Raw genomic sequence first — 131,584 nt, forward strand, 5'->3', positions numbered from 1 at the left:
GACAGACCTCAGTCTCCAACGCTGACAGCTAGGTGTGGGCTAGCCTCAGACCCTGCCCCCTGCCCCCCTCGTCAGCCTAGGGGTCTGGAAATGGGCTCAGCCTGGGCAAGCCTGGCATGGCCAGCAGAGCACGAACGCCTGGAGCGTCACTCCTGCCCTCTCCTGCCAGGCAGGCCCTCTGCTCCCAGCGTCCTCCGGAGGTCCTCCCCGGCCCCCCAGGAGCTGGCTTCTAGGAACATCCCTGGAAGCCCATTCTCTGACCCATGCAGATCAATTCCCATGCCTTGCGGGCGCCAGCCACACCCTCTGGCTGCCCCCAGGACTCCGCAGGCTAGAACCAAAAAGACGGGGGCAGTAGGGCGAGGCAACCCACTTACCGGGCAAAGAGAGCAGAGCCAGCACCCATGGCCAGAGGCCTCCTATGCTCATGGTGCCGGAGATGGGCCTCTCTGGCCCCTCAGCTAGCAGGAGCACCAATTCCCACGAGATGAGGCAGCCTAATTACAAACTTATGGTCAACGGCCCCACCCCTTAAATAGCAGCTTTTCCAGCCCTCACCTGCAGCCCCTCCCAACCAACCCCACCTGCAGCCCCGCCCTCTGCTGCCTGCGCTTCCTCTCCCAGCCCAGGCCCTAGGCTTCTGGATCCTGGTCAGATCCTTCCCAGCTTGGCTGAAGTGGGCGAGAGGGTGGGGAGAAGCCACGCGCTAGGCACGCTGCGGGTGGGGGGGGGCTCCCACTTGGGGGTGTATCTCTTCTCAGGTCCCCTCCCACCACCAGGGGGCAGAGAAACGTCGCAGAAAAGTGAGAGACTGCAGTGCTGGATGGTACCTCATCCTCAAACCTGGGGACACCCCTTTCCTGCCCCTGCCCTGTGCTCAGATGTGGGGAAGACTACCTGAGACCCTGAGGCACCCCCAGTCTGACTGTGGAAGGAGGAAAAAACTCACTACGTTTTTATAAGCTTTTATTGTAGTATACACACAGAACAGTAAACAATCACAAGAACCGGGATCAGTGAAACCCACAAACTGACCACCAGGGACAACCAGCACCCCCAGAGAAGCCTGCCTTGTGGAAAAGTGGAACTTCTGGGTACCTAGACCCTCACATGGGTGCTACCCCTGTCACTCCCACAACAGCCTTACAAAATCAGCATTTTAGCCCCATTTCACAGGTGCAGGAATTAAAGCTCCTTACCCATATTCCCCCTCCTCTGTAGCCCTTGGCCTCTCAAAAGGCCCATCCTCGGAGCCTGGCCACCAAGGGCCCACCTGGATTTAAATCCTGGAGTTGAAGGATTTGGGGACACCCTCCCCACCAACATCCAGTGAAGGGAAATGACAGAGCTGAGGTCGCCCGGCGTCTTGCCCTGGCTGGAATCCACTGTTTCTCAAAAGGTAGGGGTCAGAACCATGGGGAGAACGTGATGAAGACAGGTGGCCCAGCTGCCCGGGCAGGGTGTTAACATTCGTAGGAATAAACAATCATAATCACCCTGCTCGGGTAGAGAAACAGATTCGTAGATAAGAAAGCCAGTTTGTCTTGAGGGCATTGTGCTCGGTGACATAAGCCAATCACAACCGGACAAGTGGTGTATGAGTCCATTTACATGGGGTATCTGGAGAAGTCAGATTCAGAGGCAGATGGTGGAGCAGTGATTGCCAGGAGCTGAAGGAGGGGGACATGGGGAGTTGTTGTCTAACGGGTACAGTTTCAATTCTGCGAAATGGAGAAGTTCTGGAGATCTGTTTCACGGTAATGTGAGTGAACACGCTTAACGCTATCGAAGTGCACACTTAAAAATGGTAAAGATGGTACATTTTGTTACATCTTTTTACCACAATTTTTAAAATTTTAATAAATAAATTTAAAAGGAAGGGAGGAAGGGAAAGAAACGCAGTTTGCTTGAAAGGCCAACTTAAAAACACGGAGAGGGGAGGCTGCAGTATGGTGGGGTGGAGACAGGATGCAATGAGGCAGGGGTGAGGGGCGATGGACAGCGGCCTCAGCCACCAGTCCTGTTTCGTGTGAGAAGTAGCTGGGGCGCCGGAAGGCTCCGATAACTCAGGGCCCCAGATGCCCCCCACCCTCCCCGAGCTGGGTGTGGGCCTTGTGGACAGGTCCAAACAGACCCACTCAAGGCCTGCAGAAGCCCTGATAACAACCCCTAGCTCTGCTCAGTCCCTGCCAGGGAGCACCTCACACACCCCCAGAGTAGAGGGAACGAGGCACAGCGGGCAGGCTTTGTCCCTCGTTCGGCCATTTAGAGTGGGCACCCACCCCTGCCAGACTTTGGGCACAGGGCCAAGCACACCACAGGCCCTGCCCTCACCAGCGTCCAGGCAACTACACACCTGAAAACCTTCACTTCTCGGACCTTCAGTAACTCACATTTCCTGGGCTAAGGCTTTACCTGGATTGACTGGAGCAACACTCAACACCACCCTAAGAGGTGGGAGCTAATGACAAAACCCCATTTTACAGACAAGGAAACTAAGACACAGAGAGGTAAAGCAAAACAGGCCCCCTAACTGTCAAACTACACTGCCCTACTCAGGTGTGCCCTGCCAGGCGCTCAGAACACCCGCAGCAACAGTCGTCATTCTGCAGGGGTGACGCCTGCACCGAGTTTGGAAGGACAAAATAGAGGTAGCCAGATGACACTCCGAGTGGCTGGGAGCATCAGAGTGGAGGCTGATGCAGGACCTGCCCACGCTGAGCTGTCCTCAAGGGCCTCAGCACCTCCTGCTCTCGGACAAATCACAGCACCCCCTTTCCAGCACCCTCCACTTCTGGCTCAGGCTGGGCCCATGTCTCATTGGCGGTCCACGCTGGCCACGTAACCAATGTTCAGTGAAGACGTGGTAGTTGATGCGTGTGAAAAACAACTAAGCCCATCCCAGGTGACTTGTCCTCCAGTACCAGACACCAGGCCACATGCTTTCTGGGGATAGGAAGGAGCTCTGGATCAGGGGCTGCCATGACCCCCGGAAGGGACAGGCATTCTGAGGCCTGGGGACCCAGCCCGGAGGTGTGGGAGAAGAGGTGACAGGCTGCACTGCCCCAACGTGGGCGCACGTTACACACAGCCCAGGGAAGCCACACGCACAGGCAGACATGCAGGCATGTAGGGACATCTGGGACACATCAGTGTGTGCAGGCCAAGAATAGACACCCACACCCAGAGGAAGAGCCACACGTGGCTGCACACACACACACACACACACGCACACACATCCATCCACATGTTCCAAAAAGGAAGTGGGGTCTGACCAGGGCAGTGCTGAGTCCAGCTCTGAATGGTACACACAGTCTTCTCCCCCACAGGACCAAAGCTGGTAACTGGAATAAGGCTGAAGCCAGCCTCCCAGAAACCATCACTTTCAGCTCTGGAGACAGAAGGCTGCCTAGGAAAGGACACCAGCACAGGGAGGACTGGGCTGTGCGGTGAGGTCACCCCTGCACCTTCCTCCTTCCATTTCCCAGACCCTGCCACACAAGGGAAGGGAAGGTCTGATTAAGAAACAGCTTTGGGGGACTTCCCTGGTGGCACAGTGCTTAGGAATCTGCCTGCCAGTGTAGGGGACACGGGTTCGAGCCCTGGTCCGGGAGGATCCCACATGCTGCGGAACAGCTAAGGCCATGCACCACAACTGCTGAAGCCCGCACGCCTAGAGCCCGTGCTCTGCAACAAGAGAAGCCACCGCAATCAGAAGCCCGCGCACCGCAACAAAGAGTAGCCCCCGCTCACCGCAACTAGAGAAAGCCTGTGCAGCAACGAACACCCAACACAGCCAAAAATAAATAAATAAATAACTTATCAAAAAAAGAAAAGAAACAGCTTTTGAGCACTTCCCCAGGCACTGACTTGAGGTCAGACACTTGAGAAGTTGTTTCTTAAACAAAACAATATTTTATTGACACATCCTCAATGTTCCGTATAAATATAAAGTGCTAAGTTTCCCACCCCCGCCCACAGGGCTGGGAGGAAGTGGGGGAGGGAGTGTTAAATGTCAGTTGAACACAAATAACTTTCCAACGCCAACACAGGGGTGAAACGCTCACGTACACACGCAAGCGAGAGGTCCAGACACAGCGCCCGCATCCCTTCCCCGAGCTCCACACAGGGCTCCTGGTTGTCACAGCTCGTTCCTTAGAGCCCTCAGGCTGCCAAGGGCTCCAACATGGCGATCGGACCAGTGGGAGTCGTGGGTGTGTAGAGTCCCGTTGGTTTCTGTCAGAGGACAGGGGAGGAGGGAAGCAGACACGCCCTCCATCCTCCTTCCGGAATGAGGAATGAGGGCCGGCCCTCAAACCCCCAGCAGAAGAGCACCAGGTGAGAAAGTCCAGCATCCCTGCACCCAGCGTGCCCACCTGGGGGCTTTTTGAACTCCAAGGAAGGGGCAGATCTCCCTGAGGGGAGGGGGACAGTGGGGAACTGGGGCCCCCACTGTCCCCAGGAATCAGGCAGCTCTGTGTGCCTCTGCCCTGGGGGAGCGAGCATGGTGGGACCCAGCCTCAGTGACAGAGCACCTGAGTCTCAAACTGCAGCAGCTGCCCCATGAAACCAAAGTTGGGGGAGATGACGCCCCGGCGTTGCTTAACAAAGTCGAAGGCCTCGTCCAGCCTCACGCGGTGGCTCTGTATCAGGTACGCCAGGCAGATGGTGGCGGAGCGCGAGATGCCTGCCTGGCAGTGCACCAGCACCCGGCCTCCGCTGTTTTTCACTGAGTCTGCAAGGGAAAGGGGAGAGGGGGGTCAGACGGGAAGGTGGGCAGGGAAGGAGACAGGTGCCCCTGCCCCTTCCCCTGGAGCTCCAGCAGGTCCTGGGGCTGAGGCCCGCCTCTTACCAATGAAGCAAATGGCCTCCTGGAACCAGGCGCTGATCTCCACCATCTGGCTGTCCTCCACCGGGATGCTCTTGTAGCGCAACAGGCCCTCAAAGTGGTTGGGGCAACTGGCTGAGACGTTGAGGACGGCTGTGATGCCGCAAGCCTGCAGCCCCTGCAGGTCCGACGAGTGGCTGCAGCTGCCCAGGTACAGGTAGGGCAAGATCTCCACAGGGCCACCCTGCACAGGAAGGGGGAGGGACAGTGGTGAGGTCTCAGCCCAAGCCTGGAGGGCTTGAACACCAGCGGGACAGAGACAGGGCAGACTGGCCCAGGCAAGAGGAGCTCTTAGCCAGGGATCCCTGTCTAAGCATCAGACTCCGGAATACCAGGAGGACCCAAGGGGACATACAGAGATACACACACAAAGATACACACATTCCCCTCAAACCCCCAAATTTTGCTGCTCACAGGACATACGCAGACTCACAGAGATGCAACGACCGCCAGGCACACACAAAGGTGTGCTCCCATTTGGGGGCGGAAACACACACACACCCTTAGGTGACCGTGGACATGGACAGACTCCTGCATCCACAAATGGCAGACTCTTTCCCCAGGGGCGCCTACCCTGCATGACACTGACAAGGAGCCCTGATCTCAACTCACCTGGTCATACGAGGGAGCCCTGGGGTCGGAGCGGCTGCTTTCGGGTGGCATCGCGGGGCCGGGGGACTCAGAGCACAGATCGGGGCAGCAGGCTTGAAAGCTGTCGAAGCCTCCTGCAAGGAGGACCAAGACACGGTTAGCCGGGAGGGCCCGGCGCGGGTCGGGGACGGGGCGGGGGGCGAGGGCGGGCCGGCGCTCACCCGGCAGGAAGCACACGGCGGTGGGTCCGGCGCCGGTCTCGTGCAGCAGCGCGGCAAGCAGCGCGTGGGCCGGGCCGTCGGGCTGGATCTCTGCCACCGAGGCGCTGCCCTCGTCCAGCACCACGGCCCGCGCCAGCTCCCCGCGGGCCAGGCGCGCCCGCAGCGCGCGGTCAGGCAGCAGGCAGGCGAGGGCGACGGCGGGGGGGCCCCGCGCGCGGCGCCGCAGCAGCGCGTTCCAGGGCACCGGCCGCGCGGCGCGCACGTGGCGGCGGCAGAAGGCCAGGAAGGGGCGACAGTCGAGCAGCAGCGTGCGCTCAGCCTCCCGCGGCTCCCGCAGCAGCGCGCCCAGCGCCGTGCAGTCCAACTCTTGCGCCGCCTCCAGCCCCATGTCTGCCGGCCCCGGGCAGCCTCCTCTTCCCTATTCCCGCACCTCTTCCTCTCCTTCCCCCTCTCCCCGCGAGCGCTCCGGCCTCCCGCGGCGGCCGCGCTACCCGAACCGTCTGTTCCGGGCGCCCTCTCCAGCGCTGGGGCTTAAGTAGCCGTGGGACGGCCTCCTGGGTCACCATACATGGGCAAAGCAGGAAGGCGCCGGCGCCGCCCCCGCGGCCTCACGCGGGGCGCAGGCTGGGCCGGCCCGGGGCTCGGACCGGCTGGGGGGAGGGGTGCACTGGGAGAGGAAGCCGGGCACCAGCTCCGAAAGGAAGGTGTTTGCCCAAACGCCCCCTCCCGCCTTTGCGCCCCAGGACTCTTCCTGAGCGCTCTCACCCCTGGACCTGCTTCGCGCCGCTTGGTCCTCGGGCACCCGGCTACTCAGATAGATACACGTCCGCATCCCCGGAGACCTCGGAGCCCGTGGTGCCCCTCGCCCCGCTTGCTCTCCCTTTTCCCTGTTCCCTTAACCTCCCAAGGTTTCCCCCCTTCTAGGAATCTGCTTACAACAAAAATTGACTTCTGTCTGTTGCCAACGGATGATTTCCGCACTGGAGGATGGGAGCCGTGCTTTGATGTACCTTTTCTCTTCTGCTTAGAGACCCTGGGCCAGAGGGGCTTTATTTCCCCTCCTCCTCCCCCGTTTCATGGCTGAGACCAGCACTCGGGGTTTTGCAGCTGCTCAGTGACCAAGCTAGGCCAGAATGTTGTCCTCTAAAGCCCAAGACCTAAGACGCTGGCATGAGGAGGACCTCTGGGCCTTGGCATGGGGGGAGGCAGGGGGCCCGTGACGACTTTCCAGTTATTAGCGGGACAAGGCTTCTTCCCCCGGAGCCCAGGCAAACCCCAGGGGCCCAGAGTGAAGCACTTCCCCAAGTCACAGGCCAGCTCTGAAGGGGAACTCTGCTGACGCTGCTGGGCTCTCCCTGGGGCCTTGTGGGAATTTCAGGAGCCTCACCAAGGGGAAGAGGGAGAAGAACTACCAGAATCTGCCTCCCCCCACTCTCTCCGCCCACCACTCCCCCGCTCCCCCCGAGTCCTCCCTAGGCCTGCAGCGGAGCCCCTGGACAGCAGGGACCCAGGACTGGACTGGAGCAAGGCGTGAAGCAGTAAGACTGGGAAGCTAGTTAATCCACATCCCTTCTGCCTGCCCCCAACTCAGCTGCCAGCCCTGGGGCCGGATGTGGTGAGCCCAGGTGTGTGTGGGGGGATCTGGGCCCCTGCACGGGGGCAAGAGATGTTGGCAGCTGAACTCCTCCAAAGCAGGGACAGTTAAGGTACGTGGAGAACAGTGCCCTGGAGTGGGAGCCACCCCCATCCCCACCTTAGCTCCATGGGATTTCAGAACCCAACCCCCAAGGCCCCCACTCCCCTGAGTCTATGCCCTTTGTAAGACCCTTCCAGCCCTACTGCAGACCCCTAGGTCCAGACTGTCTTGGAGGGCTACCACTAGGACCCATCGTGGACCCCCAAGCCCTGCACTTGGATTGTAAACTGTTCCCCGTAGTGTGTTGTGTCTGTATGTGTGTGTTGGAGCATCACCTGTTGATGGAGACAGAGCTGGTAGCTTGTGTGTGCTGCGAAGAAGAGGGGATGCGGGGGATAGAAGCTGCAAGGACTCCAAAGAGTCCTGGGGCAGTTCACCCTCTCAGGCCTCAGTGTTCCCACCTGTAAGATGGGAGTGTATAATAGACCAACTGCTCGCCTACACTGGTTCCGAGCCTCTGAGGCTGTGGCAGTGCCCAGACACCTGCAATGTTCCATCCCTCCCTCCCAGGCCAGTCTGGAGGCCGATGCGGCAGAGCCCACAACAGAGCCGAGGAGTCTGGGCCACAGATCCAGGCCCTTATCGTTGGCATCAGCCCGGCAAATGAACTTAATGGCTGACTCCAGGGGTAATTACAGAGCACACAAAAGGATAGCAGGTCCAGTCTTGCTGACCCATGGGGCTGGTGTCACCTGCTCTGCTGGGAGACATGGGCTTCCAGCTCCACGGGGAGGAGCAGAGAGGACTGGCCAGCTGGGATCCTAGCTCAGGGGTGATTCAGTCCAGCTGCGTAGGGGCTCCAGACCCTGGACTCCCACGCCAGGCTGAGCCTCTTCCCCTCCTGGGGAGAATGGCGTGCACCTTGCAGTCCCACGTGGGAGTGGGAGTGTGTTGGCAAAGGTTTGCGCTAGCGACACAGTGCCCAGTTGCCCTGCCCGGAGCTCTGGCCAGGACCAGTGATTTCCGCCCAAGGTGACTACATGTATGTACCCCCGTCAGTGCCACTGGCTTTGGGGTGTCCCCTTTCAGCTCTGGAACACAGGCTCAAGGAGGCCTGACTTAGCCATGAAGGAGGGGCTCCCCTCGGCCTCTTTCCCCTATTCCCAAACTAGGGAAACGCCCACCCTCATAACTGGGTGAAAGCCCAAGCTCGGGGTAAGGAGAGAGTGGGAAGAAGATGGAACCCAAGTCCCACCCCCACTTCTCCTCTGACTAAAGATCCCCCCACCCTTGGTGAGTCATGGCCCCGGGATGTCTCTCCCCCTCTGCCACCTCCTCAAGGACCACCATTTCCTGGCAGAGACGAGGCAGGGGTCTGGACATGTGGGTGGAGAAACGGGTGAGGAGGGGTCTCCGTTGCACTGGCTGCCCCACAGGGTCGCAGGTCCCGGAGGGATGACCCTCTTCCACTAGGTGGTAAAGGGACAGCAGGGACCAGGGATGGGGGGATGGTGCCATACTCGGGTTTTGGCGGACTTTGTTTCCCTGGCCTGGCTGTTACAGAGCCAACACTATCAAGCAAGTTTGGGGCTCAGTTTTTTTTTTTTAATTAAAATACCCAACTGGAACAAATGATGATTCTGTGTCATTCTTGCTTGTAACCATCTATTTTGATGGCTCTTTACGTGTCACTAGCCTCCTGCCTTTGGGTTTCCGGGTCTTTCCCTGCCCCCACCCGGCCCCCAGCCCCATGCAGAGCAACTTCCCTTCCACAGAAGCCCAAAGCGTTGTGTTGTGTTCTTGTGTTGTCCTCCCTCCTCCTTCCAAACCCATACCCCAAGCAGATGCTCCGGGGAGAGAGGAAGGAATGAATGGTGTGACTATGATCTTTAGGTCAAGGCAGGTGTGAAGGTGAGAGTGACAAGTGACAACCACCCCCAGCCCGCCTGAGCCGTGAGTCAGGATGACGTCAGGCTTCCTGTGCCAGGCCTCTGCCCAAGTGGCACGGTGGCCACTCCCACAGGCTCCTGCCAGGCGGGGACAGTGACTCCATGCTCTGCGAAGACGGCCCTGTCCAGCACAGCGGGGAAGGCGGGGAGGGCCGGTAAAGGAGAGAGTCCCCTTAGGCAGCCACCTCAGCAAGGTAGACTCGGAAGTGGCCACATGTGGCTGAGGGGGCTGGCGTCTGTCCCCACACGCATGTGTCCCATCACTGGGGCAGCCTTGCTGAGGACCCTCTCCTGGACACGATGGATACATGAAGAATAAAGTCTCCTAGAGAACAGACTTGTGGTTGCCAAGGGGCAGGGGGATGGGGAGGGATGAACTGGGAGTTTGGGATTAGCAGATGCAGACTCATATAAAGAATGGATAAACAACAAGGTCCTACTGATAGCACAGGGAACTATATTCAATATCCTGGGATAAACCATAACAGAAAAGAATATGAAAAGGAATGTGTGTATGTGTGTGTGTGTGTGTGTGTGTGTATAACTGAATCACTTTGCTGTACAGGAGAAATTAAAACAACATTGTAAATCAACTATACTTTGATAAAATAAATTTTAAAAAAAAGAAGAAGAAAGTCTCCATTTGGAGCTGGTGTGGCTTTCATGCCTCTCAAATACTCGCTTTTCCTCATTTTTAAAAAAATATTTATTTATTTGGCTGCGTAGGGTCTTAGTTGCGGCACACAGGATCTTTCGTTGCAGCACGCGGCCTCCTTTCTAGTTGTGGTGCGTGGGGTCCAGAGCACGCAGGCTCAGCAGTTGCAGCACGTGGGCTCTCCAGTTGTGGCGCACAGGGCTTAGTTGCCCCATGGCATGTGGGATCTTAGTTCCCTAACCAGGAATCGAACCCGGGTCCCCTGCATAAGAAGGCTGATTCTTACCCACTGCACCGCCAGAGAAGTCCCTGCTTTTCCTTGTTTTAACAAAGGCTCTGCACCTTCTCTAAGCATCCACATCCAGGTCACACATTCTTTTCTATATTTACTAATTTACCCGGCCCTTCATTCAAAAAATATATGTTGAGTACCTGTTATATGTCAGGTACTGTTCTGGGTTCTGGAGATACAGCAATAAATCACAAACCACCTGCCCTCGGGGAGCTGATGTCACTGTTTGAATACTAATTTGGGGACCATCTTGTGCTCATGGTTATTCACCTAGAGTAATGATATAGTTTCCTTTAAAATAAATTTAGGTTTGTGAAAACTGAGTTGGACCGGTACAGATGGTACCCAAAGATGTTAAAAAAGTGTGATGCAGGAAGTAGACGCCAGAGAGCCTTTGCTCAGGAGGGCAGCCCTGCGGTCCCTTCCAGCTTTGGCGTGATGCGCTTCTGTGGGGTCTGGTTTTCCCTCCTGCCACAGTCCTCCCATCAAGAAAGGAGGCTGACCATCGACATACGAATGGATAAAGAGATGTGTTACATATATACAATGGAATATTACTCAGCCATAAAAAGGAACAAAATTGAGTCATTTGTAGAGACGTGGTTGGACCTAGACAGTGTCATACAGAGTGAAGTAAGTCAGAAAGAGAAAAACAAATACCATATATTAACGCATATATGTGGAATCTAGAAAAATGGTACAGATGAACCAGTTTGCAGGGCAGAAATAGAGATATAGATGTAGAGAAAAAACGTATGGACACTAAGCAGGGGAAAGTGGTGGGGGATGAACTGGAAGATTGGAATTGACGTGTATACACTAATATGTAAAAAATAGACAACTAATAAGAACCTGCTATATAAAAAGAAATAAATAGAATAAAAATTCTAAATAATTTTTAACTTTTAAAAAAATTTTTAATTTTTTTAAATTAAATTAAAAATTTTTAATTTAACACTAAATTTAAAATTTATATTTTAACTTTAAAAAAAAAAAGGAAGAAAAGAAAGGAGGCTGAGGCACAGAGGGGAGAGGTGGCCACAGCCCTGAGGAAGGGGATCTGGGAGAGCCCGACCCATTGCCAAGGCCAGAGATGGCTCTGCTTGTTGGGGTCCCTGCCTGCTCCATGGGCGTGTCCATCAAGGGGATCTGGGCTTGGCTGCACCCCTAGATGTGCCTGGGGTTGCAGCTAGAGGAGACCCGGCCTCCCTGGTCTCTTCCCGTCAGGCACCCACTCCCAGCACACCCCTGGCCCCAAACCCATGGCCACCGCCGCAATTAAACTGGTCCCGTTCCCACCTGTCGGCCAGAGATGCCCTTGGCTTGGGCCCAGGTAGCCAAGAAGGGGAGAGGATAAGTTGCTAAGAGCTCTGTCACTAGTGGTAACGATTGGGCAAGAGGTGTGGGATTCTCAGAAATGTGACCACACCGCGGTCACAGGGCTTCCCCACAGCCTGAAGTGGGTGCAGTGTGACGGGTAGCAAGGGGACTTCGAGGCCCAGAGGATCCAGAGACTACTCCTTCCCACCCCATCACCCCTGACACCTTTACCTCCATCAAAGACCAGGCTGGGCCACTCCCCTGAAGACCAGCAATACCGTGAACAGTGGGGCAATGGCAACAGTGGTGTGCATCAGGGAGCCATGGGGGCTCTGGAGCCACATTGCCTTGACTCAAACACAGCTGGGCTGCTTCCCTGCTGTGTGGCCTTGGACAAGTGATTTAACCTCTCTGTGCCTTCTTAAACAATAGCAATTACTAGCACTATGCTAGGTGTCTTCTAGGCATTACTGCCTCTAAGCTTCAGGGCTTGGGGGCGGCATCGTTACCCTCACTTTGCAGATGGGGAAACCGAGGCCTAAAAGGGTTACAGGTGGCTGAACCAAGGCCACCCAGCCTGTAAATGGGAGCACTGGGTTTGGAACCTGGGCTTCAACCACTAGATTGCCCTGTGTCTGGGCCCATTTGTGTTTGCATCCACCCCTCCACCAGCGCACACCTCCTGCCAGGTCTCGTCTCTCTTTATCATGACAACCACACAAGTAACATTCATCAGCGCTTGCCCCATGCCTGGCCCCGTTCTAAGACCTTTACAGGAGTTACTGCATGTAAACTGCAATGAGCCCTAAGGGGTGGGAATGACTGGTACCCCAAATACAAATGGGGAGACCCAGGCACCAAGGGGCTAACTGACTTAACCCAAACTGTCACCGTTAGTAGGTGGTAGAGCCAGAGTTTGAACTCACAATTTTGTGTCCCTCCTGCCTCTGGAATCCAGGTCCCCACCCCACCTGCCCAGGCTCTTCCCATCCACCTTCCACCCTCACCCAAGCCCTCCTATCTCTGTGCTGGGCTCTGGCCACGCAGGCTGTACTCTCACGGGACCTTGCTATTTTTAGGTCATCAGTGCTGTCTCCTCAGCTCAGCTACAGACTCCTTGGGGATGCACAGGCCATGGGGAAGCACAGAGCACAGTTCACGGTGGGAGACCAATGATGCATCTCTGGAGATGTGGTGACTTGTCCCTATGCCCTCAGCTAGCCGTCAAACAGGAAGTTAGCCGTCAAACAGGAAGTTGATTACAGTTGAAAACCCACAACGTTGGACAAAGGTCAGTGTCAGGATGGGGCCCTGCCGCACCCTTCACCCCCACCTTGCCCTACTCCAGGGCAGAAGAGATGCCCTCAGGTCCCCAGAGCAGAGGATGGTTCCAGAGAGTAAACATGCCAGCATGTGAGGGGAAGAGCCCCCTTGTAACTTGTGCAGGGAGCTAGGTGTCCTAGGTTCAAGAGCGAGCTCTGTCATATAAGGGGGGAGGTGGGTGGGAGAGGGTTGGATTGGGAGTTTGGGATTAGCAGATGCAAACTGGTATATACAGAAAGGATAAACACAAGCTCTTACTGTATAGCACAGGGAACCATATTCAATATGTGATAAACCATAATGGAAAAGAATATGAAGAAGAATGTATATACGTGTAACAGAATCTCTTTGCTGTACAGCAGTAATTAATATAACATTGTAACTCAACTATACTTCAATTTAAAAAAATTAAATAAAAAACAAATAAATAAAAGGTATTCTTCACTAAAAAAAAAAAAAAAAGAGCGAGCTCTGCCAGCACAGCTCAGAGGCCCTGGGCTCACTGAGTGCCGCTGGCTCCCCCTCGGGTCCCAGCACTCATACGTTCACTGGGTATTCAGAGCCAGGCTCCGTTCTGGGTGCTAGGGCTGCACCACGAACAGGACAGATCAGTTTTCTGCCCTCATGGGGCTGACCTTCCAGTGGGGAAACAGAAACTAGACCGGTAAATTTAAATAATAAATTTTAAATTTAGTAATAAAATAAAACTTATTATTAAATAATAGAAATAAAAATAATAAACTAAAATAATAATAAATGTTAATAAATTTAATAAATAATGAGGGGAGGAGAGAAATAGGTGAGGGAGATTAAGAGGTACAAACTTTCAGTTGCAAAATCTATGAGTCACGGGGATGAAGTGGACAGCGTGAGGAACACAGTCGATAATCTTGTAACATCCTTGTAGGGCGGCAGATGGTGGCTATGGCGGTGATCCTTCTGAAATGCAGAGCAATATGGGATCGCTCTATTGTGTAAGAGGAACGCACATCATGTTGTAGTTCAATCGTACTTCCAGAAAAATCACACGAACGCACGCACAGAAAAGTAGATCAGATTTGTGGTTACCAGACGTGGGGAGTTGGCAGGGGAGGGGATGAAGACAGTCGAAAAGTACAAGCTGCCAGTTATAAGGTAAATAAGCGCTAGGGACGTAACCTCCAACATGATAAACGTAGTTAACGCTGCTGCATGTTATACATGCAAGTCGTTAGGAGAGTAAGTCCTGAGTTCTCCTCACAAGGAGAAAACATATTTTCTCTGTTTCTCTAGTTTTGTATCTATTTAAGATGATGGATAGTCACCAAACTCACTGTGGTCATCTTTTCCCGATGTATGTAAGTCAAATCATGAGGGTGTACGCTGTAAACATATACAGTGCTGTATGTCAGTTATGTGTCTGTAAAACTGGAAGGAAAAAAAAAAGAGCTAATATCATATAAGGGTAGGTGCTGTGGATATAGCCCCAGAGGGGGCAAGAGATAGAGCAGGGGGAGGCCTCTGGGGGGAGTGGCCTTGCAACTTGAGGGATGAGAAGGGGTCGGTCAGGAAGGGGGCAGGGAAGAGCCGTCCAAGCCAGCAAGTGGAGGTACGGGGAGAGGGGGAGGGACAAAGGCCCTGGGGTGGGACAAGCTGGCAGGCCCTAAGACTTGCTGGGCGGATGACCGGAGAGACAGGTCCCAGCAGCCTCACAGCCAGCTCCTGTTGGGTCCTGGTCGGCCTGTGTGAGTCTGGTCGGCCTGTGTGAGTCTGATTTGATTAAAAGGACAATAGGAATCCTTGGAGGGTCTTGATTAAGTGGGGCAACCCAACCAGAAGAGCCCCTCCAGCTGTGGTTGGAGAATGGCTTGTGGCCACAGGGAGGTCAGGGGACCGTGACTGCACAGGGGTGGCAGGGAAAGTGGAGGTGGAATCCAGGGTCAGGTGCGGGGAGAAGGGACGGGAATTATGGACAAAGCAGAGGAGGGCTCCCGGCTTTGGGCTGACTAGGAGAATGAGGAGGCCCAAGCCTTCCTCCCCTCCCTCCTGCCCCCGGCCCTGCCTGGGCACCCACTCCACGCGACCGGGGACTCAGGAGCCAGCGAGGGATGCCGGCTGCTGCGTGCACTCCCGCCACCCCACGACTTGGTTTTACAACTGGAAGAGGGACATTGTGAGGGCAAAGGGCAGAGAATTGAAGTTGCCCACCACGGGGCCACAGCCAGAGAGGAGCTGTGGGCCGAGGCTGGGGTCAGAGCAGCACAGATGGCTGGGGGTCAGAAGCCAGAGAGGAAATGCCCGGAAAGGATTAGGGAGGATTAGGTCTGCACATCGGATTATGCTGCCCTTGAACATGACAGCTCCTGATAAAGCCGAAGCCATCACGGCTCAGAGAGTCGCCCTGGACATCCACAGGCACATACAGACACACAGACACACACTCACACCCCATCCTTGTACACACGCTGTCACACGCATCACACATGTTCAAAGCCAAGCCCCTTCCCATCACCCACGGACACTTGCACACACCACTGGGAAGTGGCTTCCCCAGCCCCAGGACAGCCCGCAGAAGCCCCTCCACGAGCGGTCCTGCCCCAGTGGCTCCAGGGGCCAATCCACAGACCTGGCTCCGGGGCCTACCGCATCGGCTCACAGACACCCACCTGCCTGTGCTGCCCACCAAACCTTCACACCTGACCGGCCCCCCCCAAGACAGGGCCCCTGCCCACCGGCGCCGTGCCCCGTTTAACACGGAACACCGGTCCGGTCTGGATACAAGTGCCCAGGATCGTTTCTCACTCAGATAGTTCAGATGTGACAGTCCCCTTCCCTGTCTGCGCTGCCACAGAAAAAAGCTGGCTCTCCTACTGGCGAGGGTCCAAGCGGGGCGATTCCTCCTCTGGAGCCTCACACACACACACACACACTCACATACATTCACACACACACACACATTCACACACAACTTGCAAGGTGGTCCCATCATCAGTGCTGTTCTTTGGCGGGGATGTCACCTTGAGGTTAAACAAGACAGCCCATGTTAGTGGTAAGTGCCCCGCTGGGTATCAGGCACTGTGCTAGGTGTCCCAGGGACACTTCACTATGAGCTGGGCTTTGTGTCATCCCTACCAACGCAATCCCTTGGAGCCCATCCACTGCCCCAAGCCAGGAACCCCGGCTCCAGGGAAAGGGCGGCCCAGCCAGAGCTGCCCAAGGAGCCAGGCCGCATCCTCAGCAGACCCTTCTCGAGCATCCCATCCAGGAAAGGTTCTCCCTGCTGCCCCTGCTCCTTTCTGGAGTGTAACTCTCGCCAGCATGACTCACACACAGCCAGGCCTGGGCAAGGAGTGCCTGCCTCAGTTCCCCCAGGGGCAGGGGCAGGGGCAGGCCTCCAATTTAGTCTGAGACAGGAAAGGCCCCTGGAGGCTAGGCCAGGCAGAGGCAGTAGCAACCTAGGCCCAGCTTCCCAGTGCCTGCAGGGGCCAGGCACGGCCAGATGCCCAGTGTTCCTGCCATCATGCAGCTGCAAGATCACCTGGCAGTGGGGAGGGCAGGAGGCCAGAACGAGGCCACAGGCCCCAGGGTGCAGCTCCAAAGACAATAGTAATTAGGCCAGGAACCCAGGCAGCTGGAGCTTCCCCGCTGCTGGTCTGGTTGCTGAGGGCGAGGGAGGGACGCCAGGGACACAGGAGGGCCAGGGAGGATGTACTGTCCCTGCCTGGACCCCATAGGAGGACACACAGAAGGGCAGGGGCGGTGCCCCGGGGAGGCATCTCTTGCAGCGTCCAGAAGGGCCTGCAGCTGGGAAGCTACCTGCCCCTCTTCCTTCTCTCTCGGCTCCCTTCACCCATGCTCAGGCTTTCTCCTCTCAAGGCGGGTCTCCTCTACTCCTCCCCTCCCCCTCCCCCTCCCCTTCTCCCCCCTCCCCCTCCCTTTCTCCCCCCTCTCCCTCCCCTTCTCCCCTCCCCTCCCCTTCTCCCCTCCCCTCCTCCCTCCCCTTCTCCCCCTCCCCTCCCCTTCTCCCCTCCCCTCCTCCCTCCCCTTCTCCCCCTCCCCCCTCCCCTTCTCTCCTCCCCTCCTCCCTCCCCTTCTCCCCCTCCCCTCCCCTCCTCCCTCCCCTTCTCCCCCTCCCCCTCCCCTTCTCTCCTCCCCTCCTCCCTCCCCTTCTCCCCTTCCCCTCCCCTTCTCCCCTCCCCTCCCCTTCTCCCCTCCCCCTCCCCTTCTCCCCTCCCCCTCCCCTTCTTCCCCTCCCCCCTCCCCTTCTCCCCCTCCCCCCCTCCCCTTCTCCCCCTCCCCTTCTCCCCCTCCCCCTCCTTCTCCCCCTCCCCTTCTTCCCCTCCCCCCTCCCCTTCTCCCCCTCCCCTTCTCCCCCTCCGCTTCTCCCCCTCCCTCCCCTTCTTCCCCTCCCCCCTCCCCTTCTCCCCCTCCCTTCTCCCCCTCCGCTTCTCCCCCTCCCCTCCCTCCCTTCTCCCCTCCCCCTCCCCTTCTCCCCCTCCCCCCTCCCCTTCTCCCCTCCCCTCCTCCCTCAGCCCCTCTCTCCTCCCCGCCTCTTCAGGCTGCTTCCCATCTTCAGTCTTTTTACTAAATATACCGCTTCTGGCAGAGGCAGCCGAGGGAGGTGGATGGGGCAGTGAGCTGAGGCAGAGCCCCTGGTGCTGGCAGCCTGGCCCCAATCTCAGCGGGTGACCCTGGGCAAGCCCCTCCCCCCAGGACTGCAGCCTCTTCGTGTGGACAGGAAGGGCTGGGGCCCCTGATGGCAGTGCCTGCCTGGGTGTGGAGCCCACCTCTCCCTGCACAGAGACCATGTGCGGTGACGGGCCAGACCCCACTCCTGGGCCTGGCCTTGAGGGCTCACCATGACCCCGTCCCACTCTGCATCCCCACTTCCAAACTCTGCCCTTGCTGTTCCCTGTCCCCAGACCGCTGACACCACCTTCTCCGGGAAAACTTCCCTGTGCCCTCACCCAGCCCCTGCTGATTTCTCCTCGTGCCAGGGTCTCTGGGAGCACCCTCCATCCTGCCCTGCGGCTCCACACCCATTCCAGAACCAGCACAGGTGCCTCTCCAGCCTGGGACACACACCTTGTGGGCAGAGGCGGGTGGGCAGCCTCGGCCAGAGCAGGACCTCAGCCACCACTCCCTGGGCACCAGCGTCCACCCCAAGCTCAGCCCCAGCCAGGCCTACGCTCAGCCTGAGGCACTTGTCCATTAAGGCAGAAGGGGTGAGAGGAAACCAGCACCATGAGGGACCACGGTCAGAATGCAGAACTTTCCCCGCACCCCACAGGGTAGTTGCCCCAGAGCCTTTTCCCTCTGGGCACTGAAGCCCCTCCTTGAGGCAGGGGGATAGCAAACATGACCTACACAGGATCCGGCACAGGGTGCTCACCAGGTAGAGCAAGGTTTCTGGTAGTTCCCCAGGCCCCAGAAGTACACTGCCCTGCCCCTTCTCCACCCACCAGGCCCCTCTGCCCAGGCCTCAGACTCCAGACCAGAATGTCCACTTTGCTGATGGGCCCCACTGGGAGCCACCCAGAAGCTCTCCCACATTCCCCGGGTCCTGGAGGCCAGACCAGCGCTGGATACGGCTGGTGCGTGCCTTCTGCAGCCCCACTCGAGAGCCCAGGGGCTTCCTTGACTCTCTGTTCAGCAGCCCCAGGCATCTGGGCATTGCCTCATTCTGGCTGAAAGCAAGAACCACTTGGTGGGGACCTTCCCCCTGGTGGTCCAGTGGCTAGGTCTCCGCGCTTCCACTGCAGGGGGCCTGGGTTCATCCCTGGTCGGGGAGCTAAGATCCTGCAAGCGGCGTGGCACGGCCAAAAAAAAAACCACTTGGCAATGTTTTCAAACTCACACTTCTTGTGACCTACCATGTGCTAACTAGCCCATTCCATCACATCCTTATCAGTGTTACATCACTTTAAGAGACAGGAATTACTCATTCTCCCTGTTTTGCAGATGAAAAAACTGAGGCTCGAAGGTTTTCCCCAGTGTGCTCGGGCTGGGACGCCAGCCCTTTCTTTCCCCACAAAGTCCCTGTGCTCTGTGCATTGGCCCTGCCACTCCAAAAACAGCCAAGGTGTGCCTGGGCCCCGACCCCCCGACCCATGGCCTGCAGGAGATACTCCCCAGGGATGGGAGCAGGCCTGATGCACTGTCTTTCCCCGTGGCCCCTGGCAGCCTCTGATCTTGTGGACAGCAGGCACTCCCCTTACCCACCCAAAGGGAGCAGGATCTCACGTGTGATTACAAATGAGAGGGGCCAGATTCCATCCTCCAGGGGCTGGGGAACCGCCTCCACCTTGGCTCAGAGAGGAGCCCACCGCACCTCTGCCTCCAGGAAGCCCCCTCGGTAACCCTAGGGGAGAGCTGACTCCCTCTCAGGAACACTGCTGAGCCCCCAGGGCCTGCTGCCCACTGGAGCACCCCCCTCCCCGCTCGCAGCTGTCGCCGGCCCACTGCCCTCTCTGCCTACTGGTGTCACTGGGCATAGGGCCGGGGTCAGGGAGGCTGGGGCGACATGACTCACCACGCCTGCCCACCACCCGCCCGCACAGAGGGGTTGCCCAGCAGCGCTCACTGGGAAGGGGAAGACACCCGCCCTGCTGCGTCGGCGGGACCTCACAAAGTGCAGAGTTCTGCCTGCCTTTCCCTTGCCCAGGCCTCACCCCAGGGATTTTCATCAGATGAGGAAACAGAGGCCCAGAGCGGGGAAGTGAGTCCTGCAAGGCCAAGTCCACAGCAGGCGGCCGGTGGGGAGGACCATCCTGTTTCGGCAGCCCGGAGCATCACTCCCTCCCGCCCACGCCTTTGCAGAACTCTCCTGCACCGGGGCCAACCGCTGAGCCCCATGAGCCTCCCACACAGGGCCCCATTCCTGACCACAGAGGTGCCCCACACCAGGGCCAAGCTGGGCCATGGGCTGTGGACAGCTGATAGCCAGGGCTCCTGCGGGGGAGGGGCAGGTCTCAGAGGAGCCGCCAGGCTCATCCTCAGTGAAATCCCACCTCCCCATCCAGAGCTCCAGGGGCTGGAAGAAGAGCCGTGGACGGGATGGGCACTGGAGCATCCAGAGACATGGGGTGGCTGAATGGGTCTGGGGGGCACGGGGCAAGGCAGTGTCCAGCTGCCTGAAAGCCCTGAGGCAAGGCCAGCCTGCAGGGGGCCACAGCTGCTCCCCTAGACTGGGTCTAGCGGACGTGACAGATCCCAGTGGGGAAGAGGTCCTGCAGGCCCAGTTAACAAATGAAACAGAAACTGCTCACACACCAACAATGGCACTGGCGCCTTCCCCTTCCCAGTGCGAGCCCTGCTGGGCATCCCCCTGCGGGCAGGCTGGTGAGTCACGTCACCCCAGCTTCAGCCGCCTCCTGGGGAAGGGCCCTGGTCTGGCTATTGTGGGAAATGAATGAGCTGCCATCCAGGAAAGCATTTTGGGAAATTATGAAGGGCAATCCCTGTGTAATAATGTAAATAAGTACGGAACAACAGGCTCATGAGTGTGGCAAAGTGGGCTGGCCTCCTAGGCACCCTTCCCTCTGCTCTGGCTCCCTTCACTTCAGGGAAGGTTGCAGTCACTTCTGCTTATACCCCTATGGCCAGAGCGTGGTCACCTGGCCACACCTAACTGCCAGGAAGGCTTTGGGTTATCCTGGGCAGCCGTGGGCCTAGCCAACACCCCAGTCTCCACCACACCAAGAAGGCTGGTCAAAAACCTGATACCGTTTAACACTCATCCAGATAACAGGAGGGCTTCCCTGGTGGCGCAGTGGTTGAGAGTCCGCCTGCCGATGCAGGGGACACGGGTTCGTGCGCCGGTCCGGGAAGATCCCACATGCCGCGGGGCGGCTGGGCCCGTGAGCCGTGGCCGCTGAGCCTGCGCGTCCGGAGCCTGTGCTCCGCAACGGGCGAGGCCACAGCAGTGAGAGGCCCGCGTACCGCAAAAAAAAAAAAACAAACAAGATAACAGGAAATTCTTAGAACAATAGAAACAGAAAAATACAAGTCTTCTTAACTCCAGCGAACATCATACTGAATAGTGACACTCTGGGATCATCTCCATGAAGGAGGAACAGGACAAGCGAGCGCCCCAGGACAGCAGCTGTGCCATGTTCTGGGGGTCCTGCCCTTTCAATGGAACAAGAAAGAGATGTAGGGAATTCCCTGGCAGTCCAATGGTTAAGACTCCACACTTCCACTGCAGGAGGCCCGGGTATGATCCCTGGTCAGGGAACCAGATCCCGCATGCCGCAGCTAAGAGCCCTAAGAGCCCCAAAATCCCGCGGGCCACAACTAAGACCCAGAGCAGCCAAATAAATAAATAAATATTAAAAAAAAAAGAAGAAGAAGAACAGAGAGGGGAGACCCGTCTCACTTGATAGAAAAATAAACTACAAAAGTCTAGTGGGTTTAGGCTTCCCTGGTGGCGCAGTGGTTGAGAGTCCGCCTGCCGATGCAGGGGACACGGGTTCGTGCCCTGGTCCAGGAAGATCCCACATGCCGCGGAGCAGCTGGGCCCGTGAGCCATGGCCGCTGAGCCTGCGCGTCCGAAGCCTGTGCTCCGCAACAGGAGAGGCCAGAACAGTGAGAGGCCTGCGTACCGCAAAAAAAAAAAAAAAAAAAGTCTAGTGGTTTTGAAAGAGTGGTTCTGGTATAGTAATATACAAATGGATCAGTGAAATCTATTAGAAATCCAAACACCCAGTAATGATAAAGGCAGCATTTCAAACCAACAAAGCGAAGATCGGACTCTTCAATATACAACAAGAGTAGAACTGGCTGTCCAAGTAAAAAAAAAAATTTTGATCCATATCTCATACCATCCACAAAAATACATTCCACATGGAATAAATCATTCAAAATACTACAGAAATATAAAAGTCTTAGGGAAAATATACACCAGAATATGCTTATAACTTTGGGGTAAAGAAGTCTGAAGCAAAATGCAGAACACAAAAGCCATACATGAAAATACTGAAAGATTTGACTTCATCAATTAAAATTTTCTCTACACTCAGACTCACCATAAATGAAGGTAAAGAGCAAGTAGCAGACATGGAGAAAATACTTGAAAAACAAATAACGGATAAAAGGTTATTATTCATTCATCCATCCATTCATTCATTCATAGATTAATTAGGGGGTGCCTACTATGTGCCCAGTGCTGTCCTTGGTGCTGGAAATGTTAGCATGAACAAACGACAAAACCCCTGCCCTCCTGGCTCTGACATTCTAACAGGGCAGGGAGGGACAGGCAATGAAGAAATAAACATATAATATGTTGGATGCCAGTCATGGAAAAAAATAAAACAGGGAAGGAGGAGGGGGAGTGTGGGGAAGGCAAACAAAGATGTGAGGCCCTCCACAAATGAGTAAAAAAAAAATCAAAGAACAGCTACACAGAATTCACGGACCAAGAAATGCAAATAGGGCTTCCCTGGTGGCGCAGTGGTGAAGAATCCGCCTGCCGATGCAGGGGACACGGGTTCGAGCCCTGGTCCGGGAAGATCCCACATGCCGCAGAGCAACTAAACCCGTGCACCACAACTTGCGCTCTAGAGCCCACGCTCCGCAACAAGAGATGCCACTGCAATGAGAAGCCCACGCACCGCAACAAAGAGTAGCCCCTGCTCGCTGCAACTAGAGAAAAGCCTGCGTGCAGCAACGAAGATCCAACGCAGCCAAAAATAAATTAATTAAATAAAAAAAAAAAAGAAAGAAACACAGATGTCCAGGAAGCATGTGAAAACTCACGCTCTCCCCACTGAAGGGATGCCAGGGGTTTATTCGCCCATCAGGTTGGCAAACATTCAGTGCTGAGAGGGTTGTGTAGATGAATAACTTTGTATCTTTTTGGTGGGAGTGTAAGTTGGTATCCTTCTTTAGAGGGCCACTGCGCAGGGACCTATCCAAATGTGGGAAGCACATGCCCTTTGACTCCACAATCCCTATTCTGGGTATCACTCTGGAAAGAGAGAATCATACAAAGATTCCCAGTGCAGCATTATCCATACCGGGGGAAATGGGAATACACAGTTTGTATAGTTCCCCTAAGAACTTTTGAAAAGACCTTTTGAAAAAGACCACACTGATGCAAAACAAGCTCCAAGGACAAGGGGGGAAAAAGGTGAGTTGCAATGAAGGTCGTGCGGTATGATGTCATTTCCATAAAAAAGAGAAAGTTCTGTATTCTGTATAAACATAATATGTATGAAACACTCTAGGAGAGAAAAATCTGGTTGCAAACCAAGGAAAAGCGTTGAACCACCAGGAGGTTGATGTTGAGTTGGCGAGAGCCTCCGGGGTGACGCCACCACGGCTGGGCCGGGGAGAGACTTCAGGGGGAATGTGGGAAGGGGGGTTGCGCTGACTAGGAAAGAGAATGCTGGTGGTAATGCCGGTGAGTGGCCAGGCCAGAGGGGAGATTGCAGGCCCTGAGCAGGCCAAGCAGGTGGGCCAGAAGAAGCCCCTAGTGACACTGAACCACACACCTTAGGCCAGGTGTCCCCTCAGCACCCTGTGTGGGCTGACCCTGCGTGGGATGCCTGTACCCGGGCTTCAAGACTCCCCTTAGGTCTCGCTTCCTTCAGGAAGCCTTCACCAGATCCTCCGGCTGAAACCAGGGCCTCCCAGAGCCCTGGCTCACCTCTGCCCTCCCAATACTTGGGCCTCCTGAAGTCAGGTAGCGGGCCCTGGTAGTTTCACTTTCCCTGCTTCTGGCTCGGGCTTGGCCCGGGCAGGTTCTCCATCAGTGTGGGCTGGGTGGATGGTGAACTGTTCTCCCTGTTCCTCCTTCATTTTTGCTTTCACCCTTGAGTGCCAGGCCTCCCTGGGGGAGCTGGGGGCCCTTGTTATAAGATTGAATCCCCATCCTTCCAAAAGGCCACAGTCCTGTGCTTCTCTCACCCAGTCCCGCAGCCGAGGAGTCAGACTCTGCCTGTCAGGGAGCCAGGTGGGTGGGGGGAGGCCAGGATGTGACGACTGTCACGCAGCCCAGGGTCTTTTTCCGTGATCAGAACACGCTGCACCAGGCGGCCGCCTTCGCTGGGAGCCACCTTGTTCTCACGGCCCCTCTCTGCTCACATCCTGTTTCCACCCCAAGCCCTGGGCCCCCAGCCCCGCCTCCTGGGTTTTCACATTGCCTTTCTGGGTCGCTGCTCTAGGGGCACCGGCCTCTTCTTTTCAACCCCCGGGGATTTGAAGGATTTTACACTGAGTCTGCTGTCCTGAAGGGACAGTCTTACCATGCCAAATGTGGTCTTGCGAGGCAGGCTCAGCTGACCGCCAGGCCCAGATGGGGGGGGGAAGGAGCGTGTGACCTTGGGCCAGGCCCTTAAATGACCCAAGCCCCGCTTTCCCTCAGCTTCCAAGTGGGAATCCAAGGGGGTGGCCTCCCCAGTAAAAGGCAGTAACAAAGGCACCCATAGCAGGGCCTGGGAGGCCCTTGAGAATCTAAGTCAGGGCGAAAAGAGCCCAAGTCTTGTCTCCCCCGGGACAGGGGCCTCGTCCATCACACCCACCCTGCATGCACTTGTCACACAGTATTTGTTATTTTCCTAGCTGTTCCAGACATCTCTTCACACTGTAGAAAACATAGAACAGGGAATTCCCTGGGTGTCCAGTGATTAGGACTCCGCACACCCACTGCCGAGGGCCTGGGTTCCATCCCTGGTTGGGGAGCTAAGATCTCACAAGCTGCGTGGTGTGGCCAAAAACAACAAAAAGAAAAATTTTTTAAAAGAAAAAAAAAAAACCAACAACATAGAACAAACAGAAAATAAGGGAGAAGACCAAAAAAAAAACGGGAGAAGACAGTAAACACTGCCCATAATCCACCTTGGTTCACTCTTGCGGTCCCTTCCACCCTCTGTGTGAGCCCTTGGCAAGGCTCTCAGTGAGAAGGGGCAGGAAGGGGAATCCATTACTGAAAACAAGGCCCGGTGGGGAGCCCTGGGCAGTGTGCACGGCCCCTCCTCAGGCAGCACGGAGGGACCCGACCCCCCTCCCCTCCCCTCCCCTTCCTCCCCCCAAGCCGGTCCCACCAGCCCCTCCAGGGTACCCTGCAGTCTCCCCTCATCAATGTCTCCCGCTCCAGGGTGGGCCCACGGGAGGCCAGTCCTGACTGGGGACCAGCATTGAACATCCTGCGTGGACAAGCCCTTCCGCTGCCAGGTGCCCAGAGCCCGCCCTTCACCCCCCACCCCCGGCCCCCCGAACCTGCACAGTCGGGAGATCCACGTGACTCCGTGACTCAGTGCAGACAAGGAAACGTCACCTCTGGGCTGAGGTGGCACTTTCCAGTCTTGCTCTCTTCCTCTGCCTCTTTCTGATAGAGAGGATGCTCTCCAGCCAGTGCCGCTGCACAGGGGAGGTCTGCAAGGAGCTCAGCATCTCCGCCACCGTGTTAGGAGGTTGGCATCTCCTGACCAGCCCAGCAGTCTGCCTCAGCAGGCGAGCTCCACATCTGCTTCCACTGGGACAAACCCACTCTTGGTGGCCCTGGTCCCCTGCCCCCTCAACTTCCAGGTCATGGCTGGGTCTATCCAATCCCCCTGCTTCCTGCCGCCCACCATCATCCTGGGGTGAAGGGGGTCTCACATGCCTGGCCTGAGGGCTGCGCCTTCAGGACAACCCAGCCTTCCCCATGTGGAAGTGCAGCTGCCGCTGGGCCTGACTCTGACTGCCCTCATCCTAAGAGCCTCCTCCGCCATCAGTCTACTCTGGTCTGTGCCAACTCCAAGAAAGGTGAGAGGGTGGAGGAAAGTCCCCCATCACATTCAGACGCTGAGTTACTGCCCAGCAGGAACCAAAGACCCTCGCTGCTGCCCTCAGCACTTCATGCCTACCAGGTCCACTCCAGCCCTCGCCAAACCCTGAACACCCTTCCCTCCCGGCCCTTCCAACTCTGACACCTGGAAAGCCCTAATGTCCTCTCGATCCAGCTCTCAGCCCTGGCAGCTAAGTGCTGCTGGAGAAAACCACCCCCAGGTCAGACTCAGGGGTCCCCTGACCCCCGTGCCCCTCTCCTGATCCTCGGCTGCCTCACTGCCATGCTAGCGACGTTTAGCACCTAGCGTTGGGAAACCAGGCGGGAAAATGTAAGGTTGGATCCCTATTCACAGCACTTACCTAACAGAGTAAATATCTACATGTAAAAGGTAAAAGTCTACAGCTAAGAGATGAGTATGTAAGACACATCTTTTTTACTTTGAGGGAGTAAAGGTTTTAAAAGTACAGACTGTAGTTGAAAAAATGATGGATTCAACCACATAAAAATGAAAGCTCTCGGGACTTCCCTGGTGGTCCAGTGGTTAGGACTCGGTGCTTTCACTGCAGTGGGCCCGGAGTTCCATCCCTGGTCAGGGAACTAAGATCCTGCACGCTGCGTGGTCCAGCCAAAAAAGAAAAAAAAAAAAAAAAAAAACCAGATCTCTGTTCAATAAACAACACCTTAGACTTAACAGATGGAGGATAGGTTGGGAGAAAATGTTTGCAATGTCTAAAACTGACAATGGTTATTGTATATATATTATATTTAATATCATAAATAAAATTATTAAGGAATTCTAATTTAGCATTTACAAGGAATTTTTGTAAATCAAGGAGGAAAAACAGACAAATTACAGAAAAATACTAATAGAGAAATGGATATAGCCATAATCAGCAACTCATATAAGGGAAATCTGAACAGTTAACAAGTCTGTGAAGAAATACTTAAACTCCTTAGCAATTAGAGAAGTCAAAAATAAAACTATGGGCCACAACTACTGAGCCCGCAGGCCCTGGAGCCCACGAGCCACAACTAGAGAAGGCTGTGCACCACAGTGAGGAGCCCGCGTACTGCAATGAAGATCCCGCGTGCTGCAACTAAGACCTGACGCAGCCAAATAAATAAATAAAACTATGAGGCATCCTTTTACACCATTCAGCTTGGCAAAAAATAAATAAAAATTAAAAGTCAAAGTCAGATAATACCAAATGTTGAGAAGGATGTAGGGAAAGCAATGTGGCAGGATTGAGTCAAAAATATATTCCGAATTAGCAAAGTCTCTATGTATCTTTACTCTTAAAAAAAAGAAATGCACAAAAAGACCCCCAAAACTAGAAAACCATCCCTATAACAGGTGTAGGATAGGGTGGGATAGGGTGAGGAGGAGAGAAAAAGCAGGGGAAGAAGGGGAATGCCACTCCCATTCTGCCTCATATGAAATATGAAATAACATGCAGTGTAGGTTGATATGTAATAATACAGAACAAAAAATAACTGGAAATATACTCAGTGTCAAACATGACTCATACCTCACACCATACATAAAAATTAACTTGAGCAGATCACAATGCTAAACTATCTAGAAGAAAACATAGGGGAGGGGCTTCCCTGGTGGCGCAGTGGTTAAGAATCTGCCTGCCAATTTAGGGGACATGGGTTTGAGCCCTGGTCCAGGAAGATCCCACATGCCACGGAGCAACTGAGTCCGTCTGCCACAACTACTGAGCCTGCGCTCTAGAGCCCATGAGCCACAACTACTGAGCCTACGTGCCACAACTACTGAAGCCCACGAGCCTAGAGCCCATGCTCCACAAGAGAAGCCACCACAATGAGAAGCCTGCACACAGCAACAAAGAGTAGCCCCCGCTCGCCACAACTACAGAAAGCCCGCATGCAGCAACGAAGACCCAACACAGCCAAAAAATACATAAATAAAATTTTTAAAAATAGAAAACATAGGGGAAAAGCTTTGCATCCTTGATTTAGGCAAAGGTTTCTTAAAACACAAAAGCACAAAACATAAAAGAAAAAATTGATAAGCTAGATTTCATCAAAATTATAAACTTGTGCTCTTTAAAAGATGCCACACACACACACACACAAAAAAGGCCAGCCACAGACAAGGAGAAAATATTCCCAACAAATATATCAGAGAGAGGACCTGCATCTAAAATATATGAATATACAACTCAACAATTAAATGACAAATAACCCAATTTAAAATGAACAGAGGTTTTGAACAGATATTCCTCCAAAGGAGATATACAAATGGCCAATAAGCATATGAAAAGATGCTCAAAATCATTAGTCATTGGGGTGATGTCAATCAAAACCACAGTGAGATACCACATCACACCCACTGGGGTGGCTAGAATTAAAAGACAATAACAAGTGTTGTTCAGAACATGCAGAAACTGGAACCCCCATAATTTGCTAGTGGGGATGTAAAATGGTGCAGCTGCTTTGGAAAACAATTTGGCGTTTCTCAAAAAGTTAAACAGTTACCAGGCTTCCCTGGTGGCACAGTGGTTAAAGAAGAAGCCCGCGCACTGCAATGAAGAGCAGCCCCTGCTCGCCGCAACTAGAGAAAGCCCGCATAGCAACGAAGACCCAGTGCAGCCAAAAATAAAATACATTTTTTAAAAAATCATTAAAAAAAGACCTCTTACAGTGTAATAAGACAAATAACCCAATAAAAAAGGAGCAAATGATTTCAAATGACACTTCATAGAAGAAGATTCTTGAATGCCAATAAGCACATATAGATACTAAATATTATTAGTCATTAGAAGGGACTTCCCTGGTGGTCCAGTGGTTAAGACCCCCACACTCCCAATGCAGAGGGACCGGGTTCGATCCCTGGTCGTGGAATTAAGATCCCGCAGCCATAAATAAATAAATAAATAAATAAATACCATTAGTCATTAGGGAAATGCAAATTAAAAGTATAATGAGGGGCTTCCCTGGTGGCGCAGTGGTTGAGATTCCGCCTGCCGATGCAGGGGGACACGGGTTCGTGCCCCGGTCCGGGAAGATCCCACATGCCGTGGAGCGGCTGGGCCTGTGAGCCATGGCCGCTGAGCCTGTGCATCCGAAGCCTGTGCTGCGCAACGGGAGAGGCCACAACAGTGAGAGGCCCCCGCGTACCGCAAAAAAAAAAAAAAAAAAAAAAAAAAGAGTATAATGAGAAGACTGGCCATAACAAGCTTTGGCAAGGAGTTTGGAGAAACTGGAACACTCATACACTGCTGGTGGGGATATAAAATATTATAACCATTTTGGCAATGGTTTGGTCGTTACCTAAGAATATTTAAACATGCAGCTACAATACAAACTAAGGCCATTCCTCTTCCAGGTATTTACCAAAAAAAAAAAAAAACCTCAGAACATATTCACACAAAAGACTTGTACATAAATGTTTATAGCAGCTCTCTTTATAATAGCCAAAAAACTGGGAGCAATACAAATGCCCCTCAACAGGTGAATATATTTTACCAAACATAAAATAGATAGCTAGTGGGAAGCAGCCGCATAGCACAGGGAGATCAGCTCGGTGCTTTGTGACCACCTAGAGGGGTGGGATAGGGAGGGTGGGAGGGAGAGAGAGGCAAGAGGGAAGAGATATGGGGACATACGTATATGTATAACTGATTCACTTTGCTATGAAGCAGAAACTAGCACACAATTGTAAAGCAATTATACTCTAATAAAGATGTTAAATAAAAAAAAGAAGTCAGGGTGTGGTAATATAAGCCCATTATTTAGAGACCTGGAGGAAAATACCAGTATCATGCCCTTTGAGAGGCGAACCTGGCTGTTCCTGGGTGGGCAGGCGGGGGGAAGTAATAGGAGAGAGGTTTTTGCAAGAAACTTTGCAAGAACTATTTGGCTTTTTAGATATGCAAACAACCTACGTGTTCATTGATGGATAAATGGATAAAGAAGATGTGGTATATTTATACAATGGATTATTATAATTCAGCCATTATTAATATTATTCAGCCATAAAAAAATGAACTCCTGCCATTTGCAACACAAATTGACTTTGAAGGTATTATCCTAGGTGAAATAAGTCAGATGGAGAAAGACAAATACCGTGTGATTTCACTCATACAATGGAATCTAAAAAAACCAAAAACAACGTAAAACAATAACAAACTCATAGATAACAGAGAACAGATTACTGATTATCAGAGGTGGGGGGTTGGGAGGTGGAGAAATGGGTAAAGGGATCAAGTGTATGGTGAGGGATCATTCTGTAGTGTATACAGATGTTGAACTGCAATGCTGTACACCTGAAACTTATATAATAAACATTTTAAAAGCAAAAAAAAAAGATTTGACTTTTTAAACTGTGTACATGAATGCTTAGATAAAACTGCACAAAATTATGTAGAGATGCAAGTAAGTAGGAAAAAGACACTGAATCTCTAACTTGTAAGGATTCTAGATAATTTTTCTTTATATTTTTATGTATAAAATAAATTTATTACCTTTTTAGTCACATAGGTATTACTTTGGAAAATAAAAGAGTATGAAGGCAAAATCCAAAGGAGTGTCAAGAATGTTCTCAGTGGGGGTGGGGGGTGGGCAGGAGGGATACATTGGGAGACTGGGATGGACATATACACACTACTATATATAAAATAGATAACTAATAAGAACCTACTGTATGGCACAGGGAACTCTACTCAGTACTCTGTAATGACCTATATGGATATGTATAGGTCATTAAAAAAGAGTGGATACAAGTATATGTATCACTGACTCACTCAACTATACTCCAGTTAGAAAACAAATTTGGGACTTCCCAGGCGGGCCAGTGGTTAAGACTCCATGCTTCCACTGCAGGGGCTGTGGGTTCGATCCCTGGTCGGGAACTAAGATCCTGCATGCTGTGTGGCACAGCCAAAAAGAAAAAAAAAAAATTGTAAATCAAGTATACTTCAATTAAAAAGCAAAACACCAAAAAGAAACTAAAGAAGCTTTTGAAGAAAAGTCATATTATGTAAAAATTAATAATAATCCAGGAATAAAATCCCAATTTATTAAAAAAAAAAAAAGGTCTCAGTGATGCATCAGCACGACACTGGTTTAAATATGTCCCAGACTGTCTGTTGGTCTTGTGAATGGAGTCCCACCCACACCAGCTGCCCTGCCCCTGCCACACAGAACGGGCCACACAGAACGGGCCCACCGTTGGTTCTCGGTGCTGTTTAATTCTGTCCACTCCCATGCCGTCTGCCCAGCTGCTTCACAATTCTCTTCAAAGTCACAGGCACAGAGTGGGCGTTCAGTAATTCCTTGCTGAATATCACCACATCCTGCCTTCTTGCTAGGCACAGAAATACAGCCATCGGACAAGCATTGTAACAGGAAATGCAGGAATGATAGCTGGAGGATGGAACATCAAACAGCGGGGTCCTCCACTTGGCCTGCCAGCCCTGGCTGGGTCTGGAGAAGCCAACCCTCCTCCTAGCTTGGGACTGGTATTGGCCCCTCAGAGCAGGAAGCCTGGAGGGCAGCAAAGTGGAGCTCTCTCCTTATCCACACCTGTCTCTCCCAGGCGCACACTCCGGCCCAGGCTGGGGCCTGCAAACCTCCACTTGCCCTTGGCCTCCTCTTCCCACCAACCAACTCCACACACCCACACAGGCTGTGGTCGTCTGACCCACTTCCTCTCTCGTTTATTCATAGGTCTTGATGCCAGTGCAGGCTTTGAGGGAGGGATGGTGGTGCCCAAGGAGACCGCAGTGAACCATTGGTTTCGATGAGCTGTGAAGTCTTCCAGCAGTCACAGGCGGCCTGAGAAACGGCTCCCGGCGGGCGGTGCAGCCCTGCCCCCTGCTGCTGCCACAGTGAAGTTCAGGACAGGTGAGCCAGGCCAGGCAGGGAAGTCGTTCTGGACTCCGTGAGGGGTCATTGCTTTTGAAAAGTCGTTCTGAAATGGAGTTCTCTGCGATCTCCCCTTGTTACGGGTTGAATTGTGTCCCCTCAAAACTCCTATGTTGAAGTCCTTACCCCCCAACACCATGGAATGTGGCCTTATTTGGAAATAGTGCTATTGAGATGTCATTAGGTTAAGATGAGGTTATACTGGAATAGAATGGGCTTGTCACCAATATGACCAGTGTCCTTACAAAAAGGGGAAATCTGGACATAGACACATGCACAGAGAGAGAATGCCACGTGAGTGTGAAGGCAGAGGTGAGGGGATGCATCTAGAAGCCAAGGGAAGCCAAGGATGGCACCAACCACCAGAAGCTGGGGGAGGCCAACCCTGCTGACACCTTGATCTCAGACTTCCGGCCTCCAGGACTGGGATGACAACACATTTCTGTTGCTCAAGCCACTCAGTTTGTGGTACTTTGTTATGGCAGCCCTAGCAAACTAGAATATCTCCTGGCATCTTTGCCTTTTTAACTGAGTCCAGAGTCTTTGAAGTGATGCACTTAAAGTTGGAGGTGTGTCTTAGCTGTAACTTGGCAAAGCCTACCAGCTGCCCCCATTTCCGTTCTCTCCTTCTTCCTCAGCAAAATGACCTCTGAATTTTTTTTTTTTTTTTTTTGGCTGCGCTGCACATCTTGCAGGATTTTAGTTCCCCGACCAGGGATCGAACCCGGGCCCTGGCAGTGAAAGTGCCGAGTCCTAACCACTGGACCACCAGGGAATTCCTGACCTCTGAATTTTTACCGGGTACATGGCTGCTCAAAGTATAGTCTACTTCTCAGCAGCTGGGTGTGGTCTTTGGCCTAAGTTCTGGTCCCTGTGGTTTTAAGCAGCAATGATGTGCCACTCTGGGAAGGATCCTCAAGGGGACAGACATTCTTTTCCGCTTTCTCCTTCCCACTGGCAGAGCACAGACGTGATGGCTGGAGGGGAAGCAGGCCCCACCGGGCACTGAGCAGACACAGGCCCCGTCCTCACGATGCTCACCTGCCAGGGAAGAGTCAAGTGTAGTCCTGGGCTCCACCTTTTAGGAAGAGCACTGACAAACTATAATATATCTAGAATTATAACACAATGCTTGGGTCTCACCCCAGAGAGTCTGATGTAACTGAATCCACCTCCGTGTGATGAGGGCAGGACATGACTGTAGGAGCCTGAGTCTGGGACGACCACGGAGCCACCATGCCAGCCCTGGACCGGCTACATTCAGAAAAGAACATCAACGTTAGTCTTGTTTAGGTCATATTGTGGGCTTCTGTCCCTCAAGGATGAACATAATCCTAACTCATGTTAGAGCAGAGAGTTTTAAGACATGGTAAACAGCAGAGTTTTAAAATATGGTAAAATACATTAACCATAAAAACACCCAAACATTACTACTTTCAAACATCCACCCTACCTTTTTAGGTATGGTGAGGCTCTTTAAAAATAGATGATAAGGGACTTCCCTGGTGGCGCAGTGGTTAAGAATCCGCCTGCCAACGCAAGGGACACGGGTTCAAGCCCTGGTCCGGGAAGGTCCCACATGCCGCGGAGCAACGAAGCCCTTATGCCACAACTACTGAAGCCCGTGTGCCTAGAGCCTGTGCTCCGCAACGAGAAGCCACCGCAATGAGAAGCCCGTGCACCGCAACGAAGAATAGCCCCCACTCGCCCCAACTGGAGAAAGCCCGCGCAGCAACGAAGACCCAACCCAGCCAAAAATAAATAAAAAATAAATTTATCAAAAAACAATAGACGTGGGCTTCCCTGGTGGCGCAGTGGTTGAGAGTCCGCCTGCCGATGCAGGGGACGTGGGTTCGTGCCCCGCTCCGGGAGGATCCCACATGCCGCGGAGCGGCTGGGCCCGTGAGCCATGGCCGCTGAGCCTGCGCGTCCGGAGCCTGTGCTCCGCAACGGGAGAGGCCACAACAGTGAGAGGCCCACAAAAAACAAAAAAAAAAACAAAAAACAATAGACGTTAGGTCATTTATAAGTTATCTGTCTGAAAAAAAATTTAAATGCATTTGTAGACCAGAATCAACCAGAATGAGGTTATTAAAGCAACTGCGACAGTGTGTGGCCTGGGAGTCCCTTTGGAATGATGCTCTATCAAGTACTACTGAGGTTTGTAAAAACAGGCACATTTTACATCAAAATCACTTCCATCCAGAGGTTATAGTTTAATTTTTTAGATATTTTTCAAGCTTATTTGTTAGAAATCAGAGTTCTCAAATTTTATGAAGGATATTTTCATTTTGAAAAGAATTTCCTAGACTCCCCTTGTGGCTCTGTGGTTAAGAATCCGCCTGCCAATGCAGGGGACAGGGGTTTGAGCCCGGTCCGGGAAGATCCCACATGCTGCGGAGCAACTAAGCCCGTGCGCCACAACTGCTGAGCCTGCGTGCCACAACTACTTAAGGGGAGTTTGCTAGAGTCATATAGGGGGCAACGGGAAATTTTAATATGGACTGAATTATTAGATATTATGACATTGTTTATCTGTGTGCTAATGGCATTGTGGTTACACAGAATACCCCTATTATAAGAAAGCATGCTCGGGGACTTCCTGCCAGGGGTTAGGACTTCGTGCTTTCACTGCAGGGGGCATGGGTTTGACCCCTGGTCAGGGAACTAAGAGCCCACATGCTGCATGGCGCAGCAGGGGGAAAAAAGCATGTTTCAGTATTTAGGGGTGAAATATGTTTGCAACTTAGTTTCAAATGGTCATGAAAAAGTGTATTAATCTAATTAGGCCACCATAACAAAATACCACAGACTAAGTGGCTTAAACAACAGAAATTTATCTCTCACAGTTCCGGAGGCTGAACATCCAAGATCGAGATGCTATCGATTCCATTTCCTGGTGAGAGCTCTCTCTGGCTTTCCAACCTCTGTGTCCTCACACGGTGGAGAGGAAGAAGAAGCCTCTGGCAGCTCTTCGTATAAGGGCACTAATTCCATAATGGGGACCCACCCTCATGACCCCATCTAAACCTATCACGTTCCAAAGGCCACATCTCCACCATCATGTTGGAGTTAGGGCCCCAGCATATGAATTTTAGGACACAGTCCAGTCATAGCAAAGTGTATACAGAGAGGAAGATAAAGCCTTTGTTAACAACCAGCAAAGGTACGGAAAGGGTATATAAGGTTTTTATTTTATTACTCTTTCAACTTTTCTATATGTATGAAATTGTTCAAAATAAAAAGTTGGAGGATTTTTGAAGCTGCTGGTGACATAAAGCCTGGGAAAAGCTGTCACATGAGCACCGTCTTCAAGAATATGAAGCGCTAGGGCTTCCCTGGTGGCGCAGTGGTTGACAGTCCGCCTGCCGATGCAGGGGACGCGGGTTCGTGCCCCGGTCCGGGAAGATCTTTCATGCAGCGGAGCGGCTGGGCCGCTGAGCCTGCGCGTCCGGAGCCTGTGCTCCGCAACGGGAGAGGCCACAACAGTGAGAGGCCCGTGTACGGAAAGAAAAAAAAAAAGAATATGAAGCACTATCCCATGGGACAGTTTTCAGTGTTGCTCCAAGGACAGGGCTTGACCCATCAGCAGACAGTATGAGGCCCATTTGGTCTCAACGTACAGAACGTTCTGAAAGCCGGAGCTATCCGACAACAGAAATGCTGCTCAGTCAAGAACTCAGCTGCTTCTCCGTGGAAGTGTTCACGCAGAGCCTGGAGAATGGCAGGGGTGCTGAGCAGAGGCCTCCACAGCAGGCTGAAGGCCAGTGCGACCAACTCTCCAAATGTGAGGCTACACAGGGACTTCCCTAGTGGTCCAGTGGTTAAGACTCCGTGCTCCCTATGCAGGGGGCCTGGGTTCAGTCCCTGGTCGGTGAGCTAGATCCCTCATGCATGCTGCGACTAAGACCCGCACAGCCAAATAAATAAATAAATATTCAAAAAAAACAAAACAAAACAAAGAAACAAATGTGAGACTATACACACACACGTGCACCCTCAGCATACAACCTGTGAGAAGTAGTCTTCCAGCACAGATTTCTTTCCAGAGATCATCTGAGAGCAATGTGGAGGAAAGAGCTGTCGTAGTTTGGATGTGCATCCGTGTTCACCTCTTGTCTCCCACAGGCAAAAATGACACATAAACTCAAAATTCATGCTATGCTCAGTGTCTCTAACGTATCGATCACCTTGGCACAAATCCGCATTCCAGCAGAACTGCCTGTGTGACCTAACCATGCCCTGGGTTTCGCGCTCACCACCCTCCCTCTCCAGCACCCCTGACTCCAGCCCCGGGCCCGAGTCCCCTCCTCTCCTCACTCCCTCCCAGCAAAGCTCTAACTCTGTTTCCTCCAAGTCAATCCTTCTTTTAAAGCAAAGGGTGTGGGTTACTAGTAGATCAAGACAAAGAAGCACAAACAGGTGGTTTGTTTTCAGTTGCCAAACTAGTCACCTGGAAAGGGCTTACAGTCTAGAAAAGGTAGTGAGCGGTGTGTCAGTTACTGCCAAGAAAGACCAAGCCCTGCCACTTCCAAGTGCCAACTCTATGAGCAGAAACACACTTCAACTTTATGATCAGGAAGAAATAATAAGCCCAGTATGCAAGATTTCCCCACCAACATCTGTCCAAAGACACACTCTTTCATACCAATCTTTATGTATTTATTCACACATTTGATAAAAATGTCACAGGAGTGAAATCATTACAATGACTTAAGTAATTGTATAGACCAACCCCAAGTGCAGAGTCAAATTGCCAAAAAGCTTATGGGCAACGCCCAGCCCCTTATCACATGTGCACTCACACCACTCGCCCACGCCACCCACGTCCCAACAATCACAGGCGCTAACTTCCAACATAACCGAGGGACTCTTCCTGGTCTGTCAGGCCCTGGGGATGAGGAGAGAGACACAATCAACGAAAAGAAGCTGGGACTGCCGGATGCATCTCCCTGCTCTGCCAACGACGCAGAGAACGCAAGACTTGAAACACCGGGGCAGGCATTTTCCTTGGCACAGTACTTAGGCAACAGAAAGGTCGAGGGGCTTAAAGTTCGTCTCAGATTTAGCTCCCCTTTCAACAACGCAAAAGGGTAGCGAGTCGGGTGGGGAGCAATCTGGTCATTCAAATTCTAAGAAATAAGGGGAGGGAGGAGGATTTGAAAGCTGTTCCCGATTCTCCAGTCAGACTGATCCCATCTGGTTGTGACTTTATCTGAACAGCGTAGTTTGCTCTTATTTTAGCTTAGAAGAGGAGGAAAAGCTTCTCAGAGGGACAAGAGGGTCACATAAACCACATCCCCCTCTATATTAGCACTTGGGACAAGCTTCCATCTAGCTGTTCACACAGCTTGTCTACAGCTCTGAGAGCTCCCAGGGAGGCGCCCAATCCCCACTCCTCTGCCTTTAAGCCTTCCAGGACGGGCAAGTGCTTAGCATCCAGTCAAACCTGAAGTGTGAAAAATAACGCCTCAATCAAAATGGTGTTTTCTATACAGACTATGGAAAAATCCTATTCAACTCCCCAATTCCCACTGTTTAACACAAAGGTTAAAAAAAAAAAAACAAACAAAAAAAACAAACAACAAAAAAAAAAAAAACAGAGCTAAAGTGTAATGTGTCGAGCATCTCCACTGACCCCATCAAAAACACTGATGATACAGAGAGCCACCGTCTCCCAGTGTTCTTGGTAATCGGCCTGCGGGAGGAGGCAACGACCCAGATGAATACAGCACACGAATACAGAAGAACTGGTCAACTCAAAGGAAACTGCTCTGGGTAGAGGGAGTCAATGGGGTGTGAATGGGAGGCCAAGAGTGATATTTCTTGGTACAAACTTTATGTCCCTAAAGACAGGAGAAGGTGAGGACGAGGCACTTACACTGCCAAGCAACAGTTCACACCACTCAACACCAGGACTGCAACCAAGAGCACTCCCCACTATCCCTCACTGAAGACGCAACTGTCCAGGTGGTCCAGCTGGACCTTCAGAACCGAAGGAAACCCAGAGTGCTGCAGAACCGAGGCTGAGAATGGAATGTGGGCAGAGGAAGTAAAAGATGTTGTCCCCTCTGGCCTGAGGTGAGAGGCTTGTTCCAGATTAGCTCAGCGAAACACCAAATTTCCAAATGCTTGGCCTGAGAATATGACGATGCCCCCTCGGATGCCTCCTTCTTCTGTTTTAATAAACAGCAGTAGGGTTCTGAACAAGACCGGACACCAGGATTGAATTATCTTGCACTGGTGGTTACAGCAGACACCTTCAAATACACGTCCTGTTTGTTCTGCAACAGAGTGAGTGATAAGACACGGAGACAGGGCTAGAAGCAGCCTGTCCCTACTTATCTGAAAGTCCTTCAGGCGTACTCAATCCGGGCAGGGCCACAGCTACCCTCACTCTTCCGCTCAGAAGATGGGGCGGTGGCCTTGGCTTCACTACCCACTTCCAGAGGCTTAGACGAGATATAGTCCTTTACTTTGATCTCCATGTTCTTGGCTTTCAGAGTGGCCATGTGCAGCTTCTCCAGGAAATCTGGCATGCCTGTTGGGAGAGAGGGAAATCTGGGTAGACTGACACACAAACCAACAGTAGGCTCAAAATTAGAAGGGCCTATCTCTTTCCTGGTAAGGAGTCAATGCCTCCTTATAGAGATCACAGATGGACTGAGAGACAACCAAAACTTTTAGGGAGTGAAAACAACCCATGACCTCTGAGATCCTTTGAAAAGGGGTACTGATCAGGCCACATAAATCCCCAAAGGCTCTCTTATGTGATCAAAATATCATTTATCAGCGGCACAGCGTAAATATCTGCCAATTTTGTTCAGAGAAATGTCAAACGGAAACACCTAATCTCCTCTCCATTCTCCCCCTGAGGTGTAAGAAGCCGCCTACAGAGAACCAGAAGAAAGAAAATCACGTGAGGCTGCTTTTAAGGCAAGAGATTGGAAGGGAAAGATGCAGTCACAGCAGTGATGTGTAGCCTCTGTTAAGTAAGAAGGGTGATGTGGCCCCCTTTCTCCAGGTGACTGTCCTACAACCACATTTTCTATGCCAGATTTATGGCTTTCAACACTAAGAAGAAAAATGTTAAATGCGTTAATGTACACAGTCCATATTAAGCAAATGTTCTTCAGCTTGCCTCTGGGCATAAGTTCCTTTTTGGGTCTCCAGAATTCTTACCCCTCCAAACCGCAGCTGGAGGCTTTACTACCTTCAAGGTAGTATTCAACAATGAACTCGGAAGGGCTCCAGTGAGACAAGTACTGATCTCCTTGAAGCCACCAAGAAGCTAGAGAAAAACAAAATGTTCAGCCCAGGTCCAGGCCCTGTACACAAGCGCCCACTCACCACTGGAAACCATCCAACTAACGCAGTAGCGAGGAAACACTGTCTGGGGATTGTCGCTGTACGTCAGCAAGTAGTCAAAGCCATTCTGGAAAAGAAAAACAGCAAAGATGAAGGTACCTGAACTACCCCCAGAGCCTCCGTATCCAGTACCACAGGATAACCAAGATCTGACTCTGAGGCGGAGAGTGGCAGTTTTCGCTGTGAGCAAAAGAGAGTGAACACTGAAGACCTGAGAGGTTACCATCTCACGAGGTTGGCCCTGGCTGGTGTCTGGGAACTTGGCTCCAGACAACAGTTAAGTGCTAAGGGGGGCTCCCTGTGTCTCCTCTGCACAAACAATGCACTTCATACTGAGCACCTGCTTTCCTCCTGGGGGTCTGGGATTTTAGGACACACTAGGCAGAGGGCGTTCATGTGACCAGCCCCCAGTACAAATCTTGGGCGCTGAGTCTCTACTGGGCTTCCCTGGGTAGAAACATCGCACGCATGTTGCAGCTGGGAGAGGATGTGCTCCGTGGGCCCTCACGGGAGGGAGAGCACGGGGAGACTGCAGTGGGTTCCTCTGGACCCCGCCTGTGTCTTCCCCTCTTGATCCAGCTGTGCATCTTTCCATCACTGTAATAAATCTCAGCCATGAGTAAAACTATACGCTGAGTCCTGGGCGTCTTCTACTCCATCTGCGAATGGGGGTGTGATCCTGAGGACCCCAACACATACCCCCAATGTTTAAATATCTTAATCTTTACCAAAGTGATATGAACTCTACTACTATTACTGCTAACAGCAAACAAGTACACAGCACTTAACCACGTGTCAGGAACTGCTTCAACCCCTCACAACGATCCTATAATATAGGCACCAATATCTCCCATTTTACAGATGAGGAAACTGGCACAAAGAGGTTAAGGGACTTTGCCCAAGGTCACCCACATACTCAACGAGAGCCAACATGAACCCAGAATTCTGACCACAAGGCCCATGCACCCATTCTCTCTGGCTCAACCTCTCATTGGCACAGTGAAGGACAGGGATTTAAGAGATTCACAGGTGTCCCGATCCCAGGAGAGGTCTGAACCAATTATGCTCCACCCAAAGGGGTAAGAGATCATCCACTACTGCTTATACGGAAAAAAAAGAAGTCAGAACTGAAAACAGTGGTTACCTACAGGAAGAAGGAAGGAACTGGGTAGATGGAACAGGGATATAAGCAAATCACTCTATTTCTTATTTTACATATTTGACTTTGAAAACACAATTTTTTTATTATTCAATAAAACAAAATTATATTTAAAAAGCAGTTATCTAGGGCTTCCCTGGTGGCGCAGTGGTTGAGAGTCCGCCTGCCGATGCAGGGGACGCGGGTTCGTGCCCCGGTCCGGGAAGATCCCACATGCCGCGGAGCGGCTAGGCCCGTGAGCCATGGCCGCTGAGCCTGCGCGTCCGGAGCCTGTGCTCCGCAACGGGAGAGGCCACAGCAGTGAGAGGCCTGTGTACAGCAAAAAAAAAAAAAAAAAAAAAAAAAAAAAAAAAAAAAAAAAAAAAAAAAAAGCAGTTATCTAAAAATCAAAAGTAGACAACAAGGAACCTAACTATGAACTGAGTTGATAGGAAAAACCACGAAGAGAGGACCCATTTCAAGTGACCTTAAAACTCAACATTTTGGGGACTTCCCTGGTGGTCCAGTGGTAAAGAATCCGCCTTACAATGCAGGAGACACAGGTTTGATCCCTGGTCAGGGAACTAAGATCCCACATGCCACAGGGCAACTAAGCCCGTGCGCCACAACCAGGGAGCTAGCGCGCCTCAAACTAGAGAGCCTGCGTGCTGCAAAGTACAGAGCCCACGTGCTCTGGACCCCGCATGCCACAACTAGAGAAGAGAAAAACCCGCACGCCATAACAAAAGATCCCGCGTGCCACAACTAAGGCCCGATGTAGCCAAATATAAATAAATAAATCTTTAAAAAAAAAAAAAGCCTCAACATTTTTCACAGTGCATACATATCCTAAAGACAACAAGACATACACCCTACAGTCCTAAATTCTGAGTTAAAAGTACTTGTGTGCACTTAGGATGTATCTTTAAAACAAACAAAATTTATTACTTAGTGCTACCTTCTGAAAAGGCCTAAAAACAATGAGTAGGCCCAGAGCCGTGAGAACTCCTAGAAGCCAAGCTGTGGTATTTAAATGACATTTCCTTAGAGGGAACCAGGGCTCCCAGAAGAAATGCTCATTTCCAGGTTTACACCTAAAAATATACAAGGTGAACCGGGAACATCTTGTAACACCAGAAACCAGGCGAGTCCTGAGGTCAAGTCAAAAGGACTCCAGTCAGCAAGAAGAGGCTCCTAATGACCAAAACTGGGACCATTTGAACACCGACAGGAATAACTGGGAACGGACCTAAACCCAACCAAGTGTGCTTACATGTGTGAGCTTCTAATGGCATTTCTTAAAAAAAAAAAATTTACCTTTGAAGGACTGCTAGCTGAAAGAACCAATTCATTCTTTTAAAAACTAGTAAATGAAGGAAACAAATCAAGCGTTTTCTTACTTCCCTTTCCTCTGTGAACTATGGGAAACCAAATAGTTAATGAGGAAATTTTCCCTTAAAGTATGTCACCTAATAAATGGAAATAAATGAAGAAAGAATGGAGGATTTACACAATTAATATTTTGTTAACCTCTAATGAAACAGTGGATCTGAGCAATAATCATTAATCACTTCCAAATTCACAAAGAAAGGGACAATCAGACATTATTTCCTTCTAATAAAGTGGTCTTGCCCCCAAACCACCTGAATCTGTTCAAGCCTCCAGATCTAAGTACCCATATACAGGAAACACAGGGGACAGAGAAACACGTTAAGTGACACTATGGACACTACAGGAATATAACCAGCAAGATCCAGGACAAAGAACCTGCTTCTTCAATAAATACAATTGCAAGGGAAAAAAAGGAGGGAGGGACTTCCCTGGTGGTCCACTGGTTAAGACTTCACCTTCCAATGCAGGGGGCCTGGCTTCGATCCCTGATCGGGAAACTAGATCCCGCATGCATGCTACAAATAAGATCCCGCATGCTGCAACAAAGGTCCCACGTGCCGCAACTAAGACCCAGCGCAGCCAAAATTAATTTTAAAAAAAGGAGGAAGAACTCAAGAGATAGATACAAAGCTACAGACAGTATGAACCCATTTCAATGTCTGGATCTTATCTGAACCCTGATTCAAATAAACCAACTACAAAAAAATACATGGACGATCAGGAAAATTTGAACACTACAGATATTTGATATTAGGGAATACAATATTATGTTTTCAAAAATCTCTTTTCTTTTTGAGATAAATATTGAAATTTCTATAGAAGAATTCTTCTTTGGTTCTTCTATAGCAAAACTAGAATCTGCTTCAAAATAATCAGGGGAGTGGGAAAGGGAACAGAAAGAGTACAGATAAAACAAATTTGGCCATGAGTTTGGTCATTGTCAGAGCTGGGGATGAATACAAAGGGTTCATTCATTATACTCTCTACTTCTTTATCTTTTGTCTACATCTCAAATTTTCCATAAAAACTAGGGAGTTCCCTGTTGCCTAGGAGTTAGGATTCCGGGCTTTCGCTGTCATGGCCCGGGTTCAATCCCTGGTCAGGGAACTGAGATCCTGCAAGCCATGCGGCGAGGCCACAAAAAACAAACAAAAAACCTAACAAAACACCATACCTCGGCCCACGGATCTACTTTCCAGCTGGCAAACCCAAACTCAGCTGCCTGGTTTTCAAGTACCCTCTGCACATGGTCAAGGTAATTACCACTCCTCCCTAAACTCTGCCCTCCTTTTCAAGCAGTGAGTCAGTCTCTCAACATCCACGGCTCATTCCTATCTTTGTCTTTGGTTGAATCGTGTCTTCTACCTCCAGGGTCCTTCCTGTTTTCCTCTATCCACAGTCTACCTTTTTATAAGAACCAACGCAAGTCTTACCTTTCTCTTAAGAGCTTGCCACGATATGCTAAAAGACTTACACAGATAATTCATACTGCTCCCCCATCCCAGCTGAAAGAAGTTATTTTCTGGATGCAACACACTCTGCCTTAGCTGTTTCATGGTCAGGGTTTCTAAAGGCAGTAATGCTGGGACTCAAGTCACTTTTTTTTCAAATAGGAAATACACAGACAAGGTTCAAATTTCAAAAGCAACGTAAAGGAAAAGAGTGAGGCACAATTCTAATTCCCACCGTCCCCAGCCAGGCTCCCCTTCCTAGAAGCAGCTAGCTACCGACCGCAGCCTTCTTGTCTAGCTTCTAAAGCAAGGACTTTAAAACATTTTTTAACTGTATTTACAACACACTGTAAATACTCCTTTTTACACTGTAACCAAGTTCTCTCTCACTCTCTCTCTCACACACACACTTGTACATACTTATGTAACCAAACAAAAGTTTCATGAAATATGCTTACACTCAGTTTCCATTCCATTTATTCCTTTTCTCTTTAAGCACTAAATTAATTTTGTCTTCCACTAGTGGGTAGCAATGCGTGGTTTGAAAAATACTGCTCTAAAAAAATAAATAAAATACTTCTCTACGGCTTCCCTGGTGGCGCAGTGGTTAAGAATCTGCCTGCCAATGCAGGGGACACGGGTTTGAGGCCTGGTCAGGGAAGACCCCACATGCCGCGGAGCAACTACGCCTGTGCGCCACAACTACTGAAGCCCGTGCTCTAGAGTCCGTGCTCCACAACAAGAGAAGCCACTGCAACGAGAAGCCCGCACACCACAACGAAGAGTAGCCCCCGCTCGTCGCAACTAGAGAAAGCCCACATGCAGCAATGAAGAGCCAATGTAGCCAAATAAATAAATTAATTAAATATTTTTTTTAAAAAAAGAAAAAAAAAATACTGCTCTCAAAATGGTACCGAAGTCAACACACAGCTCCCAGTAAAACAAGAGCAAAACATCACACTGACTGAGGCGAACCACCATTTATGTCACTCTTAAAGTCCCACTATAGGTGGTATAGACAAAACAACCTGCTGGAAACAACAAAACCATGTTAAGAGAACAGTCGTACAGCTCTAAAACAAACAAAAGTGATGGGTAGAAACAAAGCATTATAAAGTAAATAAACTAAAAGCAGCAACCACTGTAATCAGTATGTATACTCACCAGAGATCTGGCCAAAAACATCAAAGTAAAACACCACACTAAGTGGAAGAAAATATTCTTCTCAAGGAAGGTCATAAAATTTTAAAGAAGGCAGGACTTCTCTGGTGGCGCAGTGGCTAAGAATCCGCCTGCCAGTGCAGGGGACACGGGTTCGAGCCCTGGTCCAGGAAGATCCCACATGCCGTGAAGCAACTAAGCCTGTGCGCCACAACTACTGAGCCTGCACTCTAGAGCCGTGAGCCACAACTACTGAAGCCCGTGCACCTAGAGCCCATGCTCCGCAACAAGAGAAGCCACCACAATGAGAAGCCCGTGCACTGCAACGAAGAGTAGCCCTTGCTCGCAGTAACTAGAGAAAGCCTGCACGCAGCAATGAAGACCCAACGCAGCATAAATAAAAAAATTTAAAAAGCAAAAATTTTTTAAAGGAGGCAGAGAGCATTAGTCTAACTCTGTCATTTTACAGACAAGGAAAGAGGAGCCCAGAAAGGTGGTTAAGTGTTCTGCCCACTGTGGGGAAATTTTGATGGAAACGGTGCTCGCTCTGGTTCCTCAATGCCGCTAATGACCGGCCGATGAGTCAGAGGCCGTGGTCTTCTGCTAACTGTCCCTCAGGTAACGGGAGCCATGGGTCATCACTACGTTGTCTCAGGAGGTCTCCCAGGTACACCACTCTACAGCAGGGGTCCCGAAGTGGGGTTCCCAGGCCAGCGGCAGCAGCCTCACCTGGGAACTTCTCAAAACATGCAGATTCTCAGGCCGCAGCCCAGCACTGTTTTAACAAGCTCCAGCGAGTGTGATGCAAGTCAAGTGCGAGAACGACTGCGCCCTCCCCAGTTCAGATCAAAGGCATTCCTTGAGAAAACTCATAAGCCGCTAACACAGCACCTCTCGGATGATGTAGAACTCACCTCATCAAATGACTTGTGGGGACGGATAACCATTTGGGATTCATATGATCTGACCCTTACAAATTCCGGAGACTCTGGCACACTAGGGTGCTCCACGGCCCTGGGAGGGAGAGAAGTGCGGGAAACTCTAAGTAATGTCTACATACAGAACAGCATGGGAGCTAAAGTCAAGAGGAAAATCTAAAAGGCAGCCTCTAATTTTTTAAATACATCAGAAAAGTCACAAAGATGAATGAGTATAAACTAAGTACTAAAAACAGTGAGTTAAGTTGGTGATTCCTGGCTCACTAGGCTTTGTGTTGAGGAAGAGAGCAGTTCTTTTTTAAATTATCAACATTAAGGAACTAAAGGATTAGTTTAATGAAAAGCTTGTATCCCTTCAATCCTCTGAGATAGTCACCAGTCCCAGCCCACTCACATTCTAGCTGGGATGCGTAGGGCCCGGGCTTGACTCATAAGGCAAACTCCCATCACACATGCATAAATGAAGGACAAGCTAAAGGAACCAGCAGCAGCCACCACACATACCGTGACACCAACACCATCACGTTGTTTTCCTCATCCACACTATACCGCCGAACATAAACATAATCCCGTGAGTACATTGGATACTAAAGAAAAGGAGGGGCAGGATTAGTGCTCTGCCTCACCCGGACATGATAAACGTAAAAGCGGAGGTGAAAATACTCACAGGAAAATGGGTTACCCAGTGAAGAACCTCAGAACCACTAACCACATCCCTCTCGATCACTTCCAGCTTGATCACCAGGGCGTCCCACTTCTTTCTATACTCTGTATCCAGCTGCGGAAACAGAACAGACCATAAAGACCCAAGAGATCCAAAACAAAGCTGCAGAAGACTTCTCCAGATGCTTGGGCCTCTGACCCAAGAATCTTCTTCTGAAACAGTGACCCGACCTAAAAGGCAGTGCCAAAGTGTCAAAGACACGGCTGTGTTTACTACAGACGAGTCTTTTAAAATCCCTTCCTGTGGGCCAATCCCATTACCTTGAAAATGAATCTTAACAAGAAAAAGACAAGTGTAAGAAAAAAATATTGTAATAGACATGTCTGGGGAAAATACAGTAGTCAGTGAGATAAATGTGTATGGGTGAAACGATTCTAAAAAGTTTTAAACAGACAGAAAGTCCAAAAGTATGAGCAGACACCTCACAGAAATACAAGTTGCATATTTTTAAAAGTACGTAGCATCACTAGTAACTACGGAATTTCAAAGTAAGACATATATCATACATATCCAAACCAACAAAAACTCAACACAGATTGACCAAATTCAGTGCTTAGGGGAAAGCATGCACTTGCGTATTAGTAGTGTGTGTTATAACCATCAAACTCGAAGTCCAGTAAAACATGGAAACTCCAGGAAGGAAAAAAAATTTTTTGGTAGAACTCTGGGTGATCCCACCTCCCCTTTCATACATTTCCCCACAAGGAGGAACAGAGTCTTTAAACACATACTCTTCATCTTTATCAAATAAACACCTTCACCGTAGATAAGTTCCAGATTGCTAAATCCTGACTGCATCTGTACTGAAGGAGAAAATGCCATAGAGGACATCGTTGGGCCAGTAGGTAAAACTGGAATACAAAGATTCTGTAAGTGCTGCATCCGTTAAATTTATACTGACTTTGATAATGGTACCATGGCTAGCTAGGAAAATATGTCTAGTTTTAGGAAACATACACTGAAGCATTTTGGAATAAAGGGTATGTAACGTACCCTTAAATTAAGAAAAAAAACCCTATAAAGCCATATAAAACATATTCAAGCACTCAAATCCATTCCTCTATTTGATCTTCCCAACAGCCCTGTAAAGGCAGACCTGGCCTCGTCCCCATTGGACAAACAAATTATAAATCAAAGGTTTACCCAGAAGTCATTTGACGTGAAATGAGGGGTAGAGAAATAGACAGATGGATTGAAGCCAATGTCTTCTGAGTCAGAGAATTACTCATGTGGACGATGGCAAGCGGACTTCTAGGCTTAGTGGCTCCAGATCTGGGCAGAAAAATGTACTCACCTGAACATTGAAGAACTGCCGAGGTGTCACATCTGTGTAGGTTCCAAAAACTAGAATGACAGAAAGAATAAGGATGTTTGCCACACTCTCGTCACTTAACTGCATTTCAGTTGTAGAGTAATGACTGACACATCTTAAAGGCAGATTCAGAAACTAGAAGTCATATTGGGGCGGCAAAGTAAGACAAAGGTAACCTATAGCAAAGTGTAGCAAAGACATGGAGACTCTTGTCATCTGGGAGAGGAAAAACACAGGGCAATTTTCCCAAGAAACCCCCAGAACGGAAGAGTTTAGAGAGCGTAGGAACACAGTGCTGTGCACCTGCCGGCATGAACACTCTTACCAGCAGCCAAGCTGGGCTCACCTCTGTACTGGTAAAGGGGGGTGCCTGTAATGGGGCGCCGCCACAGCTTGAAGTGTTTCTTATCCATCACCATTTCCCACGGTTGCTCTTTGCCTCCTGAATCTTCATCCCTTTCTGTTTGGGATTTCGGTTCTGGAGGGTGGTGGTCAACTCCAGAGCTCCGAAACGTACTTGACATTTCCTCCAACCGTTTCATCTCCATCAATGGATCTGGAGAGAAAAACAACAGGCATGGTGCAATGGTTGGAGTCTGCCCTGTGAATTGCAATGGCCACACAAAGACTTGTACAGAACGTGTGGCTTTAAAACAGTATAAAGCGTAGGGAATAAAATATGAGTTCCTGAGTCTGAATCCCAGTCCAATATTCATCAACTAGAATATTAAACAACTTAACTAATCCCTATTTCTTAATCTGTAAATGGGGATAATAGTACCTACGTCAAAGGTTGATTATAAAAATTAAATAAATTTACCTGTAAGTGCTTAACACCAGGCATATAATTAGCCCTCAAATGTTAACTATTATAATTTATGACTATGAAATGTCATTTGATACCTTTTGTCTGTTTTTTATTGGGTTGTCTTCCTATCACATTATAAGACTATTTATATATTTTCCTCCTCTCTTTTAAAGAGATAATTCACATAAGAATCATCCTTTTACTGTATACAAATCAGTGCTTTTTAGCATAGTCCCCAAGGTTGTACAGCCATCACCACTAATTCCAGAACACTGTCATCATCTCCAAAAGAAAACCTATACTCATCAGCAGTTAACTCCTCATAGCCCCTGATAACTACTAACCTACTTTCTGTCTCTGTGAGCTTGCCTATCCGGAATTTCATATAAATGGAATATTACAAAATATGGTCTCTTGGATCTGGCTTTTTTCACTTAGCGTATTTACAAGGTTCATTCACGCTGTACTTTATTCCTTTTATGACTGAATAATATTCCATTGTATGGATGTATCACATTTTATCTATCCATTCATCAGGTGATGGACATTTAGGTGGTTTCTACTTTATGGCTATTATGAATAACACTGCTATTAATATTTGCATACAACTTTTGTATAGACATAAGCTTTCAGTTTTCTTGGGTAGATTCCTAGGAGTGGACTTGCTGGGTCATGGAAACTCTGTTTAACTTTTTAAGGAAGTGCCAAATTATTTTCCAAAGCAGCTGCTCCATTTCTATGTTCACACCAACAATGTATGAGGGTTCCAACTGCATCACATCGTTGCCAACACTTGTTATTGTCCCATCTTTTCCAGCAATCCTAGTGGGTGTGAAGTGGTATCTCATTGTGTTCTTCCATTTGTATTCCCCTAATGATGACTATTGACATTGAGCATATTTTTATGTGCTTATGGGCCATTTGTGTATCTTCTTTGGAGAAAGATCTACTGAAATCTTTGTTTTAAATTGGGTTGTCTTTTTACTGTCAAATGTTAAGAGTTCTTTATACATTCTGAATACTGGTCTCTTAACAAATACACAATTTATAAATATTTTCTCTGACTCTATGGGTCATCCTTCCACTTTCTTGATAGTAAACTTTGATGCACAGAAGTTTTCAATTTTTTTTCTGGCCGCGCCGCACTGCATGTGGGATGTTAGTTCCCCGACCAGGGATCGAACCTGCATCAGAAGCACAGAGTCTTAACTACTGGGCCACCAGGGAAGTCCCCGTAAGTTTTCAATTTTGATGAAGTTAATCTATTTTTTCTTTGACTGTTCAATTTTTTGGTGTTATATCTAAGAAACCAGTGCCTAATCCAATATCAAAAGAACTTATGCCTATGCTTTCTTTTACGAGTTTTAGGTTACATTTAGGCCTTTGGTCCATTTAACTTTGTGTATGGTTTAAGGTAGGGTGTAAATTCACTATTTTGCATGTGCACCTCCAGCTGTCCCAGCACCATTTGTTGAAGACTATTCTTTCCCCATTGATTGTCTTGCCACTTTTGTTGAAACTCAAATCGACCACAAAGCTAAGAGTTTATTTCTAAACTCTAAGTTTAATTCCTACAATTTATATATCTATCCTTATGCCAGTACCATTATCATCTTAAGTCTGTAGCTTTGTAGTGAGTTCTAAAATGGGGAAAGGGTGAGTCCTTCAACTCTGTCCTCCTTTTTCAGGATTGTTTTGACTATTCTGGGTCTTTCATTTCCATGTAAGTATCCTAAGGAATCCACAGGAACTTACTGGAGCTAATAAAGGAGTTCAGCAAGCTTGCAGGATATAAGATCAATTTACAAAAATCGTATTTCTATACAGTAGCAATGAACAATCTGAAAATAAAATTGAGAAAACAATTCTATTTATCATAGCATCAAAAAGAATAAAATAATAAGGAATAAATTTACAAAAGAAGTTGGGCTTCCCTGGTGGCGCAGTAGTTGAGAGTCCGCCTGCTGGTGCAGGGGACACGGGTTCGTGCCTCGGTCCGGGAGGATCCCACGTGCCGTGGAGCGGCTGGGCCCGTGAGCCATGGCCGCTGAGCCTGCGCGTCTGGAGCCTGTGCTCCGCAGCGGGAGAGGCCACAGCAGTGAGAGGCCCGTGTAAAGCAAAAAAAAAAAGAAGTGAAAGACACACTAAAAACTACCAAAAGATCATTGAAAGAAATTTTAAAAGACATAAATGGAAAGATATATTGTGTTCATGGGTTGAAAGTCTTGATATTGTTGAGATGGCAAAACTACCCAAAGTGATCTATAAATTCAACCTAATTTCTATCAAAATCATAGACTATTTTGTGGAAACTGACCAGCTGATCCCTAGGTAAACAACAAGGGCCTACGTATAGCACCAGAAACTATACTCAATATCTTGTAATAACCTGTAATGGGAAAGAATCTGAAAAAGAACACATTACTGTATATAAAACAGGTAAACAACAAGGACCTACGGTATATAATCCTTTTATGTGTTGCTGAATTCAGTTTGTTAGTATTTTGTTCAGAACGGCATAAAGCTTAGAAACATTCAAAACAATACCATATGTCAAACTGTGTCATTATATATCATTTAGGGATGTATACATATGTATAAAGACACAGATGGTAATGAAATATAATAAATTGGGATAGTCTGGGGGACAGAGGATATTTCCATTGGAAAAGGGTCCAGAGGAGGCTTTAATTGTATTTACAACATTTTAGTTCTTAAATATAACTGTATTTGTAACATTCATGTTTTCTTTAAACCTTTTTATGTATCTGAAACATTAAAAAAAAATTTTTTTTAAACATGATTTGTTTTCCCCTTAACCTGGTAGGATGAATTGGGAGATTGAGATTGACATATATACCCTAATATGTATAAAATAGATAATTAATAAGAATCTGCTGTATAAAAAATAAATAAAATTCAAAAGAGATGTGGTATGTATATATGATGGAATATTACTTAGCCATAAAAAAGGATGAAATAATGCCATCTGCAGCAACATGGATGGACCTAGAGATTGTCATATTGAGTGAAGTAAGTCAGACACACATAAATATGATATCGCTTATATGTGGAATCTAAAAAATGGTACAAGTGAACTTATTTACAAAACAGAAATAGAGTCACAGATGTAAAAAACAAACTTATGGTTGCCAAGGGGAAAAGGGGGGGAGGGATAAATTGGGAGACTGGGAATGACATATACACACTACTATATATAAAATAGATAACTAATAAGAACCTACTGTAGAGCACAGGGAACTCTACTCAATACTCTGTAATGACTTATATGGGAAAAGAATCTAAAAGAGTGGATATATGTATATGTATAACTGATCCACTTTGCTGTGCAGCAGAAACTAACACAACATTGTAAATCAACTATACTCCAATAAAAATGTTTTTAAAAAGCAAAAAAACATGGTTTGTTTTCCCCTTAACCTTTTTTTTTTTTTTTTTTTTTGGCTGCTTTGGGTCTTTGTTGCTGTGCGTGGGCTTTCTCTAGTTGCGGTGAGTGGGGGCTACCTTTGCTGCGGTGTGTGGGCTTCTCATTGCGGTGGCTTCTCTTGTTGAGGAGCACAGGCTCTAGGTGCGGGGGCTTCAGTAGTTGTGGAGAGCAGCTCAGTAGTTGTGGCACACAGGCTTAGTTGCTCTGCAGCATTGTGGGATCCTCCCCAACCAGGACTCAAACCTGTGTCCCCTGCACTGGCAGGCGGATTCTTAACCACTGCGCCTCCAGGGAAGTCCCTCCCCTTAACCTTTAAACAGCACTTAGGAAAGCAAGATTGCTGGCTGACTATGTCACTTCTGCAATTCAAGACTGAAGACACCACCTACTGATACATTCTGTCTGAAAGGCCCTTTCATGCCTTTTTAATCTTCAAAAACCCCACAAGGGTCAAGGTTAACTCCCAGGCAGTTAACCATATACATTTACTTTTATTCCTCTACAGAAACATATCACACAATATTATAATTAATCTATCTTTATATCTGCCACCCTTACTAAACTATGAATTCCCTAAAGGCCCAGAATCAGTCTTTTTCATATTTTTATGTCCAGCTCCTAGCAAGTACCTGGTAAACATTACATACGCAACAAATGTTCACAGTATAAACTGAGTAAATAAATATGGAAGTAGGCCTTAATAATTCAAATTCTTATTAAAAGATTACATTAACACATTGCTTTAAAAGCCAAAAATTCAAAGTTATACTGGTAACCCAAGATTAAAAGTTTAGAGCAATCCAAAGCAATGGTGGGTGTAGAGATCTGTGTTCTAGTCCTGGCTCTGCCAACTAGCGGTGTGATCTTAGGCAAGTCATTTTACCTGCAAAGCCTCCCTTGTTCCACCTGTAAAGTGAGGACATTATTTCTCGAAGGTTTCTATTAGCTCTAAAATTCCAATTCTCTGAATTTTAAACTTTGGAATTCAATGAAAATATTTATATACAGGGACATTTGCTGTTTTCATTGCCTGGAATCTTTTCCTATTTGAAGAGAATCCCCAAATAGGTGAGATGCAGCCCCCATCTCAACCCCTAGCAGTTAGCACATGACTCCTAATTTAAGTGAGGTGAATCAGAGACTTCTGGTAGAGGCTTTGAATCTTGAGGAAATAATACAAGGCACAGGACCTTTTAGATTTTCTCAGTGATCTTGAGGCAGTTGAGAATCCAGCAGTGCAACTGATCTACAGGAAACAATACCAGCAACACTGCCCAAAGAAGAGCATTCCTGTACCAGTAGCAGGCCTTCGCTGTTCTCTTGGCCAACCTGTACTCTGGCCTTCTTGTCAACGCTCAATGACCTAACACCTTTTTGGCTTAAGTTAACCAATATCAGTTCTTTGTTTTCAACCAATAACCATAGCCAGTACAATTTATACTGATGTTCTGATGAAAAATGTTTAACCATTTTTTTTTTAAGCTTCAATTTGAATTACCGTTACAGAACAAGATTGACTGCTACCATTGCAAAAACCATATAGAAATAGGGAAGGAAATTTAGAGTAGGCAATAAGATCTTGCAGAGGAGAAAGTAAAGTCACAGCTTTGCTCCGAGAACAACAATGCAGGCATCATGTGGAAGCAATCACGGCACTTTTGAGGACTAGTAAAGCGCCCTTCAATAAAAATTAAGCTGGACTTTTGAATATCCTTATCACATAATGAAGAGGGGCAGGAACGTCGTACGTCTTATGAAAAACACATCAGAGGCCCATAAAATTATATAGTAATATGGTTTTAAGAAAATTAAATTATATGACTACAGGCAGTATTTTTAACGGCCTTCTAAGACTCAAGGTGGTACAGAGCTTCTGACTCACTGCTTAATCAGCCTCTCCTATAGGTTTAAAGGTCACTAGGTGGCCTTGATTAAACATGAGACTAAGTCCCTAGGGAGGACAGCATGTCTTGTGAAGGTATGACACTCATTCTTTGAACAGCACAACATGAATGCTAGAGTAAGACTGCATCATGGAAATGATCGTTACGTCTCAGGTTCGAGAATCTCAGAAGGGTCTCAACTTCTAATTGTTGACATGACAGACACCATTAGCACACATGTGCCCAATCACTATCACATACGTAGAGGAAGGAGAAACCTCTCACTGTGTCATCTCCTTAGCCTGCTGTGCCAAACCTTATTTGGAAGGGATGGGTGTCTAAACCTTGGTATCTAAGAGACTTAAGTAATAAGAAGGGAGAACAGAAGGACAAAAAAGATTATTCCCAAGATAGTAAAAGAACCAGCAGATTAGTAAGAGGATCAAAGAAAGAAAGTCAATGCTTTCCTTTCTTCAAAACTAAAATCATTTCAACATTTGAGAAAGACTGGACTGAGAGCCATGGAAATTGAGGGCATAAAACCATGAAAACAGAAATATAAGCATAATCATATTTGGCTCATCTATAGGGGGTCCTGCCCTAAGTGGAGAGCTTGATATAAGGCTCCTAAAATGACTCAAATGAAGCCATTCCTGTAATTGGTAACTTCAGTAAGAGGCTGCCTTGTTTCAATGATCCCCTCTCAAATTCCCAATTATTGTCAAAGTTAGAGACCTTTAAGTACAACTGTCATGGGACATACCTAAAAGACATCAATTAGTTCATTGCAATTCTGAGCGTAGTTCTGATTATCTAAGAAGGTGTAACAGTAAAAACATCCTTAAGTGACAGTGGCAAAAACAAAAAAAAATTCCTTTAAGCCAAAAGGACTTTTTGTCGATCATTTATCTAATTAACAGCACACCGAAAAGTTAAAAGACCAAAATGGGAAAATGGCTAATTTTCTTTATGAAACTTTACTGGCACTTATTTACTCAAATTTCTAGAGCAATGAACTGTAACTTTTTTAAAAAAGGGGAGGGAGATTTATAGAACATTTTCCCCTAGGCTTTCGTATTTCTTAACTTCCTTCTCCTTTTTGTTCCTGTAATTTTTCTTAATGTTCCAAATCAATAAAAACTTACTCCTGGGATTTCCCTGGTGGCACAGTGGTTAAGAATCTGCCTGCCAATGCAGGGGACACAGATTCAAGCCCTGGTCCGGGAAGATCCCACATGCCGCAGAGCAACTAAGCCCGTGCACCACAACTACTGAGCCTGCGCGCCACAACTACTGAGCCCATGTGCCACAACTACTGAATCCCACGTGCCTAGAGCCTGTGCTCCACAATAAAAGAAGCCACCGCAATGAGAAGGCTGCACACCGCAAGGAAGAGTAGCCCCCGCTCGCCACAACTAGAAAGCCGGCGCGCAGCAACGAAGACCCAACGCAACCAAAAATAAATAAATAATTTATTTATTTTAAAAAACTTACTACTGTATTTTTCCATAAGATTTGACCTGAGCTCACAGAATGCCAGCTAGCACCAAAAATAATGATTAAAAGTTATTTTGTCTGATCATTTAAAGCCTATCAGGTAATAACACTAAGCGTTAAAAGACCTGACTTCTACACCTGGCCTATCAGTGAGTCAGTCACTTCGTACAAGTTACTTCTTTTCTCTAATTTTCTTGCTGATTCTCGATTAATGAGTTCCTATTTGTTAAGATGTTCTTAAGCACGAGAGAATAGAAAGCAAGGGTTTTTCTTTGTCCTTCTGAACAGAAACTCTACTAACATAAGAAAAAACACACACCACTTCAAGGGACACATTCAAAGAGACATCCTCACACCCCATCACTGTTTGACCAAGACAGCAATATCTGAATTAGTCTGTACCAGGACAAGTTGGTACAGAAGCAGCACAGAAGAGCCAAAGGCTGTGATTTAGGGGCCACGGGACAATCACGCTCTTCTTCCGTTAACAATGAAAGAAATGCACATGTCCCGCGGCACACTCAACTGTGCTCCATTATGGAAGCTACCCAAAATCATCTCACTAGAACAAACAAAATCTAAGATCCTCTAAGCTAGCTATGACAACCTCAGCGTCCTTTAAAGCAAACAGAATACTTAAACACCAAGCCAAAAAACGTTAACCTATACCCAGAATATCTTATTCAATAAAACACTGGGAATTCCCTGGCGGTCCAGTGGTTAGGACTCCATGCTTTCACTGCCGAGGGCATGGGTTCGATCCCTGGTCAGAAAACTGAGATTCAGCAAGCTGCGCACGGTGACCCCCCCGCAAAATAAATTAATTAAAAATAAAATATAAACATGACAAGCTATGAGACCAGACCTATGAAGTCACTGTACAAGCAAGATACAGCTGACAGCATATTATTTGCCTCCCTATCAAAATAACATTTAAAAAAATCCTCAGAATGGACTTGATCAAATTTTAAGTATATAATTGAATTCAAGCGTGAACTGGACATGTGGTGTTAAATGAGGGCCTTTACTGGAACAACTCTGCAGAGGGTCAAAAAGGGCACCTTAAGTCTTCTTACTGGCCTTCCTCTAAGCTCCTGAAATTCCCAAATGGGTTATCGCAGCTTACCTCTTTAGGAGTTGGATTAGAACCAAGTGCTTCAACTGTCTGATTTCTTTCCGCAACAGTGAGTAATGACTACGGACTCAAGTGTTTACCACATCTATCTCCTATTGTTTTTTCCCCTCTAGCTCCTGCAAATGGGAGACCTACTAAACAGAGGCTCTAGGACATATGGTTGACAAAAATACATGGAGAAAGATGAAGAACAACATCTATCACCTAGGCCCCAACGCTATTCAACTCCCACCCCCAAAACATCTTCCCTGTCTTTGGCACCCAGGGGCCCTTCCCTGGTCTTTCTCCTCTTCCCCAAACAGATCCAACTGGGAATATTCCCGTCAAACTTCACCACTGTGGAACATGGGTATTTCATCGTCAAAAACAGAATGAAAAGTCAAACAGTTAGTTAACTGGTAATTTCTCAATTTAAAAGTTTCCTTCCCATACATTCTTTTATTTCTCACACCTGAGAACACCATTAGAACAAATGGACAAGTAGCAAAAGAACACTAACAGAAACTAGGCAAACTACCCATCATGCTTTGATATCTTTTTTGTGAATAAGGTTGTTTGTGGTTATGATTTTAAATTGCATTTGTAAAATAGTCATCTTTCCTGCTAGGAAAAGTATTACCAGCTCTTCAGATACACTTGCATTTACCCACAACGCACAATGTTACACCAATAGCTGTCTGGCATCTGGGTGCTACACTTCCATACAGGTCATAGTGGTAACTTTACGGAAAAACTTCCATTTTTAACCTAACCAGAAATGTGGAATAACAGAAGAAACAGCTAGAACAAATAGACTTGTGTGGAATTTATCTGGTGTAGGGGACTATCCTAGGTTCTTGCAATCAGTTTCAGAGTTTAGGAAGCAGAGTACGTGTGTGGAGAAAGAACACAATTTAAGAATATCTGTTAAAAAGAAAATACAGCGACAACGTAAAGCAAGACCTAAATCAAGGTTTCCCATGATACTATGTGACAACTGTAAGGGCTCAGTTTAGAACCACAGGTTAACAAATTCAGTCAATGGCACTGCACTTGTTTCACACAGAGGTTTTTGATGATGACAGCGTGATTTCAGAGCCTAATAAAACAGTACTTCCAGAGCTCTAGTGGAAGTAGCAAAAAACTGACCTAATTCTTCCAGGTTAAAATGTCTGGGCTACTGGTTTGTCCCAGGAGGGCAAAATCGCTTCCAGCCTCCTAATTCTGCCATGAGTCACAATGACAAGAGCTCTCTTGGCATTTCTCACGAAATCCCATCTGGAATGAAGTGATTTTGTAAATTGCACAAGTATATCCTCAGGTCAAGTTTAAAACCTGTCTGGAACTTGCACCTTTCTGGATATGTTAAAGATTACGTGAACGATGGCCTACTTCAATACCCATTTTCCACAATGCTACTTCTTTAGTGGCATGCGCCCCAAAGTCTCCCTCCTCCACTAACCTACACTTGCATTTATTTCTAACTCGACAAATCAAGTTAACACACAGAGGCAATGAAGAAACGTGCTTTGCTACGACAGGATCAAGCTACTTGCATCGTCACTTCCAGTGCCACCGGGTCAACGGGAGACACCGCCAAGGCAGGCCCCAGGGTTCAACGTTCCCACCTCCCCACCCCACCGCCTCCACCCCAGGGAACAGGCGCGACCTCGCCGCCGAGCCCACCTCTGCAACTCCTCCTCCTGGATCCTCTCCTCGTCCCACGCGAACACGCCGGCGAGCGCCGCCATCAAGGCAGAGGCATGGCCTGGGCGTCCGCGCAGCCGGTGCCAGAGGCGACCAAGGAGGATGCGGCGCGAGCTCTCCGAGTAGAGGCGGCCGTAGAGCTGCGCGATCTGCTGCGCCCGCCGCACGCGCAGGCCCGTCACGAAGCGGCACTGATTGGCCAGCAGGGCGAGCAGGCCCCCGCCCCGCGCCCCCGCGCCCCCGCGCGCCGCCGCGCCCACCAGCAGCCAGGCAGCCAGGCCGACCGGCGGCCTCCGGGGGAACATGCTGACCGCGCGCCCAGCCGGGCCCAGGTGCTCTCTGAACCCCGCCGCGTGCCCGGACGCGAGCGAGGCCTCGCTCAAGGGGTGAAAGGAACGAGCCCGGGAGGGCGCAAGCGACCTCCTGCCAAGCCCCCCTAGTTGGCCGGCCCCGAAGTCGTCTGACGCTCTAACAGGTTCTTCATCTCTCGGCAGCAACCGCTGAGGAAGTCTCCTTTAGGGGAGAGAGTCGGCCATGGCACCGGCCGCGGGGGGCGAGCCCGCGACCGCTGCAAGAGGTGCTCCGCGGTTCCGGCCGGACAGCCCTGTCGGGCCCCTGCCTCCTCGGCGTCCTCAGGCCGGCGCCAGGGGCCTTGGTGCAGAGCGCGCGGGAAGCGGCGAGGCTGGCGGCGAGGTCCCCAGCCTTCGGCGTCCACCACATGCGCTGCCAGCTTGCAACCTATTCCGGTCTCTGCCGCCCGGCCCTGATTGGGCGCGGCCCGGACTCCCGGTGCTGATTGGCGGTGCCAAGTGCCCGTCACCGCCCCTTCGCGCGGCGCGCCGGGACCTGTAGCTAGCAAGGTAGGTGGCGCGGCGGCCAGAGCTAGTCAAGGGCGCCTGGGAGGTTGGTCGGCGGACCCAGCCGACGCCGCCATCTTCCGGCCCCCCGACCCTGCCCTGTGAGGGGGCACGGCCAGGTGCCTGTTAGACCTCTGCGCGGTGCTCGCTCAGTTGTTCTGAGAGGCCTGCGACCGTCGTCTGGTTCATTGATTTGAGACTAGGGTGGGATGGGGTCTCGGCACTGCGTCTGCGGGACGCTGGGAGTATCCAGTTTGGGGAGTCGGAGGCGGGACAGTGTAGACGCCTTTGGTGAGTGGAGACCCTGCCGAGGCCTGGCTGACAGCACCTTCCTCGGCTTCCCCGCTGGCTTTCCCGCAAGCGCCCGGCGCGCCGAGACTACCTCCGAGGCTCGGAGCCTGAGCACTCGGCCTGTCTCTGTGACGCCTCGACACGAGAGTGGGCCGGTGTGGTCATCCTTAGAGCCCAGGACACTTTCCAGAGAGCTACGTGGGCAGGTGACCCGTCGCAGTCTGGAAATGCGGTAGCCCTTTGGTTAAAGGGACAGCAGAATGGAGTTGCTTGGGGCAGATGCCCCTGGTCGTGTAGTAGCTGTCCTTCTCTCTTTGACCCAAAGGTGGCAGCTTGAGAAGGTAAACAGGTTTCCTAAAACCTACTTTGCACCGCCCATGAACAACCTAGCTAAATGATCTTGAAGGGCATTAACTTACTATTCTGTGCCCAACCTCATTAAAATGAAATGCCTGGAGGTCCACTAGGAAGACCTTACGCGAAATTTGTTTCCTTACTTTTTTAAAACTTACATTAAGTGCCTTATTGACAGACAAACAAAATACTGTAAAAGGAAGTCTTCACGTGAGAGCCTGTGCTCATTCCACGGCAGTGCGTTTAGAAACTTTACTCTTAATGTACCTGTTTGAGCAATTTTATATGTTCTTAATAAAAGATGTTTCAAAAAAAAATGCTTTACTGGGAACTGAAATTTAGATCTCTCCAGACTGTCTGATTTTACTCTGGGATTGGTATTGATGTTTATTTTCCCTTGAAATAAGGAGAAATGTATATAACAGAAAATAGTATTTGATGCTTTTCTCAATGATGGTAGGATGGCCGGAACGGGGTGTGAGGGTGTATGGTAAGGCCACTCAAGATGGCTGTTCTCTTGCTCTCTGTACATCCCCTGCCCAACCAGTGCTTGCTTCACCTACACCCTACTGACTTGATTGACCTTCCTACTTACTTGCCCCAGGCCCCAGCTAATGATAGCTTTTCAAAAGGATGGTGAGGGGCGTGCCCCTCTGCTGGTTTCCCTGGTAACTAATGAGCCAACCTGATGTCATTTCCCTTATAACTGGAAATCTCCCCTTCCCCTTGGGAGCAAAGACTGCTACCATGTCCTGCCCATATGCACTGCACATGGTGGGGTGTCGCTCCGGGACCTTGCTTCAGACGTGTAAGTTCCCCCCATCCATTAAACCACTGATGTGTCTTGCTGACTCCAGGCTCTTTCTTGGGTCTTGAAGCTTGGCAAGCACAGGCCTTGTAGGCCCGCGGGGTGCAGCCCAACACAGGGGAAAGGTTGAATTTTCCTACAGTCCTGCTTCCTTTGATTTAAAGGAGCTTAGCACTTCTGCTTGTCCCTTTTTTGTTTTCTGTTTTTGTTTTGTTCTATTTACCAAAATGAATTCTCAGGTACTCCAGCTGAGCCCCTCTAATCCCCCCATTTTTCTGCATCTCCATTGCTTCTTTCCCCTCAGTACATAAACACAATCAAGTTCATCCTCAAAAGAGCTTTGAGAAAAAAAGAGGCCTTAACTCTTCCTCTTTCCAGTTACCACCCCCTTATCCTTCCTTTTACAGCTATAATTTTTTCAAAAGATGACATAAACATGCTTGCTGTCTCCATTTCTGTACCTACCTATAAATTCCGCTTTAGAATTTTCAAAATCCATTTCTGCTACACCATTCTCTCTACCACTTGGTTGTTCACACCCTAACAGTACACTCTAGCCTAACTTCTCTTCCAATCCATTATCAACAAACTTTGTTTTGTTTGTGTAACCCCAGAACAATGTTGAAAAACTTGATTCTCTTTGTATATTTTTGAGTTGATCCAAAATTCTTCATCATGGGCTTGTCTTATATAAGTTGGGTTCTGCCTATTAGACCCACCAAAACATAAAGTTGAGTAGGCCCAACAATAATCTATAGTAAGAAGTGGTACATCCAGAATTGGGATGAGCAGGGCCAGGGGTACAGTAAGCCACACAAGCAGATGGCCTAGACATCCATGTCACCCAGCATTTATGCACTGATGCCTCTCCCTCAGCTCACACCTGTGGCCGCATAGGAGATTGGGTCCCTTTATGACCAGCTGACAAAGGAGGAAAAAAAGCAAAGCTTGATTTGCTCATAGGTCAAAGTGGTGTGTGGGTGCAAGCTGAAAATGAACTGCGGCTGCACTAGAGCCCCACCCTAGGGTGATCTTGAAAGACAATGGCGAGGGACATTCTCCCAATGAATAAATCCTCTCACACTTTGTGTGAACAGAAATGTAGGCAAGGTTGGAGTATATATGGACTCAGGGCACTAGCAGATGGCTTGGCTGGTTGCTCAGGAGCCTGGGAGGAGAAAGAAGATGAAGGACACAGAGGTCCGGGATAGAGGGATGTGGATGGATTATGTGTTTGGGCAAAGGGTGTGCAGATGCCCACCAGAGAGCACCTACCGTGAAAGAGGCACTAAACAACCAAGTAGGAAGAGTGACTCACCAACTGATAGCAGCCAGATGCTATGAGCCACCTCAGTGCTAGCAATGAATGGTGTAGCCACGGTGGCAGGGATGAGAACAACACATGGACCCAAGAGCATGGGCTCCCCTTCACAAAGGGGGATGTAGCTACTGCCGCTGCTGTAGCAATGAAACCAGTGCTGAGCCCCCAAAATGGCAGTATGCCTCATAGACAACAGCCAGCCACTCGACGACAAGTTGACTGCATTGGATACCTTCCATCCTGGAAACAGCAGCAACTTCTTTTGATTGGAGTTGCTGCGTTCCGGGTACGGTTTGCCTTTTTTGCCTGCCGGGCCTCAGCCAGCACCACTATCTTGAGCGTTTACTGAGTGTCTGACACATTCACACAGGGTCCCACATAACACCGAATCAGACCAAAGGGCCCATTGCACAGCAAAGGAGGTGTGACAGTGGCACATGACCATGGAATCCACTGGCCCTACCACATTCTGTACCATCCAAAAGACGCCAGCCTGAACAGAGAGAAGGAGTAGCCTGTGAAGGCACAGCTGAGGTGCCAGCACCGAGATGCTACCAACTAAGGATGGGCATCATCTCCAGAACACGGTTTATACTCTATCAATAATCAAGAGACTTCCCTGACAGTCCAGGGGTTAAGACTTCACCTTCCAATGCGGTGGGTGCGGGTTTGACCCCTGGTCGGGGAGCTGAGATCTCACATGCCTCATGGCCAAAAAAAAAAAAAAAAGAAACCAAAACATAAAACAGAAGCAATATTGTAACAAATTCAATGAAGATTTTTTAAATGGTCCACATCAAAAAAATTCAAAAAAAAAATCAGTATGGTGCTATGTCCCAATAGGAAGAATAAATAGGTCCAGGAACCAAGGGGTGGAAGTAGGAGTGGCTCCATTTACCATTAATCCCAGTGATCCCATTGGGGTATTTATGTCACCACAACTCTGAGCTTTGAGGGTGTTGAGGTCCTGGTTCCCAAAGAGGAAATATTTCCATCCGGAGATGCAGCGTAAGTCCCATTGGACTCATTCACAGCTGCCACCAGGCACTCTTGAGCCAAGGGACCAGGAGGCAAGCAGGAGTCACCATCCTGGCAGCAACAACTGACCCTGATCCTCAGGAAGAGCCAGGCTGCAGTTTCACAATGGGAGCAAAAAGGAAGATGTGTGGCAAGCAGACGATCCAGCTGGGTGTCTCTCTGTTACACCCTTGCTCACTTTTGGTGGTAAATAGACGAGTGCAGCAGCCGTGACCTAAAAGGGGCGTGGTGACCAGGGACTCTGCAGAGGTGCTTCCTGCGGGTGAGAAGAATCGAAACCGATAGTAGAGGAGGGAGGTGATGAGTATCAGTTGGGGCCTCAAGACCAGCTGCAGTGGTGGAGGCTATGGTTCATCCCATTAACCATCAGTTTCCCCCCAGAAAAAGCAGAGTTGCTCCCAGAACTTAAAGAAGTGGATCTGAGTGGCATAAGGAGTAGCAGACACCAGGATATGCAACCCAGGTGGACCTTCATGACAGAAGGGCTTCTGCCCCTTGCTTCTGGAAGTATTGCTGGAAGACAGCCCTCAGTTATCAGCCCTCTTCAGGAATTGAGCTTCCTCACCCAAAGTCACAGCCTCCTCTCTGGGGACAGCATGCATCCAATGACCGGCTGAAGCTGCGGTGTAAAGGCCTGGTCCCCTCACCCCAACTCAGGACAAGTCAAAAGGCCGTCCCAGTTTCAGAACTCTCTGTGGGGTCAGCTGAGGCCTTTGTCAAGACTACTTGGCACCTCACCTTCTCCATCTGACCAAGCCTGCTTCCTTCCCTTCCTCCATAGGTGTGGAACCTGAGAGCACCCCCAATACCACATGTTCATCTCCATGGCCAAGTCTGCTGCCCAGGGAACCCAGCCTGAATCAGGCTCTGTCATCGAGCTCAATAGAGTATGCCTGCCCACAGAGCTGGTACTGGGAGTTAGGTCACGGGCCCGCTCTCTGCCTGGGAAGTGCTAGGGGCACTGCACACTCCCGCCTCCAGCTGTCCTTCTCTGGTGCCCTTGCCCTCTGTTCTGCCCTTCCTTAGGGCCTGCAGGTTCCAGGTCCTGAACTGGACATCATCTCTCCCAGTTTCGGGATCTGGCAGAGAGATACGAAGCACCTCTTTATTGGTTCAGCGATGGCATGTATAGAAACCATTTCTCAGGCATTACACCTGAGGACAGGCATTCCCCAGAGGGTTCAGTGGACCCATTGTAAGTGAATTAGGGTCAGCTTTGATGCCTATGCCTCAGTCCCTTTTTCCCAAAAACTTGGGAAGTAATTTGCTTGAGTCTGACACGACCCCTGGGATCCAACTGTCAGGACAAAAGATAGCAGTAATTGCCTTGTCGTCCCTTCACAAGCGTGTGTGAACCCAAAGCTCTATCCATCTATTATTCAGAATGGCAAGTGTTTACCATAGTCATCCACTTACCCACGAGTATGTGAAACCTCTTCATAGCAGGCAATTCCCTCCTACTTCCTAACCTAAAAACAATGCATGGAAGCATCTGCTTTTGTCCTCACAGATGGGGCTGTATGTGTTACTGCAAGACCTAAGACACCTCAGATCAACTCTTCCCAGAACTAGATCAAAATCCCGGGTGAGAATCGTGTTCAGGCAGCCTCCACCAACCCCGCTTCTGGAGCAAGTCTTCCCTGCCTCGTGTAGGCAAGAATTGCACCTGTTTTCCCAACTGGACAGTGGAGGGCCCGGAGCCCACGGGGTGAAGTGGTCCATGACTCCTATTGCTTCCTTCCTTCCCTGCAGTCAGTGCTTTTCTGACTCGGCTCAGGTTACTCTCACCTTCAGCCTGGCCCAGTTCACAGTGGGAAGAAGCCCAGCAGCAGGGGCTGTGCACCTGGCAATGGACCACTCACTGCAGTGTGGGACTGGGATAGGATCTTTGGGTACAGAGACGCACAACCATGTACAAGCAAGTCAAGACCCAAGTACCAGGGTCTAGAGGTGCTGCACTAGAGCAGCCCAGCCAGGAGGCAAGCAGGAGGCCAGTCATTAGGGCCATGAGACAAAGGGGCAACTAGAAACTGCACCTAAGAGTGTTGGCCTGAAGCCTCTCTCCAGTCCCTTCCGCTTGGGACCCAGGTAGACCCATCTTAAATGCCACCTTCCATAAGGCCATTTCCACCTTTGGAAACCTTACCCGTTTCCTTCCACGTGCAAGGAATTCCACTAGGTGTAATACTCCTGTCCTCTCTATACCCCTCTTTATTTACTTTGTCTCAAGGAAAGTAAAAGGTGACCATTCTGGTGGCGGTGTGCGGGGACTGGTCACGCATAGGCCAACGCCACCCCTCCACTCCTCAGTCCTCTTGGGACTGAGCTGCCTGCAGGGTACAGAATCCCACTGTTCTTGCCGAGGTGGGCTCTACCTCCACAGGGGTCAAGGGTCAAGGGAGGCCTTCTCTGGTCTCGTGTTGCCACGACTGGGTGGGTTAATCGGCGTCACTATGGGATTTGTATTAGCAGCCCACTTAGCGAACAGACCTAAAACTATGTCCACCAACCCAGCCTCTCTACCAATAATCAAGGGGATGTTTTGGCCTCTGTGGCAACTCCTTTACTTCTCAGACCCTTAAAGAGACCTTAGAACAGCTTTCCTGACCCCTTCAATCTTGCCCTTCTCTGAATTCCCATTGCACTTCTTGGCGTATCTCTAGAGTGACCTTCCATTATTTGGGTAACTATCTTATTTCCTTCCCTTCCCAGCTGAGAAGATCGAAGAGAAGACACTGGAGATCAGCTGAGACAGAGAAGAAAGAAGGGAGTAACTTGAGGAGACAGACCTGGAAACAAACAATGAGGAGGCCATGTCATGAGTGTGCTAATGGGGATGTTAGACAAGGCTCTGTCAGGGGCGCCAGCGAGGGGAGCCCCGACCCTGAGGGGGAGGGGAAAGCTTAGCATGTGGGGCTTCACAAGCCCAGCATCCTCTCCGTTTCTGAGAAACACTGTCTCAGCTGCTCAGCCTCCGTTTTCCCTTCTTTTAGTGAAAGTACTTTGATTTCCTTTTCATGGAACCACACCTCCCATGCCCACTCCCTCCTCTCATCCGAGTGATTCTATTCCCAGCATGGGGGTGGTTGACAATGACCCTAGACCAAGCCGGTCAGGGCATCCGGTCCCCCTAACCGCAGGGACTCATTCAGGAACAAGGTCAGTCCCAAGTTGGTCAAATCAGAGTGAACTCTGGGACATTTGTAAACTGCAGGGAAAGAGAGCTTGCTCTGTTTTCAGTTGAAATTAGTGCTCTGAGGAAAGCCTGAAGCCAAGTAGCCCCTGTATCACCATTAGGGAAAAGCCTGGCTGGGAAACGGAGCCAGCTTCCAGGAGTGGAGCTGAAAGAGTGAAGTGGTCAGGGGGCACCTGTCATTACTTGACTTTTCTGGTCCTAAGCCAGTAAATTCCTTTCTTGCATGACCAATTTGTGTTTTTAGTCATTTTTCAACTTAGGTAAGATCAGAAAAGAGGTTTCAACATAAAGAAGGAAAACAAGTGTTGGCGAGAATATGGAGAAATTGGAAACCTCGTACATTGCTGATAGGAACATAAAATTAGAGTCACCATGACCCAGCAATTCCTCTCTTAGACATATACCCAGGAGGACTGAAAACATATGTTCACACAAAGACAGAAATGTTCATGGCTGGGACTTCGCTGGCAGTCCAGTGGTTAAGACTCCGCGCTTCCACTGCTGGGGCACGGGTTCAATCCCTGGTTGGGAACTAAGATCCCGCATGCCATGTGGTGCAGCCAAAAAAAAAAAAAAGAAATGTTCATGGCAGCATTATTCACAATAGCCAAAAAGCAGAAACAACATACGTGTCCATCACCTGATGAACGGATAAACAAGATGTGGTATATACCTACTGTGGAATTTTAGCCATAAAAATCAATGGAGGACTGATACATATTACAACATGGATGAGCCTTGAAAACATCTTGCTAAGTGACAGAAGCCAGATACAAAATGCCACATGGTCCATTTAAAGGAAATGCCCAGAATAGGCAAATGAATTGAGACAGAAGGTAGATTAGTGGCTGTAAGGGGCTGGGGCAGGGACAGGAATGGGGAGTGACTGCTGAGGGGCACAGGTTTCTCTGGGGGGTGAGAAAAATGTTCTGGAATTAGTGGTGATGGCTGCCCAACCTTGTGAATATATTAAAATCCACTGAATTATACTTCACAAGGGTGCGTTTCATGGTAGGTGAATTATATCTTAATAAAAATAAATGTGACAAAATGTTAACAGTTGGTAAATCTAGCTGAAAGGTATATGGGAATTCATTGTCCCATTCTTGCAACTTTTTAGCAAGTACAAATTTTTTTCAAAACAAAGTTATTTTTTAAATGCTTAAAATAGGGGCTTCCCTGGTGGTTCAGTGGTTAAGAATCCGCCTTCCAACACAGGGCGTGCGGGTTCGCTCCATGGTCGGGGGAACTAAGATCCCACATGCCGCAGGGCAACTAAGCCCGCGCGCCACAACTAGAGAGCCCATGCACCTCAACTACTGAGCCCGTGTGCCGCAATGAAAGATCCTGCGTGGCGCAACTAAGTCCCGATGCAGCCAAATAAATAAATATATATATATTTTTAATGCTTAAAATAAATTCAAAGTCATTCCTTCTTGATCCCTCAGAGTGGATCTGGAGGGTGGGATCCCCCTCTCAGGTAGTTGGAGATTAGGGATGGCAGGAACTTTAAAGTCATCCAGGTCAGCCCCTCATTTACAGATGAGGAAACTGAGTCCCAGAGAGCAGGGCCTTTTAAAGGTCACACCTTGTTGGTAACTATCTCCTCACACGTTTCAGATTGCTATTCCATCCTTTTCTCTAGAGCTGTTTACTTTTCTCCCCATCTTTCATCCACATAGAATGCTTACCTGGACTCTCTCCAAATTCTCAACATCTTTCTGAAGTACGTAGGTCCAGGGTTGGGGGAGACGTATGTTAGCTACTGAACATGTGGTGAAGAGGCATCACTCCAAGATCAGAAGAAATTTCAGTTCTGAGGAATTAATGCAAAAACGTACCCTAATGCTGGCACGTGGCATCAGCCCCGCTGCCTTCTGCTCATGCGCTGGGGCCTGCTCCCTCCCCATCCCACTGGGCTGACTTCCAGATGGAGATGGTGGGGTTGGGGGGTGGGACTGGGTTTAGGTGGGTGGTTCCCCCAAACAGCCAGGATGCCTGCAGGCAGTGTCTTCAGGGGTGCCAAACACCACTCAAGAGAAGCACTGAGCTCAAAGCAGAAAAGAACAAAGACGAGAAAGTCAGAAGCTGGGTGGGCCCGGGAATGGAGCTGGAAGAAAGGGGCAAGTGTAAGAGAGAAGGAAAAGACACAATTCCTGAAGACAGGGCCAGGGTAATCAAGGCCCAGTTTGCCTGTTAGAAGGTGGGCAAGCCTGATTTCAAGGCCCAGACCTGTTCCAAGAAAGATAGGACACACGGAGCTGCTGTAAGAGAGCAGAGCTGGTTGGTGGCCACATGTCCTGTTGTCACAGTGAGGAGGGCTGAGGGGGAGATTACAGGCATCCCATCTCCATCCCGTAGGCTCATGCCAGCAAGGATCTCTGACTGGTGTAGGCCTCGCCCTCGTGCTCACACATCCCAACCAACGCTGGTGGCGCCACCTCTGAATCCAAGACCCCATGTGTAACCATCCATGTCCCCGGTGATAGGATGAAGCTCCACGTCCTTGGCCACAGTTTAGGGAAAGGGACATGATCTTAGCTTGGCAAAAGAGACCCATCCTGGTCCTTAAACAAGAGGTTAGTGTCAGCCTGGGGCTGCCGGGGGCCATCTTCACCACCTTTGGAGAGAGACTGCCTGACCAAGGAGCAGAGCCGAGAGACGGAGAGAAATCACGCCTTCACGTCATTGGGTCCCAAGATCTAGCCAAGTCACCTTTTCAGTTATGGGAACCAGTAAATTCCATTTAATTAAGATGGCTCTGTGTTAAGAGTTCCGTATCTTGCAATTGTGTTCTGACAATCACTTTGACATTCCAGACCCACATAGCCTGGGTCCACCCACCTAATCACCCCGCTCCAGTGGGTGTCATCACTGCTCAAAACACCAGCTCGGTGTTCCCTAAAGCCCGTCCCTTTCCACTGACAACATTGTTCTCTCAGGAAAGCCATTCTTCAAGGCCCATATTAAGTGTCTCCATCTCCATGAAGCCTTCCTGTCTCAAGGCTGAGCCTACAGTCTCAAGGGGCTGCCTTCCTGACAGCTGGATCGGAAGGTCCTTTGTGGGGACAGAGCTTTGTGACCCATTAATCTAGTGGCTGAGAGCGTGGACAGCTGTGGGCGAGATGTCAGCTGAAAAGATTCTCTAGTGATCTTGAGAAAACTGCTCTCCCCCAAGACACAACCACCTCTTCCTCTGTTCCCCAAGGTTCTCCCCCTGCTGCCCTTCACATCCCGAGTCTTCTCATGCGTGCGGCCCACTGGGCCTGCGGCTCTGGCTCCGCCTCGCATCGCATGATGGGTCAGCAGGAACTGGGGTTCCTGAGTTCCCTACTCGGTCACCTGGCTGAGACTCCAGACGCTGGGGGCCAACTGGGCTTGCTCTTCAGGGCCCGGGCCTCCACCCTACTTCCCACCCGTCCCCCACTCCGCACACCCTCAGACTCTTCCACTGGACACCAGGCTGACCCTCCTTCACAGTCACCAGTCATTCAAATAAACCCTCCTTTCTCTTCTCAAAATCCCTCCAGGGCTTTCCACTGCTTTCAGTTCCTCAAACGGGGCCCCCTTGCCTTTCTCGCCTCTTCTCTCACCACGTCCTGGCCGCCAGGTGTGCTTCTGTTCTTGCTTTCCCTCAGCAGGAATTCCCCCCACCCCACTTCCAAACACCTTCTTACACTAAGATGCCTCGTCCAGGAAGCCTCTCGTAATCCCTGAGGTAGGAACCAGCCTCCCCACTGGGCGCAGCACTTTTCCCAGCTGTCCAGTAGACCACTTACTTCGCTCTACCCCTCCGTGGTCGAGCCCATCTCCCGGGCTAAGAATATGAAATCTTTGGAGACAGGGCCCCTGAAGGTCATCACATTTCTCTCACGGTGCCTAAACGGTGCTTTGTACACAAGGCGCCTTTCGTAAATGTCTGAAATGAAATGAAATGAGAGAGCGAACCCATTCCCAGCTCCCGAGAAAGACACGTACTCTTCCTGGGAATAAAAACAGAAACCCAAGTGGGCTGCTCCTCCAAGGGAGCCCTGAGCTCTTTCACTGTGATGCACACTGGGGCCCAGCGTGTCGGCTGAAGGCGTGAATGGACGAAGGGAACGTGGGTAACCGCTGGAGGCGTTGACGTTACACTCCTGGAGCCGTTTGCACTCACACACCTCTCCCTGGAAGTCAGTGGTCATTTCCCGTGGCTTCAAAAGGAAGTGCAGCTTCTTCTGCAAGTCCTGGCCCTGCAGAAGTCTATTTCTCTCCGCACAAGGGTTGGAGTTCAGAAGCCACGCTCTCTCCTGCAGCTCACGGGATGCAGAGGGAAGAGCTCAGGGTCTGAAATCAAGGACTTGGGCGGAGGCACCTATGGCTCCCAGCCTTGGGACCTCGGTGCGGAAGTCGTCAGGATTAGGAGGGTCATTTGGGCGCAGATGCCTTGCATGCAGCAGGCACACTCAAGTCCCTTCTAACTTTTTAAAAATTACGTTCACACTTCCTCAATTTCTCCTGCCTCTCTAAGAGGAAGGGAACGAACCAACTCAAGGAAGCTGCGACAGAAAAAGGACAGGGAGCCATTGGCATTTACATTCTTATTTGTGGTTTCGGGTTTTTTTCTTCTGTTTTGCTTTTAACTTTTTTTTCTAGAAAATAAAAGGAACACAACCAAGGGAGTTTATATGACAAACTATCAGGGTCAGGAGGGCAGGGGAAAAGAGAAAGAAAGCCCAGAGGCGTGGGTAGCTAATAAAAAGTGGGTTCCGAACCACGCGGAACGGTCCACAGGGTCATGTCTGGGTCCTCATGAGACGACCGGTCACTTTGGCATGCGTGTTCGTCGCCCCGTCTCCTGGTCCGCCTGCTCAGAACCCCAGGGTCAGAGAGAGCTGGCTGCACCCTGGAAATCTGCCAAACTCAGACTCTACAGCAAGTCAAGACTTAATTTAGCTCCTCGGCTTTGTGCTCAGGTATCACACGGCAGTCTTTCTTGCCTAAGAGAAGAGTCTAGAAGAGTGTGAGAGTCACCATGGGACACACTTTGGCATCGCAGTGAACCCCACGTGGCCGCTCACTCAGGCGCAGACATGGCCTTCACCACCGAAACAGGCGTCTGTCCAGACATCCTCAGGCAGTCTGGCCAAAGAAGGACAAGGGACATGACAGTCCCCGTCTAGCCACAGGTCAACAATGGTGTCCGTTCTCCAGTCTTACTCTGTCTATCGCCTGTGAAGGACACGGGAATCCATCTGCTTTTCGGCTTAACACTGGACACCGATTCCAAAGAAGCTTGGCCATTTGGATCCACACCGTAGGTCTCTCCGGTTTCTCCCACTTTATGCCCCATATCTCAGGGCAGAAAATTCAGCCGATCCAGAGCCACGTGTGGCCAACAGAACGGCCAGAGCGATGGCCGGGCAAGAAAGAGCCAGCAGCACACTGTGAGACCAGAGTACATTCAAGAAGGGGAGAGGGGCACGCAGCGAGCTGCTGCCCCAGCTCACAGTCTAGGGGATACACTGAGCCTGAAGGGCACAGCCAGGGCCGCTCGCCTGACAGGGGGTTCTGACACCTCATGCAGCAGGGCCCCCCTGGTCGCAGTTCCTACGTGGAGAGCGGCGGGCTCCCTGCCCTGCTGCGGCCCCTGTTCCTGCACGGAGGCCAGGTTACGTCTCAGTGCCGCGGTCCTGAGGAGCACCACGCTGGCCAGCCAGCCAGGCCAATGTGGCTCTGGGTTCCACAGGAAGGCCGCAGGGAGCCGTGGTCACTGGGAGGAGGGGGCAAGGGAGGAGGGCTGCATTCTGCCAGGAGGGATTCGGGGAGGAACTACCAGGGGCTGGAGGGGTCTGCGGGCCCCAAACATGGCAGGGCCAGAAGGGACGGGCTAAATAGCTGAAGGACGACGATGACAGTCTTGTCGCTAGTTTAAAAAGAGAGTATTGGTGTTGTTGCTCAGTTTTGTTTTTCCCTTTTAAAACCACTCACATTTTAAAAGGTGACAGGGCTGGGGAGATTTGGCCCCCTTCACACTGATCCTTTCCGGGGGGCCTCAGGCTCACACCAGGGCGCCGGCCACCAGGCAGGGACGGGTCAGGGAGAGCACGTGCTCTGCTTCCCAGCAGCCACCGCTTCTCCCTGCAGAACCAGAACACACGTGACAGGCAGTCCAAAGACTAAAGTGCAGAGAATTCCACAGAGCGGGCAGCCCGGTACTGGGCACTCCCAGAAGGGGCAGGGGCAGGGCTCAGCCCAGAGCTACGCTGTGGGGCACATGTGGACAGCTATGAGGCGAGCCCCCAGGGCACGGTCCCCTTTCCCTTGGGCCCCGTGGACGCCTCTTCTAGCGGGGACCGTCCACTGTCAACAGCTCCCCAAGGAAAGTCTCAGTCTCAGAGATAGGGCCCACGAAGGGGGAAAACGTGTACGACCATCCCTGGTTGGTAATGACGAGTGACTGTGGAACGAGAGTGGGATGGAAAGAAGGGAAACAGTGCCATTATCTAAAACCAGTGAACCCCAGGTTTTGAGAGCGGGGATCCATGAACAAACGCTAAAGGCAGAGTCTCTCCCAGGGAAGGTTGGTGAAGACGGTCAGGATCCTCCCGGTGAGGCCCGCTGGGGAAAGGAGCACCTCTGGGTGTGGAGGGCGCTGCAGAGCGGGGAGGGCTGCCAAGGAGGAGGGCCCACGGCTGGCACTAGGGCGTGTAGGCCGGGGGCGGCTGGAACTGGTTGATGACCTCGTACTCTGCCGGGTAGGGCTCGTTCTCCTCCATCTCCGAGAGCAGCTCCAGCGCCTGCTCCTCTTCCTCCGTGGGGTAGTGGCGCAGGAGGTTGGCTGCTGTGGCCAGGATTGAGGCCCCGCCCGCGCCTGCCACCAGGTAGAAGCTAACAGCAAAGGTGACATAAACCTGGGAGCCGTGGTACTTCTTATGTTGCTGCTGCTGAGCCAGGATGAGTTCAGAAGCCCAGTAAGAAAAACCGATGACGGTGGCACACTGCAGGACTGGGGGACAGAGGGACAGCAGAGAAAGGGGGTTAGCAGGCACCCCGCAGCCGGGATGCTTGAGGAATCGACTGCAGTCTCTCTACCCAAACCCCATTTTCAGAGAACCTGCCTGGCCCCAGACACTGCAAGGGGGAGCTCTTGTGGCCGAGGCGGGAGACAGAGGCCTGACCCCACCCGGGCCAACTAGATTCTCTCTGTCTTAAGAATTTAGAATTGGGGACTTCCCTGGTGGTCCAGAGGTTAAGACTCTGCACTCCCAATGCAGGGGGCCCGGGTTCGATCCCTGGTCAGGGAACTAGATCCCGTGTGCCACAACTAAAGATCCTGCATGCCGCAACTAAAGATCCCGCATGCCAGAACTAAAGATCCTGCACGTGGCAATGAAGATCCCACGTGCCACAACTAGGACCCGGTGCAGCCAAATAAATAAATACTAAAAAAAAAAAAAAAAAAGAATTTGGAATTGGGATACTAGGGCCGCTAGAAGTCATTGGGTGCTTCGAGAGGAATAGACAAGGTCGTGCAGTTTGGGAGCCGGAGTCGCTGATACCCTAGGTCAAATCAACACAGCAGCCCCATCACGAGGGAGGAGAGAAGCCTTGTATGAGCAGAGAAGCCTGGCCTGCAGGGAAGCGGGAAGGGTGGGGAGAGAGAACCTGAGACCATGTACTCCAGGGAGACACAGTGAGACGCTGTAGTTCCTCCCTTGCTCCTTCCAGGCCCCATGAGCCTGGCTGAGCTTCAAATCCTGTTCTTAGAGAGCCATGATGTAAATCCTAACAATATTCTCTCCCTACAGCTCAGCCGAGTGGGTTTGTGGTCCTGGCAGGCATACATGCAAATGACGGAAGCAAGCTGCTCTCACACGCCAGTGCTCTGTGAAAGGCTAGAGCTGAAATGAGCATCGGGAACAGTGTCTGCTCATGACACCCCTTCGCCCCCACCTGCAACTCCAGACGGGATGCCGCCCCTACCCTGTGGCAGTTCCTCCCCGACTGGGAGTAGCCCGAGCTTACCTGTGAGGATGTGGGCGAAGGCATAGCGACGGGTGATCTTCAGGGCTGGATGCTTGGGCCCGAAGACATCCAGAAGGAAGGCGGAGAGACTACACAGGATGCCCAGGAAGCAGAAGGCGGCGATGACCCGCAGGAGCAGGACTGTCTGGGGATTCATGCAGAAATCTGTAGGGGGAGGAGCAGATCCTCAGGCTCCCAGGCAGCACCCTGGGGCAGGAAGCCCCCCCTCCACCACAGGCCAGCGAGCCAGGGGAGGACTGGAGGGGGGCGTGGTCTCAGCTCCCACTCCCAGTGGGGCTGCAGAGGGGGTGGAGGAGCCTCCCTATTCGAAGACAGGACCCCTGGGTCACTGTTCCCGTGTGCCTCGAGTCCTTCCTCCCTTTCCAACAAGACTAGTCCAAGTGCAGGGCTCCACTTCAGTGTGCGGTTGACCCTTGAACAGCATGGGTTTGAACGGTGAGGGCCCACTTATGTGTGGACTTCTTTTTCAATAGTAAACACTACGGTACTACACGATCGGGGTTGGTTAAATCTGCAATGTGGAACCACGGATCCGGAGGGCCAAATATAAATTACACAAATTATACACAGATTTTCAACTGCTGGGAGGGTCAGCATCCCTAACCCCATTGTCGTTCAAGGGTTAACTGTACTTGCCACGCTCTCCTAACCATTTTTAAGGATCCTGACAATTAATCAGACATGTTAACCCATTCTGCTAAAGCATGCTTTGGGCTGGCAGGAAAAGCCAAAGGGACGAAGGCCAGAGGCCCATTCAAGTCCATGCTCTATCCAGTCACTCATTCACAACCCTTTTGTTCAAAAAGAAGCTGAAGCAGTTTAGAGAACCTTGTAACGACAAGAGAGGACTAAATAGATGGGGAAAGCTGGTAGACTGGACCTCCACATTTATTTTTGCTCCCCGAACCCTACTAAAACAAAAGAAAAAAAAATTAAGACATAAACCCACACAAAGAGAAGAAGGGCCAAACAAAATTCTGGAAACTGGGAAGTAACGGGACTCAGAACTAGAACTGACTTGACAGAACAGATAAACTGAAGTATAAGCCGGAAATGGGAAAAGGTAAGAAGCAGCTAGGTTTACACCACAAAAGCTGGAAAGGCTCAGAAACTGACAGCCCCAAATACCTTCTAAAATGAGGACAAAGCCATTGGGGGGTGCTCGCTCTACCAAAAGGAGGGAATTAACCAAGAAAAAGGAAGATACTAAAACAGGAGACCCAACATTCAAAGAGTAAAGAGCCCCCAGGGTCATAGTGAAAGATACCAGGAGGACAGCTACACACGGACCCCATCAAGCAACCTACATTTCCCTCTAGGACTTTAATACCATTCTTTCCTTTTTTCTTTTCTTTTTTTTATTCCATCTAGACCACACTGTCAGCTCCCTTTGATATCTACGCAAACTGCCACAGTTCTAGAAACACACAGACAGAATAAAGGCTGGTCCAAAAAGATACCATTTTAAGCTTTGATAAAAAGTAGGAAATGGGCCTTAACTTCCTCTATGCAGCCACCGGCAAGTTCTTCTTTTATTTAGGCCATGGGTCACCAAGTGATTTGGGAAACTTTGAAAAGGGCTGGCAAGACTTACACTGTAGGCTCCTGTCCCGAGGTTTTTTTTTTTTTTTTGGAGGTGGGGAACCACAAGCTTTATTGGCTGTAAGTTCTCCTCAGGAGCCTGGCCTGCTGGGCTTTCCTGAGTTTTGATCTCAGGCTGAGAGGCTGTTGGACGGTGGTTATCACTCTCTCGTGCACAGGAGAATCCCCAGGGTGCTGGCTGAGAGCATGTTCCCAAGCTCCAGAGATTCTGAGCTCTTGGTCTGCGGCAGGGCCTAGGAATCTGGATTTTTACCAGCAGCGCAGGGGGCCTAAGCCTTACACCCCAAGAAACACTGATCCTGGACCTAGAGGGAGGTTAACTGATGAAGAAGAGTCCGAAAACCTGGGGAGAGCACCTGAGATCAACAAAGCAGCCTCAAACCAACCGACGTTGATCGGCATCGTGGGGTCCTGGACAGAGGGCGCAGCCTCCCACGCGGAAAAACCAGACCAGATATGCAGAGGCCCTGGGCCTTTGTGACAGCGTGCACTCCCTACCTCCTCAGGCTCAGAATTCACCAGGCAGATGTTGCCTGGGCCCACACATGATTCATACGCCTTGATCTGGCTTCAGAGCTACCTGTCACTCTCTTATCAGCTAACCATCTGTTCTGGAGCCCAATCATCCAGCCTGAGTGATTGCCTGCTGCTAGCAGGCTTGCCTGTGCGTTAGCTCTGCCAGCAACCAGGTCCAGCCTCCATTTAATCCGGCCCTGCGGGCCTGAAGGGGTCTAGAAACCCACAGGGCCTCTCTGAAACCAAAGCTCCTGGAGACGGGGGCTGTTTCCTGGCTGCATTCTGAATATTGCTGAAAGCTCTCTGAGGCAGTTCTTCTGGGGTCCACGTGGCACGTGGCAGGGATGGGGCAGGACGAAAGTGTTCTTCTCTTCTAGTGCTTCCAAGAATAACCTGCGAGTGGCAGGGTATAGGGGCTTACGTCACACTCCGCTCTGCAGCAGGCCGTGTTCCGATTCCTCCAGCATTACTCAACGTGACCAGGACCACTGAGTGATGCTTTAATTGTAGTACTTAAAGTCAACTCAGTGTTGTTTATTTTTAATTAATTTATTTATTCACTTATTTAATTTTTGGCTGCATTGGGTCTTCGCTGCTGCATGCGGGTCTTCTCTAGTTGCTGAGGGCGGGGGCTACTCTTTGTTGTGGTGCTTGGGCTTCTCATTGCGGTGGCTTCTCTTGTTGAGGACCACAGGCTCTAGGTGCGTGGGCCTCAGTAGTTGTGGCACGCGGGCTCAGTATTTGTGGCACGCGGGCTCTAGAGCACAGGCTCAGTAGTTGTGGCACGCGGGCATTAGTCGCTCCATGGCATGTGGGATCTTCCCGGGCCAGGGCTCGAACCCGTGCCCCCTGCGTTGGCAGGCGGATTCTTAACCACTGCACCACCAGGGAAGCCCTCAACTCCGTTTCAATTTAGCAACTAGTTTTAACTGAAAAATGTAACACACAGGGCTTCAAAGATACTATCTTTGGCTGCATAAGTGAGTATAGGATGTTCATTTGATTATCATCCTTTAAAACGTACATCCGCTGGATACACTTCTACGTGTCCTATGTTTCAGAATACACTTATCTTAGTAATAAGGAGGACTTGCACAGATGTCCAGATGCCCCTCCCAAGAGACAAACATTGTTGGCAGTTTTTTGTGTGCCCCTCCAGGTATTCCTGCCTGTGCACGCAGATGGGGCAAACGTCATCTTAGTTGAGCCTCACTCCACTCTGGGGGATTCATCACATGGTTCAGATGAGGAATTGGAGGCTCCAGGAGGTTAAGTGACTTCCTGCAGGTCACACGGCACAGAGCTAGACTCCAAATCCGGGTCAGGCCCCCTTGCACCGTGACGCTCCCAATCACCAAGCACCAGAGTTAGCCCTTTTAGTTTCTCCTCGCTGGAGCTAATCAGTCAAATCCTAAAGAGCTGTATTTGAATGAAAGGTCGGAAGTGGCTATGAATGCTGGCGGAGCCATCGCCAGGGCCAGCAGCTGCTGAGCTCACTAAGGGAACGGCTGGAAGCATGAAATCTCTTCTAGGCAGAAAAGGTTCGGGTCGTTAAGCAAACCTTAAAAGGTTTGAAAGGAGCTCATACTGGGAATTACTGGGCAAAACCTGCTGGGTGTGGTCTAAGCTTCTGCAGTCCTCAGAGTCTGGCTCTGAAAAGCAGAAGTCACTGGACTTGGCACCCAATCCTAGCCCTCCCACAGATTATATGTCACCTTGAGCACGTCACTGAATGCCCCTGGCCTCTGCGTTCACCCTGTCGAAGGGAAGCTATAACACCTGCCCCGCCTGCACAGGGGTGCGTGGGGAGGGTCAAAGCACAAATTGCTGGGGATGAGCCGCCCCACTCCCTCTGCGCTGGGCGACCACAGCAGTGTCTCTTCTCTGGCGTGCCTTTCCTCCTTACACCGAGACTGCCCCGTCCACACACGTCAGCCAGTGTGGGCCAAAGGAGGAGCCCACTAATGCCAGACTGAGGACCTGTGCCACCAGCGTGATGATGCAGTACAGAGAAGGGGCTTTGGACCCACAATTCAAACAGGTTTTGTTTCTACGTGACGCCTTCTGCCTTTCTCTACTCCAAAGCTCTGAGCAAACCTTCAGGCTCAGCGGGGAAGCCAAGTGGGGACTTTCCTTGGAGTGATGCTAAGAGATACCCAGGAGCCTGCCCTACATCCCACAGCGGTCTCAGAGCACACAGGGAAGACAGGCAGCGTTATCCCTGACACGCTTAGAACCCAGCTCAGACTCTCCTGGGGTCGGGATCTCAATGTCCCTTTCTTTCCTCCCTGTCAGACATCAGTATGGCAGGGAGGGCAATGAATATCTGCTCCATTGAGAGGGCTGCCAAAGAGAAGCAAAATCCTCAGATGTTACGTGTGTGTTACTTTATTTGTGGAGAGAAATGGCACATGGGGCAGGGTCCTAATTTTAAACTCAAACCAGTGGTGCAGGGAACTCCCTGGTGGTCCAGTGGTTAGGACTCTGTGCTGCACTGCTGGGGGCCCAGGTTTGATCCCTGGTCGGGGAACTAGGATCCCACAAGCCGTGTGGCACAGTCAAACAAATAAACAAACAAACAAAAATTGTTTAAAAAAAACAAAACAGGGGTGCATCCACTACACTCCAGTAAGACAGAATGCATCCTACCCTCCAGCTGTGCTGTGTGGCCTGTTTATTTTGGTAACTATTGCTTGACTGTTCCCTCCAGTCACTGGGGAAGAGGGCAGCTGCTGTGTAACAGGATCCCAAGGAACTGACTTTGCCCAAGGTCATTGGTAAGTCACTGGGCTGGATTTGTTTTGAAGGCCCTGGCTCTTCCTGTCTATCTGCCCATGGCTCTCACCCCTCCTGACCCAAAGAGGCTGCAGGCAGGACGCTTAAAGTGGCTTCTGGCCAGTTCCCTTCTGTCCCGTCTCCTATTTCCCCACTCACTGGAGTCCCTGAGTCAGAGGCACGTCCCCGGGGGCCCCAGTCCTTCCAGCACCCACCTGCACAGCCACTCCCCAGTGTGACTTTTTTTTCCAACCAAGGCTTCTGACACAAGACTCCAAGAGGGCCCTCCAGTGCCTGGCTGGGTCATCCCACAGATACCAATGGTCCTAGCCCAGCTGCCTCTGAGGATAGGCCCCAGGGGATCGGGAAACGCCAGCTGCATCAGTCACCACCCCTCAGACACTCCGGCCCTTCCTGGAAGGCCCTTGATCTTCCTGTGGCTTGCCGTCAACCGTGATTCCCCTGACTTCACATCCTAAACTCCCTCATTCTCCAGAGATGCTTCCTGAGGCTGTGGTCCCTGCTGCCCTTTGCTGGGCATGCTTGAGAGGCAGAGAGGGACTGGGGCTCAGAAGGAGTGATTCTCTGGGCTCCCCTGCTGGGGGCCACTATCGGTCTGGGCACATCTCTGCCCGCACCCCGGGCCCAGACTGAAGAAGAGCTTTGTGAGGACCAGGGGAGTGGCAGAATTCTGGTGGATCTTTTAAGCCAACGGCATTTGTTAAAGCCTTCAAGGGCTCTGGGAATGACAGCGGGAGGATGAGTGGCTTTGCCTCCGCTCACCAACGTAAGGCGATGAGGAATAAAAAGGTGCAGCTTTGCCTAGGCTTGTGATGAAAACTCAACTAGAATATGGGGAAATAAGAGGCCTGGGACAGCTCTGATGGAAGGAGAAAGAAGCTCAGTGTGCGCTAAGGTACAGTGGTGAGAGTGGAGTCCACACCACTCAGATCAGCTGTGTGTCCCTGAGCAAGTGGCCTGACCTCCCTGAGCCTGAGACGTGTGGACGTGTGTGTGTGTGTGTGTGTGTGTGTGTGTGTGTGTGTGTGTGTTGGGTGATGACAGTCCCTACCAAATAAAGATGTTGTTTAGGAGACACTACAGCCAGGCGTGAAGTGGGTTTAGCACAATGCCTGGCACTCAGGCAGGGGGCCAAGAAATGGGAAGACACCGTCCCAAAGCCTGCTGGCCCTGGCCGCTCCCTGTCGCCTGCAGAGACCTGGCAGAGTCTGTTCTCCCTCTGGAAGCATCTACAGGCACCAGCTCTGTACCCCATAGCTCTGCTCCCTCCTGAGATGGGGATATCCCAGGCTTCCATGCTAGGATATCTGCCAGGCCCTGAGGCTCAGCACAGTCCCACAGAATAGCGTACATCTGAAGGCCCACTGGGCACCGAAAAACCAACTGGTACAAAGAAGAAGAAGAAGAGAAATAGGGACCTTTGGATTCCTCGCCTTCTTCTGTGGTAGCTCATGAGGTAGCACTGTCAACTCCTTTATTAATGGACACCAAGTGTTCCCAGCTTGTAATGGCCAAGAAGATGGCCAAGGAAAACCAGGCCGAAACTATTCATGGGTTAAGATCCCTAAACACACGAACAGGCATAATGTAAAGGTGAAGGCGACGTGCTTTATAAAAGACAAAACCTGGCTTGGATAATTTCTCAGAAAAGGTAAATATATGTGTAAACAAAGGAGAACTGCACCAAGAATTTATTCTTATTTTTGACATGGCTTTGACAAGGATGCACGCCAGAGTGGACTGAACGACCGTGAGATCATTCCTTATGACGGCTGAAGTAAAGCAAAGGTTAAAAAACATAAACGAGACAGCGTCACTTTAAACTGGAGTCAACAGTGAGGTACACTCAGCTATGCCACTCCCAGCTGTGTGGCCCTGGAGAGGTCACTTCACCTCTCTGAGACACCAGTTTCCTGGACCTTTGGAATGAGGACATGGGATCAGATGACCCCTCCCCTCATGGCATGAATTTTAAGAGCCTCCCTAGGAATGATCTGAAATGGAGAAGCATCGTGAACTCTCTCCCAGTTTGGAAATGACACCAAGCCCTTGAAACTGACCATCAGGGGATCGATCAACTGCCAAGGCCTGGGTGAAGCGGTGGAAAGGTGGCAGCTGTTCCTCACAAAAAGGCAAGTGCAGGGGAACGCGCTAAGGGAAAAACCATTCAACTCAAGCTTGATGGGCTTTCTGTCATCAGCTACACGCCACAGAAAAAGCTGCATGTCACACGGCCTCCATCGTGTGGATAACTGTGCTCGTAATGGGCCAACGCAGAGAAAGCTATCATCAAGGTGAAACCTAGAAACAAACCAGAAGCCCCCAACCTGTTCTCTACAAAATCATCATCAAGGTGAAATCTAGAAACAAACCAGAAGCCCCCAACCTGTTCTCTACAAAATCATCCTAAAGCTTCAAAGACTCAAGAGAAATGCAAAACAGCAAAAGAACTCACAGAGAAAGACAAGATTAGGCCACAAGGATACGGCTTTTCAGCCGCAACCTGCATAAGTGGTATATATGATCCAAGTTCTCCAAAGGAAAACTTGACCTTTTCACCAAATCCCAGAGCCTGAATCCGTAAAAAGGCAACGTGAAGATATCTAACAGGATGGGCTTCTGATACATGGGGCAGTAAACATCTGGAATGAATTACAGCCAGGGAGTGGCACAGGGAGAAAGCATTCAAGAATGGTTCAAAAGGCCTTGCGGGTAATGAACTCCGCTGTTACTAAGGGCTGTTTGGAACCCACTGACCATTTTCCCTGTAAAAGCCAGGCAGTGCCATCCTGACCCCCCACACCACACAGCCTTTACCTTCATTACTACAGACAGGGTGGGCAGGATGAGCTACAGGCCTCCCCTGGGTCCAGTAAAGACCATGGTCCCTTTCCCCTTTCCTCTGCCTCCCTGGCTGAGAAGCAGGATGACGAACAAAGCAAACTTACCTCATTCGGGCACACTTGTGAGGGTTCCAAGAGCCAAATTCCTATTGTTTTACTGAGGGTGGCAATGGAACTGACTTCTGGTTATTGAAAATACCATAGACTCCCTTTGTCTCTAACAACAATCAAATTACTGTACAACTCAAAAACATCTTTTAAACTCTAGCCATATTTAAAAGTTCCTTTTTCTCCATCAATCAGGCTGTCCCAAAGAAACCTTCCTGTATCCCAGAGGCTCCTCAGAAGGAGACAGCTAATTGTGATGCCTAGCACCCTTATCTTCTCTCCATATACGGCGTCCTTGGCCCGGCAGAAGCCTAAAATAGCAGTCCAGATTAGCATGGCGTTGAGGAGTGGGTGCTTGGCTGAATAACATCAGAATTAATGAGGGGCTGGACCCCAAACAGAGCCACCTGGTGGGCATGAACACCAGGCAGGAATGGGGCTGTTTCCTTCAACCAAGTGCCTGCCCCAAGCTATCTCAGCTCCAGCCGGCACCCTACCGAGGAGGCCCTGTCGTCCGGAAAGAAGAGGGTCGGCGCGCAGCGCCCTCACCTTTCAGCAGGTCCGGGTGCACGGAGCCCAGCACGTCGGAGACCCCCAGCTCCTGGCGGGAACAGGTGCCACCGTGGATGTGCAGCCAGGCAGGCTCGGCGAGGGCAGTGCACAGCGCGGTGATGGACAGGGCACCCGGCAGGGCCGAGGCCAGGCTACGCTCCGGCTGCTTGGGCAGAGCGCTGCCTCCCGGGTTCCTCCGCCGGCGCCCGCCAGGCAGCCCTGCGCCTCCGGGGGCGTACATGCCCGGGGCCGCCCGCCGTCGCTCCGCGGTCGCTGCTGGTCGCCGCCGACCTCCGCCGAGAGCACAGAGCCTGCCTGTCCGGGGGGAGGAGAGCAACGCGCTGGGTTCGCAGAGGTGAGGCTGGCTCAAGGCTGTCAGGGCCAACACCGGAGGATGGGGGTGGGACCGAGGGCAGAGGCAGAGACAGGAGAGCTGCAGAGGTTCGGGGGGCGGGGACAGGGTCCCTGGAGTGGGGCTGCGGAGGTGCAGGATGATGACCCGGAGAGGGCTGGGGGCCCGCTGGATCTCGGCAGAGCAGAGTGGGGAGAGGGGCTGGGGCGGAGTTATCTGTTAGTGGTGGAAGAGAGACCCGGCCTAGGAGTCTTGGCCAGAGGGTGCCGAGGGGCGGAGGACCAGGCTGGGCCGCAGGGATCGGGGACCCAGGATCTGGGAACAGCGATCTGGGGTGCGACCTGTGTCCAGAGAGGACCCACCCCTCACCGACTCCTGATCCTCACCGGTCAGCAGGCCTCAGTGCCGGGATGGCGTCGCTCCGTCCCGTCACGGGCTCCTCAGCTGCCACGGTCCGAGCGATCCCAGGCCACAAACCAGCAACGCCCGAACCAACCCGGGCCCGATCCACTTCCGGCTTCCTCCACCTCTGCCCCCGCCTCCTCCGGCTCCCCGCCCAGTCCCCCGCGCGCGACCCAGCCCGGGCGCGCCGCCGGTTCCCTGCGCAAGGCCTCACGGGACTTGTAGTTTCAGGCAGTCCCGCGATGCTTTCCGATGGGGGTGGGGGGCTGTGGGGGAGGAGGGAGTGAAAGGCCGACTACAACTCCCAGAGGGCAGCACGGCAGAAGTCGCGGGTGCTTTAGTTCCAAGGAGGACCCCGGCCCTCAGGGGGAAGAGGATTTGCCTGGTGGGAGCCGCAGTCGGCGCGGCTGGATCAGCTCACCTCTGCCTCCTCCTGAGCCGGGCAGCCATGAAGGACTCGCTGGTGCTGCTTGGTCGTATCCTGGCGCACCCGGACTCCCGCTGCTGGTTCCTGGCCTGGAACCCCGCGGGAACCTTGCTGGCCTCGTGCGGGGGCGACCGGAGTGTCCGCATCTGGGGCAGGGAGGGTAAGGCCCGGCTACGCGACCGCTGCCGCCGAGGGGTCTACGTGCGCTTGGTGTGGGTGCCAGGCTCGGGGAGTGCGCAGCCTGCGGGTCAGGCATACCCTGGACGGTGGTCGCAGGCCAAGGGAGAGGGTGGAGGGGCCTCCTTAGCCACTCTGAGAAAGGTTTTTCTGGCAAAGGAGTCGACAAATACTAGAAGCTAAAATGTCAATAGGCTGAAACTGTTGAGGGAATTGTGATAGTTGCTGAGGTAGGAAAATGCAGAGAGAAGAAGGAAAGTAGCCGGCAGAGTAATTTGCTATAGATGATGAAGTTTAAATTTTATCCCAGGGGCGTTTGGGTGCTATTGACAGTTTTAAATTGGGAGGGTGACTCCTTCGATTTGACTTAGAAGGATACCTCCAGAGGAAGTGGAGTCAATTAATATACTGACCTTCTGAAAGCATGTTATTAAACACACCCACTGAGCTTTGCCCCCCAGCTTGGCTCCAATACTGGTCCCCATTACCCAATGGCACTGATACTGCTTCAGCACCTTCTCGTGCACCCAGCTCCAGAGCCTGGCCTGTCCTCTGCTTTTAGGTGACAGCTGGATCTGCAAATCTGTCCTTTGTGAAGGCCACCAGCGCACCGTGCGGAAGGTGGCATGGTCTCCCTGTGGGAATTACCTGGCCTCTGCCAGCTTTGATGCTACCACTTGCATTTGGAAGAAGAAGAATGATGACTTTGAGGTAACCGGGCTGGATGGGACCAGGATTGTTGCCTGTTCCCCGCCCCCCAGCCAGGGCTGGTTGAGGAACATGAGCCAGCCTGGGCCAGTGGGGCTGTGCCCATGAGAAGGACCGCAGGGCTCTTAGCTGCTGCTGATTCTTGTCCCTCTTCCCGGTTCACAGTGTGTAACCACTCTGGAGGGCCATGAAAATGAGGTCAAGTCAGTAGCCTGGGCCCCATCTGGCAACCTCCTTGCCACCTGCAGCCGAGATAAGAGTGTGTGGGTCTGGGAAGGTGAGTCCAGGTCCCTCCGGATGCAGTTGGGAACCTGCCACCAGATCTCCCCCTGTGTCCCTGACAGGGTCGGTCAGCTCAAGGGCTCTTCTTTTCTCTTGCACAGTTGATGAAGAAGACGAGTATGAATGTGTTAGTGTCCTCAACTCTCACACACAGGATGTCAAGCATGTGGTTTGGCACCCGAGCCAGGAGGTAAGAGTCAGATATCTTGGTGGGAAGGAATTCTGATGTGGAGGGTTGTATCCAGCCTTCTTCTGCTCTTCTGCCTCAACCTGGCTTTTCCAGGGATCTCGATCTGTGACCCAGAAACATCAATCCCTTTATAAAAGCAGATCCCTGGGACTCTCCTGTCCTGGCAGGGAGAAGTGTTGGAACCACAGACACTTCTTGGGCCCTACAGACACGTGCTGTGTTTTCCCTGGCCTCTCCCACAGCTGTTAGCCTCTGCCAGCTATGACGACACAGTGAAGCTCTACCGGGAGGAAGAGGATGACTGGGTATGCTGTGCCACCCTCGAAGGCCACGAATCCACCGTGTGGAGCTTGGCCTTTGACCCCAGTGGCCAGCGCCTGGCCTCTTGCAGTGATGACCGTACCGTGCGCATCTGGCACCAGTATCTACCGGGCAATGAGCAAGGTGAGGGCCCAGCCTGGGAGCTAAGGAAGACCCATCTCTCACGAGGCTTAGTCTACTGAGGGGCTGAGACACATAGATGAGTCACAGGAAACTGGGGTAGAAAGGCAGGTGTGCCACCAGAGGCCTCCAGGTATTGTGCCGAAAGAGTCGGGAGCGTCTGAGGAAGGGGGGCCGGTCGGGAGCGTCTGAGGAAGGAAGGGGGGCCGGTCGGGAGCGTCTGAGGAAGGAAGGGGGGCCGGTCGGGAGCGTCTGAGGAAGGGGGGGCCGGTCGGGAGCGTCTGAGGAAGGGGGGCCGGTCGGGAGCGTCTGAGGAAGGAAGGGGGGCCGGTCGGGAGCGTCTGAGGAAGGAAGGGGGGCCGGTCGGGAGCGTCTGAGGAAGGGGGGCCGGTCGGGAGCGTCTGAGGAAGGGGGGCCGGTCGGGAGCGTCTGAGGAAGGGGGGCCGGTCGGGAGCGTCTGAGGAAGGGGGGCCGGTCGGGAGCGTCTGAGGAAGGGGGGCCGGTCGGGAGCGTCTGAGGAAGGAAGGGGGGCCGGTCGGGAGCGTCTGAGGAAGGGGTGCCGGTCGGGAGCGTCTGAGGAAGGAAGGGGGGCCGGTCGGGAGCGTCTGAGGAAGGAAGGGGGGCCGGTCGGGAGCGTCTGAGGAAGGAAGGGGGGCCGGTCGGGAGCGTCTGAGGAAGGAAGGGGGGCCGGTCGGGAGCGTCTGAGGAAGCGGGGCCGGTCGGGAGCGTCTGAGGAAGGGGGGCCGGTCGGGAGCGTCTGAGGAAGGGGGGCCGGTCGGGAGCGTCTGAGGAAGGAAGGGGGGCCGGTCGGGAGCGTCTGAGGAAGGAAGGGGGGCCGGTCGGGAGCGTCTGAGGAAGGAAGGGGGGCCGGTCGGGAGCGTCTGAGGAAGGAAGGGGGGCCGGTCGGGAGCGTCTGAGGAAGGAAGGGGGGCCGGTCGGGAGCGTCTGAGGAAGGAAGGGGGGCCGGTCGGGAGCGTCTGAGGAAGGAAGGGGGGCCGGTCGGGAGCGTCTGAGGAAGCGGGGCCGGTCGGGAGCGTCTGAGGAAGGAAGGGGGGCCGGTCGGGAGCGTCTGAGGAAGGAAGGGGGGCCGGTCGGGAGCGTCTGAGGAAGGGGGGCCGGTCGGGAGCGTCTGAGGAAGGGGGGCCGGTCGGGAGCGTCTGAGGAAGGGGGGCCGGTCGGGAGCGTCTGAGGAAGCGGGGCCGGTCGGGAGCGTCTGAGGAAGGAAGGGGGGCCGGTCGGGAGCGTCTGAGGAAGGAAGGGGGGCCGGTCGGGAGCGTCTGAGGAAGGAAGGGGGGCCGGTCGGGAGCGTCTGAGGAAGCGGGGCCGGTCGGGAGCGTCTGAGGAAGGGGGGCCGGTCCGGAGCGTCTGAGGAAGGGGGGGCCGGTCGGGAGCGTCTGAGGAAGGAAGGGGGGCCGGTCGGGAGCGTCTGAGGAAGGAAGGGGGGCCGGTCGGGAGCGTCTGAGGAAGGAAGGGGGGCCGGTCGGGAGCGTCTGAGGAAGGAAGGGGGGCCGGTCGGGAGCGTCTGAGGAAGGAAGGGGGGCCGGTCGGGAGCGTCTGAGGAAGGGGGGCCGGTCGGGAGCGTCTGAGGAAGCGGGGCCGGTCGGGAGCGTCTGAGGAAGGAAGGGGGGCCGGTCGGGAGCGTCTGAGGAAGGAAGGGGGGCCGGTCGGGAGCGTCTGAGGAAGGAAGGGGGGCCGGTCGGGAGCGTCTGAGGAAGCGGGGCCGGTCGGGAGCGTCTGAGGAAGGGGGGCCGGTCGGAGCGTCTGAGGAAGGGGGGCCGGTCGGGAGCGTCTGAGGAAGGAAGGGGGGCCGGTCGGGAGCGTCTGAGGAAGGAAGGGGGGCCGGTCGGGAGCGTCTGAGGAAGGAAGGGGGGCCGGTCGGGAGCGTCTGAGGAAGGGGGGCCGGTCGGGAGCGTCTGAGGAAGCGGGGGCCGGTCGGGAGCGTCTGAGGAAGGGGGGGCCGGTCGGGAGCGTCTGAGGAAGGAAGGGGGGCCGGTCGGGAGCGTCTGAGGAAGGAAGGGGGGCCGGTCGGGAGCGTCTGAGGAAGGAAGGGGGGCCGGTCGGGAGCGTCTGAGGAAGGAAGGGGGGCCGGTCGGGAGCGTCTGAGGAAGGAAGGGGGGGCCGGTCGGGAGCGTCTGAGGAAGGAAGGGGGGCCGGTCGGGAGCGTCTGAGGAAGGAAGGGGGGCCGGTCGGGAGCGTCTGAGGAAGGAAGGGGGGCCGGTCGGGAGCGTCTGAGGAAGGAAGGGGGGCCGGTCGGGAGCGTCTGAGGAAGGAAGGGGGGCCGGTCGGGAGCGTCTGAGGAAGGAAGGGGGGCCGGTCGGGAGCGTCTGAGGAAGGAAGGGGGGCCGGTCGGGAGCGTCTGAGGAAGGAAGGGGGGCCGGTCGGGAGCGTCTGAGGAAGGAAGGGGGGCCGGTCGGGAGCGTCTGAGGAAGGAAGGGGGGCCGGTCGGGAGCGTCTGAGGAAGGAAGGGGGGCCGGTCGGGAGCGTCTGAGGAAGGAAGGGGGGCCGGTCGGGAGCGTCTGAGGAAGGAAGGGGGGCCGGTCGGGAGCGTCTGAGGAAGGAAGGGGGGCCGGTCGGGAGCGTCTGAGGAAGGAAGGGGGGCCGGTCGGGAGCGTCTGAGGAAGGAAGGGGGGCCGGTCGGGAGCGTCTGAGGAAGGAAGGGGGGCCGGTCGGGAGCGTCTGAGGAAGGAAGGGGGGCCGGTCGGGAGCGTCTGAGGAAGGAAGGGGGGCCGGTCGGGAGCGTCTGAGGAAGGAAGGGGGGCCGGTCGGGAGCGTCTGAGGAAGGAAGGGGGGCCGGTCGGGAGCGTCTGAGGAAGGAAGGGGGGCCGGTCGGGAGCGTCTGAGGAAGGAAGGGGGGCCGGTCGGGAGCGTCTGAGGAAGGAAGGGGGGCCGGTCGGGAGCGTCTGAGGAAGGAAGGGGGGCCGGTCGGGAGCGTCTGAGGAAGGAAGGGGGGCCGGTCGGGAGCGTCTGAGGAAGGAAGGGGGGCCGGTCGGGAGCGTCTGAGGAAGGGGGGCCGGTCGGAGCGTCTGAGGAAGGGGGGCCGGTCGGGAGCGTCTGAGGAAGGAAGGGGGGCCGGTCGGGAGCGTCTGAGGAAGGAAGGGGGGCCGGTCGGGAGCGTCTGAGGAAGGAAGGGGGGCCGGTCGGGAGCGTCTGAGGAAGGAAGGGGGGCCGGTCGGGAGCGTCTGAGGAAGGAAGGGGGGCCGGTCGGGAGCGTCTGAGGAAGGGGGGCCGGTCGGGAGCGTCTGAGGAAGCGGGGCCGGTCGGGAGCGTCTGAGGAAGGAAGGGGGGCCGGTCGGGAGCGTCTGAGGAAGGAAGGGGGGCCGGTCGGGAGCGTCTGAGGAAGGAAGGGGGGCCGGTCGGGAGCGTCTGAGGAAGCGGGGGCCGGTCGGGAGCGTCTGAGGAAGGGGGGCCGGTCCGGAGCGTCTGAGGAAGGGGGGCCGGTCGGGAGCGTCTGAGGAAGGAAGGGGGGCCGGTCGGGAGCGTCTGAGGAAGGAAGGGGGGCCGGTCGGGAGCGTCTGAGGAAGGAAGGGGGGCCGGTCGGGAGCGTCTGAGGAAGGGGGGCCGGTCGGGAGCGTCTGAGGAAGCGGGGCCGGTCGGGAGCGTCTGAGGAAGGGGGGGCCGGTCGGGAACGTCTGAGGAAGGAAGGGGGGCCGGTCGGGAGCGTCTGAGGAAGGAAGGGGGGCCGGTCGGGAGCGTCTGAGGAAGGAAGGGGGGCCGGTCGGGAGCGTCTGAGGAAGGAAGGGGGGCCGGTCGGGAGCGTCTGAGGAAGGAAGGGGGGCCGGTCGGGAGCGTCTGAGGAAGGAAGGGGGGCCGGTCGGGAGCGTCTGAGGAAGGAAGGGGGGCCGGTCGGGAGCGTCTGAGGAAGGAAGGGGGGCCGGTCGGGAGCGTCTGAGGAAGGAAGGGGGGCCGGTCGGGAGCGTCTGAGGAAGGAAGGGGGGCCGGTCGGGAGCGTCTGAGGAAGGAAGGGGGGCCGGTCGGGAGCGTCTGAGGAAGGAAGGGGGGCCGGTCGGGAGCGTCTGAGGAAGGAAGGGGGGCCGGTCGGGAGCGTCTGAGGAAGGAAGGGGGGCCGGTCGGGAGCGTCTGAGGAAGGAAGGGGGGCCGGTCGGGAGCGTCTGAGGAAGGAAGGGGGGCCGGTCGGGAGCGTCTGAGGAAGGAAGGGGGGCCGGTCGGGAGCGTCTGAGGAAGGAAGGGGGGCCGGTCGGGAGCGTCTGAGGAAGGAAGGGGGGCCGGTCGGGAGCGTCTGAGGAAGGAAGGGGGGCCGGTCGGGAGCGTCTGAGGAAGGAAGGGGGGCCGGTCGGGAGCGTCTGAGGAAGGAAGGGGGGCCGGTCGGGAGCGTCTGAGGAAGGAAGGGGGGCCGGTCGGGAGCGTCTGAGGAAGGAAGGGGGGCCGGTCGGGAGCGTCTGAGGAAGGAAGGGGGGCCGGTCGGGAGCGTCTGAGGAAGGAAGGGGGGCCGGTCGGGAGCGTCTGAGGAAGGAAGGGGGGCCGGTCGGGAGCGTCTGAGGAAGGAAGGGGGGCCGGTCGGGAGCGTCTGAGGAAGGAAGGGGGGCCGGTCGGGAGCGTCTGAGGAAGGAAGGGGGGCCGGTCGGGAGCGTCTGAGGAAGGAAGGGGGGCCGGTCGGGAGCGTCTGAGGAAGGAAGGGGGGCCGGTCGGGAGCGTCTGAGGAAGGGGGGGCCGGTCGGGAGCGTCTGAGGAAGGAAGGGGGGCCGGTCGGGAACGTCTGAGGAAGGAAGGGGGGCCGGTCGGGAGCGTCTGAGGAAGGAAGGGGGGCCGGTCGGGAGCGTCTGAGGAAGGAAGGGGGGCCGGTCGGGAGCGTCTGAGGAAGGAAGGGGGGCCGGTCGGGAGCGTCTGAGGAAGCGGGGCCGTTTCACCTGGACTTGAAAGAGTGTGCAGGATTTTAACACGAGAAGAGAATTCTAGGTGCAAACGACACGAGCAAAGGCATTGAAGGTAACAGCAGCCTAGACTTACGCCAGGAACAGTGACTCGTGTCGATGGAGCACAAGCATAAAGGATTTGGAGAAAAATGAGGTGGGTTGGGCTGGCTGGTGGGCGGCCTTAAAAGGCAGGCTAACCCGTCAGATGTAGTCAGATGTAGTCGGCAGCGAAAGGGTTTTGAGGAACAGGACATATCCTTCTCAGAATTCTGCTGTAAAAATGCCAGTCTGGCTGCAGTGTGTAAGGCAGATCAGTGAGGACAGAGACAGAGCAATGAAGATGAGGCCTCATGACTGAGGGTGGGCTGGGGCGCAGCAAATTAGGGTCTCCTCTGGGGCGGGTTAGATACTCTCCTGAGATGCCCAGGACACGGACATGCCTGAGGCTCAAGAGAAGTCTGTCATGCAGGGGTGGCGTGCGGCGGCTCTGACCCTAGCTGGAAATGTATCTGCACCTTGTCAGGCTTCCACTCCAGGACCATTTACGATGTCGCTTGGTAAGACCTCCCCACTGCCTCCACCCTGCCACCCCAACCATTGGAGAGATTTTAGAGAAGTCAAAAGCCTGTGCTGCTCCCTTTCACCTTTGGGAATACATGGGGATGGAGAGCAGCCACCCTCAGGTCTTCAGATCAGGCCAGACTGTCTCCATGCTGGCTCAGAGCTGGCCGGTCTGGGGTACACAGGAGCGGGGACAGGCTTAGACCCAGGCCTGCACCTGTGTTAAGATTCCAGGCTATGAAGGCAGCTCCAGCCTTTGGGGGTCACAGAGCATCATACCATCCAGAAATATTTATTCTTGAAACTGTGGATTCATGGCTAGAGAATCCAGCCATGAATCCACAGGGCCGTTTCTACCCTTATGGAGTCTAGAAAAAACGACACCATTCATGTAGGAGAGTCGATCAGAGGGCAGTTCTGGCCCTGAAAGTCTATCCCTAGGAAATAATCCTAAATAATGGAAAAACCTGATGTGCATCTAAGTTTTATTTATATTGGCAAACATTTGGGAATAGCAGATATGGACTCAAGAAAAAGTATGGTAGAATTCAGTGGCCTATCGTATCACTTTTTAAAAAATGGTCAAAGAATACTTCATGACAGGGAAACTGCTTATTCCAAGTGAGAAAAGTGCAATTCAGAGTTATGTGTAGTTTTTTAGGTTAATTGTATTGGAGGAAAACCTAGATGGCAGCCCTTGAAGCTTGGGGTGATGTTTGTGGCTACATATTTGTTAGGGAGGTTCTTCGATAAGACACTTATAGCTGAGGCCTGAAGTTTGGGACGGGAGCAGGCGGGGGGGACTATAGAACCAATCCCTCCTGCCTGATTTGCCAGGTTGGGGAGGGAGGAGCCACCTGCATACTCACTGATGCGCATGTTCGTCCCAGGTGTCAGCTGACAGGGGCCCTGGCTACCGCCTGTGGGGATGATGCCATCCGAGTATTTGAGGAGGATCCCGGCTCAGATCTGCAGCAGCCCACCTTCTCCGTGACGGCCCACGTGCCTCAGGCCCATTCCCAGGATGTCAACTGTGTGGCCTGGAATCCCAAGGAGCGGGGGCTCCTGGCCTCCTGCAGTGATGATGGAGAATTGGCCTTCTGGAAATATCAGCCGTCTGAAGGCCTCTGAGCCACCTTGACTTTGGACAGAATCATGGTTCCCCAGAAAATGTCATAAGACTTTCCCAGCCCCTGAGAGGACCCAGAGGAGCATCCCTGACCTTCCTTTAACTTGGCCCTCCTCCATGCAGACTTGGGTAGAAGTGCAGGCCACAGAACCACTCACTCCTTCCCCTCCTTTGACACGGAGTCCTTGGTAAAGAGCTACAGAACATCAGTCTATTGTACTTAAGCCAGATTTTGCTTGCTTTAGGGCACAGTGTTAAATTTGGGGGTGGTGGTGAGTATACTATTTATAATCATCTTATCTATATGTAGGAGGGATATATCTCAGCCCTTTCTGAAACTGTAAGCTTTATAGGAATAATCCAAGTCCCAAGTCCTGTTTTGTAAGGACATTCACAATCTAAAAGAATTCCATGGTGAGTCCTTTTCTGAAGTAGGTCCTGCCTTCTTGATTTCTGGGCAAACCCTTGCATTTAAGACATTCAGTCAATAGTGAAGGAATTTTTTTTTTTTTTTTTTTTTTTGGCTTTGTTGGGTCTTCGTTGCTGCAGGTGGGCTTTCTCTAGTTGCAGCGAGCGGGGGGCTACTCCTTGTTGCAGTGAGCAGATTTCTCATTGCAGTGGCTTCTCTTGTTGGGGAGCACGGGTTCTAGGCGCGTGGGCTTCAGTTATGGCACGCGGGCTCAGTAGTTGTGACTCGTGGGCTCTAATACGCAGGCTCAGTAGTTGTGGCGCACAGGCTTAGTTGCTCCATGGCATGTGGGATCTTCCCAGACCAGGGCTCGAACCCATGTCCGCTGCATTGGCCGGCGGATTCTTAATCACTGCGCCACCAGGGAAGGCCTGAAGGAAATTTTTTGATGTAGGTTGGTTTAGAGTGAGAAACACCTCTGCTTTCCCTTCGAAACCCTTAACGTTAACCTTCTGTGCTATGTGCTGTGATGACAGCCGGGAAGTGCTGAGAAATAAGTGGGGAGGACATGACCCCTAGAAGGGAGAGTTATTGGTGGCCACAGGGCATGCATTCTCAGTGGGGATGAAAATTGGGTCTTAGGTGAGGGGCAAAAAAAAATCTTAGAGACAGTAATTTGTGGCCCTCAAAAGGACCACAGTACGTAAATATGCTGTGGTCTGTCGTATTAGATTTTCATAGTGGGGGTGAGTAGTAAAAAGATGCCGATTAAGGCCCCTTAAGGCAATGATGATGAAAAAATGGTAGAGAAACACTGGCACAGGTAGTCAGTGCTTTAGTCTCACGTTATCCTCTGACAGGCACTTCCAAGTGGGTTTTGACTTGAGGCCTGTCTTCAAGCTCACAGCCTTCACTTGATTTTTTACACCACAGAAATCATGACCTTAGATTTTGAAGACAGCTGGGGCAGTACCTAGAGCAGTGGTTCTCAAGATGTGGTCTGCTGGTCACTGGAAATTCCTAGATTTTTTCAGCAGCTGGTGCCTGGGCAGGAAGCAAGGCAATGGCACCAAATACTACAGTCGTGTCTCCATGCCTTGGTCTCAGTGAAAAAATTGCCAACTTCCCTGAGAAATGTCCTCAACAGAACTAATAAGAGATAAATTGTATTAAATCTGGACCCTTGAGCATTAAGCTCATGTTCTGCAATGACGGGAAGCACACACGAGCACTCCTGCTGCACACTGAGGTGTGGCTGTCTTGAGGAAAAGCAGTTGTGCAACACAACTGTGTTGTTCATGGCATAACCATTTCTACTTGAAAGAATGAGCAAATTATGGTATTTAGACTTGGCTATTTGGGAGACATTTTCCAGAAACGAACAGAACGAGCCTTTCACTTCAAGGGAAACTGATAGTGTTGCCAATGATAAAAGCTTTCAAGCAAAAATTAGAATCTTTGAAAACTTGTATTGCCGCCATGAGCTTGACATGTTCTCAATGCTTAGACTTTTCTGAGGGGACTGGTGGTGATATGAACAAACGTGATCTGTATGATGAAATGTATTGACATTTGGAAGATTTGCATAATTCAGTGAATGAGCATTTTCCAAATGCCTAATGCACGATGTTATAAGATCACTCATGGGTAAGACATTAAAAGTGTAAGGCCAGTGGGTTTTAACGTAAGAGTATAAAAAGCTCATTGATAAGGTTTCAGATCCACATTGCCTTTAAGAAACTGCCACCTGTGGAGTGGTGACATAGCATCACATAGACTCAATTACCTGAGAAGCCTATTTAAAAACTCCTTTTTCCAACTTCGTATCTGTGTGAAGTCAGCTTTACGTCAGTACAACACACAACAGGTTGTGGAAGCAGCTATGAGAATCCAACTGTCTTCTATTAAGCCAGACATGAAAGAGATCTGCAAAAATGTAAAATGCCACTCTTCTCCCTGGATTTGTTTTGGAAGTTGTTTTTCATAAAAAGTTAACATAAGTTACTGTTGTTTTAAAATGCATTTTCTATAGTAAATAAACATCAATGGCTATAACCCAGATAATAAAGGCTGTTTGCGGCTCCTAATTTTTTGTAGTGTAAAGGGGTCCTAAGACTAAATTTGAAAACTGCTAACCTAGGGAAATTACCCTTCAGAATCATTTTCTAATTTTATGCACACTTATTCCTAAAAAAAACCAGAAGGCAAGAATTTGAGAAAAACATTTGTAGATCTGGATCTTAACATCGGTTTAAGCATCCAGTTGGTGCTGCCTCATTATTGGAGGGGACACTGCTGGTCTTGAGAAAGTTCTAACCTGTTGATCTCTCCAGCAAAGTTCAGAGTTAGTTCCTGCAGTAGGGCAGATACAGAGGAAGAGACCAAGGGCACAAGCCTGACCGAACAGAAGCTACCAACACTGTTCCCTCTACACTGACTGAAATGGTGCAGGTGGCAGCCCAACTGAAGAGCAGCCTCGTCCTCTAGAAATGCTCACTGTGAGCAAGTTCACTGGCTGAAAAAAATAATCCTTAGGTTGGAGAAACGAAACTTTTTTTCTTTTTTTGGCTGCATTGGGTCTTCGTTGCTGTGCGTGGGCTTTCTCTAGTTGCGGCGACTGGGGGGGGGCTACTCTCCGTTGTGGCGCGCGGGCTTCTCATGCGGTGGCTTCTCTACTTGCAGAGCACAGGCTCTAGGTGCATGGGCTTCAGTAGTTGTGGCTCGTGAGCTGTAGAGCGCAGCCTCAGTAGTTGTGGCACATGGGCTCAGTAGTTGTGGCTTGCAGGCTCTAGAGCGCAGGCTCAGTAGTTGTGGCGCATGGGCTCAGTTGCTCCGCGGCATGTGGTATCTTCCCGGACCAGGGCTTGAACCCGTGTCCCCTGCACCAGCAGGCGGATTCTGAACCAATGTACCACCAGGGAAGTCCGAGAAAGGAAACTTTTAATCTGGAATCACTGCAAAGACAAATGGTTTCTCCAAGTCATTTTATTAGAATGTGTTATTCAAAAGGAACTACAAAGAACATGCCTAAAAATGGTGTACACAGTTTACGCTTGACACCTGCAGACACTAGATCCGAAGTTTGGATGGCAAGGGAGCCGGAGGGGAAAGTAGTGGGGTGGGCTGGGACCACGGCGGCACTGGCTGGCCAGACCTCCCACAGACAGACCGGGTCTCCAAGACTGAGGTCCCGTGACGGCGTACATGTACCAAACTCAGGTTCAACTCTTCTCTCTGTGCAACAGCAAAGGCCGCTGGACTCAGTCTGAGTCACTGTCTGTCTCAGCTTCTTTCACGTCCACGCTGAATTTGTACTCCTGGTCACATCCCATGTAAGCGTCACTCATGAAGTACAGAGTGTAGTTGTGGGCGCCAGTGGCCGGGGCCACAAAGTCGAGCTTCACCTGGAGAGAGCAGGCAAAACTCAGGGCCAGCTCAGACACAGGAAGAGTTCTCACCCTGCCCCATCTCACAGCACACGAGGGCCAGCGGACACACTCACCTTGGCCTTCTGCTGCAGGGTCAGCCTCTTGATGGAAATGAGGCTATTCGACTTGGCATCTCCGATCACCACCCACCAGCCCTCTTCACGTTTCTGTAGTGACCAAAAGCCAACAGAGTCAGCACATAAAATTTGATGATCATGACACCAAGAGAAAAGTTACAAAAGTAAGAAACCAGAAACCAGAAAGAAAGCTTTCTAAAACTTCTTCCCAAACTACAACTGGATATACCTAAGATTTTAAACTGTCTGAGGTGTCTCACATGAATCTTTAAGCAGGCAGATGAACTCATTTGTTGGTTCTGCCTCATTTCCTTGTCCCAAAGTACCTTCTGCCATTTAGTACCTGACGCTAAGTCCAAGATTCCAATATTAGACATCTAGTCTTTGGGGCCTCGCAGCTTTGAGTTCCTCAGAGACCCTTTTAAATAAAAGGTATATATGCTGGAGGAGAAAAACACGTTAACATGGAGGTGAGCCTGCCAGCAGAGAGGATCCAAAGTAGGCCTTGCATCTACCAAGAATCCCCCTCTGCTGGCCGCTCCACTGTCAGAAAACCCAAGCATTCCACTTTAAAGCACTCTTTCCTCAGAGCCTATTAAACGAATAGTTCGTAAACTTAAACATTACAGTGTATCTGGTTTCTCCTTTCAGCCTTCAATTATTCTCCCATATAAGGGATCAGATTTCCTTTTTGGTGGTAAAGAACCAAGCACTGGAAGCAGAGTAAGTAGCTGTGAGAAACGAGAGCGAAGAAACACCAACTAGAAAGGCCGAGTGACACGTGGGATCTTAGTCCCCCAACCAGGGATCGAACCCGTGCCCGCCCCCTGCATTGGTAGCAGAGAGTCTTAACCACTGGACCGCCAGGGAAGTCCCCCTGGAGCCATTTAGAGTTAAAGATAAATGCTTCTTCACAGCCACGGATGTCAACAACTGCATGACTGGGGCGTTCAATAACGACCAGGCACCTAAATTGCCTTAAAGCAAAAAACCACCAAAAACTCCCACAGAAAACACCCATGGCCCCAAGATTAATCCTCAGGCTTGTGGCTTCATTATTACTCTAAATTTCCTCCCTCAGTGACTATGCACCCTTGTAGCCCAGCCTCTAGCCAGTCGGTAGGGCCTCAAGTGGACCCCTGGCAAGCCACGCCCAGGACGCACCTGTGGGAAGAGAGGCGCGATCACAGGGCCTGTGACTTCCTCCTCTCGCTCCAGCTGCACCAGCACCACAACCGGCCCGCCACTGTGGGGAGAAACGCAGGTCGCACGTCACAGCTGTGCCCAGCAAGGAGCCGGGGCGGGGCACCTGGCCCTCTCTGGCTCACCTGCGGATGCTGTCCTTGTCCACCACCTCGTAGGACAGCTCGATGTTGGGGTAGCGGTTACAGAAGCGGGCCACGTCTGCGATCTGGCTATCGGACAGCTGAAGCAACGCGTTGCGCTCTTCATCCTCCATCTCCATGATGTCAAAAACACTCTCCACCCCCTGCAGTGGGTGTCAGAGGTCAGGGAAGAGAGAGAATGCACACTAGCAGCAGAGGAAAGTGGCCCCAAAGAGCGGCTACTTTTACTTCCTATGCCATCAGACCATCTAAAGAAGACACGGCTTCAGAAAGAGCCTGGCCCACAACCGGCAGGCTCTCTAGCAGCTCCACGGCTAACACCTCCAGAGAGGCCAGAACGAGAAGGCTCCCCTCCACAACCGCCCCCAGTGCAAGACGCTCGGCTCCCAGCCTCGGCCACCCGACACTCCGGGTCCAGGCCCGGCTCACCTTGTCTGTGCAACGTTTGATGTGCTCTGAGGTGAAGTGTGGCAGCTGTTTCAGGTATGAGTCCTTGGACCACATAGCTTGGGTGACCATCTGGGCCAGCTCCATGGCTGCCAGAGCTGGGCTGAGCCACCCGTTGCTGGAGAGGACATCCACACAGGCCTGGATGAGCCGGATGGCCTGAACAGGGACAGGAGAGCAAGAGCAGGCAGGGTTGGAACTGCTGCTTCACAGGCCACACGGGCTTCCCCCCGCCCCCCTCGATACCTTGCTAAGGATCTCCTCTGTATCTGACTGCAGCTCAGCACTCAGCTGCATGCGGGACAGGTGAGCCTGCAGAAGCAGGTTGGTCTTGACATGCGGGTCATTGAACTTAGGGTTATTCAACTTGTGGGGGACCTTCTGGGCCAACTGGAAAGTGGAAGAAAAAGAGCCGATGATGAAGAGGTGACCCTGCCTGAGACCTATCCCAGGCAGCACCTATCCCAGGCTCACAACCCTTCAAAACTCAGAGGGGTGGCTGGGTGCCTGGGGCGGGGGGGGGGGGCTGAGACGTGTGGAGGTGCGTGAGGGAGGTCGGGGCAGGAGGGGTCGGTGTCTTCCTGTGGTGACGGGGCATTGCGTGCTCTGGGCACGCGGGCCAAGTTTCAGCTCCGAGGATGTTCTCCTGAAGCTGCCCTCACCTGCCGCAGGAGGTTGTCTTCATGGTGCCGGATGGGAATGTTCTCATACTCGGCCGCATTGGAGATGATCTCAATAAGCCCTCGCACCTTGGTCTTGGCATTCAGGGACATGCTGAAGAGCTCTGAGAGAGGTAGGGAAGGAGATTTGAGAGCAGTCAAAGCAGGCAGAAAAGGAGCAGAGAGGAGAGAGTTAACTCCTGGGCTACCCCAGCTCCACCCTGCGATGCGTGCCTCTGACGAACACCGGATGGGGCACTGGAAGCGTCATCGCCTCTCATCCACATGGGCTGCAGACCCTGCCCAAGATCCCTCTAGCTCAGGCTCTGCACAGACCCAGCCCCTGCTGGCCCTCACCAATGGTGGTGTAGTTGATGTAATAGTAGGCAGCGATCATGCCCAGGTTCAGAGGCGCCACGTCCATCTCGTCCTCAATGCTGATGCACTTGGACTGCTCCAGGTCACTCAGGGTTTGTTCCACGAGCTCCGACAAGTGGTCAGACAGGTGACGATGTGAGATACCTGTGAAGGTGAGAGCTAAGTGGGGAGTCACGGGGAGATGGCGAGTAAGGGCTGTGAAAACCGCAAAAGGATAAGGTATGCTCCAAAGCCACTGACCCTGCAGGTTGTAATAATTGGGGTTCTGTGTCATGCGGCGGTACAGAAAGGTCCAGGTGAGGTAGTCCACGGCGTCCTGCTTGTTCTCGATGGTCTTGGTGACGATCTCAGCATTGAAGTGGTCATGCATACAGTGGTCCAGGTGAGACTCTACTGGCAAAGGCTCATATAAGAACTTTTTGAAGAAATCCTATGGGAAGGAAGATAATAAAGAGTCAATGACAATACGGTCACAGAGATAGATCAAGGGGAAAAAAAAGGCCAAGGGAAAACGCGGCCCCTGTGTGACAGACAGACACAGCTGATCAAAATGGAAGAAACCAGTTGCACAGACAAGGTGAGCTGGGTCTGGACCTGGAGAGTTGGGTGTGTATGCCTGTTCCCACTGGCATCACTGGTTATTTCTACAGCAGAGACAGGGGGTACCCCAAGTCCCACATGCTGAGCAGAGCATGAGGGAAGATGGAACCAGCCAGAGCGAGAAGACGTCAACACACAGAGTCAACAGCAGTAGCAAAGACCAAAGGCTACAAAATTCTACGCAGCCAAGAGGCTTGTTACAAAAGCAACATGGAAGATAAAAGAGGCAGAAGTTGACAGACAGAATGTAAAAAAATAAGTAAACACATCTATCGAAAGAGAAACTAAAGAATCTTTTCTGAGGCCCAGGATCAAAAGACAGTGCAAGAGGCCCAGGCTGACCTTTTTGGAGCCCTGGCACATGATAACGCAGCGCCCCTCGTCATCCTGCAAAGGGCGGTTGGCGTGTCCCACCATCTGCAGCACGTCGTAGATGGGGTAATCCACGTACCTAAAGACAGGCGGGGAGAGGAGGCAAAGCCGCAGCAACAGACACTCAGGAGGCCGACTCCCTAAATGTCACAGAATAAAGTGCAAACACGGGGAGACGTGGGCCAATCACAGCAAAACTCTGTTTACAAGTTCCCACGCTCAGGCACTAGTTTCACGCATCATCTATACATCACTTTAGTTTTCAAGTGTAAGAGTCATTACTTTGTTGCTCAGTGTCCTTGAACCAAAGCTATTAACCCATCTGATGCCAACAGCCAAATAACTCCCCATTAAAGGATCTAATATGTAAGGCAGGCTTCCAAACTTTACAGCTATATAGTTCATGAGTAATGAAGTCACCCGACTCAAATCCAAATCTAGAAGCAGGTTCAGACATGAAAAATAAGTCCATATAAATAAAACCCTGGCTGGGGTGGAATCTCGGCTAGCTTTTTATTTCCCTAACACCTTTTCTTCACAATAGTGAACTTCTGGATTTGCAGGTATTACGTTCATCTTAGGAAGGAAGGTCCCGTTAACACAGAGCAAGTGCACGGCTGTACTCACGCGTGGATCTTGCCGTTGTAGTACTGGGTATCCATGATAATCACCAGGTGGGCGGCCACATTCATGCCCCAGCAGAGACTCCGAGAAGCCACCACCACCTGGATAGCCCCTGAGCAGCAGAAGGGAGGAGACTAAGCACAGGGCTCCCTGGCTGAGGCAGGACCTGCTGCCTCCTGGGCAGGTAGTGGCTTATCTTGTGCTACGTTTCAGAACTCAGAGCAAAGCTTACCAGGGACAAACTTTAATGACTAAGGGGCTAACTCGGTACTACAGGAGGTGGCTCTATGTCACTGTTGCTCTGCTGGGGGGGCTACCCTGGAGGAAACAAGGTAATCCTGGAACAGAATCCCAAGCCCAGGGAAAGCTAGGCTCACACTCCTGCCTGACAGATGGGCCTTGCTGGCTGGAAAGTGCTAAGGCTGACTCAGCCACGGGCTGGCTCAGTACATGGTAGCAAAATCGAGCTCTGAAGGTGCCACAAACCAGACAGATTCAGGGGTCAAAGGGTGACAGTAATGATTCTGGCAGGAGCAGCTCCACTGCAGCTCCACTAAGCACTGTCAAAATAATACTCTGCGTGAAATGCCTGACGTCAACAAGGGACAGAGGCACACAGCCACCCAAGGGAAACAGAGGCCCAACCACTCTGCTGAGCCTGGAATCCGTAGAAAACCAGATCTAGTGGCCAAATGTCCTGGTCTAAAAAACCAGGTTCTGAAAGAGCACAACCTTATGTGCTTGCCTGCTTTCTCATCTAGAAAGTAGGGGCAGTATCTGTCCCACCTTCACCACAAGGGTACTGAAATCAAATGAGATAACAGATAAAATAATCTGGTAAGTATCAATATTTTGAAAATGACCAATGTGCTGTAAAGAAATATCACCCATGCCCAGAAGTTCAACACACGCCCCCGTGACACCTCTGGATCTAGTCTCACTCTGTGCTTCAAGGCTTGCTCTCTACCTGAGCTGAAGAGCTGCTCCACCAGGCGCCGCTCCATGGGGCTGAGCCCCTCGTGCAGGTAGCCCACCCCGTTTAGCAGCGTCTCCTTGAGCGTGCTGTCACTCAGCTTCTCCAGGTAGGGGATCAGGTCCTTCTCCGTGCAGTGCAGGAACCTGGGCGGCATGAGCACTGACTCAGCCCGGAGCGCTTCCACCCCCCCAGAGACCCTTCCAGCTGTGCGTCGCCCAGCCCCGAGCCAGGCGGGGGCCACCCCACCCTTGTGAACAGAACACCCGGCAGGAGGCCAGTCTCACTTGAGCCAACCCTCACCTCCCCACGGGCCCCAGGAGCCAGGCCCCGCCCACCTCTGCCGCTGGATGTCGGCCGCACACGTGGTGAGGATGTCGATGGCGGTGAGGCGCGTCTGCTTGCGAGATGGAACAAAGACAATGACAGGCTTCTTGGGCGAGTGCTTGGTGATGGCGTGGTACACAGGCTTGGCCATGGACAGCAGGCGAGTCTGCGTGTGGCTAATGTTGAAGCCCTGGAGACCGAGGAGGAAGAAAGGAGGTTACAAACCCAGGGAGCCCAGGACGTCATGAGGCCACGTGGGAACAGAAAGAGTGGGTCCCACCTGGATGTGCAGCTCCAAGGGCACGGGGCGCACGTTCGGGTGGAAGTTGAAGGTGGAGGTGGCGCTGCACCCCAGCCAGTGGGCCACGTCCTTCGCGTTTGAGAGCGAGGAGCTGAGGGCCACAATGCGAATGGGCCTCTCGATCTGGGAGGAGATGTAGCGCATCCGGGAGCAGATCACCTCCAGCACGGGCTGAAAGGGGGGGGGGAGTCACTGCAGGCCCGACGCTCCATCCTCAGCCCTGAGCTACCTTCGTGTGGAGCCCAACAACCTCGAGATGATCTCCTAACTCTTCCTTGTGATTAGGGGCTCTCCCGTCTTTGGGTCCACCTCCTCCACAGCCAATCTCCACTAAGCAATGGTACTCTCCAAGAAAACTACAAAAAAGTCTCAGATCATCCTTTCAGAATAAGGTGACAGGCAGAATCCTCTTGGGAGAAGCCCTAGTCTCTGGCCCTCACCTAAGGCCCAAGGCCAAGGCTACTCTGCTGGTCCCAGCCCCGCTCCTATGTTGCAAGGTCAAGCCATACCCCATTCTCGCCCCCGATAAGGTGGACCTCATCCACCACAAAGAGGTTGATGTTCTGGACATTCTTGCGCTGCTTCCACCGCCGGGAAAGGATGTCCCACTTCTCGGGGGTGCTGATGATGATGTTGCCTTTGCCCAGAAGCTTCAGGTCCGTGCTGGTCTCCCCCGTCAGGAGCACCACCTTCTTGTTGAGCCTGTCCTGGAACTTCTCGTACCAGTCCATGTACACCTGGCAGGCGGGCAGCGGGAGGGCAGAAAAACATCAGGCCACGTCAGGCTTCAGTTCATGAATTATGAGAAAAACATGGGAAGCCAAACACAGAGGCCTGTCGCCCTGGAGATCTCAAGCTAAATACTTCGTAATCACACACCAACCTATAAGTGACCAGAGAGCTTCCCTTTAGTATACGACTGCGGAAATGACCACCAGCAGGCAAACAGTCTTGCCCCAGCTGGCTCTGCAAATTTCAGGGCTCAGAAAACCTTGATGTGGACTCAGAGATGAAAACGGTTTCTGGGAAAATTCACACATGACACACCTGCTCCGCCAGAGCCTCCATGGGGGTGATGTAGACACAGCGCCCCTCCGAGTTCTGTAGCAGCATCCGCAGGATGGCAAACTCCGCACAGATGGTCTTCCCGCTGCCCGTGGGGGCCCCCACAAACACGTTGTCATCGCTGTTGTACACGGTGTTGAACACTGAGAAGCGACAGAGAGGCAGCGTGAACACTGAGAGAGACTCGGACACGCAGGAAACTCAGCCAGTCAGCCCAGAATGGCAACCATGAGGGGTGACGGCACACGGCCCCCAGCTGCAGTCGGGCCTGTGACATCTCTCCCCTTCATCCGCTCCTTCCCACACAAGAGGAGGAGAAGGGACCAAGATCAAGAGTTCAGGGCCCCTGGAGATTTGCGGGAGGACAACAGAAGCAAAGGAGGTCAGGGCTCCCTCCTTGCTTCTCAGGGACAGGATGCCGAACCAAGGGGAACTGGCTCCCCTCCTCTGCCCCTCCAACCCTCTCCTGTGTTTCCTGGAAAGAGTCAAGTACACAGAGAAGGTAAAAAACCTAATACGTAAGCCCTGGCATCCAGACTGGGTTAAAATCAAGTTCTACTATTTATTAGCTGGTTCAATTGGGGTGCCTCTCCCTGCCTCGGTTTCCTCATCTGTAGAACAGGACACTGATGGTAGTATCTCAAATGGTAAATCCCTGTTTGCTGGTATCTCAAACAGGATTGTGGAAGGAATGAAAGAGAAAACACTTGGGGTGCACCCAGCCCAGAGTACTTAGAACATGGGGCGTGCTCTGCGAACACAGCTGTCGTTTACAGCAATGAAGGCAGAGGAGGCCTCGGTCAACGCTGCACACTCTGGTTCAATACTGGAGCCTCCTGAGCCTGAGAAATGACAGTGCACCGTGATAATAAGACCTGCTCTACCAACCCTCCTCAGGGACACGTGCAAAGAAGCGAAGCAAATCTAATAGTAACCAAGGGCTTCTGAGAACGGAAAACGTCCTGGCTGCTCCAACAGTTGGCACTGATGAGCTCCCACTCCTGCCAAGCACCTGAGGGCCCTCCTCCCCCTCCTCCCGCAGAACCTACCTGTCTCCAGGGGACCTTAAAAGGCCTCCAAAGGAACCGCCCGCCTGGAAATGGAAACACCTACCCTGGGTCTGGATGGGGTTGAAGAAAGGAAATTTATCTTGGTAAAGGCTCTCAAAGGCACTGTTTCTCAGGGCAGACACGGGCAAGGGCTGCAGGTCCAGAAGCTCGGTTGGGGGTGGGTACTTCTCTGGTAGGATCAGGTGCCGGAAAGAGACAGGCAGCTGGGTCTCACAAGCTGCCAGAAAAGAAACGGGAAGGGCAGTCAGCACACTGGGAACCCCAAGGCAGCATACACAGCACTCTCCCCAACCAAGTCTGGCCCAGTACAAGGGGCAAGACACTCATCTAACTGCCCCGGGAGGACCTGGCCCAGGGGACCCCGCGGAGGAGACGCACTCACAGAGCCAGCGGTCAGACACCACACGGATGAAGTACTGAGGGGGCAGCGGTTCAAAGACGGGCACGAAGAACGTAATGAGGTGCTCGTCCTGCGCATACTTGGCCTTGAGTAGGAAGTACTCGTGGTGCAGGATCACCTCGCTGTCCACATCCTCCACCAGAATCCAGAACGCCTCTGAGGAACCATGGACCTGCCCACAGGGGCACAAGTGACAGGAGCATGAGCTGGCGGTAACTCAGCCCTCCAATCCCGCTCTCCTCAAGACCCCTCTGAAACCAGGTCCCTGCCTCACACAGCCTGACCTTTTCATCCCACTGGAAGTCGGGCGTGATGGTCAGCTCCACCTTCAGCGTGGAGCGCGTGATAGGCTGCAGATGCACCGACAACTCCAGCTTGGGGAACAGGTGGACGTACTTGTGGATGGTCTTCCCCATCTTGGGCATGCGGATGAGCTCCCCTACGAGGACACAAGAGAGCACGGGGTTGCAGCCCAGCCTGCCTGAGGTACCTGCAAACGCAGCCCTGAGGGCCACCAAGGGGAACGGGCGGATTCCACTCCAGAAGGGCAGGCTCTTCCCTCCACTCTCAGTGGGCCCAGAAGATTCAAAGCCCCGAGACCAAGAGCAAGACTACTGCTAGTGGGACGAGACAAGCGAGCCCAGGATGTCAGGGCACGAGGCCTAGGAACTGGAAAGCAGGCAGGCTTAGGGGGACATCTGAGCTGTGCGGATGAGCAGGATGGCTTCCCACGCACCTATCTCATTGTGATTCAGGTCATACAGACGCTCAAAAGGGAAGTTTTTCTTCTCGATCTTCTTCACTACTTCCTCAGGGAGTTTCCGGAACTGGCGCAGAGGACACATGGACTGCCACCTGTCCAGGAAGGAAACAGAGCTATCAGTCCCTTGTGCGGGGCCTGGAACCAACTGTCCTCCTCACGGCTTCCAACGGATGAGCTGTGACCCACAAAACACGAATGCTGAAGACAGACATCTCCAACTATGCCACCCTCCCCGACTCCTCAGCTGCACCCCAGAGGGCCTGCCCCCTTCTCAACTTGCACCCAGCTGCATATTTCACCCATCAGGGCGAGATGTGATGCGCTCTAAGGCTTTCCCACCACACCCTCGGCCCGGGGACCCCCACCCCGTGACCAGCTTCCAGCTCACTGGGCCTTACATGCGTTTGTCAATCATCTTGCAGAGGTTCAGGGTCTTGTCTGTAAGCTGCGCCCAGCCTCGGTTCAGGACAATTTCAAAGATGGCACGCATCAACCGGCCAGCCGACTGGGGAAAGATGAAGCATTCCCCCTGTCAAGTCCGCACTGTCCCCAGACCTAATAATGCAGCCACCCGACACAGGGTTTAATTACCTCAAGCTCTGATACAACCAGCTACACCAACTCAAAACCCAAGTCCCTCTGTCATGACCCACCCCCACCCCAACCCCCAGCAGACGCTGGCTGACGCAGGACAGTCAGAGAAGTGCAGCTAGAGCTCCGCGCCCAGCATTGTAACCTTCCACTCACTGCCTGGTCTTAAGGCTTTTGACTCATTTAGCATTTAGAGTCCTAGCAAGAGTAAGGGTGTTAGTGACTTGCCCTGAGGAAAAGACAAAGAGTAGTTATTAAAGCATTTTGCCATTTCTGGGTTTATTTAGGAGCCCAGCAGCCGTAATGGGAAGTCCCTCTCCACAGGGAAGCAGACACCGTGTCTTGCGATCTCCACATGGAGCCTCTCCAGCATCTCTGTAAAGGCCTCACCTTCCCACGTGCTCAAGATCAGTAAAACAGAGCGGCCGTACCACACGCGCACCAGCCAACAAGCCACCTGGGGCACAACTCAGCATTCCTTCTCCCTCACTAGTGTCAGGCCTACATTTTACCAGACACACACAGAACACGGGATGGGAACTTATCAGGGGTGGCACAACCCTGCCCTCACCTGGGTAACATATACCATGTCGGCCATCAACGCAAAGCCCTCCAATTTCAGTTGCGAGATGAAAGCTTGGAGAAGCACATTGATCTGGAAAAAAGCAAAATCAGCCAGAAGAAGGCTGATCACTGATTGAACCAACCGAAAAAGTGAATACATTTCTGCTCTGGGCATCCATGCCAGGTAAGACCTTCTAGAGCTCTTGATTTGCAGACATTAAATAATTGTTACTCCATGTAAAAAAGAACATGTGAGAAGGATGCAGAAACTCGGAGAACTGAGCAGATTACCAAGAACAAACCCAAACTCAAGGATCATCTTTTATTTTTTTAATTCTTTTCTAAGGTTCATCTTTTAGAAGATCAGGAAAACCCCCTGACCCTCACCCCAAGCAGAGAGGAGCTGGGCTCACCTTCGCACTGGGTTCCTCAATGCTCTCCTTTACAGGGATGGGCACCCTCTCCAGCAACTTCTGCAGCTCCAGCTTCTCCTCCTGCCACAAGAAGGAAACAGGTCAAGAAAAAGCCAGGAGGCCAAGGAGAGAACCAACCAGTGACGTGGCAGTGGGTACCAACTTCCAGTTCCAACACGCTGAGTGGACTCACTTCTCTCACAGTGATGTTCTTGAACTCTGAGGACAAGGAGAAGACTCTGAAAAGCTCAATCTCACTCAGGGTGGGCTTTAGCAGCTGGTTGTAGGTCTGTACCGTATCATTGGTGATGTAGTAGTGGCTGGCTATACGACCGAGTTCTGTCACCTACAAAGAAGGAAGACTCAATCCAAAGCTGATCATTAACAAGTGGCAACCTCTCACTGTGGACGAGAGGTGCCCACTGGGTGAACACACAGCAATACAAGTGCCTGGCCCAAGCACAGGAAGAAGGATGGCCCAATAAACTGACCTATAGTGTGACTTGATGCCCACACAGACAAGAGAGCTAGATCAGCTGCCACAGCTCAAGATATGGAAAGGAAGCACCGTCAGGTTTTACACCATTTTAGAAGTTCCTAGGTTCAAAGGGCACAGTGCAATGCCACTTGTTTTTCTGCTGTTCCAAGCAGTGGGCAATTAGGCAGTACTTGAATCAAGACAGTGATCTGAAAAATTGTCTCCTGGGGCAACAACTTCTGCAGGGACCTCCGTCCCTCAGCCCTCTCACCTGGAAGTTGCCTGTCTTCTTGTCGTACTTGACCAGATTGTTCTTATCCAGCATCAAGGCAGCAGTATGAACCAGATCCAGTCGGCGCTGGTCCAGCAGGGGATCTCCCTTGAGGTCATCATGAGAGATGCCATAGAGGGTTGGGGATCGGAGCATTCGGATATACAGGTAGGCGTAGCCCAGCCAGTTCACTGCATCCTGTAAGAAACAGATCATGGGCCTTAGCATGCAGAGCTGATGTCCAAGTGAAAAGCTCCCACAGAGCACTCAGATGTTAATTCCCAACTATGAGATACGTATTATACTGTCTCGTGAACGTTTATAATATTTCATTATCAAGAAGACAAAGTTCTTTCTAAGATTTTGGCAACAAGGGGAATTGTCAGCCAGAGACCCAAGAAGCTTGAGAGCCTGCTTACACTGAGAGATGTGGGGCCCAGGGCTGGAGGACCCCGGTGCTGAGGCCCACAGCACAATGACCGAGACCACCTCACTCCTGGTACCCTGGCCTCTCTGGAGAAGACAAGAGGCGCCAAGGACAGAGCCCTCCCCTACCTTTGCGTTCTGGACGTTCCCCAGCACGATTTCCGCGTTGAGCATGTCAGGCAGCTTTGATACCATCTGGCTCTCAATAGGAAGCTGCTGATTGAGGAGGGACAGGTAGTACTGCAGCTCCCCATGAGAAGTGATGAGTATGCCTTCGCCCTTGGTGTCATACTGAGGTCTTCCTGCTCGTCCCAGCATCTATAGGTCAGAGAGGGCAACCAAGACGGCTATGGCCACAGAGCTCCTGGGTTTGATTCCAGGCTTCTACGTTATGGAACCTCGCCTTCCATCTGCCATCATTTGGACCTCCTGTGTATAAAACACAGCATGCTTTTCCCCACTGAGAATAAACTCAAAAGCTCCATACCTGCAGGATGTCCAGTGCCCCCAGTTCTGTCCAGCGCCCCTTCTCTGGACTGTACACCTGGGTGCCTTTGATGATGACAGTATGCGCGGGGAGATTCACACCCCAAGCCAGGGTTGCCGTGGAAACTAAAACCTACAGAGGTAAGGCAAGGTAATAAGGAAAACGGACGTTACCACCATGGATTACTATCCTCAACTTCTCCAGGCAACTGGCCTCAGAGCTTCTAGCAGCACCAAGGTGGGTCCCATACTTGCCAATGTAACACCAGAATAAAGGGGAAAGGAGTCCTTGAGTTCCTCAACTCTTCGAGAGTCAACATTTCAAGGTTCTAGAGACACTTAAGAGACAGATATGCAGACCTATATGAATCAACTTAAGGTTACTAAACAAGTTAAAGTATGGGCTCTCCTGAGACAGGGAATGAACAAGGTCCTGACCTATGTCTGACAACATCTGGAGTCACCAACATGCTTGCTTTGCTGGGCTTCTCAGGTGCTTTCCTGAACTCACTCATCTTCCCGCACGCAGGATGTGAAGAGATGGGAGAGGTGGTATGACACTACGCTGACTGTACCTACCCAACCCTCCAAACTGGTTTACCTGAGCCTGAAACAACGAAGTACCAGGCACAAACATACAGCACAGCCTCCGATGTTTCCCGTCTTCTCCGTCGGTGCTTTGCCCACCCTCACCTGAATGTGTTTATCAGCAAAAAGATCCTCTACGAGTGTCCGGTCAACTCTGGTCATGCCCGCGTGATGAATAGCAAAGCCATAGGGCAGGAGATCCTTCAGCTCCAGGTTCTGGGAAACAGAAGAGAACAGGTGATGAGGTGAGCCTTCCTGAAGGAACTCCCCCAGAGACGAAGCAAATCTCTTCAGCTGAGACTCTGCCCCTCACCTATCCACATATCCACAGCCAATCAAACCTCACCCTGTGTGAAAGAGCACCACCTCACACTCCTGGAGGACCACTGGGACAACTCGGATTGAGCCAGTTACCAGGTAGGAATGAGAGAGCTGGGCCTGTCTCGCCTCACCTTGCACTGCTCGGCTTCTGTCCGAAGGACTTCTGTGGAGGCCGAGCCCTCTCTCAGAAACAGACCCAGCGTGTCCTTCTCCAGGCACATGTCCCGGATGGCCCTGGCCGTCTTCCCAGTCTCCTTCCGGGAGTGGACAAACACCAGCACCTGAGTAGAAGCCACAGTTTTCCACAGTCAAGAGACACACTCCGACAGTCACCCCCACGCCCCTGAGGAACCAGCAGCAGAAGCAGAGGCTGCACCACGATCAAGCAAGAAACTGAGGTCTGGCTCAGAAGCCTAACAGTGCCCGTAAGACCCTAAGCGAACGAACCTACCAAGCACAGTGATGAGGGTCCTGTAACTGGGAAACTAAACTAACTCTTAGCACCCCATCTTTTAACAGCAAGTTTAAATATAATATGAATGCACATTCAGGAATCTCAATTAATTTGTGTTCAGGTACCTGATGAGATTCTTAGCTGCTAAAATGTTATATAAAATAACGGGCACTGGCCTTTATAAATGGACTTAGGAAGTAAGTCTCAGTATGAGACAGGCACTATTTTGTAGGAAATAAAGTCCTCCAAGTATTTAGTGCCAAGAAAAGATTTGTGTCTTCATGTAAATTCTTATGTTTTTTTAATCAGGTAAAATATTCAATGTTCCATAAAAACATCAGATCATACTTACTAGTAAAATGCCCTTTCACTAGTTTTTAATTTTTATCTTTATTTTTGCTATGTTTTTAGTATAAGTCACCCAAATCTTTTATGGAAGAACCCTTGGTAACGTAGATAGACAAATTAATTATTTGTGCCTGGTGATTTCCTTTTTGAGTTTTTAAATTACAAATTCAATTTCTTTAATGGTTACAGGACAATTCAGATTATCTATTTCATCAAGGCTGTTTTGGTAGTTGGTTGTTTTTGAGAAATGGGCCCATTTCCTTTAGGCTATCAAATCCATGTGTAAAGTTTTTCACAGTATATTCCTTTACTATCCTTTCAAATGTAACAGATTCTGTGGTAATACCCCATTTCGTTTCTGGTACTGGTGATTTGTTTTGTGTCTTCTCTCTTTATCTTAGTCAGTCTTGCTTGGCTATCAGTAAGTCAAAAATTCAAAAGAACACAGTTCAAGAATAACGAGAAACCATGACAGACCTGATTTTTTCCAGCATGTTCCATGATTTTCTCATAGACAATTTCGTTCATGATCTGGAAACGCTTGATAGCTTTTTTCTCCGTAATGCCCACGTAAGTCTGTTCTAGAGGCACTGGGCGGAAGCTAGAAGTTCAACAGTTAGACAAATGAGGCTTCTGAGACAAAAGTACTGAGGAAATAAACAGTCCTTTTTGCTGCCAGGGAGCAATATTCCTCTATTTGGATTCATATCACATCAAAACCCAAAGGCCATTCTAAAACCCAATCTAATAGAGCTCCTTGAAAAGAAGGACAGCAGGAAGGTCACCCTGGTTAAACTTCTCCCAGTCTTTTCTTATACCTGTTGTCGAAATAGAATAGGCCCTTGGCAGGGTCCACACGCAGAAAGGTGGCCACATCTTCATAGTTGGGGAGGGTGGCACTAAGACCGATGAGTCGGACATCCTCTTGGGTCATCTCAATGTTCCGGATGGTCCTGGCCACCAACGCTTCTAAGACAGGACCTCTGTCATCGTGGAGAAGATGGATCTCATCCTAAGGAATGGGAGGGCAGCAAATTACCTGTAGGACTAGAGAAATGTGGCCCCCTTTCCTGAAGAGTATTCCCATTTTGTAGGTATACACCTAATATGCCAAATAAAGAAGACAAGAAAAGGGATCCCAAGGCCAGGGAAACCCAAAGGATGAGATGATATTCACCATGAAATACCCCAGGAAATAACATGTTCCAACCACGGGCTGCTTTGCTGCAGTTCAGTGAAACAATGCTTTACGCTAAGAAAATCTGATACTTCGGGTAAATGAATTCATAACTCCACTCAAAGGAAAATTTCTTTACTAAAGATAAAGCTTCTGATCAAACCATATTTATATCAAATAAGGTTTTACCTCTGGGCAGTTATCTTTACCAAGAACTAATTGTATCAAATGAAGAATCTGAATCACCAAATGAAGGCTCCACATAGCCTAAGGCAGTGCTTCTCAAATTTCAGCAGGCATACAAGGCAGGAGGGGATCTTATTAAAATGCAGACTGTATTTCAGCAAGTGGGAGTGAGGACAGGGACTCTGCATTTCTTTCTTTTTTAAAAAAATACTTATTTATTTTGGCTGTGCTGGGTCTTAGTTGTGGCACGCAGGATCTTTCCTGCGGCACGTGGGACTCTTTAGTTGCAGCATGCTGACTTCTTAGTTGCAGCATGCGGACTCTTGGTTGAGGCATGTATGTGGGATCTAGTTCCCTGACCAAGGATCAAACCCAGACCCAGTGCATTGGGAGCACGGAGTCTTATCTGCTGTGCCACCAGGGAAGTCCCAGGACTTTGCATTTCTAACAAGACTTTTGAGTAGCAGACTTTAAGCAGGGGCTAGCAAATTTTTTCTTGAAGGCCAGAGAGTCAGTATTTTAGGCTTGTGGGCCAGTCTCTGTTACAAATACTCAATTCTGTCACTGCAGCACAAAAGTAACTGTGAACAATATGCAAACGGGTATGGCTGTGTTCCAATAAAACAAAAATCAGTAGCCACAGATTGCCAACCCTGCTCTAGAATGGTGCAAATCAACATGCAAGGTCTCCTTTCTGCTTCCCCAGACAACCAAAAGAAACCGCACTCAGACTGTCATTCCTCTCTGGGGGCTTCTGTGTATATAGGACACAATATCCTGACTCCTTACTCATTCTCTCTGAGAATGGATTATTTATAAAGCCCTTTAATGTTCTGGGAGGACATAAGTATCAATAGTTTTTTCAATTGTCTGTTACATTTATTTCAAAATATTTGACATAAAAAAAGTATAAATGATATGGCAAAGAGCATGCACCTACTGGGAAGTGTTTCAATTTGGTGCAGATTCTCATGTAGCAGTAAGAGCAATGCGGACAATAGCTGCCGCTACGCAGGCCAGTAACTGGAGGAAAGGCACTGAAGAAAAGTTTAGCATTAAAACCCAGCAACCCCTCCTCAACCAGGCCTGGGCTCTGTGCTCCCACCAGGACCCCCTGCTCACCAGGATGATGAGTCGCACGAGCTGGGTGTAGGTCCGCTCCCCACCCTTGCGGGTAATGATGTCCCACTTCTCAGGGGTGCAGACGATGATCTGAGTGGCGCTGATCTCCTCCTTGCACAGCTGGTGGTCTCCAGTCAGTTCTGCAACAGTGATGCCGTACGTGGCCAGGCGCTGGGTGTAGGAAAGGCACATCAGGCAAAAATGCTTGGAGGGGGCCTGGACTCCACACTCTCTGTCTGTGAAGTCTGAGTGTGGGGTACTGGAGGTAGGTATCAACCCTTCAGGGAAATATCAAGTGTATGAGGTTGAGCATATGAGCATTTATTTCTAAAACAAATCCAAGTTTACACGCAGGGTAAGGAAGCAGAAAAATGCTCCCTGGGAGCTCTGCACACAATAGGGGGAAATGGAAGCTTGCAGACAATGGACCCGGAATAACACTAGATCTATTATCAACCACCCATGTGAGTGTTTCATAAATACTCCAATAATGCAAATGATACCAACTGCAGAAAATTGCTAAGGGGAAGATTAAAAAGATGGTAAACCCTTGTAAAAGCCCAAAAGAGATCCAGGATTTTCTCCTTTCACAAACACTCTGTACTTGGGTCAAGTTCCACCTTCGAAGGAGAAAAAAAACACCACACAAGGCATTCCAGAAATGCCCTAATGTAAGAAGCAGAGAAGCACCAGGCCTGTCCCCCAATATCTTCTGGAGAAAGGTTCTATCCCCTTACCTTTCCAAAACTGCCCACCATCTCCTGCACCAAAGACCGCATGGGGGCGATGTAGATGATCTTGAAGTCATCCACGTTGATAGTGCCATCCATGTTAATGTGCTTCCCTATCTCTCGGAGCATAGACATCAGGGCCACGTTGGTCTTACCAGCACCCTATGGGAGGTCAAGGACAAGAAGGCCTGTGTACCTCGTTATGCTCACTACCCCAATTTCTAAGGGCTTATCACCAAAACAGAGCATGTCCTGCGGATTTTACCCTACCATTTAACATCTCCTCCACCAAAGAATAAAGAATTAGGGGGTAAGGATGGAGATGAACAATACTGCCACCTAAAATATACACCGCGTTCCACAAGAAAAGAGCAGGCAGGGCAGAGCTTACGGTAGGAGCGCAGAGCAGCAGATTCTCATCCGTCTCCAGAGCAGCACGGTAGAGCTTACTCTGGATCCGATTCAGTGTTTTGAAGCCCTCAAATCCAGCCTGGGCATACTTGGGCAGTTTCTCCACTGGAAGAAGTTGCTAGAAAAAAATGCCACGCACATCACATCAGCAGCGCCCTTGGGCAGACTGTGGTTTTGCGAGATTGCACTTCCCGGCAACCTCCCTGCATAACGCTCCACTAAAGGCCAGACCAGAGAGATCAGTATTGTCCCCAGGGCTCAAAATCAAAACGGGAAAACTCTGCAGCAGCTTCCACGTCTGGAATAAACTACCTGTGAGACAAGGCCACACTTTGGTCAATGGGTGGAAATCCAAACTGGAAGGGAGGCGAAGTGAGCAGAAAACTTAGAAAAGCAATTCACTCACTTCTTTTTTTTTTTTTTTTTTTTCACTCACTTCTTCAGAGCCGAAGGGCTTGGGCTTCAGAGCAGGCACATGCACCTCCTCATAGCCCTTGCGCTGGCGACGGAACGATCCGTCAGGAAGCTGACAGCGTTTGTTGGCCATGAAGTGGCTCCCCTGGGTAAAAACTAGGTCCTCCAAGTCCAGAACCTGTCGCGGAGCCAGTGCCTGGGAGTTTGAAAAACAAGAATATAAAGTGAGCAAGCTGAGCAAAGGAGTTTCCATCCCTCACAGCCTTGGAAATGGCCTTGGTACCTACCTCTCCACCCTGGTCCAGATCCATGGTTTCCAGATCTGTGTCCATCCGGGACTGACGCACTCGCTCTCTCCGGGACCTCTCCTCCTGTGATGCGGAAAGACAGAAAGAATAGCAACGATTCATCACCATCCCAGTTTCTTGTCCTTTCCAGTCCCTTGGCTGAGCTTGACTCACAGGTGCTGACTAGTAAGTCCTGAAACAGAAAGGTGGCCCTTTACGTTCAGACAGTTGAGGACCACCAGAATGATGAAATCAAACCACTTTCAAGGGACAATACATAGTCCTGGGATTTCAGAAGTCGACGTTCAACAATGCAGCATCAAGGGCTATCCTTAAGGGACAGAGTGTGGGTTCTGTGTTCAGCAAACACGCGTTGTGTTCCTGTACTACCAGCAGACACCATGACTTATCGTGTGAACGAACAGCAAAGGGCCCAGGTGCTGGTGACGACAGCAGCAGGTCAGCAGTCTCTCGACCACACCAGCGTGAAGGTGTTGATTCCACACTGTACCAATTACCAAACTCAAAGAATCTGGAGAAATAATTCACTTCTTCAACTTTCTGCTTTAACAGGAATTTAGCTTTTTGCTGCAATCTTCTAACTAGTGTCTCTTTTCCAAAGCAAACGCTCTACCTCAGGAGTCAGACAGACAAACCAACCCAGCCCTTACCCGGATCAGATCCTCCTTCTCCGTTTCGTGGAGCTGATAGAGGAACTTGGATAGCTCTGGGTCAGCTTCCATCTTTCCCATGATCCTTTCCTTTTCAGCTTCACTCTGTGCACTGGCCAGCAAGGTACAGTACAAAACTGTCAACAGCAAAAGGAAGAAAGGGAAGGTGAGATACAAAATCAACCTTCAACCCTGGGGTAGAAAGAAAAATACATGAAACAAGTGGTGAGGCTATGAAAGCAGCACAACCTCTACCACACGCCTACCTAGGACACAAACGCGTCCTCCGCACATACTCACTCATCATCCTGTGCTGCCGCAACACCTTAATAAAATCAAAAGTGTTGAAACCAAGGAGCAGAACCAGCTGGTTCTCACATTCCCGGTCATCACTGGCCGTCTGCAGGGAGAAGGTAACACCACGATTAAGGACACAGCCATCTGCTTCCTACGCTGTCCCATCTGCTAAGACACACGGAACACAAAAACATTATCCCGGCTGTACCTTCAAAATCTCCAAGACTTCATCTGCCTTCTTCTGCGACACAATGGCATCATCATAGAAGCGACTGAGCTGCCGCTGGAGCCAAAAGGCATCAATATCCCGAGGGTGCAAATCCTTCTTCTTGGAACTCATCAGCTCCCCTGAGGCCACAAGCTACAAAGTAACCAGGCACTGAGCTCACTGTGTCTCCATCTGCCCCACGTGCTTTCTTATCATCCAGCAACAAAGCTCTGCAGGCCACCCACCCACAGCCTACCCTCTTCTGAGGACTTTCCGGTGGGGGCAGGGGGTGGCGGGGGGTGGGGGGATGACGACTCTGCTATACTGAGTTCATGAGCACACCAAACCCACCGAGACTTCATCAACACATGCCTTTGAGAAAGAGGGTGACTGACTGAAACCTTAAGAAAAATCAAGACACGACATGTTTATCACAGCTCACCCTATGAAAAGGTAGCTTAATAAATAATACATGACAGGACCTAGGTACGGGAAAGAAGTGCTACACCCAGAAATAACCTGCCCTGCAGCGGCGAGCAGGAGCAAGCTGTACTCACATTAGCCGAGAGGGTGCAGCGCACCACCGCCTCGTCCCCTTCCATGTCGTCATCCGATGCCTCTTCTCGAACCTCCCCGTACACATCTTCATCACCTTCCTGTGGAAACAGCCCCAACCCCAACTCGTGACCTGGAGCTGATCCTGGCATCACCACAGAACCTCTCCCTCAAGTCACTTAAAATAAGCTCCATGGCTAGAGCAAAGGCTTCTGTGGTGGAACCAACAACTTACCGGAACCAGGGTCAGCCTCATTCCAGAGTACATTTACCAGAAGGACCAATACAGAAGCACACTTGGGAAAGCACACAGTGACCAGAAATGTAGAGGCCACACTTCGCTTGCTCACTACTGTCTTTACTCACATATCTGCCTACAGGTGTACTGTGTACTGAGCACAGGGTCATGTTAAAAGCAGGTCCTTAATAATAAGCATTTGTTCAATGAATGAATGCTATGAGCAAAGCATTCTTTTAGTTTGTTGCTACTTAAAATAAAGAAATTCTACTAACTCTACTGGAGGAAGGGGCTCAGCAGTCCTCTACTTCAATCATATCGTTTGAAAGGTGGAGACACTGAAGCAAAACGACCTGTCCAATACAGGACCAAATTTCAGTCCTCTAGGCTCCCAGTCTGGTGCTCACTCCTGACTTTCCTTTGCTACCCCTTCTTCCTGTCCTAGTTTATGATATCCCAAAGCTGGCGTTTTACCTTTCAGGAAGCCAAACACACCCACTGAGAACTCGAATGCAGCTCTGCACATTTTTTCAAGTGCCCCACTTGTTCCTATTAGTTATATTCAAGAAATTCTAATTCGATGGTAAACCTCAGTGGCTGCTGCAACTGTTACTGAAACAACCATGTACAAAATATGCCCATGCTCTGCGGCAAATGTGCATTTTTTTTTTTGAAATTGGCAGTAGGACACAGTACTGGAAAGAGGAAAATTATCACAGTATGGTTAAAATGCAGTAAAACAGGACAGCACATTCCCGAAATGAGGTATATGCTGTACTTACCTTTTTTTCTTTCTTATTGCTGACCCACTTGGTTTATGTTCAATTATTGTATTAATTTACATTTATAAGTTCAAATTTGCTTTATAAAGCCAAAAAATAACCATAACAATTTTTCAGCAAAATTAATATTTATGCCCAAGTTTGACACCAAATACAACACCATAAAACTTATCTGGCTTAAGTTAGGGCACTTCTTTATATCAGAAGTGGTCCCCTCACCTTAACAACTGGAAAAAAAAAAAAAAAAGACAAGACTGGGTCTGTTTGCTTATCACTTACCTCCTCATCAGACTCAAACTGTACATTCACACCATACGTCTCATCAATGTTGTCATCTGAAACGGTGAGGGATTAGAAAAAGAGGACAGGGAACAGTTAGTAAAATGAGGCACTAGGGAGTTAATTTCCTCCCTAACTGCCTGACTTGCCTCTACTCAGGACAGACCTAAGGTCTAAGGACTAACAGACAAATGATCAACATAAGAGGGCCTGGGGCTTCCCTGGTGGCGCAGTGGTTAAGAATCCGCCTGCCAATGCAGGGGACATGGGTTTGATCCCTGGTCCAGGAAGATCCCACATGCAACAGAGCAACTAAGCCCATGCACCATAGCTACTGAACCTGATCTCTGGAGCCCACGAGCCACAACTACTGAGCCCACATGCCACAACTAACGAAGCCCACGCGCCTAGAGCCCGTGCTCCGCAACAAGAGAAGCCATTGCAATGAGAAACACGCGCACCGCAACGAAGAGTAGCCCCCGCTCGACGCAACCAGAGAAAGTCCACGCACGGCAACGAACATCCAACGGAGCCAAAAATAAATAAAATAAATTTACAAAAAAAACAAAAAGAGCCTTCTGTGCTGCCACCAGCAAGGCCTGCTCCAATCTGCCGGCCGTAGAAACGGCCCTGCTCTGCCTGTCCACCCTCCACCCAGGCCCTCTCCAAGTTTTCGCCCATATTCTATACAATAAGAGGGTCTCAGAATAAGAAATGGCTACCAGAATCAAGGGATTCTGGTGTCCATCAATCATAACCCCTCCAAAAACACCAAATAGGTTATGGAAACCTTTTTTTTTTTTTTTTTTTTTTTTTTGTGGTATGCGGGCCTCTCACTGTTGTAGCCTCTCCCGTTGCGGAGCACAGGCTCTGGACGCGCAGGCTCAGCAGCCATGGCTCACGGGCCCAGCCACTCCACGGCATGTGGGATCTTCCCGGACCGGGGCATGAACCTGTGTCCCCTGCATCGGCAGGTGGACTCTCAACCACTGAGCCACCAGGGAAGCCCTGGAAACCTTTTAAAGCATCTTTCAGATGCTTTAATGGCTGAGGCTAGAAGATCACATTAGGGGTCAATGAGCACCCAGTTCATATGGTCAGGACACAAAGAGCTCACTTACCCATATTCTGGATTTCCTTGTCTCCACCATAGTCTGTGATCTTTTTACCCAGGTTCACTAACACATGGTATCTTGTATCATCTGTCTGACCCAGCAGCAGATCAATCTCCTTTCTCCTTTCCTTGTCCCGAAGCTTTTCATTCTTTAAAACAGCTAGAACTTCATCAGCTGCCCCACAAAGGATATCACGTGGCTGGCAAAAAAAAAAAAGAGAAAAATTTAGAACAACGAGACAAAGACATAGAACATCACTGACCAGCTTTACGTGACAATAGGATGTGAAGAGCTGTATCTCTTTAAAACCTGCATACCAGGTTCCCACCATTTTCACTAATGTTAATTTAAAAATGACACATCGGGCTTCCCTGGTGGCGCAGTGGTTGAGAGTCCGCCTGCCGATGCAGGGGACGCAGGTTCGTGCCCCAGTCTGGGAGGGTCCCACACGCCGCGGAGCGGCTGGGCCCCTGAGCCATGGCCGCTGGGCCTGCGCGTCCAGGGCCTGTGCTCCGCAGCGGGAGAGGCCGCAGCGGTGAGAGGCCCGCGTACCGCGAGGAAAAAAAAAAAAAAAAACTGCCACCAAAGGTCACACAATTGAAGGAAGACTCATCTGTTTCAAAAAATCAGGTAAGTGGTCTTAGGAAGACAGACACGGCTTCCACAGCAGTGTGCCACATTTCTCCCGACGGGAGAGGCACTCTGCAGTCCTGCCCTAGCCTGCCAAACTTGTGATTCTTTATCCTCACCTCCTCTAGCAGCCACCTCATGAGCGTCTCTCAGAGACTCACAGAGGTCCTTAATCTAATCACATGTATAATGCTAAGAGCACAGATTCTGGATATAAACTACCCGGGCTTACATCCTGGCTCTGCCAAACACTACTGTGTGACTTGGGAAGATTACTTAACTATTCTTTGCCTCACACCTCTCTTCTGTAGAATGGAAAGTAAGTATTAATAGCACCTAGCCATAGAGCTAACATGAGAACTGAAAGAGAGAAGACATGTAAAATGCTATCCCTATAAAGTAAGTGCTCTATAAGTATCAGCCACTTCTGCGTATCGGTATGGCCCACACAGGAAAATACACAGACAAGGTTCCTCTGGTGCCTCCCAGGTGTGACTTCCTCCCTCTCCAAAAACATGGCTTCACCCTCTGGCTGCCTCACCTGGTCCCCAAGTGCAGCCTGGATGAAGCTGAGCAGCACTTCGTAGGTCTCCCGGGTCTCTTTAGTTTTGGGCTTGTAGATGATGCCCACCATCTCATCAATGCCCTCCGAGAGCAGAGTATAACCCTTCATCTTGTTGATGTCATGCCGGTCCTCATCACGCTTTCTTCGCCTAATGGACAGAGTATGATGTTGAACGGGCAGAACCTTCCCTCTCAAAGACAAGACTAAAGGAAGCCCACTCCACCCTCCTCCCCTCAGCTCCATGACACACAGGTAATACAAAACCACAAATCTGTACCTCAGCAAGCGATTCCCATTTGGCCTTAGTCACTTGCACGAGTATTTCTTTATGGAAACACAGTAACAGAAAGGGAATACTCTGTCATTCTCTCACTAGATGCACTAAATGTTACAATGAGACATCCTCCACGTTCATTTAAAAGAGACAACCCTTTCTACTTTGTATGACAATAAATGATTGGATTTTGACTAGCTTTTTATCCCTCAGACATATTTTCTTTTTCTAGCCAGAAAACCGAAGCTCCAAAGGAATCTACTGCCATCAATTCCTGGAAAAGAAGTCATACTCTGCAAAGTGGAGGACCAATGATACGTAACTCATTTCAAATACAACTGCTTTAATCAAAACCGGGCCTACGAATTTTTGAGACTTCATCATGAGAGAAGAGGAAGACACAGACGATCAGGGTCGAAAGATAACAGTGAGATAAAGTTCAATGATTTTTTTTGTTTGGAAATATATCACCCCGCAAAAGTAAAAAAAAAAAAAACAACAAAAAAGCAAAACAAAACACCTGCCTTTCATGCTTGAATAGTAGTTTATAACAACAAAACTGGAAGTGGGCAACAGCAAACAAAAGAAGTAGGGGTGGTAAGTTAGTAATAAAAGAGAAGAGTTACTGAGACAAGAGTTTAACGGGACTTCCCGGGTGGCACAGTGATTGAGAATCCGCCTGCCAATGCAGGGGACACGGGTTCGAGCCCTGGTCCAGGAAGATCCCACATGCTGCGGAGTAGCTAAGCCCGTGTGCCACAACTACTGAGCCTGCGCTCTCCTGCGAGCCACAACTACTGAGCCCATGTGCCACAACTACTGAGCTTGCGCTCTAGAGCCTGTGAGCCACAACTACTGAGCCCGCACGCTTAGAGCCCATGCTCCGCAACAGGAGAAGTCACCGCAATGAGAAGCCCATGCACCGCAACAAAGAGTAGCCCCCGTGCGCAGCAACGAAGACCCAATGCAGCCAAAAAAAAAAAAAATGGGGTTAACAGATACAAACTACTATATGTAAAATAGATAAGCAACAACAAAAACAAAAAAAAGAGTTTACCAAGAATCTTCAAAATACCATGAAGAAAATTAAGATCTCTCTATGGATGAGAAACACATGCTGAAAAAAGATCTAAAAGTTGTTTTCCACTTCAGATACACTTGTTTAGGCCAAAGAACCTTTCGATTCTTATGTTCTGCTTTTATCTTTACTGAATTGTTTTAATGTCACTGCCATCTCACTTGCACCAAGCAATTCGGCAAAAAAACACTGCTCAAATGCCAAGGGAAAATGGACTTAGGGTCTGAAGAAAAATCATTTTCCCCCTGCTACTCACTTGGCTCTTCTTTCCTCTTGCATCTGTGGTTTCGTCCGTTGAGCCTTATCTCCCATCCGGGTGCCCTCGAGCTTCCCAACCAGGGACAGAACCTCTCCTGTGGGTTCATCCCGGCGGGTCCGGTCAATGAGAGAGCGGTCAGCTTGGAGGACAAGATTCGAGTTCTGAAAAGATCACAGTGTTATCGAAACTCTGACAGGAGCAGGACCAATGCCGGTACCAAAGGGATACCAGCTGATAACAAAGGAAGTAAGAACTGGGGCAAAGAAGTGACAAAAATCACTAGTCGGAATAAAAAGATGTTTTCCTTAAGAAGCGCATCATATAACCGCGCATGAGCGAAGGGCAATCAAATCGTTAGAACAATCCTTGCTCCTAACACTGCTCATTAACTCCGCCCAGGGAACACTGTCGGGCACGTTGGGGATGACATACGAAAGGGGTCGGGAACAGCGCCGAGGGGACAGGGAACAAACACTCCTAGCAGAGCTCTTAGCCCATCCCGCTCGCCCCAGTCACCAGTGGGGTTATTCATATCGTCAGGTTCATTCACTCCTTCGCCTGAACCTGATTTCCCCTGCTTTCGCGGTTCTCCCGTAGGCCTTCAGAGTGAAACTCCCTTCCTCAGCCTCCCGCTCCCCACCTGCCTCCTCAGCCTCCCGCTCCCCACCGGCCTCCTCAGCCCAGAGCCCTCCGCCGAGCCCACACGCACCGCCTTGTACTCGTACTGCAGGCTACGAGCGGTCACATCCGCCATGGCGGCGGATGCTCAGCGGTCTCAGAGCTCCGCTCCCCCCACCACACGCTACAGACAACCGCCGATCTCCTCTACCGCCGCGCCTGACGCAGGAAAGACGCACAGGAAGGAGAATGAGACTGGCTCCCTTCCGCTTCCGGGTCGTGCCCCGGAAAGTGCTGATGGGGCGTATCTCCGGGGTATGCGCTCCGGTTTTCTGCGACCGTGTGGGCTCGGTGGGCGGGACCGGCAAATCCCGGGACTCTCGAAAGACGGTTCCGGACCAGTACTCTCCCTATGTCGGGTTCCGGCCTTCGTCCAGCAGGACTCCTCTCATCTTATTATGCCTGCTTAGCCTGCTATCCTGTCCCACGCGCTGCTTCCCCTGGTAACAGTCCTGTGAGCTCTGCAGGCAAGGAGGGGCTAATGAGCCCCATTTCCGGCTGAAGAAACTCAAGCACCTTGCGAGGGACTGAACTGTGTTGTGTGTGTGTTTCTGGTATCTTCCTTTGGGTTTTTCCTCTATATTAAACAATTGAAAAAAAGCTCTATTCCCCCCCCCCCATCCCATCTAAAACCCGTGCCTCCGAGACCCTCGTTCTGGGCATCCGGGAAACCCCTTTTTGCCCCCAAAACGCTTGTCACATTCCGCAGCAGGGCCCGCTCCACCGCCCAAGGAACAACAGGGAAAGCACTTGCCCTCCCAGCGGGGCCAACTCCTTGAAGACAGTGATTTAATTTCCTCTCCAACAACAAAGCCCCCCAGGGCCAGAAGGCACCCCTGCCTTCCCCCAATCAACCAGTTCTGCTCTGTGGAATGGCAACGAATAGCTGAATGGTTACCTCATTTAGAGCCTGTTTTTTTTTTTTTTTTTTTTTTTTTTGCGGTACGCGGGCCTCTCACTGTTGTGGCCTCTCCCGTTGCGGAGCACAGGCTCCGGACGCGCAGGCTCCGCGGCCATGACTCACGGGCCCAGCCGCTCCGCGGCATGTGGGATCTTCCCGGACCGGGGCACGAACCCGTGTCCCCTGTATCAGCAGGCGGATTCTCAACCACTGCGCCACCAGGTAAGCCCGCTTTTTTAAAAAAAAAATAAATTTATTTATTTATTTTTGACTGTGTTGGGTCTTCATTGCTGCGCGCAGGCTTTTCTCTAGTTGTGGCGAGCGGGAGCTACTCTTCGTTGCGGTGCGCGGGCTTCTCGTTGCGGTGGCTTCTCGTGTTGCGGAGCACGGGCTCTAGGCGTCGGGGCTTCAGTAGTTGTGGCTCGCGGGCTCTAGAGTGCAGGCTCAGTAGTTGTGGCGCATAGGCTTAGTTGCTCTGCAGCATGTGGAATCTTTCCGGACCAGGGCTCGAACCCGTGTCCCCTTACACTGGCAGGCGGATTCTTTAACCACTGTGCCACCAGGGAAGTCCAGCCTGTTTGCTTTTGAAAGATGAATGAAGGGAAGCTAAAGGAATTCATCCTCAATAGCCGTCTGCTGGGCCAAATTTGACCTGTGTGGGTATTTTGCTTGACTCATTATTGGTGCCTTATTAAAAAATTGGGATAGTTCACACAATCTGGATTTCCAGCATCTAGGAAAGAACCAGAATACTAGCCACATGAGACACACGTTCCTACGTGGCTGCTTGCCCAGGACTAATCAGCAACTGCCACCCTTAGAGGATGTGTATGCGCCTCCCACCGCACCTGTTTTCTTATTTGAAGCCCTCACTCCTTGGTGTTAGCTGCCTGGCCCCTGTAGGCATGGAGTTTGCAACCCTGACCGTGTTTCTGTACATCTAACTGGGCCTTCCAAGGCACAGTCAAGTCCTTTGACGGCTCAGCTCCTCAGCAGCTGTGTGACTTTGAGTAGCTACCTTGTCTCTTTAAGAGAGTGTCATTTTGCCATCCTTAAAATTGAGGCAATGAAACGTTCCTCTGAGGACTTTTATGATTAAATGAGGTGGTGTGATTAAAAGCACATACAAAGTGCCTGGCTCAAGGTGGGGGCTCACTGAAGATTATTTAAATCTGAATCCTCAGGACTGACTTTCATTCCGTGGCCATGCTGTGGATCACACAGATGACACAAAAGGGTCTGAAAAGTATTTTAGGGATTCTGCTCTGCATTTAGATAGAAGTGGTACTCAGGTTCACAGTTGAGCCTGGGCCACTGGCAAATCTGTGAAGCAGGGAAAAAAGGAAAATTCCCCATCTTCCCTTTTCCTCTCTAAGCAAGCTCTATCAAATATAATTTTCCAGTTAGTAATTTAGATGATTTGGACATCAGAACTGGAAGGAGCTTTGGAGATGGAGTAGTTCAGCTTCCCACATGAGGAGGCTGCAGCCAAAAGAGGATTGTCACACTGAAACAGGAAAAAAATATTGTGACTTAGAAAACAAAATGCCAACTGTGCTTCCTCACTCTAGGGAAGGGGCAGTGTTTACGTCAGAGATGGGAGTTCTTCTGTTGGGGGAAACGCTCGGGAAAACTTCATAGGCCTTTTTATTAGAAAGGGTGAGGCTGGGGAGTTTTGGTGAAGGTAAGTCAAGGAGAGAACTAAAGTGCCCTTCATCAGAAAAGGAGGAGTCGGGGTTGGAGGCTGGCATGTAGAGAGGGGAAGAGAAAGGTATCCAGGGAATGGGAGAAAATATTTGCAAACGAAGCAACTGACAAAGGATTAATCTCCAAAATATACAAGCAACTTATGCAGCTCAATATTAAAAAAAACAAACAACCCAATCCGAAAATGGACAGAAGACCTAAATAGACACTTCTCCAAAGAAGATATACAGATTGCCAAGAAACACATGAAAAGATGCTCAACATCACTAATCATTAGAGAAATGCAAATCAAAACTACAATGAGATATCATCTCACACTGGTCAGAATGGCCATTATCAAAAAATCTACAAACAGTAAATGCTGGAGAAGGTGTGGAGAAAAGGGAACCCTCCTGCACTGTTGGTGGTAATGTAAATTGATACAGCCACTATGGAGAACAGTATAGAGTTTCCTTAAACTAAAAATAGAACTACCATATGACCCAGCAATCCCACTACTGGGCATATACCCTGAGAAAAACATAATTCAAAAAGAGTCATGTACCACAATGTTCATTGCAGCTCTATTTACAATAGCCAGGACATGGAAGCAACCGAAGTGTCCATCCACAGATGAATGGATAAAGAAGATGTGGCACATATATACAATGGAATATTACTCAGCCATAAAAAGAAACGAAACTGAGTTATTTGTAGTGAGGTGGATGGACCTAGAGTCTGTCATACAGAGTGAAGTAAGTCAGAAAGAGAAAAACAAATACCATATGCTAACACATATATATAGAATCTAAAAAAAAAAAGGTTCATTACAGGAATAAAGACGTAGACGTAGAGAATGGACTTGAGGACACGGGGAGGGGGAAGTGTAAGCTGGGACGAAGTGAGAGAGTAGCATTGACATATGTACACTACCAAATGTAAAATAGATAGCTAGTGGGAAGCAACTGCATAGCACAGGGAGATCAGCTCAGTGCTTTGCGACCACCTAGAGGTGTGGGATAAGGAGGGTGAGGGAGACGCCAGAGGAAGGGGATATAGGGATATACGTATACATAGAGCTGATTCACTTTGTTATACAGCAGGAATTAACACAACATTGTAAAGCAATATTAAAGGAAAAAAGAAAGGTATCCAGGAAGCAAGAGAGCCCAGGAAGATGACAATTAGCCAGGACCTAAAGGAGTCACAAACAAGGAAAAATTTACCATCACAGAAACTGGCTGATGCAATTTTAGGCAGTGATATCTAAATTGTTTTTCTAAGTTGCTGCCTATATGAACTTTTAAAGATTCTCCATTCATTTACTCAAATCCTGAGTAGGACTTTGCCACACACTAATGTGTTTGTGGTACTCTAGGGCATGAAGGAATGGAGGTGGTATCCAGGGAAAGTTGAAATGGAATGGGAAGAGCTAGGTTATAGAAGACAAGACTCAAAGCTGAGAGAGAATTCAGTGAAAACAAGGAATTGGTACGAGGTAAGGGGGGCAGGGAATGTGTCCCTGAGAATTCCCAGCCCCCTGGCAGTGGGGAAAAGCTGTTGTCCTCATAACATGTAGAATGACGCTTGATCCAATGTGTTGTAAATTTGAAAGAGAGATAAGCACATAGCTCAATGGAATAGAATCAAGAATCCAAAAATAAAATTAACCTCTGCATTTGTGGGCAATTGATTTTTTTTTTTTTTTTTTTTTTTTGTATTTTGGTCACGCCATGCCACTTGGCACGTGGGATGGTTCCCCAACCAGTGATCAAACCCGGGCCTCCACAGTGAAAGTGCTGAATCCTAACCACTAGGCTACCAGGGAACTCCCTGGGCAATTGATTTTTGACAAGGGTACCAAGGGTACCCAGACAGTGTGATGAGAAAAGAAAAGTTTTTTTGCCAAATGGTTTTAGGACAACTGGATATTCACATGCAAAAGGATGAATTTATACCCCCTTTTGTTGAACCCAAGTTTGTGTGCACAGTAAGGTCAAACAAACCAAAATGTTGGAGTTTGGAGCAGAGAAAGTTTTATTGCAAGGGCCAAGCAAGGAGAAGGGGTGGCTAGTGCTCAAAAGACCCGAACTCCTAGGTAGTTTTCAGGGAAGAGTTTTTAAAGGCAAAATTTGTGGTTAGGGCTGCAGAGTGTGTGACTTCCTTCTGATTGCCTGGTGGTGAGGTAACAGGGCGGTGATCCAGGAATCTTGTCCTCAGCCTGAAGTTACCATCCTCCACCTGGGTGGGGGCCTTAGAAGGCAGAAGAACTCAAAGATATATTGTTCTATTTATTTGTTTGTTTGTTTGTTTATTTATTTGTTTATATTGGCCACGCTGGGTCTTAGTTGTGGCATGCAGGATCTTTAGTTGTGGCACGTGGAGTCTTAGTTGGAGCATGCAGACTTCTCAGGTGCGGCATGCAGACTCTTAGTTGAAGCATGCATGCAGGATCTAGTTCCCCAACCAGGGATCGAACCTGGACCCCCTGCATTAGGAGCGCAGAGTCTTACCCATTGGACCACCAGGGAAGTTCCAATGTATTGTTATGTATATCCCTTGAGGAGGAACTAGGACTCTGCTTTACTGCTGTACTATTGTTCCTTTTTTAAAAATAAATTAATTTATTTATTTTTGGCTGTGTTGGGTCTTCGTTGCTGTGTGCGGGCTTTCTCTAGTTGTGGCAAGCGGCAGCTACACTTTCGTTGCGGTACGCAGGCTTCTCACTGCGGTGGCTTCTCTTGTTGCGGAGCACAGACTCTAGGTGCACGGATTTCAGTAGTTGTGGCACGTGGGCTCAGCAGCTGTGGCTCACGGGCTCTAGAGCACAGGCTCAGTAGTTGTGGCGCACGGTCTTAGTTGCTCCACGGCATGTGGGATCTTCCCGGACCAGGGCTCAAACCCGTGTCCCCTGCACTGGCAGGCAGATTCTTAACCACTGTGCCACCAGGGAAGCCCGCTATTGTTTCTTGACTGTTTTTCCTTTGGTTCTGCATTCCCTCCCTTTCCTAATTAGTAACTGTTTGAATCTGCATTTTGGAACTCGGGGAAAGTCTAGGAGGCTGAAGCCTTTTTCCTACAAATAAGAAACAGGAGACATGTAAAGGCTTTTGTACCTGGGAGGGCCCCACAGGGTCCTGCTCAGTTGCACTACTTCCTCATATCATACACAAACATTAATTCAAAATGGATCAGACCTAGATGTAAGAGCTAAAACTGTAAAATTATTACAAGACATACGTGTTAATCTTCATGACCTTGAGTTAGGCAATAATTTCTTAGATATGATGCCAAAAGAACAAGCAGCAAAAGAAAAAATTGATAAATTAGACTTCATCAAAATTGAAAATGTTTGGGCTTCCCTGGTGGTGCAGTGGTTGAGAGTCCACCTGCTGATGCAGGGGACAGGGGTTCGTGCCCCGGTCCGGGAGGATCCCACGTGCCGCGGAGTGGCTGGGCCCGTGAGCCATGGCCACTGAGCCTGCGCGTCCAGAGCCTGTGCTCCGCAACGGGAGAGGCCACAACAGTGAGAGGCCCGCGTACCGCAAAAAAAAAAAAAAAAAAAAAAAAGCGGAATGCAGTCAGTGCCACAAGGGGGCATTGGAAGATCAGAGAGCTCACTTCTAATTTAGGAGACTGGCTGAGGCTTTGCAGTTGTGATGTAAAAAGGCCAACCAGGATTTCAGCAGAGGCAGGGAGCGGAGGAGATTTCAGGGGGACACAGAAAAAGCAAAAGTATAAATGTGGAAAGACAATGGCAAGTCCCAGGAACTGTTAAGAGTTCAATTCAGCTGAGTGCAAGGCAAATGTAAGGAATGGAACAATGTGACATAATTTGGGTAGATATAACTTAGAATCCCTTGAAAAAATGTCATTGTAAAGAGATTTTGCTTTATCATAGGAGACAATAGTAAGTGTTAGCAAGTTTCTGGTTTGGGAGGTTTTGTTTCTTGCAGCTTTATAGCAGGTGTTTGATTAGAGGGACCAACATTTAGATTACGCAAAGGAAAAAAATACTATTGATCATGTGGCAAGCATTTGCAAAGTACTTTATTTTTTTTTAATTAATTAATTTGGCTGCACCGGGTCTTAGTTGTGGCATGTGGGATCTAGTTCCTCCCAGGGTCTTACCCACCAGGGAAGTCCCTGCAAAATACTTTAGCACACGTAATCTCATTTAATTGCCATAAAGTTCTATGAAATATATTGATTTTTTCCCCATTTTACCAAGGAAGGAACTGAGGCCCATAGAAGATAACTGACTTGCCTGGCTTCACCTGCCTCAAAGCCGGGGCATCTCATTCCAGATCCTCTTTACAGGGGTTTCCTCACAGAGCTAGTTATGGAGAAAGTGATGCTGACAGTGCTAGGTAAGATGGATAGTGGGAGGGCTTCCCTGGTGGCACAGTGGTTGAGAGTCCGCCTGCCGATGCAGGGGACACGGGTTTGTGCCCCGGTCCGGGAGGATCCCACATGCCACAGAGCGGCTGGGCCCGTGAGCCATGGCCGCTGAGCCTGCGCGTCCGGAGCCTGTGCTCCACGACGGGAGAGGACACAACAGTGAGAGGCCTGCGTACCGCAAAAAAAAAAAAAAAAAAAAAAAAAAAAAAAAAAAAAGATGGATAGTGGGAGAGTCAGGGGTGGGAGAACCAGAGACAGGGAGTAGAGCTGGGAGGCTATTGCAGGAGGTAGAGCAGGAGATTAGGTACACCTGATGGAGGGACCATGGGCAGGGGTTATGGAATGTTAGAAATGAGAGTGAAACACCAAGGGACTAGGTGATTGTCTTTGGTGTGTCCAGGAAGCCTTTAAGTTGCCTGAATTCTTGGGGCTGAGAAAGAGGAGTGCTGGGTCACCCAAAAGCCCTTTAACGGTAGCTTGCATATTGGATGGTGAAATGGCTCCTGACCTAGGATTGAACATGCACCTTACAGGGTTAGAGTGAGGCTAAATCAGATGACTCCAGGAAACACAATGTCCTACATCGAGAGGGAATCAGTAAGTGATACTGCCCTCTTTATTTGCCTAGAACATCAGTTCACCCAGTAATGCATACTTTGAGCTACTTTATTCAGTCACTCACTTCTTCATGTAGCAAAATTTACTCTCTCCTATGTGCCAGTCACTAGACTAGTTCCAGGACTGTACCAGGAAACCAGACAGAATTCATATATATATATATGATTTAAATACGTAGAGACAAAATTGATTTTCTAATTATTTCATGTGGTGCATGTTTCTAAAAAAGCTTTGTTCCCTTCCAGGCAGTTTGATGTAGTGATTAAAAGCATGGAGTCTTGGGACTTCACTGGCAATCCAGTGGTTAAGACTTTGCCTTCCAATGCAGGGGGTGCAGGTTCGATCCCTGGTCTGGGAGCTAAGATCCCCCATTCCTTGGGGCCAAAAAACCAAAACATAAAACAGAAGCAATATTGTAACAACTTCAATAAAGACTTTTAAAATGGTCCACATCAAAAAAAAAATTTTTTTTTTAAGGCATGGAGTCTTGTGTCAGGCTGCCTGGGTTCAAATCCCAGGTTCACCCCTTACTAGCGGTGCAATCTTGGGTAAGTTCTTTTGTTTGGCCGCGCTTCACGGCTTGGGAGATCTTAGTTCCCTGACCAGGGATCGAACCCGGGCCCCCTGCAGTGAAAGCACAAAGTCCTAACCACTGGACTGCCAGGGAATTCCCTTGGGTAAGTTCTTAGTGACTCTGTGCCTCAGGTGCATTGTCTGTGTAACGGGGATAGTTTTACCTACTCCATAGGACTGCTGGGCCCTATGCCAGGAAATAGTGCTTGGAGACAGTTTGTGACTCAAACACAGGAAGACTGCCTCATTCTTTGCCATATCCTTCTTTTCTTATCCCAAATGGTCCTACCAAACCTGATGGCCCTTCCACACAGTGCACTGGGTTCTGAATGACTCTTGGCTCTTCCCCAAACTACAGCCCTCAAAGAGATGGCAGTTTGCCAGCATAAAGTATATCCAGCAGCATGGCTGTTGGTTGGGCGGCTGTACCAGAATGCACTGTTGGGCTGAATATGTGGCCTCTCCAGGTGATTGACTTGAAGGGACTGAGAATTCATTTTTGTCTGCAGATTGCCATATGCTCGTTTAAAAATGAAATAATGTCATAACTGTATAGAAATGTTGACCCCCTGCAAAGGCAGTCACGTGTTAAGGCATGGCTCTTACTGGCTCCTTGATAGAACCAATCAGGCAGCTGGTGGCTTGCAGTTTCGAGGACTGGTTTCTATCACATACGGAGGACAGACTTGTGACCGACTGAATCTCCTACTGGGCAGATCCTCTCTCAGGCTCCCCGATTCCTACCGTGCTATTCCCTCCAATTTCTATGGCAGAGTGGAGCCTTTAAAGAAAAAAACCATACTTGCATTGCATCTTACTGCACTCCTGCCCACCTTTCTCTCTGGGCACCAATTTGGTTTCATCTTGGCAGCTCCAAGCCCCCAGCCCAGACTGCCGGTTTGGATGAACTCCAGATCCCAAGCCCTAATAATATTTTCCTGAGGCACCATAGTCTTCCCAGCTGTGTATCAAACCAACTTTTTTTTTTTTTTTCTGTGGCACCGCACAGCTTGTGGGATATTAGTTCCCTGACCAGGGACTGACCCTGGGCCCTCAACAGTGAAAGCGTGGAGTCCTAACCACTGAACTTCCCGTAGAACTCCCTGCAGCCAACTTTTTAATAAGCCAACAAGCATGGACACAATACCTGCCATGTACTCGTGACTGTGCCCGTTGTGAGGAGGATCACCAAGCGTAAGCCCTTCTCAGAGGCAGGCACAGCTGAGGGCAGGCTTAAGGAAGGCTTGGAGTACTAATTCCTGCCAGAGACCAAGGTGCCAAGGAAATAGGAAAAGAGATCATACACCTATGTGCCCATCATCCTAGAACCTCAGAAACCCCATGGGGGGCCTCCAGTGGTTCCTCCCACTCCCCCCACCAGAAGTAACCACTTTCCTGACTTTTATGTGAGCCATTCTTTATAAATTTACTACTTGTATATGATCAGTAATCAATATATTGCTCAGGGGGCTTCCCTGGTGGTGCCGTGGTTAAGAATCTGCCTGCCAATGCAGGAGACAAGGGTTCGAGCCCTGGTCCGGGAAGATCCCACCTGCCGCGGGGCAACTAAGCCCGTGTGCCACAACTAGTGAGCCCACGTGCCACAACTACTGAGCCCGCGTGCCACCACTACTGAGCCCACGTGCCACAACTACTGAAGCCCGTGCAACTAGAGTCCATGCTCCTCAACAAGAGAAGCCACCACCATGAGGAGCCCTTGCAGTGCAATGAAGAGTAGCCCCCGCTCGCCGCGGCTAGAGAAAGCCCGTGTGCAGCAACGAAGACCCAATGCAGCCAAAAAATAAAATAAATAACTTTATTTTTAAAATATATATATTGCTCAGTTTTGAGAAAACGGGTAGCAAGCACAAACCCAGCTGTGCAAAGAAAGGGCAATGTGGTCCCGATAGATGGAGGCACCAGGAGAAGGTCAGATGAGGCAGAATGTCTGCATGAG

General features: G+C 50.8%; 6 protein-coding genes and 1 non-coding gene across 8 annotated transcripts in view; 1 reads left to right on the forward strand and 6 right to left on the reverse strand.

The window, feature by feature from the left end:
- ASTL (astacin like metalloendopeptidase) overlaps window positions 1–429 on the reverse strand; it is a 14,767-nt gene extending 14,338 nt beyond the window's left edge. Inside the window, exon 1 of the mRNA XM_032652267.1 lies at window positions 378–429. Coding sequence (XP_032508158.1) covers window positions 378–429 — 52 coding nt within the window. The remainder of the gene's footprint in view (window positions 1–377) is intronic.
- A 3,463-nt stretch (window positions 430–3,892) lies between these two features.
- DUSP2 (dual specificity phosphatase 2) lies at window positions 3,893–6,223 on the reverse strand. Its single transcript, XM_032653636.1, has 4 exons — window positions 5,701–6,223; window positions 5,501–5,613; window positions 4,853–5,072; window positions 3,893–4,735 (listed from the first exon to the last, which is right to left on the reverse strand). Exons 1-4 carry the CDS (start codon window positions 6,086–6,088, stop codon window positions 4,521–4,523), a joined length of 936 nt encoding a protein of 311 aa, XP_032509527.1. The 5' UTR covers window positions 6,089–6,223; the 3' UTR covers window positions 3,893–4,520.
- A 29,938-nt stretch (window positions 6,224–36,161) lies between these two features.
- STARD7 (StAR related lipid transfer domain containing 7) lies at window positions 36,162–58,194 on the reverse strand. Its single transcript, XM_032652182.1, has 8 exons — window positions 57,440–58,194; window positions 47,352–47,558; window positions 46,988–47,037; window positions 45,637–45,747; window positions 45,474–45,556; window positions 44,946–45,045; window positions 38,872–38,956; window positions 36,162–38,062 (listed from the first exon to the last, which is right to left on the reverse strand). Exons 1-8 carry the CDS (start codon window positions 57,765–57,767, stop codon window positions 37,878–37,880), a joined length of 1,149 nt encoding a protein of 382 aa, XP_032508073.1. The 5' UTR covers window positions 57,768–58,194; the 3' UTR covers window positions 36,162–37,877.
- Window positions 58,195–69,884: 11,690 nt separating this feature from the next.
- On the reverse strand, window positions 69,885–82,656 carry TMEM127 (transmembrane protein 127). Its single transcript, XM_032652181.1, has 4 exons — window positions 82,511–82,656; window positions 81,770–82,087; window positions 73,335–73,499; window positions 69,885–72,315 (listed from the first exon to the last, which is right to left on the reverse strand). The coding sequence occupies exons 2-4, from the start codon at window positions 82,011–82,013 to the stop codon at window positions 72,008–72,010; spliced, it is 717 nt and encodes a 238-aa protein (XP_032508072.1). The 5' UTR covers window positions 82,014–82,087; window positions 82,511–82,656; the 3' UTR covers window positions 69,885–72,007.
- A 173-nt stretch (window positions 82,657–82,829) lies between these two features.
- Window positions 82,830–91,866, forward strand: CIAO1 (cytosolic iron-sulfur assembly component 1). Its single transcript, XM_032653467.1, has 7 exons — window positions 82,830–83,113; window positions 83,693–83,841; window positions 84,004–84,115; window positions 84,222–84,310; window positions 84,553–84,754; window positions 90,092–90,179; window positions 91,074–91,866. Exons 1-7 carry the CDS (start codon window positions 82,975–82,977, stop codon window positions 91,312–91,314), a joined length of 1,020 nt encoding a protein of 339 aa, XP_032509358.1. The 5' UTR covers window positions 82,830–82,974; the 3' UTR covers window positions 91,315–91,866.
- A 2,824-nt stretch (window positions 91,867–94,690) lies between these two features.
- Window positions 94,691–121,627, reverse strand: SNRNP200 (small nuclear ribonucleoprotein U5 subunit 200). 2 transcript variants are annotated; one of them, XM_032652642.1, is made up of 45 exons: window positions 121,480–121,627; window positions 120,768–120,931; window positions 119,136–119,307; window positions 117,971–118,163; window positions 116,850–116,905; window positions 115,553–115,651; window positions 114,996–115,148; window positions 114,791–114,890; window positions 114,491–114,627; window positions 113,820–113,903; window positions 113,555–113,728; window positions 113,099–113,236; window positions 112,714–112,869; window positions 111,977–112,147; window positions 110,310–110,503; window positions 109,969–110,092; window positions 108,821–108,970; window positions 108,474–108,584; window positions 107,782–107,913; window positions 107,424–107,612; window positions 106,869–107,066; window positions 106,313–106,465; window positions 106,120–106,200; window positions 105,714–105,797; window positions 104,950–105,056; window positions 104,525–104,643; window positions 104,073–104,227; window positions 103,771–103,960; window positions 103,432–103,605; window positions 102,301–102,461; window positions 101,763–101,990; window positions 101,233–101,424; window positions 100,964–101,142; window positions 100,620–100,771; window positions 99,656–99,764; window positions 98,999–99,107; window positions 98,297–98,486; window positions 98,036–98,200; window positions 97,682–97,803; window positions 97,266–97,409; window positions 97,002–97,178; window positions 96,555–96,715; window positions 96,391–96,472; window positions 95,224–95,316; window positions 94,691–95,125 (listed from the first exon to the last, which is right to left on the reverse strand). In XM_032652642.1, exons 1-45 carry the CDS (start codon window positions 121,522–121,524, stop codon window positions 94,982–94,984), a joined length of 6,411 nt encoding a protein of 2,136 aa, XP_032508533.1. In that variant the 5' UTR covers window positions 121,525–121,627; the 3' UTR covers window positions 94,691–94,981. The 2 variants fall into 2 exon arrangements, with proteins under 2 accessions (XP_032508533.1, XP_032508532.1); XM_032652641.1 differs by having other exon boundaries at window positions 94,796–95,125; window positions 106,283–106,465; window positions 121,480–121,621.
- Window positions 121,628–126,493: 4,866 nt separating this feature from the next.
- Window positions 126,494–126,566, reverse strand: TRNAR-CCU. Its single transcript has one exon. It is a non-coding gene; the product is annotated as a tRNA-Arg (tRNA).
- Window positions 126,567–131,584: the final 5,018 nt, after the last annotated feature.

Source organism: Phocoena sinus, chromosome 13 (genome assembly GCF_008692025.1).
Source record: "Phocoena sinus isolate mPhoSin1 chromosome 13, mPhoSin1.pri, whole genome shotgun sequence".
NCBI classification, from domain to species: Eukaryota; Metazoa; Chordata; class Mammalia; order Artiodactyla; family Phocoenidae; genus Phocoena; species Phocoena sinus.

Bases quoted from the DNA above. Each gene is read 5' to 3' on its own strand.
- DUSP2 (XM_032653636.1), bottom strand. From the start codon at position 6,088: ATGGGGCTGGAGGCGGCGCAAGAGTTGGACTGCACGGCGCTGGGCGCG. The intron at 5,614-5,700 runs GTGAGCGCCGGC...TCCTCCTTGCAG, and splicing joins CGCCGTGTGCTTCCTGCCGG to GAGGCTTCGACAGCTTTCAA. The intron at 5,073-5,500 runs GTGAGTTGAGAT...CTTCCTGTGCAG, and splicing joins GGGCTCCCTCGTATGACCAG to GGTGGCCCTGTGGAGATCTT.
- STARD7 (XM_032652182.1), bottom strand. From the start codon at position 57,767: ATGTTCCCCCGGAGGCCGCCGGTCGGCCTGGCTGCCTGGCTGCTGGTG. The intron at 45,046-45,473 runs GTATGTGTGGTG...TCTCCCTCCCAG, and splicing joins GTGATGGTGTTGGTGTCACG to GGCCGTGGAGCACCCTAGTG. The intron at 38,957-44,945 runs GTGAGTTCTACA...TTTCTTTTCCAG, and splicing joins CCCACAAGTCATTTGATGAG to AATGGCTTTGACTACTTGCT.
- TMEM127 (XM_032652181.1), bottom strand. From the start codon at position 82,013: ATGTACGCCCCCGGAGGCGCAGGGCTGCCTGGCGGGCGCCGGCGGAGG. The intron at 73,500-81,769 runs GTGAGGGCGCTG...CTCCCCCTACAG, and splicing joins GCACCCGGACCTGCTGAAAG to ATTTCTGCATGAATCCCCAG. The intron at 72,316-73,334 runs GTAAGCTCGGGC...TCTGTCCCCCAG, and splicing joins CTTCGCCCACATCCTCACAG to TCCTGCAGTGTGCCACCGTC.
- CIAO1 (XM_032653467.1), top strand. From the start codon at position 82,975: ATGAAGGACTCGCTGGTGCTGCTTGGTCGTATCCTGGCGCACCCGGAC. The intron at 83,114-83,692 runs GTAAGGCCCGGC...CTCTGCTTTTAG, and splicing joins CCGCATCTGGGGCAGGGAGG to GTGACAGCTGGATCTGCAAA. The intron at 84,116-84,221 runs GTGAGTCCAGGT...TCTCTTGCACAG, and splicing joins GAGTGTGTGGGTCTGGGAAG to TTGATGAAGAAGACGAGTAT.
- SNRNP200 (XM_032652641.1), bottom strand. From the start codon at position 121,524: ATGGCGGATGTGACCGCTCGTAGCCTGCAGTACGAGTACAAGGCG. The intron at 118,164-119,135 runs GTGAGGCAGCCA...TTTTTTTGCCAG, and splicing joins AGGCTGCACTTGGGGACCAG to CCACGTGATATCCTTTGTGG. The intron at 103,961-104,072 runs GTCAGGCTGTGT...CCCTGTGGGCAG, and splicing joins ACTTCCAGTGGGATGAAAAG to GTCCATGGTTCCTCAGAGGC.